General features: G+C 41.4%; 4 protein-coding genes and 1 long non-coding RNA gene across 8 annotated transcripts; 3 read left to right on the forward strand and 2 right to left on the reverse strand.

The window, feature by feature from the left end:
* The first annotated feature begins 3,017 nt into the window (after nucleotides 1-3,017).
* On the forward strand, nucleotides 3,018-9,359 carry LOC109871109 (TRAF family member-associated NF-kappa-B activator-like). Its single transcript, XM_020461942.2, is given in 9 exon segments — nucleotides 3,018-3,188; nucleotides 4,355-4,496; nucleotides 4,839-4,950; nucleotides 5,220-5,329; nucleotides 6,311-6,384; nucleotides 6,470-6,588; nucleotides 7,170-7,464; nucleotides 7,466-7,571; nucleotides 8,876-9,359. Coding segments are annotated over 8 exon segments (1,107 nt in total). The 5' UTR covers nucleotides 3,018-3,188; nucleotides 4,355-4,397; the 3' UTR covers nucleotides 9,068-9,359.
* A 20,797-nt stretch (nucleotides 9,360-30,156) lies between these two features.
* LOC109870681 (T-box brain protein 1) lies at nucleotides 30,157-37,304 on the forward strand. The gene is made up of 6 exons (XM_020461270.2): nucleotides 30,157-33,455; nucleotides 33,755-33,909; nucleotides 34,170-34,291; nucleotides 34,617-34,775; nucleotides 34,939-35,000; nucleotides 35,625-37,304. The coding sequence occupies exons 1-6, from the start codon at nucleotides 32,773-32,775 to the stop codon at nucleotides 36,460-36,462; spliced, it is 2,019 nt and encodes a 672-aa protein (XP_020316859.1). The 5' UTR covers nucleotides 30,157-32,772; the 3' UTR covers nucleotides 36,463-37,304.
* A 23,724-nt stretch (nucleotides 37,305-61,028) lies between these two features.
* On the forward strand, nucleotides 61,029-115,620 carry LOC109870837 (sodium-driven chloride bicarbonate exchanger). 4 transcript variants are annotated; one of them, XM_020461491.2, is made up of 26 exons: nucleotides 78,226-78,436; nucleotides 84,957-85,038; nucleotides 88,614-88,757; nucleotides 88,984-89,122; nucleotides 89,967-90,127; nucleotides 90,604-90,786; nucleotides 93,601-93,692; nucleotides 96,807-96,964; nucleotides 97,269-97,356; nucleotides 97,453-97,599; nucleotides 97,719-97,813; nucleotides 98,880-99,054; nucleotides 100,019-100,152; nucleotides 101,063-101,308; nucleotides 102,106-102,211; nucleotides 106,320-106,481; nucleotides 106,904-107,017; nucleotides 107,139-107,300; nucleotides 107,752-108,003; nucleotides 109,567-109,635; nucleotides 109,849-110,022; nucleotides 110,885-111,007; nucleotides 112,288-112,355; nucleotides 112,486-112,572; nucleotides 113,067-113,084; nucleotides 114,011-115,620. In XM_020461491.2, coding segments are annotated over exons 1-25 (3,219 nt in total). In that variant the 5' UTR covers nucleotides 78,226-78,379; the 3' UTR covers nucleotides 113,068-113,084; nucleotides 114,011-115,620. The 4 variants fall into 4 exon arrangements, 3 of the variants coding, with proteins under 3 accessions (XP_031661758.1, XP_031661757.1, XP_020317080.1); XR_002252223.2 differs by having other exon boundaries at nucleotides 78,225-78,436; nucleotides 112,486-113,084; XM_031805898.1 differs by lacking the exon at nucleotides 78,226-78,436 and adding an exon at nucleotides 61,029-61,492 and having other exon boundaries at nucleotides 112,486-115,620.
* Nucleotides 92,974-96,854, reverse strand: LOC116357719 (uncharacterized). The gene is made up of 3 exons (XR_004205650.1): nucleotides 96,124-96,854; nucleotides 95,578-95,695; nucleotides 92,974-94,779 (listed from the first exon to the last, which is right to left on the reverse strand). It is a non-coding gene; the product is annotated as an uncharacterized LOC116357719 (long non-coding RNA).
* A 3,964-nt stretch (nucleotides 115,621-119,584) lies between the features above and the next one.
* LOC109871396 (glucagon-1-like) lies at nucleotides 119,585-121,013 on the reverse strand. Its single transcript, XM_020462253.2, has 4 exons — nucleotides 120,813-121,013; nucleotides 120,600-120,705; nucleotides 120,339-120,494; nucleotides 119,585-119,953 (listed from the first exon to the last, which is right to left on the reverse strand). Exons 2-4 carry the CDS (start codon nucleotides 120,692-120,694, stop codon nucleotides 119,833-119,835), a joined length of 372 nt encoding a protein of 123 aa, XP_020317842.1. The 5' UTR covers nucleotides 120,695-120,705; nucleotides 120,813-121,013; the 3' UTR covers nucleotides 119,585-119,832.
* Between the last annotated feature and the right edge of the window lie 883 nt (nucleotides 121,014-121,896).

Genomic DNA, 121,896 nt, shown 5'->3' on the forward strand with positions numbered 1-121,896 from the left:
TAGCCAATGAGCTGGGCATTACGGGAGTATCCAGTATGTATATGTCGTAAAATGTAGCTTCTAATCTTGTACGACAGCATGCCTTTTCATTTTGGACAAAAAGTATAAAGATATTCAGAGTTATGAAGTTATGATAACTGGTTGTTTGCAAATGTTGAACTTATAATATGGCTACTAATACTTGGAAAGCTAAATCAAAGTCCAAGTATACAGATTTGACGATATTCTTGCAGAAAAATGGAATATGAATGCGAATGTCTCCTTCACGATTTGGCCAAATGTGCCTGGGGACTTCACACTAAAAGTCATGAGGTTCAGTCATCAATCTTAAACTTTGCACATACACTGCTGTTATCTTGTGGACATTATTCAAATTAAAACCAGAGTGAGTGCTATAACAGTGATCTTTCTCTTGCATTTCAAAGATGTTGGTAAAAAAAAAACTGGTTGGTTTTGTCTTTGTATTTTCATCTACCAGAACGATTGTGTTATATTCTCCTACATTCAAGTCACATTTCCACAAACTTCAAAGTGTTTCCTTTCAAGTGGTTCCAAGAATACGCAAATGCTTGCTTCGGGGCCTGAGCTACAGGCAGTTAGATTTGGGTATGTCAGTTAGGCGAATATTGAAAAAAAGGAGGCTATCCCTATTAACAGATTCTACCCCCAAGCCATAAGTCCCTTGAACAGTTAATCAAATGGCTACCCAGACTATTTGCACACTTCCTCACCCCATCACTCATTTTACGCTGCTGCTACTCTCTGTGTATTATCCATGCATAGTCACTTTACCTCTACATACATGTAGATATTACCTCAATTGTTGGTTAAGGGCTTGTAAGTAAGCATTTCAATGTAAGGTCTACACCTGTTGTATTCTGTGTGTGACAAATAATATTTGATTTGATTAGAAAAATGTGATTTGAGCCCTAATTTTTAGAGTGTAGGTTGTGTTTCCACTCAATGTACAAGTCCCCTATTGTATAGCCAAACACATGCTTTAATTGTTAGAGTGCAAACAAAATGAGTAGGCCCCACCCCTCTTTTCACAGGGGTGAAATTAATGTGTCAATCAGAGCCTCAGCATCTTCCCCCTCTGGCCATTAATGCTATGGCAGCAAACAGAGGTGTGAGGCTCACTCAGACAAGGCTGACAAGAATGCCAAGTATTCAAAGAGGTATCTCCAAACATCCATGTGGCTAAGGTTGAAGCATGTAGAGCAAGCACTGTTGTAACTGACCTAGCACATTCCTTCCTTTAGTATGAGTCTCTGAGACAAAATGTTCCCCACACACACTGTTTATACTCAGAGGGACACAAGCCATTCAACCCTATGGAGGTTCACACTTTAATATATTTTTGGGTATCTTTGTCAAAGTGCCTTAGCTGAATTTATTAGGTTTCTCTTCTTCCCCTGCCAACAGGAATATGTGTAGGCCTACTTTTGATTTGAGAAGGAGGGACTGAAATGTTTTGAAAACTATATCACATGAAATGCATGACGTAGTACACAATTGGATGATGTAGTACACGACAATTGGGGACCCGTTTGGGCTCGTGAGCACCACTTTCAAAACTACTGGCTCAAATTATACTGTACAAAAGTTTGTGAGTGCAAGCTTTTTACTCTATCCCAAACCTTAACTTTAACCCTTACCTAAACCATTCAGATTTAATGCCTAAACTTAACTTGACGTTTATCCCCTCCCTGGGAAAACTTCAACACTAAAGTCAAACCGTGAGATCCTGAGGCAACATACGGTAATAACATAACAGTAAAAGAGGGTGTCCATTTATACCCAGTTTGGAGACGCCAATTTTGGAGCCAGGGAAGGGAGTTGGAATGACCCAATCAAGGAAGAAAGGTTGGTTGCCAACTGGTATTTATGCCAGTCTGTTTAAGAATTTCGGGCCTGGAGGAATGGGGTAGACTGCTGATTGTTAGGATACAGGCCTGTCCGTCACTAGCCTACGAGATGGCTGTAATGAGAGTCATTAGCCTATAGTAAATAGCTGTAGTTATAACTGTGAATAGTGTTTGTTAGACAGTTTGTATTTGAGATTTTATTATTTTTCTGGATCCATTCATATCAAGTCGACTGCCTACCTCTTCACATTGCTGTATATAAAAAACACGACTTCAATTGAAAGACTGTTGTTCAGCGCCATTCCGGCGATCTCTCTTGGCCACTGGACTGTCTCACAGAGGGACATTTTTTTTTACTGTTTTGACAGTGCCTTAAGGAAATCCCTTAATAAAGATGACCATGGTGAGATATATTATTCTTCAATACAGAATATATTTGAAGGCAACTAGCTGCCCTCTGTTGGTCACTATTGGACTTGGCACTGTCCCATTTTCCTTTTGCAGTTATGCACAAATGAACTTATTCAATGAATGTGTGAAACAGCAAAATACTCATGAGTTATGATTGCATTAATACATGTTAATAAATGTGTAATTGCATATTGTGGGGGAAAAAAAGGCCTACAGCTGGATGCTGATATATTTTTGTACTATGTTTATGCAATGAAAGCAGATTATTTGCTGTAGGCTGCAGTACACAGTGACATGCCCCCACCTTTCTGTCTGAATCATTAAAAATAACACTATAAAGTTTACTAAATCAATAGTGCTTAGTGATATGGTCATATGAATATCTCAGCTAGTGATACTTCTTTTTTTGCAAAGAGCAACATGTCTATTTTAATATTTTACTATACATGTTATCTATCAGAGACCAAGTGGTCACAATTTAAGCAAAACACCTTTTACACTAATGAGGCTGAAATGTTGGTTTCTGCTGAATTTAGCTAAGTTCAACAGTGTGAGAAAACAGAGAAATCAGAGAAGATGACAAAAAAAATCAACACATACATTTCTGACACTGTTTTATCTGACTACTTTTTACATGCACGTTGCAGACGTGTAGGCAGCAAGAAGAACCCTCAACTTGCTAAGCACCCAGCAAGAACTCACTACCTCAAAGATGATTGGTCAGTCAAGGAAGGCGGAAGTCTACTAGGCGCGGGGATTCCCCGAGGGAAGTTCCCCAAGCGTTATAATGCATGTACAATGAACATTTGTACGAAATACACCACTCCCGCACGTAGTAAATGTAGGCCACCTGAAGAATAAGAACTTGTCGAAGTATCAAAACAATAATTTGGACATATTCGAATGAAGGTAAGCTACGGCAGTTATACAGTCAGATACGAAAGTCGAGGCGAGCTCAACGAGTGTCTGGTTAGGTATTAAACGTACTCAACTGTTCAACTATTGACACTGCTCGATACTGTACCGGACCGATTTGTAAACTCGCCAATGAAGGTCGACGTTACATTGTAGCACGAACTGGATACATCATTTATGACTATTAGGTTGCTTCAGGCTAGTATATGTCTTCGTAGTATCATGCACTTTGGTATGCAATCAGTTACATACAGTGACTACTATTGTGCTGTCTTAAACGGGTGTTTATTAAAATAAATGACTAGATGGAGAATTGGATTAGCTGTGTGTTCAAATGATGTAACCAATCATATCAGAGTAGTACCATGCTCAGTTCACTATCATAAGTCTGAAAATAATATATTCAGGACACCCAGAAAAACAACGGCTTTTAAAAGTATTAGATCTGTCATAGCTTCCCATTTTAGATCATTGGCTGTTGACTTTATCATCTTAGTAGCTTAATGTATTGATCATGGCATAATACAACGTTTTTGAAAGAAGAGATAGGCTATTTGTTTTTGTTCATTAGCTATCATTAATAATGCGTAACCACATTGAGGTGTGTTTACCCAAAATATATGCCATTGTAATTAATTAAATCTATTAACATCTTCTCAGTGCACAGTGAATATCTCATATTTTCCACACATTTGTTTATTACAGTGATTGCAGGTATTTCTCACGTATGACCAAAGATTAATTGACTAGTAACAAACCATGGCATTCAATAATGTAAATTCATGTATTGGTACACAGCACTGTACTTGTTTTAAAAAAAAGAAGACTCATATTCAATTTCGCATCAGTGTCAATTGATTTAATCAGTTTATGTTTTTTTATTCCCAACAGTTTCTTTTCTGTACATATTTTGGATGTTTGTTTGTTTTCATTAAGAAGCTGTTTTTACTGAGGACACTTGTATAATCAACCAGAAATGTTGATCTTTTGAGTTTCTAAAATGAGCAAGGACAGGTGATAAAGAGAAGTACTTTCCGTTTTATTCAGGTGTTTGTCCAAGTTATGTGATTCATAGGACCTTCTTACAGTAAATGATGTGATGGTGTGCTTTAATGCTGTATTGTGCCCCTAAACTTAGGTTGTGTGATATGTTGCGCCAGGCCCCATGACTGCTGTGTCAGCGATGATTGTGGAGCACACAGCATGGAGAGGAATATTGGAGATCAGCTCAACAAGGCCTATGAAGCTTACCGCCAGGCCTCTATCGAGAGAGACAGCGCCAAAAAGGAACTACAGCAGATGGTATTATACCTTATGCACAGTGATAAAAAACAAACGGTCAGTTTCCCAGAAAGCCTAGTCCTGGACTCTAAATGTATTTTAATGGATAGTCTCCACTGAATGTACATTTTATTCCAGGACTAGACTTAATCTGGGTCTGGGAATCCGGCCCCAACTCTTCTAATTCACTTATGAGACTTGAACTCCGTCCAGTGAGATGTGGTATAGCTTTCCATACAGTGCTTCGATATAATGCAATACATGATCATTACATAGTATCGAACTATAAAGGATACAAAAGGCTAGCTACCAGTAATTGATGCCGTTCACGATTCATAAGTAACAGAAGTTTTACATTTGCAGAATGTAAATTATGAACGGCACACTCAGAAACTTCAGAAACAGATAGAAGACCAGCAGCAGTTGATTTCGAAACTCAAAGCTCAGTTGATATCAGCAACTAAGCAACCCTCAGGTAAGTGACAAGCATAGTTGTTTTCTTGATAGAATTGTTTGCATGATCACATTTTCTGCCATATTCTATACGTCACAGTTCATCTCCAGTGAAAGAAACGAGATGCCTACATTGGGAACATTCAGGCATACCGTTGCATTGTCTATTCCCCGGGAGATCAATTGTGCTGTAATAAATATTATTGTTGTTTCAGGACATTGCAAATGAGATTTTCTGTGTTGACTAAGTAGTTAGGTTATGTTATATTTCCTCTCTTATTTGATTCTTAGGAGAGGTCATAGGTGAGGCTGCACCTAGAAAACAGGAAGAAGAAACCTTGTCTCCTTCCAAACATCTCTTTGACAACCCAGGAAGCTCCTTGAGGAAGATTCATTACTTGGTAGATATGTTTAACATAATCAAACAATCCACATGAGATTAGAGTTAGATCTTGTTTATTTATGTTTACAAATAGGATGTAGATGCAAGGACGTGTTGGGGTGCAAACATGACATCCCCATTGGCTGCCTCGTAACATTTTTCTCTCAAATCTCAAAAAAAAAATCTCAATATCTTCTCTCACACATACACACGCACACACACAGACGTTATTGTTCATAAATCATACATTTGCTTGTAGATACTGTTCTGTATCTTCAAACCCTGATAGCTGTATCAGAGCTCAATATACAATAGATCCACTTCCTGTGACATAGGCCATCATTCATCTGGTTGCATTTCTGTAATACATTTATTGCTGGATAACATCAATGTTTTCCAAAAATATGAATTCGTAATATTGTAATATTATCAAAACTCCTCATTGGGGATCATTTTAAAAGCATGAACACGCACATGCTATCTTTCATCAACAGGTGGCGCTAGAGGATAGCATCACCAACCCTCAGGGTCTGAGGCCATTTCTTTTTCCCTTTATTTAAATAGGAAAGTCAGTTAAGAACAAATTCTTATTTCCAATGATGGCCTAGGGACAGGTAACTGCCTTGTTCAGGGGCAGAACAACAGATTTTTACGTCGTCAGCTCGGGGATTTGATCTTTACGAATACCAGTCCAACGCTCTAACCACTAGGCTGCCTGCCGCCCCATAGTCATCAGCTTCATAGAACCGCCAGCTTTATTGTTGAGAAGTAATTCCCTAATAACTGAGATCACAAGGCGTCACCCATGATTTTTTGGTTAGAATGTATAATTGTCATAATTATTGTTACAGTATATGACTTTTATGACATTAATATTTAGATTCATGAAATGATCACATTATGCAGAAAACATTTTACATTTTAGTATTCAATTTGGATATTGTAAGGCTGATATTTCCTGCAGTGTAAGTCCTCAATGCCGTGTGTGTCTGTTTTTCAGAAGGAAAATATGGAAACTGCTGTGATTGTGTCATCTTCACCACACACAGCACCAGTAGCCAGCAGTTTTGAGACGTATGTGCATTAGTATGTGCGTCTTTTCTTCATAAAAAAAAAAAATGAAAAACAGTTATTTTACTTGCATTTCTTTGTCTCTCAGTAAAGATGTTCTTGAAGTGTATCAAGCTCTCCGGGGGAAATTCCAGCAGATACGCACATTAACCCAGAGACAAAAAGATCACATGAAAAAAATCTACAGAGGAAATGACATGGCAAATGGTAATTTTAAAGTCTGCACAATAGTCATTTGGAATTTGCTTATTATTCCAGCACTGTTGAAAGGAACCCAAGGCCTGAACTGATGTACTCTAATTTGATTACAATAGAGAAAATATGTTGAGCTACAATTGCTTTGGATATGTCATAACACGATATTAGTAATTATGTATGTCAGCTTTAGCTTTGTTCCTATACACAATTAGATATCAACACCTTAAGCAGAACCGTACATTAATGCCTTGTTGGCCTATTTAACCATGGACCTCCACCTGTGTGGAAATAGAATGAGCAGATAAATATGTAGAATTATTCCACAGACACATGCTGTGATGTAGCGCTGGTTAGTTATGTAATCATGGGAATGAAAAAAACTACAATCATATTATACTTACCGTGTGTATTTATACTTGTTGAAATTAAAAGTGAAAATGTTCTTTACATTACTCATTATTACTTGATTATTCATCATTACTTGAACTAATCGCTACTCAATGGGAAAACTTCATATCTAACTGTCGTAAGTGACTGTCGATATGTTACAGAAACAGTATGATGAAAGCATTGTGTTTGACATTCGACAGAGCAGCAGTTCTCCATGCCCATTCAGTGTACAGACGTGGCCGTGGAGCAGGCGGAGAGGCCCTTCCCTTCAGCCTTGAGGCCAGGGGTCGACCTCCAGCACCCGCCCATGTCCCTGGAATCCCGCGGTGCCAGCCCAGAGGACATGAACCAAGTGGACTCTCTCACCACACTCAGCATCAAGTTCCCCCCCTCCACAGACAGTGAATACGAGTTCCTGAACAGCGCTCTGGAAAAACGCATTGACCTGTCCGTGCCAAGGGCAACAGTCAGCACTGTCCCTGCCGTCATAGAGGTAACCGTCTATGGAGCTGGCCATCCCATTCCTGTATCCTACCTCTGTCTCTCACCCTCCCTCCCCCTCCGTGTCGCTCTCACACAAGAGTGTGCGTGGACACCAGCAGGTGAGGGTCACAGGAAATGCTCATTCCTTTATTTGCAGGTAAAATTAGGAAACTCTCAACTACTGATTTTTTTTTCTGGCAAACAAATGGGAGAGAGAAATCGTATAAATAGTACAAGGCAACCTCACACATCGACACAAGTGTGGCAAGTCTCTGAAAGTTGTTCATCACAATAAGCTATGATAGGCCTATGTGTACAACAATGCTTTTTACATAGTTATTACAAATGATCATAAAACACACCAATTGTTTTAGATGATAATGCTTTCATGCCATTCAGTTTTGTAGTTGGTTATACAAGTCTATGTTGATCTCGGAACCAAAGGAATGTATATTTTATGATTACCAGTATCAGTACAACTGTTCACACCTGTGAGGTTGTGAATGCAGAATGATAGAGGCAGTATTGCTTTTTAATTTATTTCAAATTGATTTTACCTGTCACGTAGTATTCTTTAGAATTATTATTTAAGACCATGCTTTTGGTTAGAAAATACACCGAATGACCTCCTGAGGGGCACAGTGGTCTAAGGCACTGCATTGCAGTACTAACTGTGCCACTAGAGAGTCTGGGTTCGAGTCCAGGCTCTGTCGCAGCCGGCCACGACCCGTAGACCCATGGGGCGTCGTACAATTGGTCGTGCGGGTTAGGGGAGGGTTTGGCCGGCAGGGATATCCTTGTCCCATCGCGCACTAGCAACTTCTGTGGCGTGCCGGGCGCAGTGCATGCTGACACGGTCGCCAGGTGTACAGTGTTTCCTCCGTACACCTGGATAACATGATGAGACAAGACTGTAACTACCAATTGGATACCACGAAATTGTGGAGAAAATAAAAAAAATTAACAGATTAAAATATAGAATAAATGTAATTAATAAAAATAACAACAACATAAAAGAAAATACACCGAAGATATACACCTTTGTTGAGACGTGTGGCTGTTGTATGGTAAATAGTGGTAGAACACCCACACTGATGGTAGATTTTATTTTGCTATTAGACATGTCATTGGTTGGATTTCTCAGTTTCTAATTTACCATGAATGCCAGAAACGAATAACTATTCAATCCTACTGTAGCAAATATACAGCATTACAATAGTACAAGTCGTGGGCAGGAACTATGGATGTTGAGAAAGCGGGTTCAAGTTGGACAATGCTTTGCTTGTATTCCCCCGGAGCAACAGATCTTTCCTCAGTGAAAGACCCAAGCACATGACCTACCGTGCTGTAAGTGGGTGAGTGTAAGCAATGCTAAGTGTATGAATTCTAGAGTATAAAGTGGTGTGTTTGTCCTTCCATGTAGCCCCTGTGGCGCCCTGAGCTTTGCGACGCTACTACAGCAACAGCAGCGCAGGCCGTGAGTGCGGAACAGCAACAACAGATGAACAACAACAGCCCTGATATATGTACCTACTGCAACGCGGTAGTTCCCGAAGAGCACATGAACAGCCACCTTTTTACTCATTGCCAGAGGGAGAGTGAAGCCAGCAATTGACACTAGCAGACATTGGCTGCCCAGTACAACACCTCTACGGTTGATTCATGGTTAATTCATGTCTTTGTTTCCACACCATGAATAACACGCGCTCTGCTGTATGTCACATGACACTGGCGTTTTGGGACTTGAATCCACTCTCAAACATTTATTTAATTTGTAAGAGGTTAATGGTACATTTTACAGTTTTTGTCTTAAGATATTACTTGGAAATTGCACGTCGATTTATGAAATGATTTTGTACAGTATCGGTCTGAGTGTAATAAAGCAAACATTTAATCTTGGTTTCACACATTATTTAATATGTTTTTTGATTATACACAAGGATTTGAATGGCATGCATGGTGCAAGTATATTGACATGCAGTGTGTACATGTAGGCCTACATTTGTCCCCCAAAGCTGTAACAAATTGATACTGTATGTATTTTCAGGGGAACATTCACTGAGATCTTTGAAGAAGCATCCACTTTGATTCTCCAAGTGGATCTGGAAATGTGTGAGTCATGCAAATTACAAGTATAGAAAAATGTGTGGTTATTTTATGGCATATAGTAATATTTCAATCCAAGATACATATGCCAGCATAATGTTTTGCTAATCAATTTATAGTGATGATTTCTGTCTAAATGATTATGCTGTGCACATGTTGGTTTGTGAAATACTGGTCACAGGCGTTTTTATTAAAAGTAGGCTATACATAAATACTAATAGGCTAAATTAGCTTTTGTAATTGGTAGCAGCTGCATGGTATGCTTAGTGCAGAATATGAAATAATTCCATTTAATTGAAACAATGTTATAATTTATAACACCATATGGTCATTGAAAGCAGATTTGTGCAGGTAAACAGGTTAATTAAACTGTGTGTTACTCCGCATGATATCAGGTACCGGTTCAGTTCTTCAATTACATGACAAATTATCTTGCAATTTGTAGATCAATGTTTTTATCCTTGACAATATTAGTCTTATACATCTTCAGACGATAGGTGGTACTTTATTAACAGATGAATAGACGCATGAACGTGATTTAGCACTCCCCTGCTCCCCTTTTATGGGTTGGTTGACATGAATACATTTGACATTTGATACTCTTTAATTTTATAGTCTTTACTTATATCTGACCAGCTAGTAAAAGTGTACCAATACACAAGATGTTAGCAACACAGTCGATTTTCACGAGACTTTTAGCCTCTTGCCTACATGCTTAGAAAAAAGGGTTCCCAAAGGGGTTCCCAAAACCTAAAAGGGTTCTTCAGCTGTCCCCATAGGAGGACCATTTTTGGTTCCAGGTAGAACCCATTTTGGTTCCAGGTAGAACCATGTTTAGGTTCCATGTAGAACCCTCTGGAAAAGGTCCCACATAGAACCCAAAAAGGGTTCTACCTGGAATCAAAAGTGGTTCTTCAAAGGGTTCTCCTTTGGGGACAGCTGAAGAACCCTTTTAGGTTCTAGCTAGCACCTTTTTTTTCTAAGAGTGTACAAATAGCGTTTGACTTCGGCAATATTTATTCACAGCTTTGCAAACAATTGTAGTCATTTTTACTATGTTGTATGATGATGTCTTAGTGAAGTAGGGGAAATACGTGTATTAAAACATTTATGTGCAGTGAGGACCTTGCAGCCCTTCGGATATGGGCTAGTAACACTTGTGCTGTCTAGATGAGCTGGTGTGAAGACTGCAAACAGGGTCTGTTATTAATCCCATTTTACATGCTTTACTTGACACCGGTGGATACTTCATAGCTATTTAATATATTTTACATTATTTTGAATCATATTGAGTGGAGTCTGAAGGATTTGATAATCACAGAATATGGCCTTTGCTTTATCACTGACATTATTGCCTGATTTATATATATACTTCACCAATCTTCATGGTTATGTTCAAATCTTCTGTGATGGAAGAGCAACCAAAAGTGAGCAGGAGTTGATATCAAAAGAAAGAGCAGAGCCTATTCGTCCTCTTTGACATATGCTAATAGATTATTATAATAATTTGTTGCTGTTCACGTGAACAAGGGGAGAGGAAGACATTAGTACCACACAAATACAACAACAATACATTATCTTAGAGGGTGAAATAGCTGAAGCAACATGTCCTTGTGCTGTATTTACAAAGCTGAATATTACATTTTAGTCATGTACAATGTGCCAAGCATAATGTGCTATGCCTAACTTGGATGAACATAAATTGCAGAATTTTCACATCAAATTACGGACAGTGAAAGATAGAGAGAATTTATTCAGAAAAAATGTAGCAAATACAAATAACCCATCTCCCTAATGATGCTGCCTTGTAAATCTGTGAAGAGTTGAACACAGTGCAGACTGTATGGTTCTCTCTCTGGAATCATCGACAGATGCTTGCACATAATTATGTTGTCACTGCTTGTTATTTGGAAGAGGGAAGCTGCACTGACAGCTAGGTCTATGATTTTTTTTCTTTTCTTTTTTTTATATGTTTACTCACTTGTTAATAAAGCAATGTGGACAGCTAGCTAAGGACGCTGACTTTAGCTCTTGGGAGCCCATTGTATGCCCACCTTGAGGGGAACAGCTTGTGTACCTAACCTGGGCCAGCTTGTTGTTCCATGTGAGCTGTGACGGATGTGGCAGGTACGTTTGGAGGGAACATAGGAGGAAATATTTTAAAAAAAATTGAAGAGGAGGAGGATGAAGATGGATATGGATCGAGAGGGAGAAGCAGCAGGCTGATTACGAGGTGTCAAAATTGCCAGGAGCAAAAAGGTGAAAGCAATCAGGGGTGAGAAGAGTGCAGCATTCGTGAGGGGCAACTAATTATCCATCTCATTTGTGGAGAGCAGCATTTGAGGCAGCGCTAGCCCGCTGAATGGTGACAGATTGGTGCGGAGGAGAGGGGAGGTGTTAGAACAATGGAGCCCAGCTCACAATCATTACTGCATGCTAATCAGGAGTGCTGCTGCACCGCCATTCTGAGCTGTACAGAGTTCAGGGATAAATAGGAAGTCACCAGTTTCAGGGGACTTCAGTCAATTCCAACTGGAGGAGAGAAGGGGGGGGGGGACATATTTGTTCTGGCACCAGTTCTGCCAACCAATGAATAAGCCAAAAGGTCCTCCTAGACAGCAAGTGGCCTGTATCACCACATCTCTGTATTCTAACCAACTTAGAAAAGGAATCTGCAGATTGTACATCTGAATTAATTTTTTTAATCATTCAACTATGAAACTAATATAACTTGAACGAGGAATTTCTATGATCACAGTGATCATTGTAGCATCTGCGGTTCATTTTTGTTGTTGTAAATGATTCGCTTCCTTTGACAATAGCTGCTATTGAAATTCTTTTAGATTGTATGATATATCTTGACTCCATATGCAATTCTATAATCACTGAGATTTTCATAATTACTAAAGGAATTGCTCTAGTGGCAGACTTACAGTACATAGTGTTTAGAGTAAGGTATACTTACAGTACATAGTGTTTAGAGTAAGGTATACTTACAGTACATAGTGTTTAGAGTAAGGTATGCTTACAGCACATCGTGTTTAGAGTAAGGTATACTTACAGTACATAGTGTTTAGAGTAAGGTATACTTACAGTACATAGTGTTTAGAGTAAGGTATACTTACAGTACATAGTGTTTAGAGTAAGGTATACTTACAGCACATCGTGTTTAGAGTAAGGTATACTTACAGTACATAGTGTTTAGAGTAAGGTATACTTACAGTACATAGTGTTTAGAGTAAGGTATACTTACAGCACATCGTGTTTAGAGTAAGGTATACTTACAGTACATAGTGTTTAGAGTAAGGTATACTTACAGTACATAGTGTTTAGAGTAAGGTATACTTACAGTACATAGTGTTTAGAGTAAGGTATACTTACAGTACATAGTGTTTAGAGTAAGGTATACTTACAGCACATCGTGTTTAGAGTAAGGTATACTTACAGTACATAGTGTTTAGAGTAAGGTATACTTACAGCACATCGTGTTTAGAGTAAGGTATACTTACAGTACATAGTGTTTAGAGTAAGGTATACTTACAGTACATAGTGTTTAGAGTAAGGTATACTTACAGTACATAGTGTTTAGAGTAAGGTATACTTACAGTACATCGTGTTTAGAGTAAGGTATACTTACAGTACATAGTGTTTAGAGTAAGGTATACTTACAGCACATCGTGTTTAGAGTAAGGTATACTTACAGTACATAGTGTTTAGAGTAAGGTATACTTACAGTACATAGTGTTTAGAGTAAGGTATACTTACAGCACATCGTGTTTAGAGTAAGGTATACTTACAGTACATAGTGTTTAGAGTAAGGTATACTTACAGTACATAGTGTTTAGAGTAAGGTATACTTACAGTACATAGTGTTTAGAGTAAGGTATACTTACAGCACATCGTGTTTAGAGTAAGGTATACTTACAGCACATCGTGTTTAGAGTAAGGTATACTATATGCAATACACTGTCATGACATTACTCAAGGGCTATCGTGCCTGCTATATTGGGGTGGAATGGACACCAAGCTTGAAGCAAAGACAACATGGCCCTAGTGAGAACACTTGTCAATCTCTCAACAGATTCAACACATCACAATCACTGAAGAGTACTACTGTACCGTACTGCTTACCAGATCATGTGAAGAAAAATAAAATAAAAAATAGAAAATGTTTGTTAGATAGAAAAGAATGACAGTTTCTAGAATTTGTATCTAGTGTTAATTAACAGGAAGTTTGAACAACCCTTTTACTTACCACCAACATTTGGGAAGTCGAACTAGTAGACTGCTGCATTGTTTACAATGGCTTCTTTCTCTGGCTTTTTCTTATTGACAGACATAGACAGACCCACCAGGTTGGAAATGCTATGACTCAGACAGGTGCACATGCGTTCCTACTGCTTTTAGTGCAAGGTTAAAAAGCAAACCTTCTTCGTACTGAACATTATTCTACGATATTCTACAGGTAACACATAATGTGATCTTCAAAGGCTTCATAGTGAACTCAAAGTATCACCTTGCAGTTTTCATGCCCTGGGCTGAGCCCAGGATCTTGCTCCTTGTTTCTAAGTTACCCATGTCAGATGAAATGTGTTGAAGCCATTGTTGCTTTTGGAAAGTCTCAGAACGGGCCCCTCTCTCCGTGATGTGTTTGTTTCGGGTGCTGATTTGAGAGCCCTGATTTCTGGAGAACAAATTTGGCAGTCACAGCAAGTGATGACAAGAGGCAGCGGTGAGATCGCACCCAGAACCCCAAAGGAGCCACTCGTTTCAGGGGACCTGGAGGCTGGATATGTACACTGTTCGCAGAGATGGTGGTCAATGTGAGTTTGATAATGTCCTTGTCTGATACATTTTTCAAACATATTAACAGTTCCAAGAAATGTGACCCTTATTGACATGGTGTTGAGTGGGCCTCATACAGTAACATCTCATGGCTGTGTTTTAGAAGGATTATCATGAGCCTAATTGCAGAATTGTTGGTAGATATCCATTTCTTGGCTTGCATTATGGTTGTGAGATTGAAAGCTGTAGCCTACAAGAAATTCCTCATCTTTCGATGGCCCTTGGTTTCATCGATGTAGATTGTTTTTCACCATAACACATAGGGGCGGGGGATAAAATGAATAAACTTGCATTTCAAGGGTTAAGGCAGCATGAAAGAATCCATTCTCGGTTTAATGACCTAGCCTTGCTGGGCAAGGACGACAGGGAACATGCTCTTGACTTTTACTGAATTTGCCAATTAACACCTCCAATAACAGGCTGCCTCTGAACATCACCAATGCTGGGAGGAGGAGCAACTCACATGCACTTTGTTTTCATCCTTTTGATCTTGTTATTTTTAGGGACTAGAAATTCGGCATGTAATAACGAATAATCATTTGCCAACACCAATTATCCTTCTTTTGTAGAATCTTTTGTAGATTCTTTCCGCCAAGGTATCTTTGTATTAACTGTCATGACGAACCTGCCATTCGTTGATGAGATCTTCAGGAATTGACTATCAGACTGGTAATATTGGAAATGCTGTCTTTTTTCATGTGCCATATGAATCCTTATGCATTTCCTGGACATTCTATTTTCGCACTTGCCCATATGGCCATGTTCAGCTCCAGTTAGAACAACCACTTTGGTTTCAGATACACTGCTGCTCTGTAATTATTTATTATTTTATTTTTGTTTTACATAGAGATAAAGAAATTAACCATCTGAGTCTCACTATTCTTTTGATTTCTATGTCAGAAAATCCAGACTCTTCTTTTTGGATGAAGTATCCATTTTACTCCACCCCTTACGTTTCACACGTTTATCAGCCTTACAAACAACACTCGTATAGGTGTGAATTTCCAAGCCCCTGGTGAAAATCACAGTGGGCACTCCTTTGTTTTCCTCTGAGTCCCTCTGCAGGTAGAGGGCCCTCTGCTTTCAGCCTGTAATGATGGCGGCAAAAAAAACAAAAAAACAGAAACACCTTTGTCTATGTGTAAGGTGGACATCCTCACACCAGCTACTGGCCTAATGAATGAAAACCCCTAAAGATGGGACTGTAATTGAAAAAGGTGCTTGCGTACCGCTGTAAATGTAGTGAATCATTCTAGTTGAGCCGCCACAATCACACCATAACACTTGGTTTCACAATTCATTAGCAGGTATTTGAACGATATGTAATAATTAAAAGACAGCAAAATAATTGATACCAGTTCACACCATAAGGAAAGGTGGGGGGGGGGGGGTCTATGTAACGATGTTAACAATGTGAAGTGGAGAAGGACTTGGTGGAGAGCACTTTTAGGTGTGAGCTGTGTACAGTTACGTTGACAAAGGCCTGTCCTAACACTTTGTCAACATAACGGCTTGAAACGCCATGGAAACGTGAATCAACGTCAATGGCAGCAGAAACCTTTCCTTGGGGAACACATGCTAACCAGGTTATTGGATCAGAACTTTCTTCTCCTTCTGATGACCATCCTGTTGTCCTGTATTTTAAGTACACGAACCCTGCGATAGAGGTCTACACATGAATCCATTTATTTATTCGGTGTTAAGAAACCATCTGGCTTGGGTAGAACTGAGTCATTCTGGCAGGCCACCTCCCTTACTGACACCTCATTGAATTAGTGGGAGGATGATGGCTTCATTAATGCCCAGTCTCTTTGCTCTGCCACTCAGACTGGTCTGAACATTATTGCATCCCTGTGGAACATCCATCTCTCGCTTCAGTATTTGTTTTTTTGACAAAGTGTGCTTAGTTAATTCACCTGGAGTCTTTGTTACGGTGGTAATCTTGTTTATTGTTTTAACAGTTGGACGGTGAGAGATAGCACTTTTTGCGTTCTCTTTGTCAAAGTTGTGAAAATGGCAACCCATATGTAATGCTCCTGCTTGCTGTTATCCCTGCCAATTCCCCATGGATCAGTGGTTCTTGTGCCAATGTTCACACTCTCTCTTTGTCTGTGTGATTAGATTGAACATCATTGGATATTTATATATTTCTTGCTTTAAAAAAAATCTCTTTAATGGTTGATCTTATGTTTAGTAGTAGTTGGAATTTGAGTCATAGCCAATCTATGTCTTGATCGTTTTAGATGATCCAGAATATATGCAGGTTATATTTTCCTCTATTTTAAATCAGCGCAAGACAAATTGGCTGCATATTTTTTTCACACCTTTCTCTATCTGGGGAGAGCAAGCGCAATTATCTCCCGTCATACCTGAGACAACAACCTGCAAAGTGCTCCCAGTGCCCCGATCTGTAAGTTAGGGACTCTGCTCTGTCATTGCATCGAGAAGAGATATGTTTTTGTTTTCTTCTTCCCTCGTCTCTGTGGTTTTTGCATTTACACAACCCATAGGATTACATAAGATCGAACAATATGTGGGTGTCTTATAGGCCAGCCTTCTTCAAACAAATGTGCTAGCTACTGTTTTACACAATACAAGCATGCTGATCATGTTCCATATAGAACTGGCAGTCGAACCATGATTTTAGATCAACAGATGGCCGATAGATTGATCTAAATATGTGTAGCATAGAACTGCTTGGATTTGGAGCAATTTCAAGTTTTGATACTACTCCCTGATCTATGGGACGATCTCAATGTCCCCGTGTGTGTGATGATCTTGTCCAGAAACATTATAGCGCCACAACAGACCAGAGCTACTCTGCCATGTCTGTAGAGACCTGCACTGGTAGATCCCTGTGTAGCTGCAGTATTAAACCACACTCCCTAGTTCTCAGATGGGAAAAAGCGACTGTTGAATATTTGAAGGAAATATTGATTTAAGGACATAGATTTAGATGTATAAAAAACAGGTGTGACACTAGGCTACCAGAGATAATACAGTAAGATGTTATTATTCACCCTTTGGGACATCGAATGCTGTTCAGTGACATCGTTACATTTCTCAGGAATGTGCAGCTTTACAGATGGTTTTTGATTTCTATAGTTCTGGCTATCTCACACTCACTTGTGTAAGTCTTCCTACATATGAGGAACACTGCCACGCAAGTCACATCACCTCACTTGCAGTAATTGAGAGGTCAACATTTGAAAAGACCATAAGCATTTCTGAGAGGGAACCTTTACTAGGCATTCTATAGTTTGAAGATTAAGGAACCTCATCATTATTACTCCCCCCAAAAAATACAAATATTGTAGAGCTGCCGAATCAGGTAGGACTTAATATTGAAGAGGCTAAACGTTGCCGTATAACTGCTCAGATGCTCGCTGAGGTAAGCTAAGCATCGATCCATCTGGCTCAGAAGACACTGTCATGTCACCTCTGTGTTTAAGTGTTATCTTGTCAGGTTCCAATGATCTCCCTGTCAGATTCAGGACGTCACGGAGACATCTGTTGTCATCTGTTACTGCAGTGCATCATTATAGAATAGTATACATCAGCATAGTTTTGTATAATTGTGAATAGGTATAATAAGTGTGTTTTTGTCTGTATCTGTGTATTGCGTTGCATTGTATTGCATTGTATTTTATTGCATTGTATTGTCATGTTTTAGAGAAGGATAGAAAGCACATCTTATGAGGATCAGTTCAATCTATTTCAGTTACAATAATTGTCCATTTAGTTCCCTTCAACAGCTTCTTCGAATACCTTTGATGTAGAAAGAGAAAAAAAAAACATAAAAAATGAATGTGAACAAAGCTCAGCGGCTCAGCGGCAGAGCAACACAGTGCAAATTGCTTGATGATGGATTCCTTAGTCCCACTGCTGATTTAATTGATCCTTAAAGGGTGGATATCCAGTCTCGGGTGCTGAAAGGCTACAAACTGTCTCAGCCATGGTGTGGTAACAGTGTGAAAAATTGAAAGCAAGTTCTTCCACTGCTAATGTACATCCCGCTTAATGTACGCACACCTTCTGTAATCCACTCGCAGCTCTCATTCTCATGTTTTCCGCCAGGCATGTTCTAAGAAACATCTCTAAATGTCCTTTGTTAGTTTTTTTTCCCACTCTACATTTTTCATCATACCCACCTGCTCAATTGATAAAATATTGCTGCAGGTGCCCGGTCATTTACGGATTGGCACAGCTCCTCGTAAGTCCTTCTTGTGCTGCAGGCCTGAGATGGTGCTGGTGACTGGCTATCAAAGCCATTGTGGTTGTAACTGCAGGCTGTCTGGAGACCATACTAACAGCTAGCAGAGGTTCTTGTCGGAGCATGCAGGTGGTGCCATGGTGATGGTGGAGCCTTTCCAGAGTATACAGTAGATCTACCAGGTATGCTTCTATTCCTCACCTTCGCCCTTGTGTCTCTCATGTCCACATGAGAGGCAATGTGACATTTGTAACATTATAAGATATAACTTAAACATAGTGATTTTTACTTAAGAGAAACCCAATGCTATGTTGATCCTTCAGTTTCAGGACAACGAGTTGATTCAATGTCAAAACAATTTGACATTTCATCAGCCTACATTACTGTCATAGTTTGGTTTTTAAAGCGGCACCCGAAGAAGATGAAGATATTACTGTGTTTTTCACCTGTGGCTGTTTGTCATAGGGAGGAGATGTGCGTCAGTCTGCCAATCATGTCACATTTCTTTGCTCTCAACTTAGAGCGTAATTTATCCAATGTACAATTCAGAAATGATCATTAACTTTCCCTTTGGTTTCCTCCCTCGCCTGGTTGCCTCTCCTTTCTACTTGGTTCCTGGCCCCATATGCCACTTTCCTGTTTCCTGTCTGCAGACAGCAGGGAGTATAGCTCCATTGTCACCTTCACAGAGCTGTCTGTGAATGTGAGAGGCAATTCCATTTCACTTTGCCATGGGGAGGAGGAAAGAGTCAGGTGCACCGTACAGCACACAGAAATTGGCCGAGGGCTACCTCTCACAGTTGAATGGCAAGGACACTGTTTTGTCTGCTTCTATTGCTTTGCTTCTTTCTTTTTTATTACTATGATCAAATATATTGTGTGTAGGCCTAAAGTGCTGGCGCAGATATTCCTCCTGAAGTTTGGAATTACTCCAAGGGTTAAGCATATCATGTTTGGTTGTTGCGCGAACACCTCGTTGTTAACTTCACTTAGAGATGGGGTCCTGAAGTATTAATGGCCATAAAGGGGTGATACGGCGCTGCTGTGACGCCGTGTGAAACATATTGACGACGTCTCCAATGCTTGACTCTCGAGCGTTCACTCAGCCATTTTGTGCGGTGACTGTGTGGCTGTGTTATGCTTTTTGGAGTTGGATTCCAGCTTTTATCAGTCACTATTCCTTTGACAGAGAGGGACCCCGGACTGTATTGCTCCGGGATGAATTCAACATGAGCTAAAGCGATAATCTGTGGGCCTCTCTTTTCACACTGCATTCCCAATGAGCCGTGTGTTGGCCAGCTGTTGTTACTTGCCTCTTTAATTAAGACGACAATCGCGCTGTTTGCTCCCATTTTCAAAGACAACATCTCTTCTGCACTTTGCCTGAGAGTTGTGTATTTTCTGGTTGTACACATAATATATATCTCGGTGTTACGCAATATCCACTCATTTGCTGTGAATATGATTGTTTTTGTCACAAAATATATAAATATGATTGTCATTTTCAGGAGAAAACAAAATCACAACATTCAGTTGAAAAATAGAAAAAAAAATTTTCACGAAATACTTCTGGTTTCACTATCACAAAGCAAATGTTATTACAATATGATTTTAGCTATGTGTTATCCACAGTCTCTTTGCAGATATTGGGATTGTAGCAGTGTCACTTCTACTACTTGATCTATTAGAAGGACAATGCTGAGGACACTGGAGGTTTTTCTCCATCATTTGATTTAGGCCCAGTGCATAGAAACTCTCTGGGGAGGCTGAAGGGAAATTTGCACACTTCATGGCATGGGTACTCTTAAAATGAAATTGATGTTTTATAAATAATTTCAACGTTACAAACATCAGCCCCACAATCTCAGCGATTCAGTGATATTCATTTGGCATAAGTCAGTTTAATTTCCTTATGCTTTTCATCAGAAATGGCTTAAAAAGTAGAGTTAGCCTGAATTTTTTATGCCACTAGGGACAGTAGCCAATGTTCTTCACTAGATGACTGACCGTGCATGGCAGCAGAAATAACAAAATGGTCACAAACCCCAGCTGCACTCACAGGGTCACACAGTCCAGTACATTTTTTAAAGAGACTAGCAATGAACTGAACAGTTGATAACAGGTCACTAGCAGGTGATAAAATACATTTTAGTTGGAACATTAGCCCATTTCTACACTTTGTGATTTCTGGCATTATCTCCCCCTAGCCCGGTAATCCTTTATAATACACATTATTGATTTAGCTTGGCAAAGCACTTGTAGAAAATCCTATAGCGTTGAAATGAATATCGTACTAGCTTACTATAGTGCTCTTTGGTAAGGACATATATATATATTTTTTTTACAACATTGCTGATTTTCCTGAGTTCATATGTGTCAGTAATTCCACAGCTGTTAATTTGTGCTCCAGTCCTAGAGCTTGAGTTCAAACACGGGGACATCTGGCGATCCGGACGCTCAGAGCCTGTTTATTTTCCACAACCGAAAGGAAAAATTCTGCAGCTTTATTTATTAATACTCGATTAATTTTCCGCGGCGAAAAATATGAATTTAACATTTTTGCACAGCTTTACCTGCTGATCACAACATACTGATACAATGACGAAGTGCTAAAATGTGGTAATTGTAATGCAGTCAAGGTCTCAAGACATTTGAGAGGGTTATAGAAACAAACAACTGGACTTAATTCCACTTGACCACTGTCTTTTGTGCCACATAAATAAGAAAGTGTAAAAGGATGATCTCATACTATCTTTGCCTTTGACAATCCACTGAAACCGTCAAGTCTCTTATTTAGCTTCAAGATTCCAGGCCAAGGGTTTGCAAGCTTGTAATTACAGCTTGGCGACCAGAGTTTCATTTTAGTTTGGAGTCCAAAGTATTCAAAGAGACACCTTATTTCATCTACCCTTTTATCAAACTCACTGACAGCCAGGTTTAAGGTTTGTGGTCAAGAATCAGAGGGATCTCTGACTCGAGGACATAAAAGGGCATCAATAATGATGGCTATAGGAGTGCACTTCTGGGAATGACATGGCCGAGTGTCTCACTGTGTCTCTGGGAGAGGGAGGATGGCTAATAAGGGTTTAAAAGCCACAACTGTCCACCTGGCCCCTTAGCAGACCACCTGCTGTCTTTTACCCAAAGTGCACCCTGATTCTTTCTGACAGTGGGAGATCTGTGGTTGCAGGAGACCACAGGGGCCAACAGTTATGTTAGCATCAAACAAACAAAGGCTTAAGACAAATTAGTCAGACTAATTCAAGTTTAGGGGGAATTTATTTGCTTCCTCTTTTTTATTCAAATGGAAGAGAAAAAGATAAATATTTTAACTTGATTTATTGATGGAAATTCCAATGTGAAGTCTGGCAAACAACATATAAATAACTTAAAGGGCATCTTAAATGCATTCCCATAAAATGTTTAGTGCCACTGTAATATAAGCCACTACCTGTCATGAATCACAAATAACCTTGGCTCTATCTTCTTAGTTCAGCTCAGTGAGTTTCATTCCTTATTACTGGCCTGACAGGGAAATGTTTACCCATCCGACAAGAGAGATGCCATTTCATAGTCACAAAAAAGCAATTGTATCTGACTGGGGCAGCACACTCTGTCTCCATATCCTTGCTGGCTATAATTTTTTTTGACATTTTGTGTGCTATGATCACATCATTGATGTGACAGTGCCGGGCATTAGGTAAAGTCCCTGAGCTGGTGCTCACTTTCAGGCTTTTTCTCTCCTTGTCATCCACATAGATTAGATTAGACCCAGGTGGCAAACATAGTTCCTTGGGACAACATGGAAAAGGACAATGATACCTTTCTTAAAGAAATCATAAATTTGACTAAACATTCAGAGTAAAATGTTAGAAAGATGTTAGCATTATGTATTTTAATCTTTATAGCTGTTTGAATGAGACCATTATAAAGAAACCTGACTATCAGCCATAAGCAGATCTGTTGGTGCGGTGGACTCCGACTGTAAATAACATTTAGTTTGTTTTTATCCTTACATTGATGCCAACATGATGTTTTTCGGACATGAACCATAGTTGAATGTGCTGTCCATATTCCTACAGGTAAAGTTTCTTACAAAATATAAAAAATATTTTTTATCAAATAGTCACTATTGTTATTTTATATATTCCATTATAATCCATATCAAGAATGCTTATGGTTATAATGGATTACATTTTCATTACGTCATATTGTTTTCATATAGTCTGGTCAGTGGCTGGTGTGTGCCAAGCATAAGGTATAGTCCCTCCCAAACCTGCACAATGACCTCCTGAGGGACTGTCTGGCCGTGGCATGGATAATCAGCCTGGTCTCTCTGTGGTTATGGTCACTAGCTGGGCTAATAAGAGCAAAGTACTGAGGCTAATAACAAACAAATGGGAATAGAGCATGGGGAGAAGACAAACTAGGGTGCTGCTGCATCATGGATGACTCAACAATTGTCTGAATCTAAAAAAGCAAGCCCAGTTTGCTTATTAAAGGAAAACTCCACCCAAATACGATCTAAATACAGAAATCGAATCAAATCATGTGCCGAAAACAACAGGTTACCGTGAAATACTTACTTACAAGCCCTCAACCAACAATGCAATTTTAGTTAAGAAAAATATTTACTAAATAAACTAAAGTAAAAAATAAAAGAGCAACAATAAAATAACAATAACGAGGCTATATACAGGGGGTACCGGTACCGCATTGGTACAGGTTAGTCGAGGTAATTGAGGTAATATGTACATGTAGGTAGGTGTAAAGTGACTATGCATAAATAATGCATAATAAACAGCCAGTAGCAGCAGCGTAAAAAAAGGGGGTTGCGTTCGAATAGCTGGTCAGCAGTTTTATGGCTTGGGGGTAGAAGCTATTAAGAAGTCTTTTGGACCTAGACTTGGCACTCCCGTACCTCTTGCCGTGCGGTAGCAGAGAGAAAAGTCTATGACTAGGGTGACTGGAGTCTTTGGCAATTTGTAGGGCCTTCCTCTGATACCACCTGGTATAGAGGTCCTGGATGGCAGGAAGCTTGGCCCCAGTGATGTACTGGGCCATACGCACTACCCTCTGTAGCGCCTTGCGGATAGAGGCCTAGTAGTTGCCATACTAGGCGGTGATGCAACCAGTCAGGCAGGATGCTGTCGAAGGTGCAGCTGTATAACTTTTTGAGGATCTGGGGACCCATGTCAAATATTTTCAGTCTCCTGAGGGGGAATAGGTGTTGTCGTGCCCTCTTCACGACTGTCCTGCTGTGTTTGTACCATGATAGTTTGTTGGTGATGTGGACACCAAGGAACTTGAAGCTCTGCTCCACTACAGCCCTGTCGAATAGAATGTGGGTGTGCTCAGCCCTCCTTTTCCTGTAGTCCACGATCATCTCCTTTGTCTTGATCACATTGAGAGAGAGGTTGTTGTCCTGGCACCACACTTCCAGGTATCTGACCTCCTCCCTATGGGCTGTCACAACATTGTCGGTGATCAGGCCTACCATCATTGTGTCATCGGTAAACTTAATGGTGATGTTGGGAGTCGTGCTTGACTACACAGACATGGGTAAACAGGGAGTACAGGAGGGGACTAAGCATGCACCCCTGAGGGGTCCCCGTGTTGAGGATCAGCGTGGCAGATGTGTTGTTGCCTGCCCTTACCACATGGGGGCTTGGTGTTCTTCGGCACAGGGACTATGGTGGTCTGCTTAAAACATGTAGGTATTACAGACTCGGCCAGGGACAGGTTGAAAATGTCAGTTGAGATACTTGACAGTTGGTTAGCGCATGCTCAGAGTACACGTCCTGGTAATCCGTCTGGCCTTGTGGCCTTGTGAATGTTGACCTGTGTCATGGAAATTCTAATCAATAATGAGGAGAGACAACATCAATCACCAATCAGGATATTACTTAATTCAAAACGTATTGTCGACAACCCACCCGTAGGTGATTAGTTGAGAAGCCCAAAGAGCGGATTTGAGCCACAGCATTTTATAGCAAAGTTAATCTTCCTGGATTTTCATGACAAACAACAGATCTATGGAATGGGTCACAAAGTTAAGATTCGTATGGAAGATACTAATAATTCACAGCAAAAAGCATCTGCTGTAAAGACTTCTCATTGTGTAGAAACTAGGGTCTGTCCCTGAGCCATCTCTTCCTGGTACCTTCCAGTCAGGCACACAGACAAATGCTATGGAATGTTGTCTTTATCATCAATCCATCGTAAATCTACAGTCAGTGTTACATCTCCCAGAGGCCCACTTTCCGTTCACACAGAAACAATAGAGTTATAAGAACCATCTATTCTGTTGCATAAACAACCATTTGATGCAATAATAGTATTATAACATAATCTTGTAATTTATTTTCTGACACCTGTTTAAAGGTCTTATTCACATTGGCTACAGCGAGCATGATCACACAGTCATCCAGAATAGCTGGTGATCATATGCATTCTTCAGTGTTGCTCGCCTTAAAGCGTGCATAGAAGTCATTTAGCACGTCTGGTAGGCTTGTGTCACTGGTGAACACTCGGCTGGGCTTCCCTTTGTAGTTTGTAATAGTTTGCAAGCTCTGCCACATCCGCTGACCGGTGTAGTAGGATTCAATCTTAGTCATGTATTTACGCTTTGCCTGTTTGATGGTTTGTCTCAGGGCACAGCGGGATTTCTTATAAGCATCCGAGTTAGAGTCTCGCTCCTTGAAAGCGGCAGCTCTACCCTTTAGATCAGTGTGGATGTTGCCTGTAATCCATGGCTTATGTACGTATGCTCACGGTGGGGACAACGTCATTGATGCACTTATTGCTGAAGCCGATGACTGATGTGGCATACTCCTCGATGCCAGCTCAGCATCTGTGTCATCTGACAACTTCTGTATTGAGCGAATCACTGGTACTTCCTGCTTTAGTTTTTGCTTGTAAACAGGAATCAGGAGGATAGAATTAGTGTCAGATTTTCCAAATGGATGGCGAAGGAGAGCTTGTATGTGTCTCTGTGTGTGGAGTAAAGGTGGTGTAGAATTGTTTTCCCTCTTGTTGCACATGTAACATGCTGGTAAAATTAGGTCAAACTAATTTAAGTTTCCCTGCATTAAAGTCCCCGGCCACTAGGAGCGCCTCCTCTGGATGAGCATTTTCTTGTTTGCTTATGGCTTTATACAGCTCGTTGAGTGAGGTCTTAGTGCCAGCATCGGTTTGTGGTAAATAGACAGCTATGAAAAATATAGATGAAAACTATCTCGGTAAATAGTGTGGTTTACAGCTTATCATGAGATAATCTACCTCAGGCGAGCACGACTTCAAGACTTCCTTAATATTTGATTTTGCACACCAGTTGTTATTGACAAATCGACATAGACCGCCACCCCTTGTCTTACCGGATGCAGCTGTTCTGTCTTGCCGATGCATGGAAAAAATAGCCAACTGTATATTATCCATGTCGTCTTTCAGCCACGACTCGGTGAAACATAAGATATTACAGTTTCTAATGCCCCGTTGGTAGGATAGTCTTTAATGGAGCTCATCCAGTTTATTCTCCAATGATTGCATGTTGGCCAATAGGATGGATGGTAGAGGCGGGTTACCCACTCGCCGACAGAATTCTCGTATTGGCGAATTCCTGTATCGGCGTCTTCTCTTCATGTGAATGGCGGGGATTTGGGCCTGGTCGGGTATCTGGAGTAAATTCTTCGTGTCCAACTTGTTAAAGAAAAAATCTTTGTCCAGTTCGAGGTGAGTAATCGATGTTCTGATATCCAGAAGCTCTTTTCGGTCATAAGAGACGGTGTCAGAACCATTATGTACAAAATAAGTTACAAACAACGCAAAAAAAAACACAAAATAGCACAATTGGTTAGGAGCCCGTAAAACAGCAGCCATCTCCTCCGGCACCATTTTTTCGATGCATGATGATGTATTTTGGATCATATAATGCTGTGTTTTGCATCACATGATGAAAAATGCATCATACAGGGATGATTTCTGTATTTTGAAAGTTACATATCTTGAAAACTTGATTGTTGACAAGCAAAACATTTCGGGACTATGTCAACAATGGATGAATGAAACAAATACCTAAATATTTTGGGGTGGAATTGTCCTTTAAAGATCAGTGATGGAAGTTAACCATAATCCTGTAATGAGGAAGAGAAGACCTGCGCCAGTTCCTGGTTAGAGGCACGGGCAAGCCCATGCTTGTATGTTTCACAGGAATAGGATCCTGGACCCTATTGCCCTGCTGTAATGACCTCTCGTGTTAGCTTCATAGATGCGCAGCTCTTCATTAGAATACAAAGCCTCTAGCCTCTACTGGAAACCCCACTATTAGAGATGGGGGCTTATTCTGCACCATTCAATTTGGCTTGTTTAAGGTTCTAACACACACTTTATGCAACTTTATTGAAACAGAATACAACATGTATGTGTGTTCAGTATACTGATGCTTTATGCTTTATTTCAAGCTTGGCTGTTTTCCCCATGAAATATAATGTTGATCACTGAAGAAAACAGGGAAGTTGTATACATCAAAAGTATTCTGTTTAATTTACTTCAGTCAAACGTTATTGATTGCCGCCAATACGCCATTTCAGTTATTAGTAGCTCATCCTCTCACTATCACTAGTCAACTGCCTTGGCCTGTAGCAATGGTATTGAACCATGCAGCTCCACAGCACTCCTTCTGATTGTTCACATTGTGTTTCCCCACCTATCATGTAAGAGAGAAGAGAAATGCATTTGCTGAACTTGCTAGAACTTCAAGACTACCAAGGACCTACCAAAAGCTAAACTGTACCATCGTGATAGAGACGCTGCGATCACCCAGCACTAAAAAAATGTTATCAGTTGGTTGTGCTGATCCCTTTGAGTTAAATGTAATGTCAAAATGTACATTTCCACCTAAATAGACATACCCAAAAGTAATTATTTATCATGGACCATAAACAATACCTAGTTATGGGCAGCAGGTAGCCAAGAGGTTGGGAATGTTGGGCCCGTAGCTGAGCCGACTAGGTGATACAGTTGAAGTCGGAAGTTTACATACACTTAGATTGTTTTTCAACCACTCCACAAATTTATTGTTAACAAACTATAGTTTTGGCAAGTCGGTTGAGACAACTACTTTGTGCATGACACAAGTAATTTTTCCAACAATTGTTTACAGACGGATTATTTCATTTATAATTTAATTTATAATTCACTGTATCACAATTCCAGTGGGTCAGAAGTTTACATACACTAAGTTGACTGTGCATTTTAAACAGCTTAGAAAATTATAGAAAATACTGTCATGGCTTTAGAAGCTTCTGATAGGCTAATTGACATAATTTGAGTTTTTTATTTATTTTTTTATTTCACCTTTATTTAACCAGGTAGGCTAGTTGAGAACAAGTTCTCATTTGCAACTGCGACCTGGCCAAGATAAAGCATAGCAGTGTGAGCATACAACAAAGAGTTACACATGGAGTAAACAATTAACAAGTCAATAACACAGTAGAAAACAAAGGGGGGGGTCTATATACAATGTGTGCAAAAGGCATGAGGAGGTAGGCAAATAATTACAATTTTGCAGATTAACACTGGAGTGATAAAAGAACAGATGGTCATGTACAGGTAGAGATATTGGTGTGCAGAAGAGCAGAAAAGTAAATAAATAAAAACAGTATGGGGATGAGGTAGGTGAAAAGGGTGAGCTATTTACCAATAGACTATGTACAGCTGCAGCGATCGGTTAGCTGCTCAGATAGCTGATGTTTGAAGTTGGTGAGGGAGATAAAAGTCTCCAACTTCAGCGATTTTTGCAATTCGTTCCAGTCACAGGCAGCAGAGTACTGGAACGAAAGGCGGCCAAATGAGGTGTTGGCTTTAGGGATGATCAGTGAGATACACCTGCTGGAGCGCGTGCTACGGATGGGTGTTGCCATCGTGACCAGTGAGCTGAGATAAGGCGGAGCTTTACCTAGCATAGACTTGTAGATGACCTGGAGCCAGTGGGTCTGGCGACGAATATGTAGCGAGGGCCAGCCGACTAGAGCATACAAGTCGCAGTGGTGGGTGGTATAAGGTGCTTTAGTGACAAAACGGATGGCACTGTGATAGACTGCATCCAGTTTGCTGAGTAGAGTGTTGGAAGCCATTTTGTAGATGACATCGCCGAAGTCGAGGATCGGTAGGATAGTCAGTTTTACTAGGGTAAGCTTGGCGGCTTGAGTGAAGGAGGCTTTGTTGCGGAATAGAAAGCCGACTCTTGATTTGATTTTCGATTGGAGATGTTTGATATGAGTCTGGAAGGAGAGTTTGCAGTCTAGCCAGACACCTAGGTACTTATAGACGTCCACATATTCTAGGTCGGAACCATCCAGGGTGGTGATGCTAGTCGGGCATGCAGGTGCAGGCAGCGACCGGTTGAAAAGCATGCATTTGGTTTTACTAGCGTTTAAGAGCAGTTGGAGGCCACGGAAGGAGTGTTGTATGGCATTGAAGCTTGTTTGGAGGTTAGATAGCACAGTGTCCAAAGACGGGCCGAAAGTATATAGAATGGTGTCGTCTGCGTAGAGGTGGATCAGGGAATCGCCCGCAGCAAGAGCAACATCATTGATATACACAGAGTCAATTGGAGGTGTACCTGTGGAGAAATGAGAAATGCAAATCAATCCCAGAAATACAGCAAAGGACCTTGTGAAGATGCTGGAGGAAAGGGGTACAAAAGTATCTTTATCCATAGTAAAACAAGTCCTATATCGACATAACCTGAAAGGCCGCTCAGCAAGGAAGATGCCACTGCTCCAAAACCGCCATAACAAAGACAGACTACGGTTTGCAACTGCTCATGGGGACAAAGATCGTACTTTTTGGAGAAATGTCCTCTGGTCTGATGAAACAAAAATAGAACTGTTTGGCCATAATGACCATCGTTATGTTAGGAGGAAAAAGGGGGAGGCTTGCAAGTCGAAGAACACCATCCCAACCGTGAAGCACGGGGGTGGCAGCATCATGTTGTTTGGATGCTTTGCTGCACTTCAGTCAGGAAGTTAAAGCTTGGTTGCAAATGGAACTTCCAAATGGACAATGACCCCAAGCATACTTCCCAAGTTCTGGCAAAATGGCTTAAGGACAACAAAGTCAAGGTATTGGAGTGGCCATCACAAACCCCTGACCTCAATCCCATAGAAAAATTGTGGGCAGAACAGAAAAAGCATGTGCGAGCAAGGAGGCCTACAAACCTGATTCAGTTACACTAGCTCTGTCAGGAGGATTGGGGCAAAATTCACCTAACTTATTGTGGGAAGCTTGTGGAAGGCTACCCAAAAAGTTAAACAATTTAAAGGCAATGCTACCAAATACTATTTGAGTGTATGTAAACTTCTGACCCACTGGGAATGTGATGAAATAAATAAAAGCTGAAATAAATCATTCTCTACTCTTATTTTGACATTTCACATTCTTAAAATAAAGTGGTGATCCTAACTGACCTAAAACAGGGAATGTTTACTAGGTTTGAATGTCAGGAATTGTAAAAAAATTAAAAAAAATAAACTGAGTTTAAATGTATTTGGCTAAGGTGTATGTAAACTTCCGACTTCAACTGTAAATCTGTTGATGTGCCCTTGAGCAAAGCTCCTGCAAGTTGCCCTGGATAAGAGTGTTTGCTAAATGACTTAAATGTAATGCTTATACTGCCAGAAATATTAAAATTGCACCTTTCTAGAAAAAGAAAAATAGTTATATTGCTCACTTTTGAGGACAAAAGCTTTATACACAGTATAAAAAATATGATGAAAATATGAAAACACATATATAATTTTTTACCTTTTCAACAAAAGTGGGCTTGAAATGAATTAAGTGGTTTCAAAATATAGTAACAATCAAATTATAAACGACTTATTTCATCTTTCTTATAACAGTAAAATTACCCTGTTCATACTTAGTGACTGTTCAAAATTGTCCCCATTTAATTTCATTGATGACATAAAATGTTCTGTCCAGCAACCCCAGACGCCATTTTTTTTAAATCTAATTTTAACTAGCTAGGCAAGTCAGATAAGAACAAATTCTTATTTACAATGACGGCCTACCGGGGAACAGTCGGTTAACTGCCTTGTTCAGGGGAAGAACGACAGGTTTTGTTTACCTTGTAATCTCGGGAATTATGATCCAGCGACCTTTCGGTTACTAGCCCAACGCTCTAACCACTAAACTACCAGCCGCTCCAGCATTCAAATGCCTGCTAACTCATTATAACTTCAGCTTTAAGCACTATGTGATTTCATCCCTCTGTGACGAAGAGAAAGTGGAATTGTTTCAATTCTACAAAATGATGTTGTAGTTTTGTATATTTAGAGCTCTAAATCCAATTGACTATATCTAAACTAGATGATGCTGCTTTTTCTGCAATTGCCAGGCTCTCCATTTCAAATCCCTCATATGCCTTATTGTAAACGGAGCTGCCAGGGTCACCGCCAGAGGAAGTCGATCCTTTGTCTGGATAGGCCAGAAAATGTGACATGTCGCTCTCTATGCAAATATTTATCATGGTGTGAGATTTCACATACTGTATCTCAGACGAGAGCAGAGAGCGTCATGCGAAGCGGGACAACCAGAGCTTTCACGGAGTGGACGGCAATTGATGTTGCGTCACTCACCGAGTGCTCTGTACACAAAAATGTCAGTCGGAAACGGGCCAGAACCGCTCAAAATCTCCTAAATAGATAACTTAATGTTTAAGATTAATACACAACTGTGAACACGGCACATGATGGTTACTGAGTTGAGTTCTCTAAATCTAGCTGTTGAGGAGGAAATTATGTCAGCCAAACAGCAAACAAATATCAGTGTTGATATGGAGCTTTAACGTTTTTTATTTATTTATCCTCTTCAAAAAATTATTAATCGCCTGAGTTTCCAAAGAGACATTTAAATACAAAATATTGGTCTACATCTCACATTTGGATAACCTATAATGTATTTCAGTCAATAAGTAAGTAGTTGGAGTTTTGCCAGCCTTGTAAAGCAAGACACAGCATCGTCTTGGCTCAGTCTGGACCACAACGTTCAGGTTGGATTTTATCCAATGACGCTGTCACACTGCCCATGCACATCAATGAAGCTCTCATACGGAAAAACAGTCAAAATGATTAGATGAAATCGACCTTTAATGCAGAAATATTTTTAGAGGAATATCAGATTTTCCCCTTTTCCCTGTGTATTATTAATTAGGCCTATAACTGCTAATCAAACAATGAAACTCAAGAGTCGACTCGTTTAATAATAACAGTGTTATGTTATAACATCATTGAACAAAAAGATTTTATACATTTGTTTAAATTCTGAAATTTCAACATTACTTTCATAACGTTATTTTATTGGTGTTTTTTCCCCATTCTTGCTGATTTTTTATGGTGTTTTTATTTTTTATTTGTCATTGCACTCACTCACTCATTGTTATGAGTGCTCTGATTCATAACTTTGGACCCGTATAATGAAATATTTACCTGCCTTGAGACTAATAAACACATTTCAGAGGAACGGCATCATTTCACGCTATCACAAACATTTTAAAGCATGAAGTGCACTGCCTGTCATTGCTTGTCACTTTTGGTATGTTCATAATATATTTTTGTTTCTCCGGTAGACATACTTTGCCACTCTTACCAGATGAATAGGTAAATAACGCATATTTCCCATAATAATGTCGAAATATACAGGGGAAAAACGTAACTATGATTCCGGCCTATTTTTGTTGATATTTATATGAGCATGTGGCAATGCATCATTAAGATAATAAACAATTAAAATTGGTGTGATATCTACACAAATATATCACATAAAGTAAAATGTTATCAAATAAGGACTGGCTGATTGTCTCTGAAAGCAAATTGGGTTTATGGGCAAAGCCCTCATGATTATCCTAATTAAGAGCTGTCTAATTAAATTATTGTCTTGAGCTAACCAATAGCAATAGTTGTTTCATTAGCAATGCATGAAGAGTGATGAATAGCAAAACCTTCCTGATTGCAGGATAGTGTCAATTGGCTAATTTGCTCTTACTCAAGGTGACTGAAAACATAGGAAGGCGATTTTTTTTTGCGTGTCTTATATAGAGTTAGGAGTGAACAAAAGCTTGCGATTCCATACAGTTTGCGTTAATAGTGTTAAGAGCTATGCAGCTCGAGAATTGCACTAGTGGGCTCTCCAAGAAATGTCTGAATGTGGGCAGTGGCTACCCAAGCTCCGATGGATCTGAGCTATCCTTGCAGGACCATCCTATTATATCTGCTAGTGACAACCTGGAGAGAAGTTCAACTCTGAAAAAAAATTCCAGGGGGATGACGAACCAGTCAGAGGCTGACAATTTCCCCGACTCCAAGGACGCATCAGGGGACGTCCAGAGAGGTAAACTCTCTCCTGATCTCCACGGAGTCTCTGAAATTCGTCATAATTTCGATGGATCTACAGGAGAAAGGTATACCCTTTCGCAATCTAGCCAACCACAGTCAGTCTCAGCAACTCCAAGTACTATGTTCCCCTATCCGAGTCAACATGGACCAGCGCACCCGGCTTTTTCTATCGGGAGTCCGAGTCGTTATTTGGCCCACCATCCAGTCATCACTAATGGAGCGTACAATAGTCTTCTGACCAACAGCTCTCCGCAAGGCTACCCAACCGCGGGTTACCCATACGCACAACAGTATGGACACACTTATCAAGGAGGGGCGTTCTACCAGTTTTCCTCGGCGCAAGCTGGGCTGCTGCCTGGGAAAGCGCAGGTGTATCTGTGCAACAGGGCCCTGTGGCTGAAGTTTCACAGACATCAAACAGAGATGATAATCACCAAACAAGGACGGTAGGTATTCTCAGCTACATTAATTTTAATCACAAGTTTTGAATAGCTTGTGAAGTAATACGCATGCGTCCGATTTGTTTTAAATAAGGAAGGGCATTGCAATTGTAATTCGTTCAATATATTGTCTTTAATATAAATTACAATTTTAAAAAAATTACCTGACTATGTTTTTCTTGAATTGTTGCAGTAATACTTTCAAATTGGGTAAATCACCAAATGTTGGACAGGGTCTATTATGCAGGACATTTACACCGATCTTGACCAAATATTATTTACATATTTTTAATTATTACCTGCAGACGAATGTTCCCCTTTTTGAGTTTCAACATTTCTGGTCTGGATCCGACGGCGCACTACAACATATTTGTGGATGTTATTCTTGCTGATCCAAATCACTGGCGATTCCAAGGTGGCAAGTGGGTACCATGTGGCAAAGCGGACACCAATGTCACAGGTAGGCCTACGTTCCTCTACATCTCCGTGAATAATACAGTGATGATAATGGTTGATAATTAAGAGTAGTTTATATTATAAAAAGAAGAATCATCTTAAATTGATTCAGCCGTTCCAAGCTAACACGCAACATTAGGCTAATACAATCACAAAATGATATCATCGAATTAATGTATTGAAAATCAATATTGTGATGTGTATGATATTTTGTAAAAACAACGCATTTCAATGTAGGCTATGTCATTTCTTTGTTTTCCACAGGAAACAGGGTGTACATGCACCCTGACTCTCCAAACACCGGTGCGCACTGGATGCGCCAAGAAATCTCATTTGGGAAGCTGAAATTAACGAACAATAAAGGAGGCTCAAACAACACCGGACAGGTCAGCTACGACCTTGTTTTATAAACGTAAAATAATGTGATCAGAGACTTTCAAAGACGCTGAATTAACTATTGAGCGGTGTGCATGGAGAGAGTTTGTTGCGCGCACCTTATGCAGTTATTACACAATATTTATTAGGTCTTTCTCCAATGATACATCACCATCAAAAGTCAAAATAATAGTTTACATAAAATGTCATAAAAAACGAAAGCCATACCCTGTCTTCAGTTTGGGTCATTTAGCCTACATCATGGCTTATTGGCTCCAAATGTAGGTCGAAATTGACAGTGGTCATGGAATCTCTTCCTTACTTGTCTACCTCCAGATGGTGGTTCTACAATCGCTTCACAAGTACCAGCCCAGGCTCCATGTGGTGGAAGTCAACGAAGACGGAACCGAGGACTCCAGCCAACCTGGAAGAGTACAGACGTTCACCTTCCCAGAAACACAGTTCATCGCAGTCACAGCTTACCAGAATACCGATGTAAGAGAATCTGATTGATGATAATTCCATTCGTTAAGTATTCTAGTATTGTTGCCTATCGAAAGACACAATTCGTTTGGCATATTCGGATTTGCAAAGTAATTAGGAATAAACAACTACATGCAACTATTCCTAAAATCTTCATACATGTTTTTGTGTGCAGATTACCCAGCTAAAAATCGACCACAATCCATTTGCTAAAGGATTTCGGGACAACTATGACACGTAAGACTATTTGCCATTTATTATTTGTTCTTGATCCCTTCTCATTATGAAACAGTTTGTTTCGTTTGGTTCCTCTTCTCTCCGAGGCAATACAAATTATAGAGTTTATGTACATGAAGTGTAGCATAGGCTACCTCATATTTTTTTTGCTCGTGTTCAATTGAAATGTAAATACATTTAACTGTCAGGAAAACATTTTGTGTCCTCGTTGATCAAATTTAAAATGTTCTTGAATGTCAATGGGGACACATTTGATCATACCCACTAGACACACACTCGTTCAATCAACGTTGTTTCCATGTAATTTCATCGAAATTACGTTGAACCAACGTGGACTTGAAGTTTAATTGACGTCTGTACCCAGTGGGTAAGCATTATATTTTGGACTAGGCCTTTATACAATCCAATATAATTAGCACATTATAAAATGGTGACAATTTTATCACGACATTTATTTACATTTATTTGCTGATGTTCCCTCTCCAAAAACATAGTTCATTCAGCATTTTTATCAAATGAGTCATGAACAAAGTTTGTTCCATTCTTGCACATCACATTGGCAGTGACAACCTTAGCCCATGGTGATTCATAATTTGTTTGTCTGTTTCTTCCTCGTCTTTTCAGTGTCTACACAGGTTGCGACATTGACCGGTTAACACCATCACCGGGTGACTCGCCTCGCTCTCAGATCATGCCTGGTGCGAGATATGCCATGGCTGGTTCTTTCCTACAGGACCAATTTGTCAGCAGTTATGCCAAATCTCGCTTTCACCCTGGCGTAGGGACTGGACCTGGCACGGACCGCAGCGTCCCACTTAGTAACAGCTTGCTATCCCCGCAACAAACCGAAGAGCCCACAGTTGCATCCCCGCAGCGATGGTTTGTCAACCCTGCCAATAACCGACTGGACTTTGCCGCCTCGCCATACGATGCTGCCGCGGCTGCTGATTTTGCCGGTAATGCGGCCACCCTGCTGTCCTATGCAGCAGCTGGAGTAAAGACACTTCCACTGCCCACTACAGGGTGCTCAAACAGACCTCTAGGTTACTATGCCGACCCTTCCGGCTGGGGCACACACACACCACCCCAGTACTGCAGTAAGTCTAGCTCTGTGCTCTCTTGCTGGCCAACAAATTCTGTTGGCAGAACAGGCACGTCCAACTACCTGGTTGATAACGCGGACACCATCCCAACAGAAAGGTCACCCATCGGAGGGTCTAACGAGGCAAAATCAAAAGACTTATCCGAATCCAGCTGGATAGAGACGCCGTCTTCAATCAAGTCGATTGATTCAAGTGATTCTGGTATCTTTGAGCAAGCTAAACGGAGAAGAATTTCACCGTCTGCCACACCGGTTTCGGAAACAGTGTCCCCGTTGAAATCTGAGATCTTGCCTCCAAGAGAGTGTGAGAAAAATTGCGTTAAGGACATTGGTTACTATAGTTTCTATCCACACAGTTAGACAACCACAAAACGGGGGGGAAAAATGTGTTCTATTTAGATTAATCTCTCTTTATATGCAACTGATAATATCCAACTGATAGGCCGATCAGTTGTAATGCACACCCTGTCTTGGACCAATATAGACGAACGATTAAAAAATGTCGGCTTGTAGCGCATAGGCCTACTGGGAAAATTTAGGCGACGTTTACATTTAACATGATTAGTTTGCTATCTAATAGCTGAAGGCCTACAGGCCTATTTATTTCATTTAAACTAGTTTTAATCAACAGCTATTGTCTATTGTAATTATGAAAATGATGTACATAATAAGCTATTTAACCATTTTGTGATATTGTGAAATGATTGTAAACTATTGAATTGATTTGTAAGATTCTGAAGAATAGAAATCGTTGTTAGTTGTGTTTTAAAAACGCACATCGTAGGCCTATGATATAGTCAAGTGATCTCATAAAAAACGATGGAGAGAGAGTCTATGATGGCTATTTCGTTGTGTAACAGAGTGAGATCTGAGTACATGTAGCCTAATTATTTATGTTCCCATTGTAGTACTCTTTGCCCATAATGTTCAATCACAGTGTCCGTAGAATACAATCAGATGTTAGACATTTGAGGACACAGCCATTTGATCAAACACAAAATAAGACAGACATTCATTATAGGTGTGGTAATAAACGTTATACATGTTAATATAGTGTAATTTTTACTACATTACTAAGAGAAAAAACATGTAATTTTCAAGTCTTTCTCTGACCATCCATCTTTTTTTTTTTTATAGCTTGTGTTTTATGTGGAAACTTCTGTATCTGCTGTAATGTGCTTCATTGCAATAAACGATATAAAAGCTAATTACCTGGAGCAAGAAGCTATCATCTTTCTAAATCCAAACTAGCCTATGCATGTACCAATGATGAAATAATGAATTTGTGTGGCTCAAGTTCATATTGATTGGCCTACAGGTCACCGGTATAAAACAGCAGGGACCATAGCCTAACGAGGCTCGTACAGATGGTAGTGGAGGGCCTGGACCACTTTCCCAAAAGGTGCAAAATTATGCGGAAATGCAAGGTAAGCATGCATATGAGAGAGAGGCTATATGTGATCTATGTTTTGTTCATTGTATTTTTAACTCAAATGTATATACAGTGGGGCAAAAAAGTATTTAGTCAGCCACCAATTGTGCAAGTTCTCCCACTTAAAAAGATGAGAGAGGCCTGTAATTTTCATCATAGGTACACTTCAACTATGACAGACAATATGAGAAAAAAAAATCCAGAAAATCACATTGTAAGATTTTTAATGAATTTAACCAGGATCAGTCGTCCTGGTCCCTTTGCAGAAAAACAGCCCCAAAGCATGATGTTTCCACCCCCATGCTTCACAGTAGGTATGGTGTTCTTTGGATGCAACTCAGCATTCTTTGTCCTCCAAACACGACGAGTTGAGTTTTTACCAAAAAGTTATATTTTGGTTTCATCTGACCATATGACATTCTCCCAATCTTCTTCTGGATCATCCAAATGCTCTCTAGCAAACTTCAGACGGGCCTGGACATGTACTGGCTTAAGCAGGGGGGCACGTCTTGCACGGCAGGATTTGAGTCCCTGGCGGCATAGTGCGTTACTGATGGTAGGCTTTGTTACTTTGGTCCCAGCTCTCTGCAGGTCATTCACTAGGTCCCCTCGTGTGATTCTGGGATTTTTGCTCACCGTTCTTGTGATCATTTTGACCACACAGGGTGAGATCCTGCATGGAGCCCCAGATCGAGGGAGATTATCAGTGGTCTTGTATGTCTTCCATTTCCTAATAATTGCTCCCACAGTTGATTTCTTCAAACCAAGCTGCTTACCTATTGCAGATTCAGTCTTCCCAGCCTGGTGCAGGTCTACAATTTTTTTGCTGGTGTCCTTTGACAGCTCTTTGGTCTTGGCCATAGTGGAGTTTGGAGTGTGACTGTTTGAGGTTGTGGACAGGTGTCCTTTATACTGATAACAAGTTCAAACAGGTGCCATTAACACAGGTAACGAGTGGAGGACAGAGGAGCCTCTTAAAGAAGAAGTTACAGGTCTGTGAGAGCCAGACATCTTGCTTGTTTGTAGGTGACCAAATAGTTATTTTCCACCATAATTTGCAAATAAATTCATAAAAAATCCTACAATGTGATTTTCAGGATTTTTTCTCATTTTGTCTGTCATAGTTGAAGTGTACCTATGATGAAAATTACAGGCCTCTCTCATCTTTTTAAGTGGGAGAACAATTGGTGGCTGACTAAATACTTTTTTGCCCCACTGTAACACATGGAATCATAAAGTAACCAAAAAAAGTGTTAAACAAATCAAAATATATTTTATATTTGAGATTCTTCAATGTAGCCACCTTTTGCCTTGATGACAGCTTTGCACACTCTTGGCATTCTATCAACCAGCTTCATGAGGTAGTCACCTGGAATGCATTTCAATTAACAGCTGTGCCTTGTCAAAAGTTAATTTGTGTAATGTCTTTCCTTTTTAATGCGTTTGAGCCCAATGACTTGTGTTGTGACAAGGTAGGGGTGGTATACAGAAGATAGCCCTATTTGCTAAAAGACCAAGTCCATATTATAGCAAGAACAGCTCAAATAAGCAAAGAGAAACGACAGTCCATAATTACTTCAAGACACGAAGATCAGTCAATCCGGAAAATGTCAAGAACTTTGAAAGTTTCTTCAAGTGCAGTTGCAAAAACCATCAAGCACAATGATGAAACTGGCTCTCATGAGGACCGCCACAGGAAAGGAAGACCCAGAGTTACATCTACTGCTGAGGAAAAGTTAATTAGAGTTAACTTTACCTCAGAAATTGCAACCCAAATAAATGCTTCACAGAATTCAAGTAACAGACACATCTCATCATCAACTCTTCAGAGGAGAGAGTAACAGACACATCTCATCATCAACTCTTCAGAGGAGAGAGTAACAGACACATCTCATCATCAACTCTTCAGAGGAGAGAGTAACAGACACATCTCATCATCAACTCTTCAGAGGAGAGAGTAACAGACACATCTCATCATCAACTCTTCAGAGGAGATTCTTCAGAAGAATCTAAAATCTATTTTGATTTGCTTAACATTTTTGGTTACTACATGTTTCCATATGTGTTATTTCATAGTTTTGATGTCTTCACTATAATACTACAATGTAGAAAATAGTGCAACTAAACAAAACCCCTTGAATGAGTAGGTGTGTCCAGACTATATACAGTTGAAGTAATAAGTTTACATACACTTAGGTTGGAGTCATTAAAACTAGTTTTTCACCTCTCCACAAATTTCTTGTTAACAAACTATAGTTTTGGCAAGTCAGTTAGGACATTCACTTTGTGCATGACACAAGTAATTTTTCCAACAATTGTTTACAGACAGATTATTTCACTTATAATTAACTGTATCACAATTCCAGTGAATTAGACGTTTACATAAACTAAGTTGTATGTGTCTTGAAACAGCTTCGAAAAATATAGAAAATTATGTCATGGCTTTAGAAGCTTCTGATAGGCTAATTGACATCATTTGAGTAAATTGGAGGTGTACCTGTGGATGTATTTCAAGGCCTACCTTCAAACTCAGTGCCTATTTGCTTGACATCATGGGAAAATCCAAATAAATCAGCCAAGACCTCAGAAAAAAAATTGTGGATCTCCACAAGTCTGGTTCATCCTTGGGAGCAATTTACAAACGCCTGAAGGTACCACGTTCATCTGTACAAACAATAGTACGCAAGTATAAACACCATGGGACCATGCAGTCGACATACCGCTCAGGAAGGAGACGCGATCTGTCTCCTAGAGATAAACTTACTTTGGTGCGAAAAGTGCAAATCAATCCCAGAACAACAGCAAAGGACCTTGTGAAGATGCTGGAGAAAACAGGTACAAAAGTATCTGTATCCACAGTAAAACAAGTCTTATATCGACATAACCTGAAGGCCACGCAGCAAGGAAGAAGCCACTGCTCCAAAACCGTCATAAAAAAGCAAGACTACGGTTTGCAACTGCACATGGGGACAAAAGTTGTACTTTTTGGAGAAATGTCCTGTGGTCTGATGAAACAAAAATATAACTGTTTGGCCATAATGACCATTGTTATGTTTGGAGGAAAAAGGGGGATGCTTGCAAGCCGAAGAACACCATCCCAACCGTGAAGCACGGGGGTGGTAGCATCATGTTGTGGGGGTGCTTTGCTGCAGGAGGGACTGGTGCACTTAACATAATAGATGGCATCATGAGGAAGTAAAATTATGTGTATATATTGAAGCAACATCTCAAGACATCAGTTAAAGCTTGGTTGCAAATGAGTCTTCCAAATAGACAATGACTCCAAGCATACTTCCAAAGCTGTGGTAAAATGGCTTAAGGAAAACAAAGTCAAGGTATTGGAGTGGCCATCCCAAACCCCTGACCTCAATCCATTAGAAAATGTGTGGGCAGAACTGAAAAAGCATGTGTGAGCAAGAAGGCCTACAAACCTGACTCAGTTACACCAACTCTGTCAGGAGGAATGGGCCAAAATTCACCCAACTTATTGTGGGAAGCTTGTGGAAGGATACCCGAAACGTTTGACCCAAGTTAAACAATTTAAAGGCAATGCTACCAAATACTAATTGAGTGTATGTAAACTTCTGAACCACTAGGAATGTGATGAAAGAAATAAAAGCTGAAATAAATAATTGTCTCTACCATTATTTTGACATTTCACATTCTTAAAATAAAGTGGTGATCCTAACTGACCTATGACAGGGGATTTTTACTAGGCTTAAATGTGAGGAATTGTGAAAAACTGAGTTTAAATATATTTGGCTAAGGTGTATGTAAACGTCCGACTTCAACTTTATATATACAGTGCATTCGGAGGGCATTCAGACCCCTTGACTTTTTACACATTTTGTAATGTTACAGCCTTATTAAAAAATAGATGAAATATTTTTTCCCCTAATCAATCTACACACAATACCCCACAATGACAAAGCAAAAACAAGTGTCTATAGATTTTTGCAAATTTATTTTAAAAAAACAACTACTGAAATAGCACATTTCCATAACTATTCAGACCCTTTACTCAGTACTTTGTTGAAGCCCCTTTGGCAGCAATTACAGTCTCAAGTCTTCTTGGGTATGATGCTAAAAGCTTGACACATCTGTTTTTGAGGAGTTTCTCCCATTCTTCTCTGCAGATCCTCTCAAGCTTTGTCAGGTTGGATGGGGAGCGTTGTTGCACAGCTATTTTCAGGTCTCTCCAGAGATGTTCGATCCGGGCTCTGAATGGGCCACTCAAGAACATTCAGAGACTTGTCCTGAAGCCACTCCTGCGTTGTCTTGGCTGTGTGTTTAGGGTCATTGTCCTGTTGGAAGGTGACCCTCCACCCCAGTCTGAGGTCCTGAGTGCTCTGGAGCAGGTTTTCATCAAGGATCTTCTTTACTTTTCTCCGTTCATATTTACCTAGATCCTGACTAGTCTTTCAATCTCTGCCTCTGAAAAACATTCTCACAGCATGATGCTGCCACCACCATGCTTCACAGTGGGTTGGTGCCAGGTTTCCTCCAGACGTGGCTCTTGGCATTCAGGACAAATAATGCAATCTTGGTTTCGTCAGACCAGAGAATCTTGATTGCAATGGTCTGAGAGTCCTTTAGGTGCCTTTTGGCAAACTCCAACCGAGCTGTCGTGTGCCTTTTACTGAGGAGTGGCTTCTGTCTGGCCACTCCACCATAAAGGCCTGTTTGGTGGAGTGCTGCAGAGATGGTTGTCCTTCTGGAAGGTTCTCCAATCTCCATTGCAGAACTCTGGAGCTCTGTCAGAGTGACCATCAGATACTTGGTCACCTCCTTGAATCTTACTACACCGGCTCTGACACTCGTCGGCTGTGACAGGGCTTGAAATGTATTACGGACTACAAAGGGAAACTCAGCTGCGAGCTGCCCAGTGACGCAAGCCTACCAGACAAGCTAAATGCCTTTTATGCTCGCTTTGAGGCAAGAAACACTGTAGCATACATGAGAGCGCCAGCTGTTCCAGACGACTGTGTGATCACGTTCTCCGTAGCCGATGTGGCAAGACCTTTAAACAGGTCAACATTCACAAAGCCACGGGGCCAGACGGATTACCAGGACTTGTACTCAAAGCATGCACGGACCAACTGACAAATGTCTTCACAGACATTTTCAACTTCTCCCTGGCAGAGTCTGTAATAACTATATGCTTCAAACAGACCACCATAGTCCCTGTGCCCAAGGAAGCGAGGGTAAACTGCCTAAATGATTACCGCCCGGAGCACTCACGTCGGTAACCACATGAAGTGCTTAGAAAGGCTTTGAAAGGTCATAGCTCACATCAACACCATCATGCCAGAAATCCTAGACTCACTCCAATTTGAATACCACCCCAACAGATACACAGATGACACAATCTCAATCGCACTCCACACTGCCCTTCCCATCTGGACAAAAGGAACACCTACAGTGGGGAGAACAATTATTTGATACACTGCTGATTTTGCAGGTTTCCTACTTACAAAGCATGTAGAGGTCTGTAATTTCTATCATAGGTACACTTCAACTGTGAGAGACGGAATCTACAACAAAAATCCAGAAAATCACATTGTATGATTTTTAAGTAATTCATTTGCATTTTATTGCATGACATAAATATTTGATACATCAGAAAAGCAGAACTTAATATTTGGTACAGAAACCTTTGTTTGCAATTACAGAGATCATACATTTCCTGTAGTTCTTGACCAGGTTTGCACACACTGCAGCAGGGATTTTGGCCCACTCCTCCATACAGACCTTCTCCAGAAGCTTCAGGTTTCGGGGCTGTCGCTGGGCAATACGGACTTTCAGCTCCCTCCAAAGATTTTCTATTGGGTTCAGGTCTGGAGACTGGCTAGGCCACTCCAGGACCTTGAGATGCTTCTTACGGAGCTACTCATTAGTTGCCCTGGCTGTGGGTTTCGGGTCGTTGTCATGCTGAAAGACCCAGCCACGACCCATCTTCAATGCTCTTACTGAGGGAAGGAGGTTGTTGGCCAAGATCTCGTGATACATGGCCCCATCCATGCTCCCCTCAATACGGTGCAGTCGTCCTGTCCCCTTTACAGAACAGCATCCCCAAAGAATGATGTTTCCACCTCCATGCTTCACGATTGGGATGGTGTTCTTGGGGTTGTCCTTCATCTTCCACCAAACACGGCGAGTGGAGTTTAGACCAAAAAGCTGTATTTTTGTCTCATCAGACCACATGACCTTCTCCCATTCCTCCTCTGGATAATCTAGATGGTCATTGGCAAACTTCAGAAAGGGCTGGACATGCGCTGGCTTGAGCAGGGGGACCTTGCGTGCGCTGCAGGATTTTAATACATGACGGCGTAGTGTGTTACTAATGGTTATCTTTGAGACTGTGGTCCCAGCTCTCTTCAGGTCATTGACCAGGTCCTACCGTGTAGTTCTGGGCTGATCCCTCACCTTCCTCATGATCATTGATGCCCCACGAGGTGAGATCTTGCATGGAGCCCTAGACCGAGGATGATTGACCGTCATCTTGAACTTCTTCCAACTTCTTCCATTTTCCATTCCCTGATGTCCTTACACAGCTCTCTGGTCTTGGCCATTGTGGAGAGGTTGGAGTCTGTTTGATTGAGTGTGTGGACAGGTGTCTTTTATACAGGTAACGAGTTCAAACAGGTGCAGTTAATACAGGTAATGAGTGGAGAACAGGAGGGCTTCTTTTTTACATTTAGTTTTAGTTTTAGTTTTTCAATCAACCAACAAAACACATTCCACATTCACAGATGTGACAGGCTTAAAAAAATTAAATAAAAAGTAAAAAATAAATAAAATAATAATACATTTGAAAAAAAATACAATTAAAATAAAAGATTAAGAAAAATAAGATTTCCCCCCCTTTTTTTCTTCCTTGGTGCATATATATATATATATATATATATATATAATATATACATACATACCCACATATACATATATATATATATATACATACGTACACATACTAAAAAAAACACAAAAAACATATATAACACTTGCAGCAGCACTATCAAGGTTCTTATTAGCTATTTCTAGCCTTCGCTGAGAAGACAAGCCAATAATTCATTTTTAGGTTTTACAGCACCTTACACAACATGTATCTGCACATTTCCCTAGTCACCCCATTCACTCTGTCCAGTTTGAAATATAGTTGAATAGTGGAGACCAGAGTCTATCAAACTTGGGCTGTCTCTTGTGGAGGTCATAAGTGAGCTTTTCAAGAGGAAGAAAGTCAACAATCTGGTCAATCCACATATTAAATGTAGGAGGGGTATTAGAGGCCCACAATAGAAGAATACATTTCCTAGCAAAGTATGTAATAGTCATAAGCAAATTTTCTCTGTCAGGATCAAGAATAAAATCCTGCTGGGCATTAAGAAGATAGATACACAGGGCCATATCAAACTGTACCTCTAGTATTTTCTGTGCAGCAGTATGTATAGATTGCCAGATTCTGGAAATCTCTCTACAGCTCCAAAATACATGCATATAGGTTCCACTTTCAGAGGTACATCTTTTACAGTTAGGAGACATATCTGTTTTCATTCTATGGAGTCTCAAAGGAGCATAATAACATTTGTAAAAAAAATTGTAATTAGATTCTTTCATTTTTACATTAGTAGAGGTGCAGTATACCCTGTTGCAAACCTCCGCCCATAACTCGTCACTGATAGTCAGACCAAGGTCCTTTTCCCAAATTATTTTCAAAGGAGTAAAGGAGGAGCCTCCTTTCTCAGAAAGGAGTCTATAGATGTAAGATATTTTGCCTTTAATGGATTGTGCTGTGACAAGAAGGGTTTCAACTTCATTCAACTGAGTTCTAAAACCTCCTCTTGGAGGTAAATGAGGAAATTACATGTCTAATTTGAAGATATTTCAAAAAATGGGATCATGTCACATTGAAATCACTGCAGAGCTCTTGAAAGGATTTCAGTGTAGTGGTTTTCTGATGAAATAGGTCTGAAAAGGTCCAGATTCCTAGAGTATGCCAAAGATTAAAGTTGGCATCCCTCAGGGCTTTTGGCAAGTCTTGGTTGCCTACTATAGGCGAGTGAGAACATATTTGGGAGGAAATGCCCAGGTATTTCTTACAGTCCCTCCACGCTAGTAGGGTGCTGTAAATCACAAAGGTTTTGGCTATGTTGCCCACTTCACTAAAGTTATTAATGAATATAATTGAGCTTAAGGGCAATGAACCACAGGATTGGGCTTCTATCTGAATCCACGTTGACTCTTGTCTGTTTTAGGTCCTTGTCCTTTTTTAGCAACACTGTAATGCGAGCTGTGTGCATTGATTCTGGGAGAACTCTGTTTTTGCAAAAATCCTCCAACATTGGCATGAAGATAGGGCTGAGCTGGGGCCAAAAAGCTTTGTAGAACTCTCTGGGGAATCCATCTGGGCCTGGGGACTTATTAGGTGGCATGGAGGTAATTGCCTCCAGGATCTCCTCAGGAGTGAAGGGGGAGTTGAGATCTTCTTGGTCGGTCTCTGATAGTTGAGGTAGCGAGATTCCCTCTAGGAAAGAGTGGAGTTATACCTCTGAGAGAAAACACACGGAGGCAGATAGTTTGCAGTAAAAATCATGAAAAGTTAATTTGATCTTTTTTGGGTCGTATGTGACCTCGTCCTCTGCTGTTCAGATAGCCATGATTGTACGCTCTGACTGCTCCTTTTTTAATTGGTAAGCAAGCAATCTACTGGGCCTATTGCTATACTCATGGTATTTCTGTTTAGTAAAGAAAACTTTTTTTTTTTTATCTCCCAAGTGTAGTCCAAATTCAGTTTGGCTTTGGCTGCTTTAAGATGACTCCAGGAGGTGCTGTCTGGGGAATGTTTATGTATTTTTTCACAGCATTCCAGCTCCCTCTCAAGATTTAGCCTGTGTGCTTCCATTGCTTTTTTCTTAGAGGAAGCATATGCAATTAGATGACCTCTTAGTGTGGCTTTAGCAGGGTCCCACATTGTGGCCGGAGAAACAGGATAATTGTGTGTAGTTGTCTATCCATGTAGTTACCAATGTATGGAACGCTTCGTTTGATAGCATGGAGGTGTTGAATTTCCAGCTCTTTGACCTCGGGATGTTTTTGCAGAGGTCAAAGCGGAGGTGGACAAAGGCGTGATCTGAAAGTGCTATGGGTCCGATTGTACATGTGGCTGAATTTATGAAACTCTTTGGGATAAAAATGTAATCTATATGGGAGTAGGTGTTATGGACATTAGAGTAGTATGTATAGTCCATAGATGAGCTATTAGTCTCTCTCCAGATATCTATCAGTCCCATCTCTTTAGTAAGAGAGTTCAACATCTTTGCAGATCTAGGATTTGTGGTGGGGACTTGAGATGATTTGTCTAGGGTTGGGTTAAGAGTACAATTAAAATCTCCGGCCACCACGCCAAAGGAAACACAATGCTCATTGAACAGGGTTATCATTTTTGACATGAATGCCGGAGTATCTGTATTAGGGGCGTATATGTTTAAGATAGTAATTGGTTGATCATATAGTGACCCAGTTATCAAAATATATCTCCCCTCCGGATCAGATATGTTTTTGTCAATTATGAATGGAACATTTTTATGGATAAGTATGGCTGTGCCTCTACTGTTTGATTTGAAAGATGAGAAATACACCTGTCCCACCCAAGCTCTGCGGAGTTTGACATGTGTAGCATCACAGAGGTGTGTCTCTTGTAATAGCGCAATGTCTGCTTTTTCCTTTTTTAGAGCACATTGTATCTTTTTCCGTTTTATTGCATGACCTAGACCATGGCAGTTCCATGTCAATAGATTTTTAGGTAATAGTCATCGTCATCGAGCAGTAATCGAACTTTAGTGCAAGTCATCGCTGGGTAAAAGTGGATAGTAGTTACAGCTGCGTTCACATAAAAGGAAAATAAATGGTGTACATAAAATAATAATCTCTGAACACCCCAGCCGAGTTCCCAAACAACTCGACAGATCCTGTTGGATCTATTACCCCCCGCTCAGTCTCAATTCTGTGTTCCGAAAAAAAACAAAAAAACGGGAACAGTTAGCAACGCACAATGTCTCCCTCTCCCCACCAAAGAAATGCCTCATCCTCTCCACCCCGCATTGAGTAAATGACACAGTAGCCCCTGTCCAGACCACACTAAAAGAGGGAGAAAAATTAAATCAATAGCCCAGCCTACATATACCTCCCCCAAGGAACATAGGGAACCCCAAGTAATAATAGCAACAAAAAAACAGGGAAATAAAAGTAGGCTGAAACATTAGCAGGCCTAAGTTAGGCTATAGAGCCTATCCCTCTCAGCTAAAGGAAAATACATATAAATTGGACGGCTATAATGACATTTAGCGGGTGGGTCTTTGGATATCAGCTATATGTTGTCTTACCTCCTTTAGTAATAGCATTAATCGCATTTAGTCATTGGTCCGTTTCTCATTGACCAGGATTGTCTTTCAAAAAACGTTTTGCTTCTTCAGGAGTTTTGAAGTGTCGCAAGGCTCCTTGGTGAAGAATCCTGAGCTCGTTTGGGTATTTGAATCCCCTGAAGATGCCTCGGTCAATTGAGTATTTCTTCACTTCGTCAAACTCTCTGCGCTTTCGGCGTATTCCAGCTGACAGATCCTGGTGTAAAGTGAGTTTGGCGTTTCCCACTGTGATGGTGTTGTTTTTCGCCGCCTGTAGGACTCGTTCCTTGTCGGTGAATCTCAGGAAACGTATGGTGACTGGGCGCGGTGGTTGTCTGGCTGCTGGTGGGGGCCTCAGTGCTCGGTGAGCTCTCTCGAGTTCTATGGGCCTGTCGGTGGACAGGTGGAGGCACTCGGGAAGTTTGTCTTGCAGGTAGCAGATCAGTGGCATGTTTCCCTCTTCTTTTTCGCCCAGATTGAATAGAACACAATTATTCCCTCGCCCCCTGTTTTCCAGGTCCTCTGTTTTCTCTTCCAGATGCTCTATTTTCTTTTTAGCATATGCTATTGTTTCCATGGCATCTGTCAATAAATTTTCCATGGATAGGATTCGCCCCTCTGCCCCGTCCAGGCGTCCCGCGTTTATGGCTATCTTGTTGTTGATGTCAGGCAAAGCGTTTTCCAGGATTATCACCTTGCCCCCTATCGCACTGAGCTGAGAGTTAATGGCATCTAATTTAGTGTTGAGTTATGTACGTTGGGATCTCAACTCAGAAAGGATGTCTTCGACAGAGTGCGAGGTTGGCATTCGTTGTGCCTCGGGGGGGGGGGGGGGGGGGGGGGGGAGCGGGTCCTCTTGCTCCTGGCTAATGGCGCTAGCTTTTTCTGAAGCTAGCTTCTTCTTGGAGGCTTTTTCCGTCGCTAATGCTCAAGTCCGGGTAAAAATGTCACCTGTAGTGTCGCCTTTTGTAGCCGCCATGACTTTTTTTTTACTACAGCTAAATGAGTTTGAACTTGGAGTGAGTTTAGGAATTGGAAACTACTTGTGTGGAGCTCTCCATCTCGTTCAAGGGTCACGTGATCCCCCACAGGAGGGCTTCTTAAAGAAAAACTAACAGGTCTGTGAGAGCTGGAATTCTTACTGGTTGGTAGGTTATCAAATACTTATGTCATGGAATAAAATGCAAATGAATTACTTAAAAATCATACAATCTGATTTTCTGGATTTTTGTTTTAGATTCCGTCTCTCACAGTTGAAGTGTACCTATGATAAAAATTACAGACCTCTACATGCTTTGTAAGTAGGAAAACCTGCAAAATCGGCAGTGTATCAAATACTTGTTCTCTCCACTGTATGTGAGAATGCTGTTCATTGACTACAGCTCAGCATTCAACACCATAGTTGAAAAACAAGGCTCATCACTAAGCTAAGGACTAAACACCTCCCTCTGCAACTTCCGCACCCAGGGGGTAAGGGTAGGCGACAACACATCTGCGATTCTGATCCTCAACACGGGGTCCCATCAGGGGTGCATGCCTAGTCCCCTCCTGAAGTCCCTGTTCTCCCACGACTGCGTGGCCAAACACCCCGGCCATCCTACAAACTAAGCTTGATGCCCTCAATCTCACACAAATTATCAATGAACCAGGTACTACCAGGTACTACCCCAAATCAGTAAACACGGGCACCCTCATAGATGTCATCCTAACTAATTCACCCTCCAAATACACCTCTGCTGTTTTCAATCAAGATCTCAGCGATCACTGCCTCATTGCCTGCATCCGTAATGGGTCTGCGACCAAACGACCACCTCTCATCACTGTCAAACGCTCCCTGAAACACTTCTGCGAGCAGGCCTTTCTAATCGACTTGGCCGGGGTATCCTGGAATGACATTGACCTCATCCCATCAGTAGATGATGCCTGGCTATTCTTTAAAAGTGCCTTCCTCAATATCTTAAATAAGCATGCCCTTCTCAAAAAATTTAGAACTAGGAATAGATATAGTCCTTGGTTCACGCCAGACCCGTCTGCCCTTGACCAGCACAAAAACATCCTGTGGCGTTCTGCATTAGCATCAAATAGCCCCTGTGATATGCAACTTTTCAAGGAAGTTAGGAACAAATGTACACAGGCAGTTAGAAAAGCAAGCTTTTTCAAATAGAAATTTGCATCCTGTAGTACTAACTCAAAAAAGTTCTGGGACACTGTAAAGTCCATGGAGAATAAGAGCACCTCCTCCCAGCTTCCCACTGCTCTGAGTCTAGGAAACACTGTCACCACCAATAAATCCACTATATTTGAGAATTTCAATAAGCATTTCTCTACGGCTGGCCATGCTTTCCACCTGGCTACCCCTACCCCGGTCAACTGCCCGGCACCCTTTACAGCAACCCGCCAAAGCCCCCACCATTTCTCCTTTACCCAAATCCAGATAGCCGATGTTCTGAAAGAGCGGCAAAATCTGGACCCCTACAAATCAGCCGGGCTAGACAATCTGGACCCTCTCTTTCTAAAATGATCTGCCGAAATTGTTGCAACCCCTATTACTAGCCAGTTCAACCTCTCTTTCGTATCGTCTGAGATTCCCAGAGATTGGAAAGCTGCCGCGGTCATCCCCCTCTTCAAAGGGGGTGACACTCTAGACCCAAACTGCTACAGATCTATATCTATCCTACCTTGTTTTTCTAAGGTCTTCGAAAGCCAAGTTAACAAACAGATTACTTACCATTTCGAATCCCACCATACCTTCTCCGCTATGCAATCTGGTTTCAGAGCGGGTCATGGGTGCACCTCAACCACACTCAAGGTTCTAAACGACATCATAACCGCCATCGATAAGAGACATTACTGTGCAGCCGTATTCATCGACATGGCCAAAGCTTTCGACTCTGTCAATCACAACATTCTTATTGGCAGACTCTACAGCCTTGGTTTCTCAAATGATTGCCTCGCCTGGTTTACCAACTACTTCTCTGATAAGAGTTCAGTGTGTCAAATCGGAGGGCCTGTTGTCTGGACCTCTGACAGTCTCTATGGGTGTGCCGCAGGGTTCAATTCTCAGGCCGACTCTCTTTTCTGTATACATCAATGATGTTGCTCTTGCTGCTGGTGATTCTCTGATCCACCTCTACGCAGACGACACCATTCTGTATACTTCTGGCCCCTCCTTGGACACTGTGTTAACTAACCTCCAGACGAGCTTCAATGCCATACAACTCTCCTTCCGTGGCCTCCAACTGCTCTTAAACGCAAGTCAAACTAAATGCATGCTTTTCAATCGATCGCTGCCCGCACCTGCTCGTCCGTCCAGCATCACTACTCTGGACGGCTCTGACTTAGAATACGTGGACAACTACAAATACCTGGGTGTCCGGTTAGACTGTAAACTCTCCTTCCAGACTCACATTAAGCATCTCCAATCCCAAATTAAATCTAGAATCGGCTTCCTATATCGCAACAAAGCATCCTTCACTCATGCTGCCAAACATACCCTCGTAAAACTGACCATCCTACCGATCCTCGACTTCGGTGATGTCATCTATAAAATAGCCTCCAACACTCTACTCAATAAACTGGATGCAGTCTATCACAGTGCCATCCATTTTGTCACCAAAGCCCCATACACTACCCACCATTGTGACCTGTACGCTCTCGTTGGTTGGCCCTCGCTTCATACTCGTCGCCAAACCCACAGGTTATCTACAAGTCTCTGCTAGGTAAAGACCCGCCTTATCTCAGCTCACTGGTCACCATAGCAGCACCCAAACGTAGCACGCGCTCCAGCAGGTATATCTCACTGGTCACCCCCAAAGCCAATTCCTCCGTTGGTCGTCTTTCCTTCCAGTTCTCTGCTGCCCATGACTGGAACAAATTGCTCACTAGCTTTAAGCACCAGCTGTCAGAGCAGTTTACAGATCACTGCACCTGTACTTAGCCTATCTGTAAACAGCCCATCTATCTACCTACCTCATCCCCATACGGGTATTTATTTATTTATTTTGCTCCTTTGCACCCCAGTACCTCTACCTGCACATTAATCTTCTGCCAATCTACCATTCCAGTGTTTAATTGCTATATTGTAATTACTTCGCCACCATGGCCTATTTATTTCCTTAACTTACCTCATTTGCACTCACTGTATATAGACTTTTTGTTTTCTTTTGTTCTACTGTATTATTGACTGTATGTTTTGTTTATTCCATGTGTAACTCTGTGTTGTTGTATGTGTCGAATTGCTACGCTTTATCTTGGCCAGGTCGCAGTTGCAAATGAGAACTTATTCTCAACTAGCCTACCTGGTTAAATAAAGGTGAAATAAATAAATAAATAAACATTTAAAAGCACGACTCCAACACCATCATTAAGTTTGCAGACGACTCAACAGGGGACAGATCATCGACAATGATGAAGCAGCCTATAAGGAGGAGGTCAGAGAGCTGGCAGTGTGGTGCCAGGACAACAACCTCTCCCTCAATGTGACCAAACAAAGGAGCTGATCGTGGATTATAGGAAAAGGAGGGCCGAACAGGACCCCATTAACATTGACAGGACTGAAGTGGAGCCGGTTGAGAGTTAAGTTCCTTGGTGTCCACATCACCAACAAACTATCATGGTCCAAACACACACAGTTGTGAAGAGGACACGACAACACCTTTTCCCCCTTAGGAGACTGAAAACCTCATGGCATGGGTCCCCAGATCCTCAAAAAGTTCTACAGCTGCACCATTGAGAGCTTCCTAACCAGTTGCATTTCCGCCTGGTATGGCAACTGCTCAGCATCTGACTGTTAGGCACTACTACAGAGGGTAGTGCATACGGCCCAGTACATCACAGGGGCCAAGGTTCCTGACATCCAGGACCCATATACTGACGGTGTCAGAAAATGTTCAAAGACTCCAGTCATAGACTGTTCTCTCTGCTACCGCACGGCAAGCGGTACAGGAGCGCCAAGTCTAGGACCAAAATGCTCCTTAACAGCTTCTACCCCCAAGCCATAAGACTGCTAAACTAATCAAGCCACCCAGACTATTTACATTTACTTTGTTTTTACACTGCTGCTGCTAGCTGTTTATTATCTATGCATAGTCACTTTACAAATGACCTTGATTAACCTGTGCCCCCTCACATTGACTCGGTACTGGTACCCCCTGTATATAGCCTTGTTATAGTTATGTACATTTCTTGTGTTAACTTGTGAGTAATCAGATTTATTTTACTTTAGTTTATTTAGTAAATATGTTATTAACTCAATTTCTTGAACTTAAGGGCTTGTAAGTAAGCATATCACGATAAGACGTTAAGGTCTACACCTGTTGTGTACGTCGCATGTGAAAAATAACATTTGATTTGACCAAGGTCCTTCTCAAATCAAATCAAATTGTATTGGTCACATACACATGGTTAGCAGATGTTAATGCGAATGTAGCGAAAGGCTTGTGCTTCTAGTTCCATCCGTGCATTAATATCTAACAAGTAATCAATTTCACAACAACTACCTTATACACACACAAGTGTAAAGGAATGAATAAGAATATGTACATGTAAAAATATAGATGAGCGATGGCTGAACGGCATAGGCAAGATGCAGTATATAGTATAGAGTACAGTATATACATATGAGATGAGTAATGTAGGGTATGTAGACATTATATAAAATGGCATTGTTTAAAGTGACTAGTGATACATTTATTACATCCAATTTTTAATTATTAAAGTGGCTAGAGATTTGAGTCAGTATGTTGGCGGCAGCCACTCAATGTTAGTGATGGCTGTTTAACTGTCTGATGGCCTTGAGATAGAAGCTGTTTTTCAGTCTCTCGTTCCCAGGGTTGATGCACCTGTACTGTCCTCGTATTCTGGATGGCAGTGGGGTGAACAGGCCTTACGGTTGTGGGCGGAGCAGTTGCCGTACCAGGCGGTGATACAGCCTGACAGGATGCTCTCGTTTGTGCATCTGTAAAAGTTTGTGAGTGTTTTCGGTGACGAGACAAATTTCTTCAGCCTCCTGAGCCTCAAATTTCTTCAGCCTCCACATTCCACCTTCTCCACTACTGTCCCATCAATGTCTACGATCATCTCCTTTGTTTGGTTGACATTGAGTGAGGTTATTTTCCTGACACTACACTCCGAGGGCCCTCACCTCCTCCCTGTAGGCCATCTCGTCATTGGTGGTAATCAAGCCTACCACTGTAGTAGTCGTCTGCAAACTTGATGATTGAGTTGGAGGCATGCATGGCCACACAGTCATGGGTGAACAGGGAGTACAGGAGAGGGCTAAGAATGCACCCTTGTGGGGCCCCAGTGTTGAGGATTATCGGGGTGGAGATGTTGTTTCCTTACAACCTGGGGGGCGGCCCGTCAGAAAGTCCAGGACCCAGTTGCATAGGTCGGGGTCGAGACCCAGGGTCTCGAGCTTAATGACGAGTTTGGAGGGTACTTTGGTGTTAAATGCTGAGCTGTAATCGATGAACAGCATTCTTACATATGTATTCCTCTTGTCAAGATGGGTTAGGGCAGTGTGATTGCGTCGTCTGTGGACCTATTGGGCCGGTAAGCAAATTGGAGTGGTCTAGGGTGGAGGGTAGGGTAGGGTGGAGGCGATATGATCCTTGACTAGTCTCTCAAAGCACTTCATGATGACGGAAGTGAGTGCTACGGGGCGATAGTCGTTTAGCTCAGTTACCTTTGCCTTCTTGGGTACAGGAATAATGGTGGCCCTCTTGAAGCATGTGGGGACAACAGACTGGGATTGATTGAATATGTCCCGTAAACACACCAGCCAGCTGATCTGCGCATGCTCTGAGGACGCGGCTATGGATGCTGTCTAGGCCGGCAGCCTTGCGAGGGTTAACACGTTTAAATGTTTTACTCGTGTTGGCTGCGGTGAAGTGGAGCCCGCAGGTTTTGGTAGTGGGCCGTGTCAGTGGCACTGCATTGTCCTCAAAGCGAGCAAAGTAGTTATTAAGTTTGTCTGGGAGCAAGACGTCGGTGTCCACGATGGGGCTGGTTTTCTTTTTGTAATCCGTGTCTGAGCCGTTGAATTGCGACTCTACTTTGTCTCTATACTGACGCTTAGCTTATTTGATTGCCTTGCGGAGGGAATAGCTACACTGTTTGTATTTGGTCATGTTTCCGGTCGCCTTGCCATGATTAAAAGCAGTGGTTCGCGCTGTTTCTGGTTGGGGAAGGTTTTAATAGTCACCGTGGGTACACGGTACCGATTTTCCCCTATCACAGAGATTAAACTCTGTAACTGTTTTAAAGTCACAATTGGCATCATGGTGAAATCCCTGATGGGTTTCCTTCCTCTCCGGCAACTGAGTTAGGAAGGACGCCTTTATCTTTGTAGTGACTGGGTGCATTGATACCCCATCCTAAGTGTAATTAATAACTTCACCATGCTTAAAGGGATATTCAATGTTTCCTTTTTTTACCCATTTACCAATAGGTGCCCTTCTTTGCGAGACATTGGAAAACCTCCCTGGTCTTTGTGGTTGACTCTGTGTTTGAAATTCACTGCTCGATTGAGGGACCTTACAGATCATGAGCAAACTCAGCAAAAAAAGAAGGATCTCTTTTTCAGGACCCTGTCTTTCAAAGATAATTTGTAAAAATCCATTTAACTTCACAGATCTTCATTGTAAAGGGTTTAAACAATGTTTCCCATGCTTGTTCAATGAACCATAAGCAATTAATGAACATGCACCAGCGGAATGGTCGTTAAGACACAAACAGCTTACAGACGGTAGGCAATTAAGGTCACAGTTATGAAAACTTAGGACACTAAAGAGGCCTTTCTACTGACTCTGAAAAACACCAAAAGAAAGATGCCCAGGGGCCCTGCTCATCTGCGTGAACGTGCCTTAGGCATGCTGCTAGGTGGCATGAGGACTGCAGATGTGGTCAGGGCAATAAATTGCAATGTCCGTACTGTGAGACGCCTAAAGACAGCGCTACAGGGAGACAGTACGGACAGCTGATAGTCCTTGCAGTGGCAGACCACGTGTAACAACACCTGCACAGGATCGGTACATCCGAACATCACAACTGCGGGACAGGTACAGGATGGCAACAACAAGTGTCCAAGTTACACCAGGAACGCACAACCCCTCCATCAGTGCTCAGACTTTCCGCAATAGGCTGAGAGAGGCTGGACTGAGGGTTTGTAGGCCTGTTGTAAGGCAGGTCCTCACCAGACATCACCGGCAACAACGTCACCTATGGGCACAAACCCACCATCACTGGACCAGACAGGACTGGCAAAAAGTTCTCTTCACTGACGAGTCGTAGTTTTGTCTCATCAGGGGTGATGGTCGGATTTGCGTTTATCGTTGGAGGAATGAGTGTTACACCGAGGCCTGTACTCTGGAGCGGGATCGATTTGGAGGTGAAGGGTCCGTCATGGTCTGGGGCGGTGTGTCTCAGCATCATCGGACTGAGCTTGTTGTCATTGCAGGCAATCTCAACGCTGTGCGTTACAGGGAAGACATCCTCCTCCCTCATGTGGTACCCTTCCTGCAGGCTCATCCTGACATGACCCTCCAGCATGACAATGCCACCAGCCATACTGCTTGCTCTTGCATGATTTCCTGCAAGACAGGAATGTCAGTGTTCTGCCTTGGCCTATGAATAGCCCGGATCTCAATCCCATTGAGCACGTCTGTGACCTGTTGGATCGGACGGTGAGGGCTAGGGCCATTCCCCCACAGAAATGTCCGGGAACTTGCAGGTGCCTTGGTGGAAGAGTGGGGTAACATCTCACAGCAAGAACTGGCAAATCTGGTGCAATCCATGAGGAGGAGATGCACTGCAGTACTTAATGCAGCTGGTGGCCACACCAGGTACTGACTGTTACTTTTAATTTTGACTCCCCCCCTTTGTTCAGGGACACGTTATTCCATTTCTGTTATTCACATGTCTGTGGAACTTGTTCAGTTTATATCTCAGTTGTTGAATCTTGTTAATATTTACACATGTTAAGTTTGCAGAAAATAAACACAGTTGGCAGTGAGAGAACGTTTCTTTTTTTGCTGAGTTTGTGTGGAGGACAGAAATGAGGTAGTCATTCAAACATCATGTTCAACACTATTATTGCACACAGAGTGAGTCCATGCAACTTAGGTGACTTGTTAAGCATATTTTTACTCCTGAACTTATTTAGACTTGCCATAACAAAGGGGTTGACTACTTATTGACTAAAGACATTTCATTTTTTATTAATTTTGAAAAAATATTATTCACTTTGACATTATGGGGTATTTATTGTGGGTAGGCCAGTGACAAAACTCATGCTGTAACACAACAATTCAGGCTGTAACACAACAAAATGTGGAAAAAGTCAAGGGGTGTAAATACTTTCTGAATGCACTGTGTACTTCTATACATTCTTTCAACTGGTACCAGGCTATCTTCAGACGAGACTTGTAAGGCTTGTGGGCATCCTAGAACAAAACAAGTGACATGTTCATGGGAGTCTCACCTTTCCATGGCTAATACTGATTTCTCATGCTCAAACACAGGGATGGAAAGCCCGCTAGCTTAAAAATTGCAGTCTACTAGCCCGGCTGGCCTGTGCCCAAAATCCTTTGTCATTTCAAATATTGCATGTTACAGATTATGGACCAGTGCTGAGAAAACATGCAGTCTACTAGCCATGCTGGCCAGAGCCAAAAATTCTTAAATTCCATCCCTGCTCAAACATGATAACAAAATCAATACTGCTAAATTCATTGTTTTTAGAATTTTCAATTCTCCTTGATGGTCTAGCTTATTTGTTTGGTGACTGTTAGTTCTCAAAGATTATATTATTACAAAATGTATAGCTCTATTACTTTTCTACATAGTTTATCTTTCCCCCAAAAACATTTAAATGTTTTTTTATTTTATTTAGACTGTTTGAACTTAGGTGGCCTGAAAAACGCTTAGGTAGCCCGCCGGCTGTCCAAGGAGTACAATGGCAGAAAAAACCCTATAAGTAAGAACACAGTTTATAGAAACATTTTGGAATTTCAGTTGTGATTGGGGTATATTGACCAAATTATCAGGTCATTTTTGGATGTATTTTCCCTTCATGACCACGGACCCCCCCTAGAGGAGTGTTGACACTGGAACCCATTGACCTTGAACCCCCAATATGCAACACAAAGTTAGTCCCCGTGCAATATAAAGGGAATAGTGTGCCATTTCAGAGAGAGAGAGAGAGATATAGAATAAGTTACACTCACAGATCATGAAGATTATTATGGGGCTAGACTAGGCAGGTATTATTTTAAGTCACTGATGGTGAGGTGTGCCAAGGGCACCATTCAAGGGCCCCATTCAAGTGTTCACAGAAAAGGCTAATAACCCCTTTTCATCACTTGGAGAAAGCATTCTTTATCTCCACAGTAAACAGTGCACATCCAAAGCACATCCACAATTGTATTACCCTGGAAAACTTTGGGAAACCTTTGGATACTGGTTTTGATGTAAAATAGTCTGTTACATTAATACGCTTACATAGAAAATGATGCAGGGACTATACAAACCGTCTCTGTTACTCAGGACATGTAGGCCTCCATACTGCATCTTTACCACTGCTACCTTGTGGCTATCACAATGCATTGCATGTTCAATCGTGTACTTATTCAGTATATTTTTAGCTAGACAATACAAACACAAGTCATAATTGAGTTATATGAGGACTATTTCGCTATGCTAGGCATTCTCAAATAAAGTGTCACTGTTCACAATGACTGTTGACCAATATTCTTGTCTAAATTACGCAACACTATCTCAGTGTATCTTATTGATGCTGTTCCATTCATATACACCAGAGGGCATCAAGTACTTTCCCAAATATGAGAATGGTTGAGGTGTATCAGTCAAAACAGCATCAACTTCGCAAGTTGACTGAATGATTGTATTGATATATGTTATATCATGCCAAGCAGCAGGCATTGTGCCAAGCAAGGAGTGATGGTATTTGTGGTGGACGGTAAGCTCTTTCTGAGGAGGACATGGGATTGGTACAGAGAATAAATGACGTGTTGCGTAGACTGGGAGCACAGTGACACCTAAGGGAGGGCAATGTGGGCTTCCCCTTTGATGCTCGTTGATGCTGAGAGCCAAGGGAGAGCTGCTGCCATGGCTTTTGAACCATGGCCAAGTTGGACACGGAATTTGGATGGAGGGAGCATGGCCCAGTAGTGAGTGGGTGTGGCCAGTCTGAGTCATGTGATGTCCTAGCTTGGTAACCTTCAGGGCCTGTCTTCATAAAAGGGGGTCTCAGAGTAGGAGTGCTGATCTATGATCGGATTCCCTCTGTCCGTGTAATTTGAATCAATTATGATAATAAACGACAAAACATTGCCCCTGTTTCTTATAGTATTTTTTGGGTGAAGTTGAAGCTCATTTACTGCATTTCTATACAATTTAAAAAAACTTTTAAATACTATTTGGTAAACAGCAAAAACAACCAAAAATGAACCCAGCTGTAGTTTCATTCACCACAGTCGATGTACAAACACATATAGCCATACAAATCTAATGTTATACCCCTGAAAGCTGAATAATTCGCACTGACATGTAGCATCAGCGACTCTTCAGTCCATTGTAATGATGAATTGCATAAAATCATCAACTCTTTTACATAGATATCTCTTTTCTAAAATGACATAGTGTTCACATTTGTATTCCTAGGCATTACTAATCAAGCTCTGCACAGAAAGACGTCAATAGAGCACACAGAGGATCGTATGATCACATTCACATGAATTATTAGAATATTACTTATGATTCTGTATTAATATCAGTGACGTAGTGGTAAGAAAAAGGTGGGTAATGGGAGAACTATAAACTCCAGTGGGTGATCGAGATAAGACAAACAACCACCGATATAAATGACATTTGTACAACTATATTGTTTGCCATTTAATCTAGGCCTATAGGGAAGATAGGCCATGTGGAGATGTTCATAATGAAACATATCTTTATCTAATAAAATAAAAAATTGAACTTGTTTGATAAGATTACTATAGATTTTCTCAGGGGACCCCACATGGGGCTCCGACAGCAAGTTTGGGAACCACTATACCACAGGAGGTTGGTGGTACCTTAACTGGGGGAGGACAGGCTCTTGATAATGGCTGGAGCAGAATCAGTGGAATGGTATCAAATACATCAAACACATGGTTTCCATATGTTTGATGCCATTGCATTGACTCCGTTCCAGCCATTATTATAAGCCGTCCTCCCCTCAGCAGCCTCCAATACTGACTGTACTAACATCCCTCTGTCTCCTCTGCTCAATTGCATGCATTGCAGCCTGCCTCAGCCTCACCACTCACTGAGCGCCACATCACTGTCTGTCTCAGTAGCCTACTCTCTGTAAAGCAACGTTATTATGAGAACTTAGTAGCCTATTTCTTGCTCATGTAAAAGTAGGCTCCGTTTAATGTCAGCTCCTTACTCCATTCTTCTAGCTGGCTAAGTAGGCTAGCCAGAGACCTTCAACGTTACTGCAATATAAGTCTCTGCCAGCAGCCACCTTTCCATGACATATATATATATATATTTTTTTTTAAATCTATAACAAAGCGACTATTTACCATTTGTGCACTCATTCTCCGAGAGTAGGTTTTTGGTTGTTATCTGTAGACGCGGCAGGAATCGCAGGGTGGTTTTTAAAAAGGCTTTTTGTCCGGCATCTCGCAAACTCTGCCAGCAGCGTCTCTATTTGCCTACTTGAGCCGACTTCGTGCCGGGGAAGGCTTGTTCGTTTCACGTCTCGGGCCCTCGGTCTGTGCCGCGAGAAGGCGGGTTGGCCGTTTAAGAGAGCGTGGTGAATGTGCTGGTAAAAGGGCACACCCGGAAGTCAAGTGCTGGGGATGCAGGAGAACATAACGAACAAACCCCTGTTGATGATTCCACTCGTTCGCAAAAAGGCAGTTGCGATTAGAATGGTCAGACCAAGAATATAATAAGCGTTCTGTGCTTTGATAAACTCAAGGGGCAACATTTAGATATTGACCCATCATTTATTTTATTTATTGTGTACAATTTTTTAAAATGTATTATAATATACATATATTTTTTGACAGGTGTGCTTATATGTAGTTACGTCCATGTATATGCTCTCTGTTCTAATGCAGTTTGAGTCAATGAGTTGTGTAAAGTTTGTCTCGGGTGTCTTTTAGAATGATACTTTTATCGTAATAAACATCAGCGATATACGGTAGCCTACCAAAATTCTACATTTATGAGAAACTCTCTCGATAATAAATGTGCTCCCAACAATCTATTCTGCGGCGTCACAAAGCAAGAAGGATGCTTATGGTTTGTGTGTATTGATAAAATATTAACTGCGCTCATGTGAGGAATAATGATATCTGCCAAGGCTTCACGACTTCTGCTAAACATGTGACCATAGCGTGCCAGTTCGTGGTTTTCCGTACTGCACTTTTCAGATCTAACACTGGGAATAGTAAAAATAACACCACCATTCCATACTCCGGGAATTAGACTATCGAACATGGACATTAAGGACCAAGGCGCTCAAATGGAGGCGCTACTGCCAACGGTAAGAAGCTACTCTTTCCCATTGCAATACACTGATTAGGCAGACGGTATCTTCTTTGTGGGGCACTCATCTTTAAGATCCAAATATTTGAGGGTGAAAGTAATTTAGATATTTGACAAGTATCACGTTCAATGTACTACAGTGTCATTTTCTAGACGATATCAAAATCAGCGATATCGAACTAATTAGATCAACAGGGAAGCCGGTATAATTGTCATATCCGCTATGATCAACCAACTGCAGTTTTTTAAATATTTTATTTTATTTTTATTTAACCTTTATTTAACTAGGCAAGTCAGTTAAGAACAAATTATTATTTACAATGACGCTAATACCTAGCATAACACATGCCATATTATTTTTACACATCAGACAGTTTCAACCTAATTCACGAATGACTTTTGTAATTTCATGTGAAATGCAATTTGATTTATTTTTGACAACGTTGAATGACGTTCCATTAAGCACCCATTCTATTATAGGCTTCTCATAAATGTAAAATAATAACATCAGTGACTCGATATATTTATCTTCTCCTCAATAGGCTTTATAGACTCATGTATGGATGCTCGTCCCTGCCACGCAAAAAACTACAAATTATGACATAGTAATTCATAATTATGAGAGGAAGACATTATTGTGAGATAGTAAGTCATAATTATGAGATAGTAAGTTGTTATTATGAGAGTCATAATTATGAGATAGTATGCCATTATTTTGAGATAATAAGTCATTATTTGGAGATATGTAAGTCATAATATTATAGTAAGTTGTAAGTGTGTACTAAGTAAGTTAGTCATATGAAAGTACTAGTAAGTAGTAAGATAGGGTGTATATGTGTGTGTGAGAGAGAGATAGAGAGAGTTAGTTTGTGGTGATATTGTTCTATATTAATAAGGGGTTGGAGAGTTTTGTTGACGTGAGTTGGTGCCTGTTTGAAAATCAGGGACTGGTACATCCATTTTTGGACTTTTAAATTATTATTGAAGAATTTAACTTAGAAATGCCTCATGAGCAAACAGTCTTACCCCATCAGAACCCAAAATATAAACTTGTTTAACTCCATTGTTTGTAAACAATGTAATTGTAAACAAACACTGAATATCTTCAAAACATGGTTAAAACTATCATTTTGATCTCATAAATGGTCAGTCCATGCATCCATACAGGGCATTCGGAGAGTATTCAGACTAATTCAGACCCCTTGACCTTTTCCACATTTTGTTATGTTACGGCCTTATTCTAGAATGGATGGGGGAAAACATCCTCCTCAATCTACACACATTACCCCACAATGACAAAGCAAACACAGTTTTTTCAACATTTTAGTAAATGTATTAAAAATAAAACCTGAAATATCACATTTCGAAAGGTATTCAGACCCTTTACTCAGTACTTTGTTGATGCACCTTTGGCAGCGATTACAACCTCAAATTTTCTTGGGTATGACGCTACAAGTTTGGCACACCTGTATTTGGGGAGTTTCTCCCATGAGTTTCTGCATCACTGCACAGCTATTTTCAGGTCTCTCCAGAGATGTTAGATCGGGTTCAAGTCCGGGCTCTGGTTGCGCCACTCAAGGACATTCAGAGACTTGACCCGAAGCCACTCATGCGTTGTCTTGGCTGTGTGCTTCCTGTTGGACGATGAACATTCACCCCAGTCTGAGGTCCAGAGCGCTCTGGAGAAGGTTTTCATCAAGGATTTCTATGTACTTTTCTCTGTTCATCTTTTCCTCGATCCTGACTAGTCTCCCAGTCACTGCCTCTGAAAAACATCCCCATAGCATGATGCTGCCACCACCATTCTTCACTGTAGGGATGGTATTGGCCAGGTGATGAGTGGTGCCTCGTTTCCTCCAGACTTGACACTTGGCATTCAGGCCAAAGATTTCAATCTTAGTTTCATCGGACCAGAGAATCTTGTTTCTCATAGTCTGAGAGTCCTTTTGTCACGAACCCCGCTTCCTGAGTCTGTGTTTGCCTGTGTTTCTGTCCTGGAGTGTGTTTCCGGTGTCCTGGAACGCACCCTGTCTGGTTGCCGGGCAGATTAGCTTGTTGGGAGATCGATGTTCACCTGCACCTGTATCCCATCAGTAATCTGCACACCTGTCCTGATCATCACCTCTCCCCTTCAAAAGCTCTGACCTGACATCCATTCCCTGCCGGATCGTTAACCATGAACAGTATGTTGTGCCATAGTATCAGCCTCAAGTTGGATAGAATTTGTTTTGTTGTTTTGTACGTCTTACTTGCCTTCAACTTACCTCCGTTTGTTCTGTCTTCAGTTACTCACCCGGATCATTTACCCCATTCCCGCCTGGTCATCGGAGGATTCCGCTTCCCCATTGGATCCACCTATTTACTCCCATCAACTCACCACCGCTGCCCGCTACGCCACCTGGATGTATCTACCCACTCACATTCACTTGTAAATAAATACTCACCTTCTTCCTACTCTCCTTGTCCTGGTCTGCTTCTGGGTTCGATTTTGAAGAAACGTGACACCTTTATGTGCTTTTTGTCAAACTCCAAGCGGGCTGTCATGTGCATTTTACTGATGAGTGGCTTCTGTCTGGCTACTCCACCATAAAGGCCTGATTGGTGGAGTGCTGCAGTTATGGTTGACCTGGAAGGTTCTCCCATCTTCACAGAGGAACTTTGGAGCTCTGTCAGAGTGACCATTGGCAGCCAGCTCTAGGAAGAGTCTTGGTGGTTACAAACTTCTTCCATTTAAGAATGATGGAGGCTACAATTCCTTTGACCTCATGGCATGGTTTTTGCTTGGACATGCACTGTCAACTATGGGACCTTATATAGACAATCAATTATCAATTTACCACAGGTGGACTCCAATCAAGTTTAGAAACATCTCAGTTATGATCAATGGAAACAGAATGCACCTGAGCTTAATTTCGAGTCTCATAGCAAATGGTCTGAATACTTATGTAGATAAGGTATTTCTGTTTTCACTTTATCATTGTGGGGCATTGTGTGTAGATTGAGGAAACATTTGTATTTAATCCATTTTAGAATAAAACTGTAATGTAATAAAATGTGGAAAAAGAGAAGGGTTCTGAATACTTTCTGAATGTACTGTATAGGAGAGTCCTTTCGTCTATGTATTTGAGAGTGGTTAGATTTATCCTGTCCCATTCCTCAGCTGTTTACCAAATAAAGTTATGATTTATCATCTCATAATTTACTTACTATCTCATAGATTTTATTGGGTGGCAGGAACGAGCTTCCATACTCATGTAATCTCGAATAGAATATAACAGAGTTCTTTATTTTCTTCTAAGAGTAAATTCCTTGCACAAGGACAAATTATACCACCGGGTTCTAAAATATTAATATAAACATATTTCTAATGAATACATTTGTGAATCTGTAGAAAAAAGCTGACTCTCAACAACAGGCTACCATTTTCAGTGAAGAGTGTAGCTTAGCATTGCAGGCCTGTACACATAGTTGTAATTGCTTCTCCTATGGCAGATGCCATTTAATTTTACATTTGGTAAAAACCAGTGGTGACCTCATGCGCTGAGATTATACAGTATATGAACTCAGGGAAATAGATTGTACAGTATGTTTACACTGACATTCACTGAATCACAGACTCATGAGTGCAACCTATGACCTCATAAGCCTGATGCTAGGGGTTCGTCTCAGGGTGCCTGCCAAGTGCCCTGCTAAAGATCAGAGAGAGCCTTCTTAATACAAATGAGATAAGTGATCAGACAAATTGTATGCGTTCCAATGGCAGCCTATTCCTTTCAGTAAACTACTTTTGACCAGGGCTCATAGGGCTCCCGTCAAAAGTAGTGCACTACGGAATAGGCTGCCATTTGTAACAAATATGTTGTCCCACCTATAGAGACAACCCATTGGGCAAACCATGTCATTTCAACGTGGAAAAGTGGGTAATATTTGGTTGAGACGTTGATTAATGAGATTTCAACCTTCACCGACTCAAAAAGACAGACAGAAGTTTTTTGATTTCCCAGTGTGTTATCACTATGCATTCAACCATATGAAAGCTCAACCAAATTCCAATGGAAAAACAATGTCAGATTTTTGGTTTAGTTGTCATCTAAATGTGTTATCACTGTGCTTTCAACCATTTACATTGCAACAAAGTTCAAATGGGAATACAATGTCAGATATTTGTATTTATACAACTTAATGTGTTATCACTGTGCTTATCTAATAGCACAACCAAATGACCTAGATTGCAGTTGAGATCACATTAAAAGGACATAGTGCAAGTGATCAATGCTGTACAAGATTCTGTGCAGATTATTATAACAATTGTGAATATCTCCTCAGACCTGCAACCTTTGCATCGAATCAAATCAAATTGTATTTGTCACATACACATGTTTACACATGTTTAGCAGATGTTATTGCGGGTGTAGCGAATTGGTTGTGTTTCTAGCTCCAACAGTGCAGTAATATCTAAAAATTCACAACAATACACACAACCTAAAAGTAAAATAATGGAATTAAGGTATATATATATATATATATATATATATATATATATATATATATATATATATATATATATATATATAAAGTGGCATAGACTAAAATGCAATAGAATAGAATACAGTATATACATGTGAGATGAGTAAAGCAAAAACATGTAAACATTATTAGAGTAACTAGTGTTCCATTATTTAAGTGGCCAGTGATTTCAAGTCTATGTATATGGGGCAGCAGCCTCCAAGGTACAGGGTTACGTAACTGGGTGTAAGCTGTCTAGTGATGGCTATTTAACAGTCGGACGGCCTTGAGACAGAAGCTGTTTTTCAACCTCTCGGGCCCAGCTTTGATGCACCTGTACTGACCTCACCTTCTGGATGATAGCGGGGTGAACAGGCAGTGGCTCGGGTGGTTGATGTCCTTGATGATCTTTTGGCCTTCCTGGGACATTTGGTGCTGTAGCTGTCCTGGAGGGCAGGTAGTTTGTCCCTGGTGATGCGTTGGGCAGACCGCGCCACCCTCTGGAGAGCTCCGTGGTTGCGGGCGGTGCAGGTGCAGTACCAGGCGGTGATACAGCCTGACAGGATGCTCTCAATTGAGCATCTGTAAAAGTTTTTGAGGGTTTTAGGTGCCAAGCCAATTTTCTTCAGCCTCCTGAGGTTGAAGAGGCGCTGTTATGCCTTCTTCTCCACACTGTCTGTGTGGGTGGACCATTTCAGATTGTCAGTGATGGGTACGCCAAGGAACTTGAAGCTTTCCACCTTCTCCACTGCGGTCCCGTCCATGTGGATAGGAGCGTGCTCCCTCTGCTGTTTCCTGAAGTCCACAATCAGCTCCTTTGTTTTGTTAACATGCTATCTTGAACATGCACACTTTCTATGATTACACAAGAAAACATTTATAGTTACTGTAGGCTAACCTCAAAATGTGGCCATGGATGTGTTATTTATTTTAAGGTTGAATAAATATGGTTACATTAGTTTGTAAGATAGGCTATTTATTGTATTAAAAAAAAAAAAAATTGAATTGTGTTTGGTTGACAGCTTAACAAAATATCAACATTTAAAGGATATCTAATACTTGGAAGGTTTCATCTTAGCCACTGGCTTAATCCTATTCTTTCACTTTTATTTTTGGTTTAGTTGGAATCCAACATATAATTAAATATCTTTTAAATGTTGTTAATTGATTGCGTTGTCAAACAAACACAATCCAATATTACCTTTGTAACACATCCATGGCCACTTTTGCAATACAGTAAATAGCCGATTAACTTGTTGACAGATAACACATTATGTTAACAAGTTAATATGTTATTTACTCTATTGCCAAAGGGATATTGAATTGTGTTTGGTTGTCAATGCAACCAAATATCAACATTTGAAGGAGATATATCTGTGCCACTGACTTAGTCTGGCTTTAATTCCAGTTTGTCTACAAATGAATAATTGATATGTTGGATTCATGCCTCCATCTGAACCAAGAATCAAAGTAAAGAATAGGACTAAATCAAATCAACCTTAATGTAAAGTGCATTTAATGTTTGATTTGATTTGATTTAGTCTTGTTCTTTACTTTGATTGTTTGTTGAGATGGAGACGTACATCCAACATATCATTTATTCATTTGTAGGCAAACTGGAATTAAAGCCAGACTAAGTCAGTGGCACATGTCTCCATCTCAACCAAACATCTAAGTTAAAGAATATCACTCAATCTAATCAAATCAAATCAAATGAATTGCACTTTGATTTGATTTAGTCCTATTCTTTAACTTAGATTTTTGGTTGAGATGGAGACGTGAATCCAACATATTAATGACTAACATTTTAATTCAACCAAAGCTTGAAACCTTAGGCCTATACATTTATGTATTGTCTATTTTTAGTTGAACCCTGGGTTGAATTGAAATGGAAGCTGTTGATGACTTTGTAAATGCTATACTATATAGGCCTAAATAGTCTCATTGATGAAATTTGATTTATATAGTATGGTTACATTTCATTTGCACTGTTATACCTACCCTCTGGAATGACTTCGAATAAATGTAGGTCTTAAGACATCTCTCAATAATCACTCTCAAGATAACACATTGGTAGTAGTCAGTGAGTACGTTTACATGCACAGTAATAATTAGATATTATACTGATTTTGGCAGTAGGCAGATTACACAATAGTCATGTAAACACCTTAAAACATCTGTTTTTCTGCAAAATCTCAAATTATTAGGACACCTAATCGGCATTCCAGCGGTGTATTTGATCTGTGGATGTGCTAGCACCAGCCGAGCGGGCCTCCCTCTTTAGCGCAAGCGAAGTGAGTTCGGAACAACTGAATCTATGTGTCTTATAAGCAGTTTTCACATACAAACTTGTATGTCTGAACTCAGAATCAAATATCTTTCCCAAAAATAGTGGTGTAGAAGAGAGTTTATTCTGATTAGCGATTTTCTGCATTTATGGGATTGCCATCAGGTAGCCTGATTTCAGATGTGTTCGTGTAAACAGGATTATTAGGGACATTGATCTTTTTGTAAAGCATGTAACCATTTGAATCTAAATATTACATTAATCTGACTATCCACAATAATCTCTTTATTGTGTGCCTGTAACCGTACACAGTGACAAATATAAACGCTAAGCAGGGCTTGGTTGAAACCTTTGGTGGGAGAACAACTGAATAGCTGTAGATAGAGCAACACTCCATAGGAGGTGCTGCCCAGCCTATATATATTTTTTTCAAATAGTGGGAATAAGGTTGAAAATCTGACTTAGTTTAAAAGGTACAAATTCAACATATTTTATACCGGGTTTGTCTATGTTGAAAAGAGGTTACAATGATGACATAATCCTGTGGTTGAAATTCCACCCTCAAACAAAAGTTTTTGTTGATGACGTTTTCCAAACAGGTTTTTTATTTTATTTTTACGTTTGATGACTTTTTGATGACAATGTATTTTCCATGTAGATTCCACGTCACAATACGTCAACAAATTACACTAAAACAACGTTGATTCAACCAGTTTGATTCCAGTGGTTATAGACAGTCATCCATCCCTTCGAGTGCACTTTAGGCCAAGGGTGTCTGTAACCAGGAATAAAACTATATTCGACATTTGCCTGTGGACAAAGTTAACATATCTTGCACTGCACATAACTGTTAAAGTATTTTGGTTGGCTGCATTGGTGGGTGATGGAATGGCCATTTCTAGCTTTTTTGGGGCCCTAAGTGAGATTTGGTTGGGGATCCCCGCCACCTCACGGGCAAAACATTTTAGAGGAGTGGCGAGAAACTTTTACAGCTTTAAATATAATATCCTGCAATTCTAGACATTTTGGCCTTCAGCCGTACAGAAAACCACCGAGCCGCAGACTGTTCACACCGTTAACATCCAGAAGGCGAGGTCAGTACAGGTGCATCTGTCACGAATTCCGCCGAAGTCGGCCCTTCTCCTTGTTCGGGTGGTGTTCGGCGGTCGACGTCACCGGCTTTCTAGTCACCACCGATCCATGTTTCAGTTTCGTTTTGTTTTGTCTAAATGTCTGTTCTCTCCGTGATTGTTGGTGTCTTTAGTGGCTGTTGATTGTGCTAGTGTGTATGTATGTTCCTATTTGGAATTTTGCTTGACTTTTTGAGTAAACTCAGTTGTGTTGCTCAAAACCTGTGTCCTGCGCCTGACTCCGCTACATCTCTGCACCCAATCGCTGACAGCATCAAAGCTGGGACAGAGAGACTGAAAAACAGCTTCTAACTTAAGACCATCAGACTGGTAAATAGCCATCGCTAACCCGGTTACGTAACCCTGCACCTTAGAGGCTGCTGCCCTGTATACATAGACTTGGAATCACTGGCCACCTTAATAATGGAACACTAGTCACTTTAATAATGTTTAAATAATGTTTACATACCGCTTTACTCATCTCGTATGTGTATACTGTATTCTATTCTACTGTATTTTAGTCAATGCCACTCTGACATTGCTCAATCGAATATTTATATATTTCTTAATTCCGTTATTTTACTTTTAGATTTGTTTGAATGGTTGTAAATCTTTTTTAGATACTACTGCACTGTTTCTCTACACCCACAATAACATCTGCTAAATATGTGTATGTCACCAATACAATTTGATTGTAATTTGATTTGAAATGTTGCAGTTTTAAAGCAGATTTTCTGCAATTCTACTCTTTTTTCCCCCTATGGGACAGAGAGACAACTTTGCAGTTTTAAAGCAGATTTCCTGCAGTTCATCACATTTTGCTATGACTTATGCCATGTTCATATGAGGTCAGGGCCCCAATTCGGCCATGATTACTACAAGGTGTAGATAGCTGGCTAGACTAACCTACCTAGCAATCTATTAAATGTTAGCTGACATGGGTTAATTACATGACTTTCAGTGACTGACATAACAAAAGGAAGGCTGCTCATGCACTACCAAATCTCGAAATTGCGCGTTGTGTAGCCTATTCTACTATCCAAACTAACAGTAAGTTTAGACCCAGACTGACTTCATAGTGGTCTTAAGCTGCTTATGTTGCTTATGCCTCGAAACGGCACTGGATGATGGGCTTCCTAAGAGCATATCCAGCAACTGCACAGGCCTCTGATGTCAACCTCATTTTAGCATGTCTCTGAGTGCTTCTGGAAGGAAGGATGCAATTAACATTTTTAAAACTAGTCCAGATGAAATTAAAAATAGAATTTTGATGCACTTCCGGCATCTCTGCTGCTCTAATCACTTCCGAAGAGATTTGTTTTCATTATCCATTTGCTGTTGACAGTAAAGCAGCTTTTTATATAACCCCCAAAATACAATCCTCTTCATAGACTGCATTGACTGGTGTGATGACTGACAGGAGGACGACTGGTGGACGAGGCTGTTCTGTTCTGTTCCTGTGCGTAATGCGTACCAATTTCAGTCATTTAGGTGTGGGGAAATAAAATAATGTATAACTTTCTCTAGATCAGTGACTGAAATAAAAGACTTGACTTTACCTATATTTTTTAGATGATAAAAGCAGGACTGGACAACCTTCTTAACATGCAGATGGAGGTTTAGGTCAGGATCCAACATTTGAATGCTCTTTAGGTTGTTTTGAGCCATGTGGAATGATGAGTACAGTAATCTCTGCTTACAGCACTATACGATATTCCTGACTCTATTCTCTGTGCACAAAATGTTGATGTGCTCATTATCCAATCAGACCTCACACTTCATCAGCAATTTGATTTAGATCAGATTTACTTCCTTGCCTGTTGTTTACAGAAATGTAATTTACGTGCAGAAAATGCCCCGTGTTAAAAATCCACAACAAAAAGATGAGATATAAAGATTTAAAAGATACATACAAAGAATTCATGAAGATGACAACTTATTTTATGTGACATCCCACGAGGCACACAACGTCTAGTTTTGATTTACATTTGGTTGAGTTGTCAACTAGGGTGAATTCAACGTGAAATCAACAAAACCTTTCACCACGCCATTGGATTTAGGTTAAAAGTCAGGTGAAAAAAAGTCTAAATTCCCTTACGATAATGACTTTTTGCAAATCCAATCAGTTTTCCACATTGATTCAATGTCATCACATTGAATTGTCTTGTTGAAATGTCGTGGAAACAACATTGATTCAGCCAGTTTCTGCCCAGAGGGATATGTCTTCATGTATTGCCCACATGGCTTTGCTGTATTCACTGCATTCATATATCAGACTCATATTCAGAGGCATCATCGTCATAAATATTGGATATTCTTTCATTATATTCTAGTCCAGTAGTTGCTGAAAGCTATATAGTACACAGTGCCTTTGGAAAGTATTCAGGCCCCTTGATTTTTTTCCACATTTTGTTATGTTACAGCCTTATTCTAAAATGGATTAATTCGTTTAAAAAAAATTGTTTTGCAAATGTATTCAAAATAAATAACAGAAATATGTTATTTACATAAGTATTCAGATGCTTTGCTATGAAACTCGAAATTGAGCTCAGGCACATCCTGTTTCCATTAATCATCCTTTAGATGTTTCTACAACTTGATTGTCCACCAAGGTCCCACAGTTGACAGTTCATGTCCAATCATAAACCAAGCCATGAGGTCGAAGGAATTGCCCGTAGAGCTCCGAGACAGGATTGTGTAGAGGCACAGTTTCGGGGAAGAGTACCAAAATATTTCTGCAGCACTGAAGGTCCCCAAGAACAAAGTGGCCTCCATCATTCTTAAATGGAAGAAGTTTGGAACCACCAAGACTCTTCCTAGAACTGTCCACCCAGCCAAACTGAGCAATTGGGGGAGAAGGACCTTGGTCAGGGAGGTGACCAAGAACCCAATGGTCACTCTGACAACTCTAGAATTCCTCTGTGGAGATGGGAGAGACCTCCAGAAGGACAACCATCTCAGCAGAACTCCACCAATCAGGCCTTTATGGTAGAGTGGCCAGACAGAAGCTACTCCTCAGTAAAAGGCACATGACAGCCTGCTAGGCACATAAAGCCTCTCAGACCATTACAAACAAGATTATTTTGTCTGATGAAACCAAGATTAAACTCTTTGGCCTGAATGCCAAGCATCACATCTGGAGGAAACCTGGCTCCATCCCTACGGTGAAGCAGGGTGGTGGCAGCATCATGCTGTGGGGATGTTTTTCAGCAGCAGGGACTCTTAGACTAGTCAGGATCAAGGCAAAGATGAACGGAGGAAAGTACAGAGAGATCCTTGATGGCAACCTGCTCCAGAGCACTCTGGACCTCAGACTGGGGAGAATATTCACCTTCTAGCAGGACAATGACCCTAAGCACACAGCCAAGACAACGCAGGAGTGGCTTTTAAGGGACAAATCTCTGAATGTCCTTGAGTGGCCCAGCCAGAGCCCGGACTTAAACACGATCCAACATCTCTGGAGAGACCTGAAAATAGAAGAATGGGATAAACTCCCCAAATACAGGTGTGCCAAGCTTTTAGAGTCATATCGAAGCAGAGTTGATGCTGTAATTGCTGCCAAAGGTGCTTCAACAAAGTACTGAGTAAAGCATCTGAATACTTATGTATGTAAATGTAATATTTCAGTTTTTTCTTTTCAATAAAGAGCAAAAATGTCGATTAACCTGCTTTTGCTTTGTCATTAAAATGTATTATGGTAGCTTCACTCCCATTCCCCAGACGCTCTCATTTGTTAACTTCTGTAACTGTAAAAGTCTTGGTTTCATGCATGTTAACATTAGAAGCCTCCTCCCTAAATTTGTTTTATTCACTGCTTTAGCACACTCTGCCAACCCGAATGTCCTAGCCATGTCTGAGTCCTGGCTTAGGAAGGCCACCAAAAATCCTGAAATGTCCATCCCTAACTATAACATTTGCCGATAAGATAGAACTGCCAAAGGGGGCAGAGTTGCAATCTACTGAGACATGCTTAACACTCCGGCCGCCCTACAATCTAAACTAGATGCCCTCAATCTCTCACAAATTATCAAGGAACCTACCAGGTACAACCCCAAATCCATAACCATGGGCACTCTCTTAGATATCATCCTGACCAACTTGCCCTCTAAATACACCTCTGCTGTCTTCAACCTGGATCTCAGCGATCATTGCCTCATTGCCTGCACGCGTAATGGGTCTACAGTGAAACGACCACCCCTCATCACTGTCAAACGCTCCCTAAAACACGAGCAGGCATTTCTAATCGACCTGGCCCGGTTATCCCGGAAGGATATTGACCTCATCCCGTTAGTAGAGGATGCCTGGTTGCTCTTTAAAAGGGCTTTCTTCTCCATCTTAAATAAGTATTCCCCATTTAAAAAATGTAGAACTAAGAACAGATATAGCCCTTGGTTCACCCCAGACTTGACTGCCTGTGGTGGTCTGCATTAGCATTGAATAACCCCCGCGATATGTAACTTTTTAGGGAAGTCAGGAACCAATATACTCAGTCAGTTAGGAAAGCTAAGGCTAGCTTTTTCAAACACAAATTTGCATCCTGTAGGACTAATTCCCAAAGGTTTTGGGACACTAAATTCCATGGAGAATAAGAGCACCTCCTCCCAGCTGCCCACTGCACTGAGGATAGGAAACATTGTCACCATCGATAAATCTACGATAATTGATCATTTCAATAAGCATTTTTCTACGGCTGGCCATGCTTTCCACTTGGCTACCCCTACCCCGGCCAATCTCAGCACCCCCTGTAGCAACTTGCCCAAGCACCCCCGCTTCTCCTTCACCCAAATCCAGACAGCTGATCTGAAAGAGCTAAAAAATATGGACCCCTACAAATCAGCTGGGCTAGACAATCTGGACCCTCTCTTTCTAAAATGATCTGCCAAAATTGTTGCAACCCCTATTACTAGCCTGTTCAATCTCTCTTTCATATCGTCTGAGATCCCCAAAGATTAGAAAGCTGCCGCGGTCATCCCCCTCTTCAAAGGGGGTGACACTCTAGAGCCAAACTGTCATAGACCTATATCCATCCTGCCCAGCCTTTCTAAAATCTTTGAAAGTCAAGTTAACAAACCGATCACAGACCACTTCTAATCCCACCGGACCTTCTCCACTATGCAATCTGGTTTCCGAGCTGGTCATGGGTGCACCTCAGCCACGCTCAAGGTCCTAAACGATATCATAACCGTCATTGATGAAAGCCAGTACTGTGCAGCCGTCTTCATCGACCTGGCCAAGGCTTTCGACTCTGTCAATCACCGCACTCTTATCGTCAGACTCAATAGCCTTGGCATCTCAAGTGACTGCCTCGCCTGGTTCACCAACTACTTCTCCGTCAGTGTGTCAAATGGGAGGGCCTGTTGGCCGGACCTCTGGCAGTCTCTATGGGGGTGCCACAGGGTTCAATTCTCGGGCCGACTCTTTTCTCTGTATATATCAATGATGTCGCTCTTGCTGCTGGTGATTATCTGATCCACCTCTACACAGATGACACCATTCTGTATACATCTGGCCCTTCTTTGGACACCCTAACCCAAACCTCCAAACGAGCTTCAATGCCATACAACACTCCTTCCGAGGCCTCCAACTGCTTTTAAATGCAAGTAAAACTAAATGCATGCTCTTCAACCGATTGCTGCCAGCACCCTCCCGCCCGACTAGCATCACTACTCTGGACGGCTCTGACTTAGAATATGTGGACAACTACAAATACCTAGGTGTCTGGTTAGACTGTAAACTCTCCTTCCAGACTCACATTAAGCATCTCCTATCCAAAATTAAATCTAGAATCGGCTTCCTATTTCGCAAACAAAGCCTCCTTCACTCATACCCTCGTAAAACTGACCATCCTACCGATCCTTGACTTCGGGCGATATTATTTACAAAATAGCCTCCAACACCCTCCTCAACAAACTGGATGTAGTCTATCACAGTGGCATCTGTTTTGTTACTAAAGCCCCTATACTACCCACCACTGCGACCTGTACACTCTCGTTGGCTGGCCAAACCCACTGGCTCTAGGTCATCTATAAGTTTATGCTAGGTAATGCCCAGCCTTATCTCAGCTCACTGGTCACCATAACAACACCCACAGGTAGCACGCGCTCCAGCAGATATATTTCACTGGTCATCCCCAAAGCCAACACTTCCTTTGGCTGCCATGCCTTCCAGTTCTCTGCTGCCAATGACCGGAATAAATTGCAAAAATCACTGAAGCTGGAGTCTTATATCTCCCTCTCTAACTTTAAGCATCAGCTACCATAGCAGCTTACCGATTACTGTATCTGTACACAGCCCATCTGTAAATCGCACAACCAACTACTTACCCTCTTGCACTCCAGTATCTCTACTTGCACATCATCATCTGTACATCCATTATTACAGTGTTAATGCTAAATTGTAAGTATTTTGCATCTATGGCCTATTTATTGCCTACCTCCCTACTCTTCTACGTTTGCACACACTGTACATAGATTTTTCTATTGTGTTATTGACTGTACGTTTGTTTATGTGCAACTCTGTGTTTGATTTTGTCGCACTGCTTTGCTTTATCTTGGCTAGGTCTCAGTTGAAAAGGAGAACTTGTTCTCAACTGGCCTACCTGGTTAAATAAAGGTGAAAAATAAAAATAAAAATATTGTGTGTAGATTGATGAAGGAAATTTTTTTTAAAATACATTTTAGAATAAAGCTGTAACGTAACAAAATGTGGAAAAAGTCAAAGGGTCTGAATACTTTCCTAATGCACTGTATATGTTGGCTTCCCCCTGAGAAGTATTTGGCCTAAACCTGTCATCTCAACCCTGTTGAGAAGTACTGGTGGCTCAAACAGATGTGATTGATGAACCATATGGCATAGAACAGTATCATGCCAGTAATGCGCCCCACTAGACATGTGGAGGCCTTTGCTCTCCAAAAGGCTCACTCCATCTGCGTCCCAAATGGCACCCAATTCCCTTTATACTACTTTTGACCAGGGCTTTGATCAAAAGTAGTGTATTATGTAGAGATTATGTAGAGATTATATCCTTATAATCTGCACTCTTTACTCTTCTGTAAACTGGCCATCTCTGTATGTCCGTCGCAAGACCCACTGGTTGATGCTTATTTATAAAACCCTCTTTCAACACCCGTTCTGCCAGTCACATTCTGTTAAAGGTCCCCAAAGCACACGCATCCCTGGGTCGCTTGTCTTTTCAGTTTGCAGCAGCTAGCTATTGGAACGAGCTGCAACCAAACACTGAAACTGGACAGTTTTATCTCCATCTCTTCATTCTAAGACTCAATCATGGACACTCTTACTGACAGTTGTGGCTGCTTCGCATGATGTATTGTTGTCTCTACCTTCTTGCCCCTTGTGCTGTTGTCTGTGCCCAATAATGTTTGTTCCCTGTTTTGTACTGCTACCACGTTGTGCTGCTGCCATGTTGTGTTGCTACTATGCTGTGTTGTCATGTTGCTATTTTGTTGTCTTTAGGTCTCTCTTTATGTAGTGTTGTGTTGTCTCTCTTGTTGTGATGTGTGTTTTGTCGTATATTTTTATTTAATTTATTTGTATTTTTAATCCCAGCCCCCGTCCCCGCAGGAGGCCTTTTGCCTTTTGGTAGAGCGTCATTGTAAATGAGAATTTGTTCTTAACTCACTTGCCTAAAATTTTTTAAATGTAAAAATACTGATGAGCAGCACAAGTTCTGCCCTACACAGTTTACCATTTCTGCTTTTGTAATTGTTATGTTTCATGAACTGCCATGGACTTGCTTGCCTAAGAAATGCTTATAATGACAATACTGTTCATTCAGGTGTCAACACCTGGACACAAGTTAGTTCTCAGAAGCATTTTTTATGTGCTTGAAAAAGCATTTTTATTTCTGTTCACTGGTCTCTCTATCAAAGTACATCCTTATGTGTCTCTAAAATAGATTCATAAAATCAATGCTAAACAATTGAATTATCTCAGTGTCAGTGACATTGTTGTGTTTGTTCAAACTGGCATTGATACACAAACGAACATTGTTCAATATGTAAATGCTGGTACTGGTAGGCAATGCATCACGTAAAGGTCCAATGCAGCTGTTTTTATCTCAATATCAAATTATTTCTGGGTAACAATGAAGTAGCTTACTATGATTGTTTTCAATTGAAATGGTCAAAAATAAACAAAAATAGCTTCTTAGCAAAGAGACATTTCTCAAGCAAGAATTTAGCTAGGGCTGTCTGGGAGTGGTTTGAGTGGGAGGAGAAAAACTGAACATTTGCTGTTATTGGCAGAGGTTTGGAACACAACTCCCTCCCACCAAAACTGGCGGAAGTTTCAGGCAGTCTTTTCAAACAGCTCTTACACTAAAAAGGCATTATCATATTATTCCAACCTCATAGTGTAGAAATATAAAACATACGTTTTTGACTGCACTGGGCCTTTAAAATAATGAACTTACACTGTATGGAAGGGTTTTAGTTGAGTGCGTTGGGGTGATAGCTCCCCATCTTTTGTATTGCCTCATGGTTTACCTGAGCTCCAGTCTGCAGAGAGAGAGAGAGAGAGAGAGAGATAGAGAGAGAACAAGGTCAGGCCAGAGTGGCTAGGCTAACAGGTCAAGGCGGTGCGGAGTGGTGCAGCGATGGCAAGCTGCTACAACAGGGGCTTTACTCTGAAAGCCATACAAAAAGAGGGAAACAATGGCTTAGCACTAGCTATCTCCCTCTTAGAGAAGAGTCTGGACACCAGTGATGTCATTGTTGTAATCTCATGCAGGATTGGTTGATAAATGGTTGCTCAGTTGTTAAAGTCAACAGAGGGAGTGAGTGTGCATTTGTAAGGCTGTTCCTGTCATCGTGAGAAGGTAGACTGCCTTGCAGAGTGTGTGCCTGTCCCGGCAGCAGAGGCACACAGGTACTACGGAGCTCAGCTCAGCCTCCTGACCTCGGCTCAGCAGCACTCCTAAGTACAAGAGGACACCATTAAGGATATGTTCATGCATTCTGCTGGAGGCTTGGGTCCTAAAAGTCGTTTTTATTCTTTAAAGGTATAACTGTGCTCTGTTTACTCTGTAATGGTGTGACTATGCTCTGCTCTCTGTTCTGCTCTGTGTTTTGGAGGATGTTCTTCGCCAGATGTTCTTAAGGCTATCTAAGGTTAAAGTGTGTGTGTGTGTGTGTGTGGTGCTGATGTTTCCTGTTAATGCTAAAAGCCTTTTAGATATATCTGTACAACTCAGTGTCAAACAGCTTCACTTTATCATGCTTGCAGTATCCTGTGCTTTAATGACATCTGGGCAAAGTTAACACAGCGAAGTATACTATTTGAACGGTGTAACGTTAATAGCGGAGTGAACACTGTATCGAAGGGTACAGTAAGTACACCTCTCAGAGATAGGAGAAGATAGAGGAGAGATAGAGGGCAGCCAGGGGGCCGAGGTGGGAGAGATAGGAAAGATAGCCTGTCCTGCTGATGTCAGCCATTGATCCTTGGGATACAGGAGAGGAGATGAGTGCACCTATATTAATTCTGCACCAGCAAAGGCAAAGCCTGCTTGCCATTTTGTATTACAGAGCCTGTAGGGATGATATGTTTTTGGATGTCCTTTGTGATTCTTATAGAGGTGCCAACTTTGTTGCGGGAAAAGTGAATGGAGGTTGAAGGACTGTATTCTATGTATTATGTACTTTGTGTTCTATGCAAAGCTGAGCTCATCTGAGCAGTAGATGCCAATCTTGGGTCAGTTTAGCATTTCCCACCCACTAATGGTTAAGGTTAGGATTGGGGGAAGGGAAGCTGAACCAAGATCTGTACCTATGGGAAACTTCACCCCGGAGCCATCTGAGCACGGTGTTGTTGTCATTACGAGGCTGCTGGTGCTATTGCTGCCAGAGTGAACATTGCCATCTGCACGGATCAGACCCCAAATTATGTCTGCCTCATCCAATTAAATCACTTGGGCTGCCCCCACTAATCCCACACAGTACTCTGCTCTTAAATATGCCTTTTGCCTTTGAGTGCACAGCGCTCCCACAGTGAGAGTTAGGCCAACACTATTCCACATCACCACCCTTTCTATTTTCATCACCGCTGTTCATGTACTGTGGCCTGCTGATCTCTGGTCATCTTTTTTCTCTCTCTTGTCATTCATTCCTACAGTATGTCATGCTGCTGCTGTATGCTCGATGTCATTCTCATTGGGAGTGTTGGATGTGGTGTTGGATGTAGTCACTATCAAGTCGAATCAAATCAAATGCATTTATAAAGCCCTTCTTACATCAGCTGATATCTCAATGTGCTGTACTGAAACCCAGCCTAAAACCCCCCAAAACAGCCTAGCAATGCAGGTGTAGAAGCACACATGTAGTGTTGGATGGAGTGTTGGATGTCACACCAGGTTAGCCAGAAACCCCACATAGAGAGGTGTTGTAGTTTGGGGGTAAAATAGGTCACAAGCCATTGCTTCCTAAAACACACTACATGAACACTTTACACGCGCAACAATACACGCCTTGGCCTACTATATTGTACAGACAGCGTAGAACGCTACCCACGACAAACATGAACACTTCCGGATGCACACAGACAAAACTGAATACGGTGAGAACACATTTCAATGGAAGCTAATGTACTGTGCAGCCGGGTCAAAGAGGACTAAGTAAGTAAATGTTCTGTTAATATATCGCTAAGCAAAATGCGCGGGGTGCACTTTAATCCTGAAGCACTGTACAGACTTTGATCCCTCCTGTGTATCAGCATGCAGATTACCAACCTGGGTCCTGGCCACAGAGCCTGACCCATGTGCCACAGCAGCTGTGGAAGGACAGCAGTGTCCTTCAGAATCCAAATGGGCCCTTATGTCCTTGCGCTGGTCCAGGGCCAGAGCTTCTGTTGGAACTAGGAACACAAGTATTTCGCTATGCCCGCAATAACATCTGCTAAATAAGTGTATGTGACCAATAACGTTTCATTTGATTTTGATTTGATGTCCAAGACAGGTTTCAGAGAAACATGAGCCAAGGCAAACCAGAAATGCTAGATCTATACAGCACATGTAATCAATGATAACACACTTCACCCATACTTCAGTTGTACTGTAGATGTCATTTGTAGATGAACCTCTATGCTCATGTCTGTGTTGTGGGAGTGACAGGTCTGATAGCAGAGCGTGCTACTGCATCATTGAAGCACTACAGTAGTGTGTGATGTGTACTGTAATGCTCCTAAGTCCAGATGTTTGCTCGAACACAGAAATGCTGCTGCGCTGTAGTTACAGCTTGGATGTACTCTTACTGCACTTGATGAGACCTGACCATTAGTACATTATTCTACAATAGATTGGTTGCGTCCCAATGGGCACTGGTCAAAAGTAGTACGCCGAATAGGGAATAGGGTGACATTTGAGACGCGGCCATGGAGAGATATCATCAATGCTTTCGAAAACTTGATCTTTGGCCTCTGAACTTTTTGTCTTTCGTTGTCTCTGTTTTTTTTGTTTTTTTTATTTAAACATTTTCCCCCCTTTTTCTCCCCAATTTTGTGGTATCCAATTGTTAGTAGTTACTATCTTGTCTCATCGCTACATCTCCTGCACGGGCTCGGGAGAGACGAAGATCGAGAGCCATGCCTCCCCCGAAACTCAACCCAACCAAGCCGCACTACTTCTTAACACAGCGCGCATCCAACCCGGAAGCCAGCCGCACCAATGTGTCGGAGGAAACCCTGTGCCCCTAGCAACCAGGCCCGCCACAGGAGTCGCTAGTGCGCGATATATTGTCTCTGTTTTTGATGCTTTCTGAATCCGAGAATCCCCCTCCCCCACAACCTGTTCACGCACATGACAGGCCTGGCTGAAGAATCAGAGCAGCTGTCTTCAAAGTTTCATTTAGCTTTTTGCCACATCCAGCATGGTTTTCACGCACTTCGTTTGGTTTACACTTTAGAAGCTTTTAGTCATTTAAAAAATCAACTTATTTTGGTTACTAAGTAGATTTCATTTGTCAGTTTCTGACCATCTTAGAGAACCCATCCAAACAAAGCTGATTCTGTCATTCTTAGTGCACACAGATGTACAACATACCGACTTTGTCAATGTTTCACATTTCTTGTGCTTGGTATGAACATGGTGCACTAACTGTGTTTGAAGAATATAGCATCATTTGTTCAATTGGCTTCAGTTCACTCGTAACGGCTCGCAACAACTACCCGTGGAAAAATGTTGTGTGATATCCATGTCATGATGCCCTGTCCAAGTTGCCCCAGTGAAGCAGTGAGACATGGGACCCTGTTTGTTTATTGATTGTGTTCAGGGTGTGCTAATTGTATACATAGCACTATTGACAGGCCAGACCTTCTTATTGATTTACTGCTGCGCTGGTGCTATAATACTGATATAAACTGAGTGCACAAAACATTAGGAACACCTGCTCTTTCCATGACATAGACTGGCCAGGTGAATCCAGGTGAAAGCGATGATCCCTTATTGATGTCACCTGTTAAATCCACTTCAATCAGTGTAGATGAAGGGGAGGAGTCAGGTTAAAAGAAGGATTTTGAAGCCTTGAGACAATTGAGACCTTGTTTGTGTATGTCTGCCATTCCTGGGGTGAGATGGGCAAGACGAAAGATTGAAGTGCCTTTGAACGAGGTATGGTAGCAGGTGCCAGTCAAGAACTGCAAGAGTGCTAGGTTTTTCACACACTTTTCACAAAGTTTCCCCATGTGCATCAAGAATGGGACGCCACTCAAAGGACATCCAGCCAACTTGACACTCCCGTGGGAAGCATTAGAGTCAACATGGGCCAGCATCCCTGTGGAACGCTTTCGACACCTAACGCGTTGTCAGTAATGAGGTTATTACTGCTAGTTCTCCGGAACACTCCGTAGGCTTCGGCGGTTAGGGAGAAGACAGCTATTTGGGTCACACATTTCCATAGACATGCTGACATTGTAATGACAGTATTTATGTCAGGAGAAGAGGGATCTGGATCATGTCTTATACAAACTAAATGTCACATTTTTTAGCACATAAAATGCTTATCTTTTGGATTAAGTGCTCTCATGTCTGTGAGCCTATGTATGTGTGTGTGTCTATGTGTGTGTCTGTGTGTGTGGTGACTCATATAGAGAGCGACTCATATATATAGAGCACATGGTACAACTACCGGATCTTTCACATATATCTCCGTGCATTCATCAAACGTTAGCAACTTTCCGGTTAATGTATGCAGGCCTGTCCAATGTTGCAGTATGTTTCTGACAGTTCATACTGATAAACCAATCAAAGAGTAGATCTGTTGAGCAGGATTGACAAAAACATTCAAGGACTCTTTGTTGGGGGCAGTGTCATTGAAGTGCTGCACTTAGCTTACTAGAGCCTTCCCACAATTCACTTGCTCTGCCTGCTACTCCATGCCCCTGTGTGGAAAGGCCAAGGTGTTAGAGGGAGTATATCTTCATCTGGCCATGCTTCTCTCTCTGCTGTGTGCAGCTCTCTCTCTTATCTCTCCTCAAAGGCTCCCTCACAGGCAGTGTATGTACCTCTTGCAGAAATCACTGAGTGGGCTGGTGACATGCACTCTTCTGCTCCATCCCGCAGTACCAGACCCCCCCCCCCCCCCCCCCCCCCATCTCATGGGAGTCATATGACCTCCGAGCTGCCACCTGCACACATTAGCATTAGCATATTAAGTGAATCGAAGGCACTCAATAAGGCATGTTAAAATATAGAGCTGTGAACTACTGCGAAGGCTTGAACAGAGTTGAGATGATAATTCAGTGCCCTTGTCCGGCTGGCTGTGTGTCTGGGGAAGCAGCAGGTCGTGATAGAGCTGGCCAAGATCTGCTAACAGAACAGCAGAAGTACTTGCATTTAGACAGCACACCATGTAGGGTTTGTGTTCAACTGAAGCAGGGGTAAGACATCTTGAAGTTGTTGGATTTCCATGCCATCTCTGTTATTTGTACATTCGTATTGTTTGCAGCAGCAACATAACATTTGGACTTCGCAATATAACAGCCACCCTGAGACCATAGCCCAAGTCATAACAATGGCAAAGCATAATTGTGGGATTGTAATCTACATTGACAACACGTCACATCCGGACAAAGACTGTTCAGTTGGAGGTTGTAATTCCTAGGGTTTCGAAGGGGAAATCCCTTTAAATTAGATTTGTGAGCATCTTGCTGTGTCGTGACACCCATCTGTCCCTTCTGTCTCTCTCTCTCTCTCTCGTTCTCTCTCGCTCTCACACACTGTTTCTCTCTCTCTCATCATCCTCCCTGCCGCCCTACATAGGCGGACATGTGAGGCCATCAAATCAGCAGCACTCACCACTAATACCCCCACGTCTCCCTCTCATCAGCACCACACATCTGACACGTTCACACTTCATTTAGACACTTCTTCCTCCGTCTATTGTTTTGAAGAGCAGAGAATTCGTTGCACAATGATTGTGTGGTGTAAGGTGCCATATGTGTTAAAATGTGTTAAGTAACTGCATCACAGTTCATTCGCAATAGGACTGAGTGGTTGTTCGTTCTGATAAGGGTTTTTAGAAGAGGCTCTTTTAGTCAGACTGGGGCTTTGCCAAACAGGAAACGCAGCGTGTAAATCTACACTATCCAGCTGTCTTTTTGTCACCATTTAATAACCTTTTCTGAGGTCAACTTACTTCTCACAAAGGTCTTATATACCCTTTCTGTTTTGATGTTACAACCTCGCTCACTTCTATAGCCCCAATGCTTATTGTAGCTAACGTGCTAGTTTATAATTCTTGATAATATGTAAGTCTGTCAACGTTATTTGTCAGGAATAAACTATACTTTGAGTACTTTTTTTGTTGACCCTCGAGTAGATTATTGTTTGAGCTGGAACATTGAAATGCTTAGGTGACCTGGCTCCCATGAGCATGCAGCTAAGGCAACAAGCATAACGTGCTATTCTGATGAACCAAAGTGTGATATAGCTACTAAAAATATTGCCTAGTCCGACCATTACTCTGTTCCAGCTGGTTGATAGGGGTTATTAGATAGGTACTGCCATCTTGTCTATTTCAAATCTTCTCTCATTGATCGAGACAGCTGAGTGTCATCGTGACCTGCAGCACTTTGGGGTGGACACCCACCTGTCTCAGTCAATGAGAGAGACGATTTGAAAGAGACAAGATGGCGTCGTACACATTGTTGGATTACTTCATGGAGCAAAACATTTATTTTTATTTCATAACGGACATTGGTTGTCTTCCAAGTCGGGAATTGAGGGAAGTATCGCCAAATTAAGGTTGGTGAAAAAATAATCTGTGCTACGCCAAACAGTACCTAACCTGTATTGGTTAATGGCGCGTTACATTAGCCCTTTACAATCTGCTAGCTAAGTGTGATCAGTGTGATTCAGTGAACCTCAAAGCAACCATGCCAAATGAGACTCCTGGCTGTTATCCAGTCTTTTAGAAAGTAATAATATTCTCTTGGGGGAAGATAATGACTACATGTACATAATGACTATATGGATTCAACATTCCAATTATGTCATTTCAATCATTTCAGTTTTTGTCTCTCCTTCACAGAGAAATGATGAAGAGGCTGTGGTGGACAGAGGTGGATACCGGTCCATGGTGAAAACCAATTTTGAGAAGGAGGAACTCGAAGGTACATTGACATTATGTAGTACAATACCTTAAGTTAATTGTGTGGAAGCCTGAAAAGAAGGTTAGAAGGCAACCAACCCACAGGGCCAATTGAGAGAAGGCTGTGAAGACTGAGGCTGTCCTAATATGGACACTGTACCCGTGAGACTAGAGAGGGTGGTAACAAGAGCTGCTTGAGCTGCAGTGCTCTGATTGGTCGGTTAGTCGTGACTCATGATTTCAATAGTGTGTAGATCGCTGAAAATCATCTATCTTTGTATCTGAATTGTAAAAACCTGACGACCAAAGAGAAGACCTGCTCATTTTAGCACATAGTAACACATTGTGAAGTTTGATTTCCCAGTGAGACATTCAATACACTTGCAATACACCTTGCACACTCTTGCCTTCATCTAGCTGATCTAGGGTGTAAACATTAGTGCAACAGTTGCAATCTAGAGTTTCTATTGGACACATTCAGGTATGTTTATCACCGGTTCGTTCCGTTTGCTTCCGTTTAAGAAACATTTTTCAAAAGAATCGGTGGAATGATTACACCCTTGATTACCTGCAAAACACTTTCATAGCACCCACATACAAACAGCATGATCACTTTGCTCATTGAATTATTCCTTCTCACATCTACGTACTCTCCTCTCACCTTTTCCATTCGCTTGTGGAGTTCAGTGCACAACACAAAACAGCTGTCTCTGACCAGTCGAAAAAAACACATCATAACTGCTAACCGCTACACACAGCCTACATTGTTGTCACCATATTACGTCATAGTCAACATAGCTACTAGAACTAAAGCGTTAGAAAACCCGTTACAATCATGCAGGACAGTGTACAGTCAGCAAATTAATAAAACCAAACGCTTACCTTGACTTGGAAGAGTTCCAGTGTTGCATAGCCATAGCCAGCTAGCTAACATAGCATCCCTCTCTGTTTGAGCTGGGTGTTTCTGTAGGCTAAACTAGCTAGCTGCATTCGCTAGCTAAGTGAAGAAACTACAATGAAATATATCTCTCTCTCGCTATCCCTCTCGCTCTTGCTTTTCCTTCCATTTTTTATAAATTAATTTGTTCAACTATTGTCTTTCTCTCTTTTTAAGTCAACTACTCACAACACTGTATGCACTGCAGTGCTAGCTCACTGTAGCTTATGCTTTTGGTCCTAGATTCATTCTATGATCCTTTGATGGAGGATATGTCAGTTCATGCTGCAAGAGTTCTGATAGGTTGGAGGACATCTTCCTGAAGTTGTCATAATTACTGTGTAAGTCTATGGAAGGGGTGAGAACCCTGAGCTCCCTAGGTTTTGTATTGAAGTCAATGTACCCAGAGTAGGATGGAAACTAGCTGTCCTCTGGCTACACCATGGTTCTACCTTACAGAGCGCTGTTGAGGCTACTGTAGACATTCATTGCAAAATAGTGTGTTTTAATTAATTATTTGGTGACGTGAGTATATTTAGTATAGGTGTAACTTTTTTAATGTTTCACTATTGACATTTTTCTGAAATTCTGAAAATTGTCCTCCCCTTCCTCCTCTGAGGAGCCTCCACTGGCACAAACTCTCTCTCTCACACACACACACACACACACACACACACACACACACACACACACACACACACACACACACACACACACACACACACACACACACACACACACACACACACACACACACACACACACACACACACACACACACACATATTTATTTATGCTGAGCTTTCAAGGATGTTACTTCCAAATAATTTAATTTTCATTTCCAGCTATGCATTTATCATCGCACTGAAGTTCCCAGTACTTGTGTAAATAGAGGAAGTGATTAGCAATGATACGCTAGTGTTTGTGGGATAACTGGAATTGGTTTGAACAGCAGAGGCTGCTAGCTGCCTTCTTAAAGCCCCAGGCCTGAAGGAGCTGTCACAAAGCTGTGTTTCTCCCCGAGGCAAGAGCGAGCCTGGAGTCAGGGCGGATTACCCTTACACTGTCACAGCAGCACATCAATTTAGTCTCACTGATATCAGCAAGGTGACGGTCCACACCCTGCTGCATATCCCATCTAAACTCCTTGCTGTCTCATCCTCCCCATTCTGCAGTTGTCTGGTTGCACAGATCCCGGGTCAACTGCAAATGGTTTAGTTTCTATATGAGACTAGGGTGAATTACTCATCAATTTCATAATATTCATCTGTACTTGACTCAATATTGCATGTTATTCTAACAGACACAGCCATATTTCAAACTCTCACGGCCTTTTTACTGCAATTCATGTAATAAAAGGTGACGTCTTTTTTATTTATCGTACCAGATGATGCACTAGGGGGATTTTAAGAGGCCTGTATAGTACTTCTATGGCAGATGTTGAAGATAACACATTCCTAGAGATGTATTTTTAGACCTCCACTGATACAAAACAACGATGTCAATAAAAAGGTTGTGTACAGTTGTTTAATGTCAGAGAGATTTGTGGTAGGTTATTGTATCGCTCAATGAAAAATCAGTGGCTTGACCTTAGAAGTAGAAATCCAGATTATTCTAAGATATATTTATGCAATTTGTGTCTTGCTTTATTTTATAGCCGGTATGTAAGCTGGTATTTACTTATAGATGGTTTAGAAAGTAAAGTGTAAACCACAATGTTTGTCTTTGTTGTGGGTATATCTCTGTTGATATTGACCCGTAAATACAAACAGAAACAGCAGCCTTAATCAGTGACCTCTTTGAATAAAATGATTTCTCTATCTCTTGACACGTTGTATAAATGATTTGGAGACAGGCGCAGGAATACTTAATAGGGGGTTTTAATACTCCACTCAAAAATACAACATGCCATGAAAGGCACGGGGACGAAGCCCAAAGCAAACACATGTACAAAAACGCTGGTATGTAAACCCAAACAAAAGAGCGAGGTAAAACCTTGAATAAATACATGGGACGAGACCCGTAACAACAAATGCACTACAATACACGGGACGAGACCCATAATAACAAGTGCATAATACATGCAGCACAGAAGCCGAAATATCAAAGCACAGGTACTCACAGACCAACGGACATGGGAACAATAACCGACAAGACAATGGTGAACAAAGCACACATATATACAATTACTAATCAGGGGAATTGGAATCAGGTGTGCATAATGAGACAGTGCCGCCTAGAGGCCGGTGACGTAGACCTGCGGAACTGGTGCACGGAAGGGCAGCCAATGGTGAAAATCCCTGATGAGTGAAGCATCTAGGATGTCCCCCGCAGGAGCCCAGCACCGCTTCTATTCTGCGCCGTACCCATCCCCTGACGGACGACACCGTCCTCGAGGATGACCACATGAATGCGGTGCGGGCCGATCAGGCACAGTTGCAGCTGCCGAAGTTGCGGCGGCGTCAGACGGGCCATTCCCGCTGTCTCCATTTAGGGTCGGTTATTCATGGCATGTTGTATTTTTGGGCGGAGTATTAAAACCCCCTATTACGCATTCCTGCGCCTGTCTCCAATCCTTTATACAACGTGACACCTCTCAACCTATTATCTTATGTTATCATCGTATCTCATCATATTTATATCCCTGTGGCTGCATCTAGGTCACAGGACACTCTACATTGGGGTACATGTCCCCATTGGGAAGAAGAGCCACCGGAGACATCGGCATCACGGACACAGACACAGGAAGAGAAGCAGGGAGCTGGACTCTGGAGTGGACAATGGAAGAGAGTCTCCCACATACTGTAAGTATTGCCACTGTCTGGCCCATGTAAAAAGCAGCAGCCGGATTATATTTCTATCGTCTTATGAGCTATACGATATGTTATGTCTACATGGTGGCATAGTGCATTTCAAAAGAGGGGATGCTGTCCACACTATGGGCATAACCTGCTGCAGAGCTCCTTAGTCAGGGAGTCTGTATGGCAGACAGTACTGTAAGTGATGCCCTTACCCGACCCTGCGCTCCAGACACGCCATCCCAGAGAGTGCAGTTCCTGCTGGGCACAGAGGATGACGACGAGGAGCACATCCCCCATGACCTCTTCACTGAGCTGGACGAGATCTGCCTGAAAGACGGAGAGGACGCCGAGTGGAGGGAAACCGCCAGGTAGGGAGTCACATGACACCCCCCTTGTCACTACTGAAAGCTTTTCATCGAATTCCAATGACACATCCTAGGGATTCCATGTTGGTCCATGGGTTGATTTTTAATCATGCAAAGTGATGGAATTGATATATATATATATATATATATGATATGATATGATTTATTTATCATTTTATTCTCTGTGATAATATCCTAATGCCCAAAACTGTTACCTGAAAGAGACATAAGGAGGGATTGTAGACCTTGGGGACGGATGGGCTAAGTAAAGCTCTGATTATAAAGTCTGGTGCATAAAGTCTGGTGCATGAGTACGAGGGAGCCCAGATTTAAAGGGAAACGAACCCTTGTCTACTTGTAGTAAAAATGTCTGTACCTCTACTTGTAATCAACAAGCATAAGGTCTGGATGGGATAAATATCCTGTTGTGCATACTACACTACAATACTTTCTGTCACGTTGATATTGTGAGATACACCTTTACATGGATTGTCAGGCAGTCAGTCTCGTCCACAGTCTCTTCCATAGCATAGACATATTCCTTTCATATTGGTTTTTAGACAGGACAGGGGGCAGACAATTAAGGAGGAATGACTGGTAGGGAGGGCACAGACTGCAGCAGCCGGACCAAGGTTCGAACCCCATCACTGAGGGGCATGGTCCGGAGTCGAGTGCATTACTGCTCGACCAGACTCCGCCACAGCATCAGTACGTTCTTGGTGTCCCCGTCTGTGTAAGCTGAGCTCTATCAGTACAGGGCTTCCAGATGGCTGGACAGCTGGCTGTCATCTATCCCCTAGTCCCCTGGAACAGTTTGACTGAAACTGGGCCTCTGTCCCTCATACAGGTGGCTGAAGTTTGAAGAGGACGTGGAGGATGGAGGTGAGCGCTGGAGTAAGCCCTACGTGGCCACGCTGTCCCTGCACAGCCTGTTCGAGTTGCGCAGCTGCATCCTCACTGGCATCGTGCTGCTAGACATGAGGGCCAGCTCCGTGGAGGAGGTAGCAGGTATTGTACAGTAGAGCAGCGGTTCCCAACCTTTTCCTTTCAGGGGACCATCAAGTCACAGTCAACATTTCTGGATGACCACCATTAACTGAGTCACGGAATGTCTTAACACAAAATGTCTTAGCGTTAAAATGTAGAGTCAATTTGATCAGGGAATGTAACAGATTAAAGGCAGATTATTACAGATGGATGTTTGTTAACCAATTTGCATTGTGAAAAGTTATGTCTGCGGACCACAGGTTGAAAATCACTGCTGTGGTGCTGAGTGACATCTGGAACTACCGCATACGCCTGCGTTGTATTCATTAGTGCATACCGTAGAGAAACGTTTTGCAACATAACGTTTTGTTCCTAGTGAAAATTACCCTGTTCTATGATCTTCATTTCAATCTTTAATTGTAAGCATTGTAATCAGAATGTTATAGATGGTTTCCTAATTGCTGTCGAACTGTTGACTGTGTGGTCCTGTTTGTCAGACATGGTGTTGGACCAGCAGGAGACTGTGGGTCCTCTGGGGGACGAGGTGAGGAGGAAGGTGAGAGAGTCCCTCCTCAAGCAGCACCACCACCAGAACCAGAAGAAGCTGGCCAACCGCATCCCCATTGTACGGTCCTTCGCTGACAAGAAGCAGTCCGAGCCCCAGTCCATGGACAAGAACGGTAAGTTTTTTTTTTTTGAGCAGCTCTCTGCTCAAGTAAGTAGCAACAATCATCTTAAGAAGATATTTGAAAAGTTCTTATCTAATTTAATCCAGCCAGTCCCTGGATCTAAAACCTGAAAATTCACTCTTTTCATTTGATCTTATCTTTTATGTCCTCATATTTAGCCTCACATTGAAGTGTTTTCTCAGGACAACCAGGGCTACAAGAAGAACACAAAATTGACATAAGAAGTTGGCATTCTTGAGTTTTATTGACAAATGTCAATTAAAAAATAAGGTCTGTCAAGCAAAAACCTGATAGTACAGAAATTGGAAATGAATATCCAACCAGTCAGAGACAACTGTGTGGAGTTCGGAGTTTGTGACAGAAACGATGTGAGGTTATTACAATATTATATAATCTATGTCCTGGGCGGAATTTGTCCTTGAACTTGAAATGAGGGAAATAAACGTTCATATCCATAAGATGAGTGTCTGAAATACATCTGAGAGATATAGGAATGCTTGAGAAAACATTAGGCAAGATCGCAATGCAATAATTGAATATGAAGCGTTTTCGAGTCCCGCGAGTCTCGCAAACCTCTAGTTCAGCCCCCTTCAATTGCACAGACTAATGGTTGGCATCAGTGGATGCAAAAGAAATAGACAAATCTGATGCCAACAATGAACTACAGAAGTCTTTAGCTCAAACACATAATGTTTAAGAGGGTATGGAAGCACTAAAATATTGCAGAAGATAGCGTGGGATTTAAGGATAGTTCTTAGGAATTGCACCTAAGAACTATCTTATGAACTTCTTATTTTTCTTTTAAGAAAAATCCTCGATTTTTTTCTTCAAAAATGTTTGGTGAAACCTGGGCCCTGGTGCATTCAGAAGTGTTTCAGTTCTCCTCACTTTTTACCTCTGGTCACAGCAAAAATTGGAAATAGTCTTAGTATAGTAAGTAGTGGTTTCAATCATCCCATGTGGATAACTTTCTCATTCTACATTACATTGTCCATATTTTACCTTCTGTTCAGTGTTCAGTGTGTCTCTCTTCTCTTGTTTCCTTGTGTGTATCTGTATATGTGGATGAATGTGTGTATGTGTGTCTGGCAGGTGGTCCATCAGTCTGTTCTACCCTTAAGTCCTCCTTCTGGTGCTCATTTATGGCAGCGGGGTCTTGCAGTGAAAGGCAGGTCTCATCCTGCACCCCACGGCCACTGTGTTGTCCCCAGTGTGTCTCCTCCTCCATCTCCTCTCCACTCCTGACCTCATCCACCACCCGCCACCCTCCAGCCACTCCACACACAGGCCCCAGGCCCCAGAAACAGGGCCCCAGACCCCAGTCTGATATCCAGCCCGTAGACAAGGAGGATGACCCAGACCACTCTTAACCCTTGACAGGACCTTTCTCTACTGCTAGCACATCCTAAAACATAACTTGTGAAGGTTGCTAATTTCAAAGCTGTTTCTGTCAATAACAGTTAGAGGTTGTGCTTTGTGCTTCAGGTCATTTAACCAAGAGTCAGTTAGTGTATAGTGTAGACAACAACTCATATCATATGAGCCGTACATTGTAAATGTATGCCATTGATCACAATGAGACATCAGTGACAGTAATTAGGCATATTTATCAAGTCGCTGTACTTATCATGAACATTAACATCGACTATACATTGAGTTATATGTTTTAAATATCAGAATTGAAAATATAGAGATAAGGTGTGATCAGTGTAGAAGATGTGGACAGGGAAACATTCAGAAGAGATAAGACCCTGAGCAGCAGGGTTCACCGATAACAAGGAATGACCTTATTCAGAATGTCCATCACCTTTTACAGGAATTATGTTTCGAGAAGCAAGTTTGCCAGCATTCCACATGGCAATTTTTATACACGAAGACCACCCAAAACACTCCCTTTTGGCGAGTCACTCTCTGCTGTAATTTTATTCAGAGTGGTGTGACACAGGCACATTCATTTAGGTAGAGTGTTTATCCAAAAGCTACATTAAAGAGCGGCAAACAGCGAGTGTGGGACTAATTAACAAAACCAGGGCCATGTTAGTGAGGGCACCCTCCTACTCATTGCAAGTAATGCCATTTAAAGCTAAAGAGGCTGTGGTGTTTCTTCATGGGCAGCTAGCTTGGTAAATAGCTTGAGGCTTCTCTCGTTGAGTTCATGTGGAACTATGAGTCAAAATGAATCATTGCAAGGCATGCTTTTATTTCTGATTATTTCGATTTGTTATGCATCTGATAGTTTCTGCTGGCTTGTGAACAGATCAAACACTGAAATTAGTATTAATCTGTGCCCTCTCACAAATAAAAAGTAATCCTTCCGATTTAAATCCTTTTGCTCTACTCTGGCAGCTCTGGGCTAATTTCCTGTTTTCATCAGTCTCCTTGACACAATGATAATGCTAAAATGATCATGCTGAAATCCTAATGGACAAGCTTGGCCCACCCATCCTCACCAAGGCCATCCATGACTCCCATCCTCCCCCACGCAGCCACTCTTAGGCTTTATCTTCAGTCCTCTCTTGGGATCTGCACTAAATAAGGGTACTTTGCCAATGTCTGATAAATCCCAGATTACATCACCATTACAGTGCAAATCTATAGATATCTAAAGCACTGTTGGTCATTTTGGTATCCCAAGAGTGTGCGCTCTCTCTCTCTCTCTCTCTCTCTCTCTCTCACTCTCTCTCTCTGTGAGACATTGTGCTTTATTACCATTGGCTCCTGCACTGCTGTGAAACCTTGATGTTGGTCTGATATAGAGGGCTCAGTAGTTGACTTATTGGACTCCTTCCTGTCTTTTTGTTCCAGGTCAGGTGATTCCTCCCCAGACCTCTCTACCCATCCCCAATGACGGCAAAGCTGATGTCAGCAGAGAGAACAGTGCTGTGGACTTCAGTAAGGTACAGTAAGACATTCTGGGCCCGTATTCTCAAAGAATCTCAGAGTAAGAGTGCTGATCTAGGATCAGGTCCCTCCCTCTCATTCATTATGATTTAAAAGGCCAAACTGATCCTAGATCAGCACTCCAACTCTGAGACACTTTATGAATATAGGCCTTGAACTCACTAACGTACAACACTGCCACATACTGCACTTAACACACCAGCTGTTCCAGTTGACGGGTGTATGAACATTAAAAATAATCTGTTCCATTTTCATTTGTTTGTACTTGTTGCTTTTTTGATCCACAAAAGTCCTCTTTTTGTGGATTAGGATTTAAACCATTATAACCACTCTATAGCAAAACAGTCATCTCACCAACACTGCCATTAGCACTGTAGATTAGACTGGGACAACAGCAGTCTCCCTTACCTCTAAATCCTAACCTTTTGTCAGTAACCATTTGTCTGTGACCTGATACCAATGTATTTAAGACTGTCTAATGTGGTTGAATAAAGCCATAAATAAAATGCAACCAAATATTTTTTGGGACAAAGAAGCTTAATAGAGAGTGTTCTACGGATGTTCTAGATTTAACATGCCTATTTAACATACTTAGGCCTGTATTTGGACTGTACACTTTAACAATAGCACCTCTATTCAAATCAAAATCTAATCAAATGTATTTATATAGCCCTTCGTACATCAGCCGATATCTCAAAGTGCTGTACAGAAACCCAGCCTAAAACCCCAAACAGCAAGCAATGCAGGTGTTGGAGCACGGTGGCTAGGAAAAACTCCCTAGAAAGGCCAAAACCTAGGAAGAAACCTAGAGAGGAACCAGGCTATGAGGGGTGGCCAGTCCTCTTCTGGCTGTGCCGGGTGGAGATTATAACAGAACATGGCCAAGATGTTCAAATGTTCAGAAATGACCAGCATGGTCAAATAATAGGTCTGGGACAGGTAGCACGTCCGGTGAACAGGTCATGATTCCATAGCCGCAGGCAGAACAGTTGAAACTGGAGCAGCAGCACGGCCAGGTGGACTGGGGACAGCAAGGAGTCATCATGCCAGGTAGTCCTGAGGCATGGTCCTAGGGCTCAGGTCCTCCAAGAGAGAGAGAAAAGAAAGAGAGAATTAGAGAGAGCATACTTAAATTCACACAGGACACCGGATAAGACAGGAGAAGTACTCCAGATATAACAAACTGACCCTAGCCCCCTGACACAAACTACTGCAGCATAAATACTGGAGGCTGAGACAGGAGGTGTCAGGAGACACTGTGGCCCCATCCGATGATACCCCCGGACAGGGCCAAACAGGAAGGATATAACCCCACCCACTTTGCCAAAGCACAGCCCCCACACCACTAGAGGGATATCTTCAACCACCAACTTACCATCCTGAGACAAGGCTGAGTATAGCCCACAAAGATCTCGGCACAACCCGAGGGGGGGGCGCCAACCCCTATTAACCTCAGTATTGTGCCAGAGGTTGATCTGGTGGTAGTGCCGCTGCTCACAGACCACACATTGTATTGGGTTCAAACCCTGACTGTGTCACTTTCCATTCTATGTCCCTCTCCTCTCAATCACTTCTTCACTGTATCTATCAATAACAAGTACAAATGACATAAATAATATATTTAACCCCAGTAACTGCTGCTCGTTCATATCCCTACTCTTCTGTCAGGGGATAGAAGCTCATGTTACACATTTATTGTCCTATAATATCATAAATAAAATGCAATTGCTAAGTTACTTCAATTTGCTACACATTCTTTAGGCTGCGCTTTTCTGTTCCACTTCACTACAATATAGTTTGAGGCCTCCTTATTCTGTTAGCAGTGAGCCTGGAGTTTATAGTTGGGACTCCGATGCCCCTACTGCCTCTTCTTAAAGTTACCTCACTTCCATTTGACGCAGTGCGGCTCCATAGCAGGCAGATAGGATCACAGCAGAACAGAGACAGGAGGATCAGTTTGCAGGCAGCCAGGCAGGCTCAGGTCTGGATGGATGTGTCACTGCGGGGGCAGACAGTGTAACAACAAGGAGATGATAACCTCTGGAAATGTTATGTAAATGGAGATAGCACTTTAGACGGATTTATGGTATTCTTCTGTAATAGTCTATTATAACACATGTTCATGTGTATGTTATGATGGTTATGTTATGAAATAGGATTCAGTTGGCCAATCTATGTCTAGCTATTAACAGGAAATGCACTATTATCACACACAGGGTTGCATAATTCTGGTAAGTATCCCATAATTCCTAGATTTTACAGAAATCCTGGTTGGACGATTCCAGGAATCAGGAGAAAACTAGCAGGCAATCCAGAAAACCAGGGAATTTGAGGAAAGTTACCAGAATCTTCTATCCCTAGTCACACATTTTCTGTAGAGTTATTATTTTTTTTAGAATATATTTCAGATGTTCTGCTTTTCTTTACCTATTTATTATGGGTTGCACCTTCATCACTCGGTTACGTCATGCCATTGTTATGAGCATTCTTACAACACCTGTGCCATTAAGGCGACTGGTGCCCACACATAACAGGAACTAATGACTGTTTCGTTAAAATTACACTAACGTGGCCTCGATATATGATGACATTGCTAAAGTAGGCAAATTATTAGTAGGAAACAACGTTTGCATGATTATGATGTGGTCAAATTTACTTTAAAGAGATGGCAATGTTGCCATTAGCTATCGAAGTTTGTCAAAAATAGCTAGCAATGGTAATGTCAACTAGCTAAAATTCGGCGCTGTCCCCTCAATTCTAGCTAGCTAACTAAAGTTATACTGCATTTAAAGTCAATCTGGCGACATCACAATGATAACAAAAGGTTTCCCTACTAATTGTTTGCCTACTTTTGAAACGTCATCGTGTTTCCAAGCCACAGTAATGCATTTTAGACAGTACCCACTGACAATGCGTTGAGTAGAATTCTCAGTTGGGCATCAGTCTTAAAACAAATATTCAAAACAATATTGTGACGAAACGTGCCATCCATGAATACTCTTCTTTTGAATTGAGGAGTTGAGATACTAATACAGTAAAATGCTATATTAAGACTTCAGTCGTAAAATGCTCCGCTAAACGTTGGCATATTCTATCCTGTGTCCATCTAGATAGACCTCCATTTCATGAAGAAGATTCCCCCGGGAGCGGAAGCGTCCAATGTGTTGGTGGGTGAGGCGGAGTTCCTAGACAAGCCTGTGGTGGCGTTTGTACGTCTCTCACCTGCAGTCATGCTCAACGGGCTGGCTGAGGTCCCCATCGTTACCAGGTTAGTAACACTATGACCCCCAATTAACGTTGCAGTATTCCCGTAACTCTCCCAAAATTCCCAGGATTTCTTGAAATCCCGGATGGAATATTCCTGGAATCAGGAGAAAATAAGCAGGACATCCGGGAATCCTCCAACCAGGATTTCTGGAAGCCTGGGATTATTTTTTAAAGTTACGGGAATTTCACAACCCTACCTTCTATAAATCTGTAACTATGGTCTTCTGTCTATGACTAACATTATGCCCTCCTTAGTCCTTTTTGGGCTGACCCTCAACTGTCTCTACACCGCTCTGTTTTTTTAGGTTCTTGTTCATCCTACTAGGGCCTCTTGGGAAAGGGCCACAGTACCATGAGATTGGCAGATCCATCGCAACACTAATGACAGACGAGGTAAGACAGCCTCTCCGATAATGAACATAGCTGTTGGGCATGACTGAATTAACATGTCAATTCATGACTGAATTTATTCTTGTTCTTCGTTCCAAGGTTTTCCATGATGTTGCCTACAAAGCGAAGGACCGCAATGATCTGATTGCTGGAATCGATGAGTTCCTGGACCAAGTTACTGTCCTGCCACCAGGGGAGTGGGATCCTTCTATACGAATAGAGCCACCAAAAAATGTGCCGTCTCAGGTAAGTTGAAGCCTTTTCTTTACCAAGTCTGTCATCAGCAGACATTCAAATCACAGCATTTTTCTTTCATTCAACAAAAAAATGAAAGAAATAACAGATAAGTGTGCTTTGAATAACAGGAGAAGAGGAGGATTGCAGCACAGACCGGCACAGACCTAGGTGATGAAGAGGAGCACGAGGGACATGGTGGTCCGGAGCTGCAGCGGACAGGACGGTAGGTGAGGCGGGGCAGCCTGGTGCTCAGAGAGTGTGAGTGTATGTGGTCGTGGTTGTGTATTAAGAAATAACGATCGATTCAAAGTAACCAGGTTTTTCACCTATTTTTTTGAACAACATCTACGGATCAAAGTCATGCAATGGTTGCCATACGCTCTCAGAATAAAGGTACGATTAGGGTACAGTATTGTTCCATGGGGTACAAAAGATCAAAATACACATAATGTACTTACAGAGGTACACATATGATCTCACATGGTACTGTCCGGTACCTTTAAGGGTATATGTGAAGACAATCTAGTATAATGGTACATTTGTGTACACAACATTTTGAATAGAAAGGTATAATTATTGGAGGTGTGGCTTAGAGGGGGAGTGGCTTTCAGTTAGTTATTTTTGCCACCCGTGAAGGGAAAATGTGCCTATAGTCTGTTAATTCAAGTTTGAGCATGGCCTATAAGGGTACAATTATGTACCTATAACTAATAGTACAATTGATGTACCTTATAGTGTACAACTATAGTGACAAGCGTTTGTACCAATTTAAGTACAATTTGCAACCTCAGAGTGTAGCAACCTATTGATGGGTTCCCAAATGCCTGGTCTATATTCTTCCGCATGAGCTCATGCTAAGTCATCCTCATTACTCTCTCTACAGTATTTCATGCTCATTAAGTAGTGTGAGGAGTACATCAAGTTTTTTTTTAAATTGTATAAAAAGGCTCCAACTGCAAAATCCACACTTCACCACAAGACAGCAGATTACCTGTGCGGTTGGATGTGGATTTGAAATGCAGGCAGTTGTAAGGAGGTTAGTTTCAATGTGAGCATCACAAGAGATTAAATGAAGGACCATTATATAAAATAAAATCATTTTACCTGTGCTGGTATTAGATATACAGTAGGTGTTCTGTGTCTTAGTATATAGAGCATGGAGCTTGCAAAACCAGGATGGTGGGTTTCGACTCCTGCTGGAGCCACCTAAACGTGTACGCACACAATAATATTAGTCATTTTGGATGAAAGCGTCTGCTAAATGGCTTATTTTATCATTATGTTTACAGATTATTTGGTGGTCTCTTGATGGACATCAAACGCAAGGCGCCCCACTACCTGTCCGACTACACAGACGGTCTCAGCCTGCAGTGCTTGGCCTCCTTCCTCTTCCTGTACTGTGCTTGCATGTCACCTGTCATCACGTTCGGCGGTTTACTGGGAGAGGCAACAGAAGGACGCATAGTAAGACACCATGGGTTTCATCCCAAATGGCTCCCTCTATTCCTTACATAGTGCACTACTTTTGTGACCTGGTCAAAAGTAATGCACTATATAGGGAATAGCATTCCATTTAGGATGCAGCCCATCCCGATCAAGTACACAGTAATAGAATAATAAACGTCTTTGACATTTATTGAGAGATTTCTCTTGCTCATAAATGTTATCTACGCTGTAAAACCAATTCTGTCTGCTCAAACATTTTGAGGAAACCAATTACCTAAAAAAAAAAAAGAGTTAAGAAGATTAAATAGCTGAAGTGAGCAGTACTACCTCCATATAAGTAACACAAATGCATTTTTTGTTTATTGTTGTAAGGTATACTTAAATCCAACGCCCCCACATGGGCACATCAGTCCTGCAAGTAGGGTTGCAAAATTCCACAAGCTTTCCCAAGTATTTTTTCTATCTTCCAACCAGGTGTTCTGGAAAACCCTGGGACATTTTGCAACCCTCACTGTAAATCACATTCTGTTGGCTTGCAAAGTGATGTGTAATTCCTATTGGAACCTAGCCAGCATTCGGCTATCCAACAGTTTACATTTGTATTCACCCGTAACCAGCATTCAGAATGACTGCCAGGGTCAAGAACTGTGGTGGGGAAACTATCAAAAGCCATTTAAACTGGAGCAACCATTTCAGTAACGGGATGTAAAAATTCAATGATCGGATAAGTTTCCAAAAAATATTAGTCAATCTAAATATTTAATCAATCAATCACTCAAGGTACATGCAAAAATGCAGATGTTAAAAACAATTGCATAAAATCAACCTGCAAAAGCGCATGCTGGGATTAAAAAAAAAAAATTATACGTTTTTTTTTTTATGTAGTTGGTGTGACTTCTTTGAGTTTGAGTACAACTTATTAGAAGTATTTGAGTTAAAAATGCCTTGGGGTTTACAGTGTATGTTTCTTTGTGTCCCTCAGAGTGCAATTGAATCACTGTTTGGCGCCTCAATGACAGGAATAGCCTATTCCCTCTTTGCTGGCCAGCCACTCACCATATTGGGCAGCACAGGGCCTGTGCTGGTGTTTGAGAAGATATTGTACAAATTCTGCAAGTAAGTTTGTTGACAACAGTATAGTTGTATTGTTATATATAGTTATAATTATATATACAGTAGTATAACGCTATGGGCCCACATGATTAATGATCTCTATGTATTGTCGATAGCACTCAGGCCATTTCTGTACTCACATCTCTGTGTTGTGGAAAATTCGATCCAAAGATTAAGGCAGAGATATAATATAATATAATGATATCATAGAAACATTTTTAATACAAGGAGCTGGAAGGGAGATCCACCTCTGATTTCACAGGGAAGAACTCAAATAATAAATGGTTACATGCCCCTTATATAGTGGGAGGTGATAATACAATCATATTGTTACCCAACACCTCTTTCAATACAAGCAACAGTCCTGGAACACAATGGCTTTGTGTTAGGGTGGAGACATACCAGGAGTCTGTGAAAGGCATGACATCACAGTCCAACACAGAACATATCCTGTGAGAAGTTACAACAGCTCACCCCAAATTCTGCCACCACATCTGATAATGTGCGATTTGATTGCATGATGATCATCCGTCCCTATAACAATAGTTAAGGTCACATACTGATGGAGGTTGACCGGATGTCATATACAGTACTGCCACAGTACATTGATCATTTGTTTTAATGTTCTATACGGCTTTAAGTAGTATTAAAATACCATTGTGGTAATGACAACCTCAGATCCCATATCCTGCAGATACATCAGAGAGGATGTTAAAACCTCATATGTTGTCATATAATATACGAAATGTTAGTGCTGCAGTGTCAGTGATTTTTCTTCCGGTGCTGTGCATGCACTGTACTGTGAAGGATCTATGTGTTTTTTAATTGAGCTGCCCTTTTTGGGACTTCCTGAATAAATAAGATTACATTTACAAATATAAAATAAAAGGGATGTTTTGCACTCTGTCCTCAGGGAGTATGGATTATCCTACCTCTCACTGAGAACCTGTATAGGGCTGTGGACAGCATTCCTCTGTCTGCTCCTGGTGGCCACAGATGCCAGCTCCCTGGTCTGTTACATCACACGATTCACAGAGGAGGCCTTCGCCTCGCTCATCTGCATCATCTTCATCTACGAGGCCTTGGAGAAGCTCATCCACCTGGGGGAACACTACCCCATCAACATGAACAACAACCTGGACAAACTCACACGATACTCGTAAGTGTGCACTCACTCCATTGAATCAAATCAAATCAACATTTATTGATTGCGTACACCGATTTGCAGGTGTTATAGCAGGTGCAGCGAAAATGCTTGTGGTACTAACTCCAACAGTGCAATAGAATGTCTCTCAATATTTCTTTACAAAATGGAAAAAAAATGAAAAATGAAATAAAAAATTGACTGAACGGGTCCAATTAATAATCCTGAGAAGATACTGTAGATACTGTATATTAGAGTGAGCATGTGTCAGAAGCAGAATATAAATACGTGGTGTGTATAGACAGTATATCATTTGGATATAAATTGGTATGTACAGTAGTAGGTATATTAGGATGGGCTATGTCGAGAATACAGTATAATTACACAGTGAGTAAACAACAGTATATAAACAGAATATTAGGTGACCAGCGTTCAATGACTCTCTATATACAGTACATGGCACATTAGTCTCAAACTGCAGGGCAGATTCCCAGGTGGCTAGGGATGGCCTGAAGGTAGAAGCTGTTATAGTGGTTATTCAGTCTCTCTTTGATGCATCTGTACCATCTCTTTCTGCTAGAAGGTAGAGTGAACAGACCGTCTCGGTTCGCTGAGGTCCTTGATCATCTTCTTGGCCTCTTAAACGGCATCTTAATCCAGAACTAGGCATAATCTGTGTCAAGCAAACCATCCCTTAGAGTTCAGAATGACAGCAACATCTTAATTTGTGTTTGAAAGAAGTCCTGCATAGCATTTGAGATGATTGTGATCGGTAAGGGATTTGATGGTGAAGTGTTCTGTTGTTTCCATAGGTGTTCATGTGTTGAACCTCCGGATCCCAGTAATGCCACCCTACGGTACTGGGAGCAGAACAACATTACTGCTTCGGAGATCTATTGGGAGGCACTTGAGGTCAAGGTAGTGTATGAGAGGGTGTGGCATAATTTGTTGATAGGATCAAGCAAAATTAGGAAGATGATGGATACTGTAAATAGAACCCATGGTTAGTCTTGTGGTTTTGTCACATGTTGAGGATAAATGTTTTACTCTACACACAAAAGGAAATGTTGTATTGTATTTTTGTTTAAGCAGCACACCCCCAGCATGATGGTAGATACCAAAAAAGAGCACATTTAGGTTGTTCCACACAAAGTGGCAGGCTCTCTCAGATGGAGCTGGCCCAGTGCAGGAGATTAAGGACATGTGGGCTGGATTACTCTGGATTACCCCATGACAAATCATGAAAACACATTTTTAGTATTAATTTAACTTTTTTGTGGACAAGCATGCTCTTATCCCAGCAGGACCCTGGGGTCAATTCCATTTAAACGTAGGATGTTCCAATTCCAATTCCCTTAAATGCTCTGAGAATTTTTTTAAATTGTAATTTCAGTTCATTCAAATCAAATTGTATTGGTCACATACACATATTTAGCACATGTTATTGCGGATATAGCGAAATGCTTGTGTTCCTAGCTCCAACAGTGCTCCCTGGTGCACAACTGAGCAAGAGGACAAGTACATTAGGGTGTCTAGTTTGAGAAACAGACGCCTCACAGGTCCTCTATGGCAGCTTCATTAAATAGTACCTGCAAAACACCAGTCTCAACGTCAACAGTGAAGAGGCGACTCCTGGATGCTGGCCTTCTAGGCAGAGTTCCTCTGTCCAGTGTCTGTGTTCTTTTGCCCATCTTAATCTTTTCATTTTATTGGCCAGTCTGAGATGTGTCTTTTTCTTTGCAACTGCCTAGAAGGCCAGCATCCCGGAGTCGCCTCTTCACTGTTGACGTTGAGACTGGTGTTAATTTGCGGGTGCTATTTAATGATGCTGCCAGTTGAGGCATCTGTTTCTCAAACTAGACTCTCTAATGTACTTGTCCTCTTGCTCAGTTGTGCCCCAGGGCCTCCCACTCCTCTTTCTATTCTGGTTAGAGCCCGTTTGTGCTGTTCTGTGAAGGGGTAGTACACAGCGTTGTATGAGATCTTCAGTTTCTGGGCAATTTCTCGCATAGAATAGACTGATGAGTTTCAGAAGAAAGTTATTTGTTTCTAGCCATTTTGAGCCTGTAATCTAACCCACAAATGCTGATGCTCCAGATACTCTAAAGTCTAAAGGCCAGTTTTATTGCTTCTTTAATCAGAACAACAGTTTTCAGCTGTGCTAACATAATTGCAAAAGGGTTTTTCTAATGATCAATAAGCCTTTTAAAATGATAAACTTGGATTAGCTAACACAACGTGCCATTGAAACACAGGAGTGATGGTTGCTGATAATGGGACTCTGTACGCTTATGTAGATATTCCATAAAAAATCTGCCGTTTCCAGCTACAATAGTCATTTACTACATTAACAATGACTACACTGTATTTCTAATCAATTTCATGTTATTTTAATATGTCGGAGTGGCATTGACTAAAATACAGTAGAATAGAATACAGTATATACATATGAGATGAGTAAAGCAGTATGAAAACATTACTAAAGGGACGAGGGTTCCATTATTAAAGTGGCCAGTTATTCCATGTCCATGTACAGTTGAAGTTGGAAGTTTACATACACCTTAGCCAAATACATTTAAACTCAGTTTTTCACAATTCCTGTAATTTAATCCTAGTAAAAATTCCCATGTTTTAGGTCAGTTAGGATAACCACTTTATTTTAAGAATGTGAAATGTCAGAATAATAGTAGAGAGAATGATTTATTTCAGCTTTTTTTTCTTTCATTACATTCCCAGTGGGTCAGAAGTTTACATACACTCAATTATTATTTGGTAGCATTGTCTTTAAATTGTTTAACTTGGGTCAAACATTTCGGGTAGCCTTCCACAAGCTTCCCACAATAAATTGGGTGAATTTTGGTCCATTCCTCCTGACAGAGCTGGTGTAACTGAGTCAGGTTTGTAGGTCTCATTGCTCGCACACGCTTTTTCAGTTCTGCACACAAATGTTCTATAGGATTGAGGTCAGGGCATTGTGATGGCCACTCCAATACCTTGACTTTGTTGTCCTTAAGCCATTTTGCCATTTGCGACAAAGCTTTAACTTCCTGACTGATGTCTTGAGATGTGGCTTTAATATATCCACATAATTTTACTTCCTCATGATGCCATCTATTTTGTGAAGTGCACCAGTCCCTCCTGTTGCAAAGTACCCCCACAACATGATGCTGCCACCCCCGTGCTTCACGGTTGGGATGGTGTTCTTCGGCTTGCAAGCCTCCCCCTTTTTCCGCCAAACATAACAATGATCTTCATGGCCAAAGAGTCCTATTTTTGTTTCATCAGACCAGAGGACATTTCTCCAAAAAGTACAATCTTTGTCCCCATGTGTAGTTGCAAACCGTAATCTGGCTTTTGAATGGTGGGTTTGGAGCAGTGGCTTCTTCCTTGCTGAGCGGCCTTTCAGGTTATGTCGATATAAGACTCGTTTTACTGTGGATATAGATACCTTTGTACCTATTTCCTCCAGCATCTTCACAAGGTCCTTTGCTGTTATTCTGGGATTGATTTACACATTTTGTAGCAAAGTACGTTCATCTCTAGGACATAGAATGCATCTCCTTCCTGAGCGGTATGATGGCTGCGTGGTCCCATGCTGTTTTTACTTTCGTACTATTGTTTGTACAGATGAATATGGTGCCTTCAGGCATTTGGAAATTGCTCCCAAAGATGAACCAGACTTGTGGAGGTCTACATTTATTTTTCTTCGGTCTTGGCTGATTTCTTTTGATTGTCCCATGATGTCAAGCAAAGAGGCACAGAGTTTGAAGGAAGGCCTTGAAATACATCCACAGGTACAGCTCCAATTGACTCAAATGATGTCAATTAGCCTATCAGAAGCTTCTAAAGCCATGACATAATTTTCTGGAGTTTTCCAAGCTGTTTAAAGGCACAGTCAACTTAGTGTACGTCAACTTCTGACCCACTGGAATTGTGATACAGTGAATTATGTGAAATAATCTGTATGTAAACAATTGTTGGAAAAATGACTTGTGTCATGCACAAAGTAGATGTCCTAACTTACTTGCCAAAACTATAGTTTGTTTACAAGAAATTTGTTGAGTGTTTGAAAAACGAGTTTTAATGACTCCAACCTAAATGTATGTAAACTTCCGACTTCAATTGCATATAGGGCAGCAGCCTCTAAGGTGCAGGGTTGAGTAGTCGGGTGGTAGCCGGCTAGTGATGGTTAGTTACCAGTCTAAAGGCCTTGGAATAGAAGCTGTTTTTCACTCTCTCGGTCCCAGCTTTGATGCACCTGTAATGACCTCGCCTTCTGGATGATAGCGGGACGAACAGGCCATGGCTCGGGTGGTTGGTGTCCTTGATTATCTTTTTGGCCTTCCTGTGACAACTGGTGCTGTAGATGTCCCGGAGGGCAGGAAGTGTGCCCCCGGGGATGTTTTGAATATGTCCATTAACACTCCGACCAGCTGGTTTGCGCATGCCCTGAGGACGTGGCTGGGGATGCCGTCTGGGCCGGGTTAACACGCTTAAATGTCTCTCACTTCGGTCACGGAGAACGAGAGCCCACAGTCCTTGGGAGCGATCTGCGTCGGTGACACTGTGTTATCCTCAAAACGGGCAAAGAAGGTGGTTAGCTTGTCTGGGAGCAAGACGTCGGTGTCCGCGACTTGGCTGGTTTTCCCTTTGTAATCCGTGATTGTCTGTAGACCCTGCCACATACGTCTCATGTCTGAGCAATTGAATTGCGACTCCACTTTGTCTCTGTACTGATGTTTTGCCTGTTTGACTGCCTAACGGAGGGAATATCTACACTGTTTGTATTCAACCATATTCCCAGTCACCTTGCCATGATTAAATGCGATGGTTCACGCTTTCAGTTTTTCGCGGGAATGCTGCCATCTATCCACGGTTTCTGGTTTGGGTAGGTTTTAATAGTCACATTTGGAACAACATTCCCTATACACTCAGTCCCCTTGTCCGTGTAAATTGACTGATTTGAAATGGAATTGACCCCAACCCTGTAATACAGGATGTTTTGAATGACCACCTGTTATTGCAGGACTGCATAAAGAGGCGAGGGGAGTTTGTGGGCACCGCCTGTGGCCCTCATGGACCCTACATTCCAGATGTTCTCTTCTGGTCTGTCGTTCTCTTCTTCTCCACTGTCTTCATGTCGGCTTTCCTCAAAGAGTTCAAGTTCAGCCGTTACTTCCCCACCAAGGTAAGGCAGCAGACCCAGTTCCTGCTGTAATCCCACTCATTTGTATCTGTTATGTGTTTGTCGACTGCAGACAGGGTTTCTGTCATGCTCCTGAGTTTTATGGTGCAGTGGAGCACTCCAGTGGTCATATGAGAATACTGTCGGAGTTTCTAATGGAGAAGTGTCCGCCTCCACCACTTCCTTTGGATTCTATTATGGTTTCAGGCAGCACTTTTTCTCCCGTTGTCTGAGCACAGAAACACAGTTTTTTCTTCAAGCCAAATGTGTGGCCCATGTGAGAATTGAATCAACACCAAGGTGCTCTGTGTTTGATTTACCTGTGCAATCTGTGATTGACATAGTAGTTTGATGTTGAACAATAATATAGATTTTTTCCCCCGTGCTAAAACCAGACAGTTGACATGCACCCCTCTCTTGCACAGTTGAGAGCCGTCATCAGTGACTTTGCTGTGTTCATCACCATCTTTACCATGGTCCTGGTGGACTATGTCTTAGGGGTCCCGTCTCCAAAACTAAAAGTCCCCAGCGTGTTTAAGGTGAGGTAGATAACAAGATATTACCATGTGATTCCACATTTTTAACTCAAGATACTCTACACTATGGACAGTCGCCATGCTATGTCGATGCAATATTTACCAAGAACCTAAATCCTTGCAGCCGACCAGAGATGACCGTGGTTGGTTGATCAGCCCGTTAGGCGGAAACCCTTGGTGGACCACCTTAGTGACAGTGATCCCTGCTCTGCTCTGCACCATCCTCATCTTCATGGACCAGCAGATCACCGCGGTCATCATCAACAGGAAGGAGCACAAACTAAAGGTACTGTAGACCAGTGCTTCCCAAAGTCGGCCCTTGCCCGAGCACCACACAGCTGATTCAAATAACCAAACTCATTATCAAGCTTTGATTATTTGAATCAGCTGTGTAGTGCTAGGGCCAAACACCAAAAGGTGCACCCCAGGACCGAGTTTGGGAAACCGTGCAGTAGGCTACTGGAATGGGGAGGCTCAGATCATCTGGGAGGCTTTGTATACCATAGCCTGACCGTTACCTGTTTGGTACTGGTTGTTGACATGGATTAAAGAAGCCCCCTTCAGAAGTCTTTTTTTTTTTTTATCATAAATCATTTAAATCAGAGTAGTCAACATTTTGACAGTGGAGCACTTCTGTAAACATCATTTCTTGAAACATTCCATTTGAAAGTGTTGCCATTCCTAAGTATTGAGTAGTGCATTCTCAGTTGTGCTGTATTGTCTATCAATTCCCACAGAAAGGCTGTGGGTACCATCTGGATCTGTTTGTGGTGGGCATCATGCTGGGGGTGTGCTCCATCATGGGGCTGCCCTGGTTCGTGGCTGCCACCGTGCTCTCCATCTCCCACGTCAACAGTCTGAAGCTGGAGTCGGAGTGCTCGGCCCCCGGGGAACAGCCCAAATTCCTGGGCATCCGGGAGCAGCGCTTCACCGGCCTCATGATCTTCCTGCTCATGGGCTGCTCCGTCTTCATGACCTCTGTGCTCAAGGTCAGATAGCTTCTCTGAGCTCATATTGTTTTGGCCCTAGCCTCCGGGCTGTCCAAAGGCTTTTCCTATCACAGTGTAATATACAGTGCATTCGGAAAGTATTCAGACTCCTTCACGTTTCCACATTTTGTTACGTTACAGACTTATTCTAAGATTGATGAAATCCTTTTCCCCCCTCATCAATCTATGGATGGGGAGCGTCGCTGCACAGCTATTTTCAGGTCTCTCCAGAGATTAGGTTTAAGTCCAGGCTCTGGCTGGGCCACTCAAGGACATTCAGAAACATGTCCTGAAACCACTGCTGCATTGTCTTGGCTTTGTGCTTAGGGTCGTTGTCCTGTTGGAAGGTGAACCTTCGCCCCAGTCTGAGGTCCTAAGCACTCTTGAGAAGGTTTTCATCAAGGATCTCTCTGTACTTTGCTCCGTTCAGCTTTCTCTCGATCCTGACTAGTCTCCCAGTCACTCCCACTGAAAAACATACCCACAGCATGATGCTGACACCACCATGCTTCACCGTAGGGATGGTGCCAGGTTTCCTCCGGACGCTTGGCATTCAGGCAAAAGAGTTTAATATTGGTTTCATCAGACCAGATAATCTTGTTTCTCATGGTCTAAGAGTCCTTTAGGTGCCTTTTGGCAAACTCCAAGCGGGCTCTCGTGTGCCTTTTACTGAGGTGTGGCTTCCGTCTGGCCATTCTACCATAAAGGCCTGATTGGTGGAGTGCTGCAGAGACGGTTGTCCTTCTGGAAGGTTATCCTATCTTCACAGAGGAACTCTGGAGCTCTGTCAGAGTGACCATTGGGTTTTTGGTCACATCCCTGACCAAGGCCTTTCTCCCCCGATTGCTCAGTTTGACCGGGCGCAAGCCCTAGGAAGAGTCTTGGTGGTTCCACTATTTTCTTGGGGACCTTCAATGCTGCAGAAATTTGTTGATACCTTTCCCTAGATTTGTGTCTCGACACAATCCTGTCTCTGAGCTCTACAGACAATTCCTTTGACCTCATGGCTTGGTTTTTGCTTTGACATGCACTGTCAACTGTGGGACCTTATGTAGACAGGCGTGTGCTTTTCCAAATCATGTCCAATCAATTGAATTGACCACAGGTGGACTCCAATCAAGTTGTGGAAACATCTCAAGGATGATCAATGGAAACAGGATGCGCCTGAGCTCAATTTCTCATAGCAAAGGGTCTGAATACTTAAGGTATTTCTGTTTTTTATTTTTAATCATTTGCAAACATTTTTAAAAACCTATTTTCACTTTGTCGTTATAGGGTATTGTGTGTAGATTGACGAGGAAAACAAAATGAATACATTTTAGAATAAGGCTATAATGTATTAAAATGTGGAAAAAGTCAATGGGTCTGAATACTTTCCGAATGCAATATAAGTATCTCTGTCTTGCTCAAGTTGTATTTATTTTGCACCCAGAGTATAAGTCTGCAGTGCCTCAAAGTGAACAGATCATTTTATGTGGTTCAATCCCACGTATTTCGACTGTTTCCCGTCTTTACTGATGCTTGTATAGCTGAATCATAATATGATTGCTCTCGTCCCTTCAGTATATTCCCATGCCTGTCTTGTATGGAGTATTCCTGTACATGGGAGCATCTTCGCTCAGAGGGATACAGGTAAGATGTCACGAAGCACACTCAGATAAAGTTTAATGTACACACTCAGTCAAAATAGGCTTGTAAAGGCTAAGTTCTAACACACTTGGCTAACATCTAAAGCTAAGTTCAAAAAGACCATCTTGAGAAAATGCAGACTTATCACCACACAGTTGGCCTGAATTGAATGCTCCTGAGGTTATCATGTAAAGCCTTTGTTCTATTGCTCATCAGTTCTTTGACCGTCTGAAGCTGTTTGGCATGCCAGCCAAGCACCAGCCAGACTTCATCTACCTGAGATACGTTCCCCTGAGGAAGGTCCACCTCTTCACCATCATCCAGCTCAGCTGCCTGGTCATGCTCTGGGTCATCAAGACCTCCAATTATGCCATCGTCTTCCCCATGATGGTTAGAAAATGCCTTTCTCCTAGCTTTCTCCCTGGGTCATAGGTTACATGTGGATTTATTTGGCCACATTGTAGTTTAACACAATTAGCACCACTATGAGATGTACAGTATAGCCACTGACTTAAGTTTTACATTAGAATGCGTCCACACCAGAAACAGGAGATAGGCTCCTGCCCTATGGGCCGTTCTTGCTGGGACAAGGATTATTTACGTAAGTAATTTTGTCTGAGTGTCATAGGTTGCACCTCCGTCACTCGGTCACGTCATGCCATAGTTTTTGAACGTTCTCAAGCCATCTATCAGCCCTCTAAAGTGGTGATAAACTCAGCCATTCTGGACGGAGAATAACTACTGTTTCGTCGAAATTACACGATAGTGCATGGAAATAGAATGGCATTGATAAAGTAGAGACATATTTTGTAGGAAACAACTCTGCCAGCATTATCATGTTGTCAAATGATCTTTAGACAGATGGCAGTGTTGTCATTAGCTAGCAAAATTCATCATAAATAGCTAGCAATGATAACGTTAGGTAGCTCAAATCCGGTGCCGCCCCCTCAATTTTAGCTAGCTAGCTAATGTTATACGGCATCTAAAGTAAATTTGGTGACATCAAAATTATGACAAAAGGTTTTCCTACTAATTATTTTCCCCTTTTGAATGTCATTCTATTTCCCAGCCACCGTAATGCACTTTTGATTAAATGTTCATCAGCGCTCCTTGATGATGCGTTAAGTAGAGGCATTAAGTAGAATGCTCAGTTAGGCATCCGTCCAAAACGAACGTTCAAAACTATATTTTGACGAAACATGCAATCCGTGAATAGTAAGTTAAGTAGTAAGTGTGTTTGTGTTCCTTGCAGGTGTTGGCTCTGGTGTTTATTAGGAAGCTGATGGATTGCTTCTTCACCAAGAGAGAGATGAGCTGGCTGGATGATCTCATGCCAGAGAGTAAGAAGAAGAAATTGAAGGAAGCCGAAGAAGAGGTATGAAAATAGCATCTACATAACAAAGCTAGAGTTTGAAACTATAAGGTTCTATCTGCAAAAAGATGATTCTGAGATAATTGGCTTTAAAGTTCCAGACTCATTAGTTTGAATGGTGTCAGCGATTTTTATCTTGTATTCTTTTGAAGTAACAACATGAATTTGGTTATTTAGAGTATCAAATCAAATGTATTTATAAAGCCCGTTTTACATCAGCCGATGTCACAAAGTGCTATACAGAAATCCAGCCTAAAACCCTAAACAGCAAGCAATGCAGATGTAGAAGCACGGTGGCTAGGAAAAACTCCCTAGAAAAGGCAGGAATCTAGGAAGAGACCTAGAGAGGAACCAGGCTATGAGGAGTGGCCAGCCCTCATCTGGCTGTGCCGGGTGGAGATTATAACAGTACATGGCCAAGATGTTAAAATGTTCATAGATGACCAGCAGGGTCAAATAATAATAATCACAGTGGTTGTAGAAGGTGTAACAGGTCAGCACCTCAGGAGTAAATGTCAGGTGGCTTTTCATAGCCGATCATTCAGAGTTAGAGACAGCAGGTGTGGTAGGACGAGAGGGTCGAAAACAGCAGGTCCGGGACAAGGTAGCACGTCCGGTGAATAGGTCAGGGTTCTGTAGCCGTAGGCAGAACATTTGAAACTGGAGCAGCAGCACGACCAGGTGGACTGGGGACAGCAAGGAGTCATCAGGCCAGGTAGTCCTGAGGCATGGTCCTAGGGCTCAGGTCCTCCGAGGGAAGAGAGAGAGAGAATTAGAGGGAGCATACTTAAATTCAGACAGGACACCGGATAAGACAGGAGAAATACTCCAGATATAACAAACTGACCCTAGCCCCCCAACACATAAACTATTGCAGTATAATTACTGGAGGCTGAGACAGGAGGGGTCGGGAGACACTGTGGCCCCGTCCGACTATACCCCCGGACAGGGCCAACCAGGCAGGATATAACCCCACCCACCTTGCCAAAGCACAGCCCCCACACCACTAGAGGGATATCTTCAACCACCAACTTACTACCCTGAGATAAGGCCAGCAAGGCCGTATAGCCCACAAAGATCTTTTCACAGCACGAACCTATATATAGGTAGAGAACATTGAACAGAACAAGGCTATGTCAATAACTCAAAATAATGTTCATTTTTACTGTAGATATGTAACTTTTGTTGTAATGATTTATCTCTGCATGTGTTTTAACCAATTAATTATATATAGTACTATCACTATAGTTTAACAACTTCCTGTTGATTATCATATTCTTCAGGAGGAGGAGCAAAGCATGTTGGGAGAGGAAGAGGGAGTAGTGCAATTACCATTAGAAGGATATCAAAAGTAAGTCAGGCCGTTATGATGACATTATATCTCCCTTTTTAAACTGTAAAAAGACTTCAAGCTTCATTGGTAGTCAAATAGTTGACTGTTTGATGTGTATTATAATGCATGATTATGTCTTGTTTTTTAGGAGTGAATCCGTACTCAACATCACAGATGAAATGTCCAAAGGCTCTTTTGGAAACACGTGGAATGTCAACTCCGACAACTCAAAATGGTATTGCATTGCCTCAAGCATGTTTCCCCAAAATCAGCACATTGGAGTTTTCCATTTAAAACGTATCTTTTTTTCTCTTCTGTCAGTTTGTATAAAAATGTGTCTTAATTTCAGATATGTGCCTGCAACTCAAACTTTCCCCATGTCTTCAATCCTTGTGAAAAGTTTGTTGAGAATATCTCAAGTTAGGATACCTCCTATACTGAATAGATACCGTGTTATAACCATTATATTGGAAACTGATGACAATGTACCATTGAATTCCTTAAATGCCTCATATTGACCAAGTTCCATGCTCATAGAGAATTTTCAGGATATTGATATGTCATGGCTATTGTATATGAACGAAATTGCAGATTCACCGTTCGGGTTGAAACTAGATGCTACTTATTCACTGTAGAAAGGAGTTGTCTCTCCACTTTAGAACTGATGAATTTTCTTGACTGTTTTTTTCCCATTCCATCTCTGTCATAAACTCTCTTATGTCCTCTAAGATGCTGAACCCCTCAAAGGTAAGAGTCTGATCTCCGTGCCCGTTTGAGCATCCTTACTCCATTTGGTGACCATCACTTTTTGGAATAAAAATAATTATGTTTATCTTTGCATGATATGAGGCAGGATTGTACAATGTCTTATTCCTCAATTTACCATCAGGTTGAAATTAGATGCTGCTTATTTTGCATCTTTCAAATTGTCATGTTATTGCATTTTCGAGTTCATGAACACTGGGAGCTCTTTGAAACTCTTTGATGACTGCCAATGTTAAGCAAAGGTAAATATTATGGATGCTAAATCTGTTACCTGTTCACTGCTTGGAATATAAACCCAGCGTATTACAGGCAGTGACAAATGAATGTGCTCAGTCTAAAGTGACATGACTGAGAAAGCAAGGATGTAAAGTGCATGTAGGAAAGTGCATCTCTGACAACATGATGCTGCTGTGCCAATCAGGCTCTGCTAGCATGACAGTCATCCCTCTACCCAATCTACTATGCCTCAGCCAATGGCCGTGACGGGCAGTTCGGCAAGGAGCACGACAGCGTACTAGCTGCAGGCTCCCATTACGCAACAGCTGGAGAGTGTAATTATATTAGTACATCTCTCTTGTGAAAACTGCTCTTTCATGAACATTGTCTGAGATTCTGATCCCATTATAGTTCTCAGCTGCCTGAACATACAGTGCAACTCTGTATGGGATGGGATTACCATGCGATTTACTAAAGCACATCAATATGGTGTTAATGTTCACGTTAAAGCCCCTCCCTACTAAAACATCAGTTGATGATACATTTGGGGACACAGATTAAGTCTAATCCTGGACAAAAAAATGATTCATAATGGAGAATCTCCATTGTTGGAGCCGGACAGCTGATAGTTATAAGCTACGTTCTGAAATTGTATACTTGAAAGCACTAACAGCCAGTGTTGATACCCACAGCTTATCCAAGAACAGGAAACAAAAGAAGAGGAGAAATATGCAGAAGGGCTGCTTCGCAAGGGAGACAAGTCTATGACGTTTCCCCCTTCACTGTGTTGAAAACAAATCAAAATTGTGTGCCACAGTTTACCATTCCTTTAAATTAGTCTTGTAAATCTTTGTGTGTTCAAAAGCGTTAGTGTTTATAGTTTATGTGTCGGAAGCTGCTTCTTTGTCTTTATTTGTTTTTGTGTTTTTAAATGTCAAGTAATACCCGCGTGATATAGGAGAGGTAAGTTTGTATGTGAAAGCAACGGAATGTTTCTTGTCGAGGATGTATCTGTCACATTGAGAAACTGTTTTCAGCTTGTGTTTGTTTTTTAATTTATTGAATGTATTTTGTATGTTTTTGTATTTTTTTCAAAATCATAATATGACAGTTGTTTTGAAATTGCTAAATTATCCAACCAGATAAACAATCGATTAAAAAAGTGTGTACAATACTGCAGTTAAAGACTGTGTACTGTGCATCAGTATATACAATTGATGAGTTCATATATCTACAATATATGCAAAGTGAAAATGTACTGTATGCATGCAACTTTAACTAATCCACTTTTGTGAAATATACAGCATCTGATGAACCTTTTACTGCAGTGGGCTCAATCAGGGTCACTTGGAGTGTTTCTTGGTCGTCTTAAACAAATCTACTTTGACACAAAAGTATACACCTCACACAGGTGGTTATGGGTTTAAACATTTTTTATTACCTTTTAAGTTTGCATCCCGGCGTAGGTCGTTTGACTGCAGGAATTGGCTACTTTCATTGGCAAATAAAAATCTACAGTATCTGTGTTAAAACATTCAATGCATTATGAGTTTAGCTATTTGCAATAGTCTTTAAGCTTAGAATATTTTCCAATTGTATTACTACCAGTAAAGAGATTAGCTGAAAATAGCATTTTTATATTATTTATTGTTGGCAATTTATTCTTGTACAAAGCGAAACCATTGCATTGAGCATTTGATTAGTAAAACGCCTGACTTACGGTGTAGAATACTGTTATGCATATCAATAGATCGTATTGAAACAATGTTCAAGAAGAAAAGAAAATCCTGGCATTTATTTTAAATCTTAATATTTGTTGCCAAAGTTGAAATAGTTGCAGTTATTGCAGTATATCAATATTTTCAAGCTGCAAAGTTAATGCTTGTCTGTTCTTTTTTATTTGAGTTGTTTGTCATGGGGGCATTGTGTGTGCCCAGGAATGATTGTCCACTCAGTAACTAAATATGAAGCTTAACTGATACTTGAAGGCGTCTGCTAAAGGGCAACATACATGGGCTATAGAAACAAATGCAATAGCACATTTTCTAGAAGGGGAACATTTATAGGAGCTATATTTATTGTTATAAAGATTATTAAACTATATTTCCTTTGTACAATACCAACAACGAATTTGTTCACATCTAATTTTCTAAGCCTATTTATCTATAACACCTTTTGCTTCATTTTAAATGATCAGTATCTTCACAATATTTTGAAATCTCTTTTTGAACATTTCTACTCTGCTACTACTACTCGTGTTACTAATTGTACTTAGCTCTGAATAAATGTGTTTGAAAAGTCACTCAATCAGTTTTGTTTGTGGCAGAAATCCGTGAAGCAGTGTAAGGAAACATGGCACTGCAAAACAATATTAAGTTTATTTTCTTCTATTGTTACTGGTCTTTAGAGCTGAAGTATTACTGTTTATTATGTATCGTGTATACAGTTGAAGTCGGAAGTTTACATACACCTTAGCCAAATACATTTCAACTCAGTTTTTCACAATTCCTGACATTTAATCCTAGTAAAAATTCCCTGTCTTAGGTCAGTTAGGATCACCACTTTATTTTAAGAATGTGAAATGTCAGAATAATAGTAGAGAGAATGATTTGTTTCAGCTTTTATTTCTTTCATCACATTCCCAGTGGGTCAGAAGTTTACATACACTCAATTAGTATTTGGTAGCATTACCTTTAAATTGTTTAACTTGGGTCAAACGTTTCGGCTAGCCTTCCACAAGCTTCCCACAATAAGTTGGGTGAATTTTGGCCCATTCCTCCTGACAGAGCTGGAGTAACTGAGTCAGGTTTGTAGGCTCGCACACGCATTGCTCGCACAGTTCTTCCCACTCATTTTCTATAGGATTGAGGTCAGGGCTTTGTGATGGCCACTCCAATACCTTGACTTTGTTGTTCTTAAGCCATTTTGCCACAAATTTGGAAGTATGTTTGGGGTCATTGTCCATTTGGAAGACCCATTTGCGACCAAGCTTTAACTTCCTGACTGATGTCTTGAGATGTTGCGTCAATATATCCATATCATTTTACTTCCTTATGATGCCATTTATTTTGTGAAGTGCACCAGTTCCTCCTGTAGCAAAGCACCCCTACAACATGATGCTGCACGGTTGGGATGGTGTTCTTCGGCTTGCAAGCCTCCCCCTTTTTCCTCCAAACATAACGATGGTCTTTATGGCCAAAGAGTTCTATTTTTGTTTCATCAGACCAGAGGACATTTCTCTAAAAAGTACGATCTTTGTCCCCATGTGCAGTTGCAAACTGTAGTCTGGCTTTTTAATGGAGGGTTTAGAGCAGTGGCTTCTTCCTTGCTGAGCGGCCTTTCAGGTTAGGTCGGTACTTTTGTACCTGTTTCCTCCAGCATCTTCACAAGGTCCTTTGCTGTTGTTCTGGGATTGATTTGCGCTTTTCGCACCAAAGTACGTTCATCTCTAGTACACAGAACGCATCTCCTTCCTGAATGGTATGATGGCTGCGTTGTCCCATGGTGTTTATACTTGCGTACTATTCTTTTTACAGATGAACGTGGTACCTTCAGGCTGGAAATTGCTCTCAAGGATTAACCAGACTTGTAGAGGTCTACAATTTTTTTCTGAGGTCTTGGCTGATTTCTTTTGATTTTCCCATGATGTCAAGCAAAGAGGCACTGAGTTTGAAGGTAGGCCATGAAATACATCCACAGGTACACCTCCAATTGACTCAAATTATGTCAATTAGCCTATCAGAAGCTTCTAAAGCCATGACATCATTTTCTGGAATTTTCCAAGCTGTTTAAAGGCACAGTCAACTTAGTGTATGTACATTTCTGATCCTCTGGAATTGTGATACAGTGAATTATAAGTGGAATAATCTGTCAGTAAACAATTGTTGGAAAAATTACTTGTGTCATGTGCAAAGTAGAAAAACTATAGTTCGTGAACAAGATATTTGTGGAGTGGTTGAAAAACTAGTTTTAATGACTCTTTAATGACTTTAATGATACAACCAAAAAGTGTATGTAAACTTCTGACCTCAACTGTATGCACATTTACTATGAAAGTATAAAACTCAAACTTAATACATTTATTTGAACATGTTTCTTTTCCCCATCAATATTACTGCATGCAGGGCCTCCCTGGTGGCGCAGTGGTTAAGGGCGCTGTACTGCAGCGCCAGCTGTGCCATCAGAGTCCCTGCATGCTGTTTGGAATGTCTGATTTGGAGTAAGTCAACTAGTGATCTGAAATGGCCTTGACACCTAAAACAAATGCCCTAAATAGAACCCTAATTCTAAATTTGTAAGAGTTTTTAGATTTACTCTGTATGCTTTGATCTACGAGAAAGCCAAGGAGTATGCAATTTCCAGTTAATAAAGGCAGGGAGGGTCAACTTTGAGTTCAAAGGTTGACTAACCTTATACACTAGGGCAGCGTTTAGACAGGCAGTCCAATTCAGAATAATTTTTTCACTAATTGTTTTTTTTTGACCAATCAGATCAGCTCTGAAAAAAATCGGATGTGATTGGTCAAAGGTCAGGTCACATTACACTTTGGGTGAAAGTGTTTGACAGAAATCCCCTCAACTGAACTGAGTCTTCCATTTCACTCACAGCCACATCTGCCTTGTGAGCATAAGGTTGGATAAAGAGGAAGTACAATTGCTGAAGTCATTCATTGCAGGACCTCAATTTGCCTGGAGGTAATACGTTGGATTATACACTGTGACTTCACTTGAACATATTGTACAAAACAATGACAGCCTCATCCACAGAAGTGAATTACATATAATTTTTTATTCAACAACAAAAGAGACCCAAATTCTATTACGACAAATGCCCAGTATGACCCTTAGAGATTTGGAATATAAATAGAATTGTGTGGGCAGGCATTTTCTTTTTCTTAATCAACAGATGGTTTTCAATTCACTAGCTGACAGCTTAGAGAGGTATCACATCCCAAAGCATGACATATATCTGGCACATGTGACTAGTTTATTTCTATGCCAGTAACACCTAGGAAGTGCTCCCTGATCACTGATCCCTGCCAGGCTGTTGATTCACATCACGTCATTCCATTACTTGATTGAAATCCCTGGGTGTGTTTTCCCCTTAGTGATATGGCTGTCCTCAAGGCTGATTGATTTGGGTTCCACCTCCGTGATCACAGGTTCTCTACTCGAACATGATCTTGAATTGTTACTCATCGATTGACACAGGTTCTATATTTATATATAATACAATTACATTTATTATAAAAGTAAGGATTATATTTGAACTGAATATAGTATTTCCACAATATTTGTGATTATGGGTTCATATGATAAGGCATCTCTCTGGTTAGTGTTTAGATACACTACGTGGCCAAAATTATGTGGACACTCATTCCAAAATCATGGGTATTATATGGAGTTGGTCTGCCCTTTGCTGTTATAACAGCCTCCACTCATCTGGGAAGGCTTTCCACTAGATATTGGAACATTGCTGCGGGGACTTGCTTCCATTCAGCCACAAGAGCATTAGTGAGGTCGGGCACTGATGTTGGGCGATTAGCCCTGGTTCGAAGTCGGCGTTCTAATTCATCCCAAAGGTGTTCAATGGGGTTGAGGCCAGGCCTTTGTGCAGGCCACCACTCCAGCTGACACTTGGCATTGAGCATGGTGATCTTAGGCTTGTGTGCGGCTGCTCGTCCATAGAAACCCATTTCACGGTGTTCCCGCTCTGTGAGCTTGTGTGGCCTACCACTACACGGCTGAGCCGTTGCTCCTAGACGTTTCCACTTCACAATAACAGCACTTACAGTTTACCGGGGCAGCACTAGCAGGGCAGAAGTTTGATGAAACTGACTTACTGGAAACATCCTATGGCGGTGCCACGTTGAAAGTAATGGAGCACTGAGATTGTATGGGTGTTTGCTCGATTTTATACACCTGTCAGTAACGGGAAATAGCCAAATCCACTAAATTTGAAGGGGCGTCCACATACTTTTGAGTGTATCTTTGGATATTTGAATACATTTTGTATGGCAAGAATAATGGTTTATTAACATTTTTCTCCAACAAAATTAGCAAGGTACAGACTACAGATTTTGGGCCAGTTTTACCAACATTTTTAACCTGTTATTTTTTAGAAGAAGAGTTTTTTTAATCAAACTTTTTTAATTAGACTATTGTTTAAACATTCGATCTTGTTCCCCTCCTAACACTGAAATTCTTGCCCTTGAAGTACAAAGTGAAGCATTTAGTTAATACAGTATGTCACCATTTTATGTTAACAAACAAAAGCAATTGACAGGCAACACAATTTCTTGTCGGGTGATTTATTAGCATGACCAGAGGAAGGAGGATACAGGTTATGAAACAGGAAATTGAACAGGGGGGGTCATTCTGGATGAGTTGCATTCTCTCTTGACTAGGGGCTCATAAGACATAAGACACTGGGACTCTGTGACTGATTAATAAGACACTGGGACTCTGTGACTGAATAATAAGACACTGGGACTCTGTGGCTGAGTAGAGCAGCCCTATTCTCGTCTGCCTCGGCCATTCTTCAGCCAGGACACAAACTCCTTGGCTGCCTGGTCCTGCAGGTAGGAGCTCACGTCGCTGGTGTAGGTACCCTCTGCATGTCGTTTGATGGGACCCCTGAAAAAAATATGGAGAGATTTTATAGTGTTGATAGTAACTATATAAAAATAATAATATACGAGAAATAAGCAGTTGTTAAACACATTGATTCACTGTGCATTATTAAGCTGCTATAGTAACATTTCTCTGAGCTGTAACTGAAAACCATGTAAAACCATGAAAATCACCAACATGTAGTAAATATCTACAGTATGTCATAAAAATTTAGGGCATTTTTGTCTTTGTTTATGGCTCATTATAGCTCATTCATCCTATCGCTTAAGTACTGCATTCATACAGTTTCAGGTTAAGCTGGAACATATTGGAAGATGATCTACTGCTTTTTGAAATGGAATGAGGAAAACAGACACACACAGTAGGAGAAAAAGAAAGAAACACTCACCCACTTCTCTTCGAGTTCATTAGCCACTGGACAAAGTCTTGCACTCGTCTCGACTCGAGATATTTACTGTAGTCGTTAGAGAATGTTCCCTCTGAATGTCTCTTCGTGTTCGAAAGCTCCCTTGGCTCGCTGAACATAGAGTCCTCTGTCAATAGGCTGCAGAAACAGACAAGTCAGTAGTTACAGGATGCTGAGAGAGAGAGAGAGACTAAACCTGATTGGTGCAGAGTTCAAAAGTTTCTCAGAGTTTGAGGCTCCTACCTGGAGTTGTCCTCTGTGTCCTCCTGCGGGATTTGCAAGCTGCTCTGAGCAATGATCAAGAGCAGAAGTCCAGCGAAAGAGTGGGTGCCTTTCATCTTTTGACCTCCTAGATATTTGCAAGGGAAATAGGAGATTGTTAAACATTTCAGAGAAACTTCCTGATGTGAGGTATCAGCGGTTGAAAATGAGTTTTAGGGGTTTGGTGCTGCTCACCTGTGTTCCCTCTGTTGAGTGTCGGTGAGAAAGGGGGAGTCTGTGCCTGGCTGCCTGCTGTGCGTAGGTAGATCTCTGCTGGTTTTTTCTTTCTTTGGCTCCCTGGAGCTGCTTCTTGGCCCCTTCTTGGTCTGGCCAGCCTTTATATAGTTGAGCTGGGTGACTGTCTGCTCAGGTGGCACCCTCCTCACAGACGCACAAGCACATTCGTTACTCTCAATCCATTAGTCAGAACTCGACTCAACGCACTAGATACATTTGCAGTCCATCGTTGTTTAAATGTGGAACTGTCCAGAGGTAAAAGCTGTCACTTAGGTGTCGAAATCAAACATGATTTCATCCTGTCCAACAAATCCAAATACTTATATAACAGTCTACCATCTGTTTTCAGATAGCCTGGTTTGCACTGCAGGTTCAGTGTTTGTGGAACGTAAGAACATGGAGTTAAGCAAACATTGAAACACCTCCTTTCAGCATTTTATCCCTGAGTGGAATTTAGAGACTGATCAGATATTTAGGTGATCAAGGAACGAACACAATGTAATTCAGTATTATATTAATTTGTTTATTTGTTCAATACTAATGTGATCATATGCAAAACACACAGTCTGTATCAATAATGTGTCCAGATTGAAGAATCATATACCATGTGAACTTGGTATATACTCATATACACTACATGGCCAAAAGTATGTGGACACCCATTCAAATCAGTGGATCAAGCTATTTCAGCTCCACCCGTTGCTGACAGGTCTATAAAATCGAGCACACAGCCATGACATTTCCATAGACAAATGTTGGCAGTAGAATGGCCCATACTGAAGAGCTCAGTGACTTTAACGTGTTACCATCATATGATGATACCTTTCCAATAAGTCAGTCTGTCAAATTTCAGCACTGCTAGAGCTGCCCCGGCCAACTGTAACGTCATTGTAAAGTGCAGAGCAACAACAGCTCAGCCGCAAAGTGGTAGGCCAAGCAAGCTCACAGAACGGGAAGCAACGTCAGCACATGAACTCGTCGTCGGGAGCTTCATGAAATGGGTTTCCATGGTCGAGCTGCAACACACAGCCTAAAATCACTA

This window comes from Oncorhynchus kisutch, linkage group LG26 (assembly GCF_002021735.2).
Source record: "Oncorhynchus kisutch isolate 150728-3 linkage group LG26, Okis_V2, whole genome shotgun sequence".
Classification (NCBI taxonomy): Eukaryota; Metazoa; Chordata; class Actinopteri; order Salmoniformes; family Salmonidae; genus Oncorhynchus; species Oncorhynchus kisutch.

Bases quoted from the DNA above. Each gene is read 5' to 3' on its own strand.
- LOC109870681 (XM_020461270.2), top strand. From the start codon at position 32,773: ATGCAGCTCGAGAATTGCACTAGTGGGCTCTCCAAGAAATGTCTGAAT. The intron at 33,456-33,754 runs GTAGGTATTCTC...TATTACCTGCAG, and splicing joins ATAATCACCAAACAAGGACG to ACGAATGTTCCCCTTTTTGA. The intron at 34,292-34,616 runs GTCAGCTACGAC...GTCTACCTCCAG, and splicing joins GCTCAAACAACACCGGACAG to ATGGTGGTTCTACAATCGCT.
- LOC109870837 (XM_031805897.1), top strand. From the start codon at position 78,380: ATGTTCATGCATTCTGCTGGAGGCTTGGGTCCTAAAAGTCGTTTTTAT. The intron at 97,600-97,718 runs GTAAGTTGAAGC...TTTGAATAACAG, and splicing joins CAAAAAATGTGCCGTCTCAG to GAGAAGAGGAGGATTGCAGC. The intron at 102,212-106,319 runs GTAGTGTATGAG...CTGTTATTGCAG, and splicing joins GGGAGGCACTTGAGGTCAAG to GACTGCATAAAGAGGCGAGG.
- LOC109871396 (XM_020462253.2), bottom strand. From the start codon at position 120,694: ATGAAAGGCACCCACTCTTTCGCTGGACTTCTGCTCTTGATCATTGCT. The intron at 120,495-120,599 runs GTAGGAGCCTCA...CTGTTTCTGCAG, and splicing joins GACACAGAGGACAACTCCAG to CCTATTGACAGAGGACTCTA. The intron at 119,954-120,338 runs GTGAGTGTTTCT...TATTTTTTTCAG, and splicing joins ATGAACTCGAAGAGAAGTGG to GGGTCCCATCAAACGACATG.